Raw genomic sequence first — 144,179 nt, 5'->3', positions numbered from 1 at the left:
ATTGGAATTGGAAAAGGTTCAGAAAAGGGCAGCAAAAATGATTAGGGCTATGGAATGGCTACCGTATGAGGAGAAATTAATAAGACTGGGACTTTTCATTTTGGAAAAGAGATGACTAAGGGGGGATATGATAGAGGGCTATAAAATCGTGACTGGTGTGGTGACAGTAAATAAGGAAGTGTTATTTACTCCTTCTCATAACACAAGAACTAGGGGCCACCAAAAGAAATTAATAGGCAGCCGGTTTAAAACAAACAAATTATTTTTTCATACAACACACAGTCAACCCATGGAACTCCTTGCCAGAGGATGTTGTGAAGGCCAAGATTATAACAGGGTTCAAAAAAGAACTAGATAAGTTCTTGGAGGATAGGTCCATCAATGGCTATTAGCCAGGATGGCAGGGATGGTGTCTCTAGCCTGTTTGCCAGAAGCTGGGAATGGGAGACAGGGGATGGATCACTTGATGATTACCTGTTCTGTTCATTCCCTCTAGGGCACCTGGCATTGGCCACTGTTGGAAGACAGGATGCTGGGCTAGATGGACCTTTGGCCATTCTTATATTCTTAGGTTCTAATACACAAATTAAGAAGGACAATATGTATATTTGCCACTTACTGACATATTTTTTAAAATTGACAAACTGTCCTTCTAAGTAACCTTTGCCCTCAGAGTTATTTTGAAAGGTGAATTGGGGCGGTCATGGATCTGAGAACAAGACAGGCCCTGCTTACTTTGTTCTGGGAATGCTAACTCAGAAAAGCTACCAACAGCACCATTTCTCTATGTCCCTGCAGCCACACACATTTATCTGCCACCACATCCTTGATAAACTGGCAGCTAGGCCTTGTCCACACCAGAAAGTTATACAAACTAACTAGACTGGTTTAGTTAAAATAGTGCAATCTCACTAATGATGGACACAGTTACATTGGTACAACGGTTCTTTACATTGGCATAGCAAGCAAAGTAACTATGACAAAGCAGCCATTTAGCACCTCACATGAGAGGATTAGAACCCAGGTCTCCTGACTTTGTACCTTATGCACTGGACCATGTCAAATGCTCCAATTAGAAGAAACACTGGTTATTATAGAGGGACATATGATAGGTTGCTTTATATTTCCCATTACACGGGATTCTGGCAGCTTTGAGAAGTTCTCAGGTCTCCATTATTTGCAGCAGGCCTTTGATATTTAGCAGGAGGAATCCTGTTGGCCTACAGAAGTGACTTTTCTTTGTCCCAGGAAATTCCATCCAGATTTGGCTGAGATACAGTGTTGAAAATTTCCATTTCCCTTCTCACCCTTGTGTTCCTTGGAATGTTGGCAGCCTGCTCAAATCACTGCACATTCTGAGGCCAGGCTCATATCTGCAACAGCATCACCACTATCACACATTGGGTAAGGAAATCAGGGATCGGCCATAGTGGAAGGGAGGAGAGAGTAAAAGGCTGAATTCCCTCCCTTTGGTAAAGCCCTGAAAACATCCCAATGCTCCCGTGGCACATGTCCTCCTTTCTCCAAGGGCCCACAACCCGCTTCCCCAACTCCTAGCTGAGGGAAGAAAGACGGGCTGGAGTCCTCCACTAACTCCTCCAGACCCAGAAGTTGACCTGGGGCAAATCCTATCTCTGGGGACAACAAATGGAGCAGGTGCTTTCTTATCTCTGGAGACAGACTGGATTAGGCTTCCCCCAACCACCTTCTGGATCTAGCAACCCACCTCCCAGTAGTAAATCTGGTATTTTCTAATTTGCAAGTGCTTGACTTCATAACCTAAATAGCATTCTTTTTAATGTCATTTTTTGTGTTTAATATAGAGAAAAGTGCTACCTACTAAGACTAAACATGAGATGTTGTTTGGGTTACCATATTACAGGAAATAGTGAAGAATCAGAAAAGATACAGAAGATGGCTGCTAGTAAGAGAAAGAGTCCATGGGCTATATTGCTATGGTGACACATTAAAATCCCTAGTATTAATTTGAAAAGAAGCAATTAAGAAGGGATATAGTGGAGGCATAGATAATTCTGTGAGGGATAGAGGAAGTGGATGCCATAAAGCTGTTGGAAAGGTGGCAAATTCAAAAACAAGAAAGCATGAATTATATTAAAAGAGGACCAGACATTTTATTACAGGTAATTAATATGCAGAGTAGTTTAAAGCTGAATCCACTGGAGTTATTCTGTATGTACAGTAGTTTAAGCACAATCAGAATCTGATCCACAGGGATTTAGGAGTCTTTTTTTCCTTCTCTGATGGACATGCCTCAACAGGGGATGGTTTTGTACGCTATCAGGGGTCTTAATTATTAAACAGCAAAATCTGGCATACATTATGCTAACAAATCATTCCTGCTTGAAGTGTCACAAGTGACAAATAACCCCAATCAGCAATTCAGATCTGTAGCAGAGTAGGAAAGCATTTAATGTGAATATAAAACTACATTGTTTTTGTAGAAAACTGACAAGTTTTAGCCAATATCTATGGCTACATTATACAAAGTATTAAATTCATGCTGAACTAGGAAAAGGCAAATTACAAATTAGTCTTCTGACAGGATGATTCCTGTTCCTTTACCAGCATAGCTACACACAATATACAACAGAGGGAGTTTTGTTGCGTGCTTGATAGCAATGAATAATACCATTCATCTGAATGAGAAAGAAAACCCGCAGTGAAAATTTGTGGCTCAATATGGCAACTTGTTAAACTAGACAAAATAATTTTGCTGTCAAGGTTAAGAAATGTAATAAAATAGCAGGGCATTCAGATGCACAGTTGAAAAAACTGCTTAGCAATTTATTACGAGTTATCTGAATTTCTAAAAGGATTCCTCCCATATCACCTCCAAAAACAGGAATGGAGGTTGGCTATGGTCACCAGTTTACCTTAGGTTTTATATAGGATGAGTGGTGGCAGCAAGCTGCAGAAAAAAATCAAAATAAAGAGCTATTCTCTCTGGAATAGTTGTTGGAAGGTTGAAAGGTTTTCTTTCAAAGATGAGTACTAAAGTTAATAAGGTAATGTTAGTAATTATGGAGAAAGCTACAGTGCAGTCACATGACTGCATTCACATTTCTTGTCTGGTAAAACCTTTTAGCCTGAATAGTTTTGATTGATGCTTTAAACCAAAGATTTATATTGTATAGCTTTCTGATCATGAGGATGGTATTTGTGGGCATATGTATAGACATGCAGGTCCCAAGCCTGTGAAGATTTAAAGACTGAGTAATCCTATTGACTTCAGGAGAACTACTTAGTGAGTATAGTTAAACACATGTATAAGTCTTTGCAAGACTGGGGCCATAATGTTATAAATGAGAATAAGAGGGAGAGAAAATACATGTTGGCTTGGAGTGATAGAAAAGTTTTGTCTTAAATTTTGAGAAGTGTCCACTATGTTTTGGGTGCCTCGCTTGCAGACTTGAGGGTCTGATATTCAGAGGTGCTCAGCACAAACAATGGAATAACTATATGACTCATGAATGGCAAAGCCAGGAGTGAGCTCTGTAGCTCTTGCAAAACTTAAACATTAAAGCCTCAGTGCCACACTATTAGGAAGTCTAATTGCGTCACCTTTGTTACAGAAACAGGTCTGTCATAAATATAAAGGGAAGGGTAAACCCCTTTGAAATCCCTCCTGGCCAGGGGAAAGCTCCTCTCACCTGTAAAGGGTTAAGAAGCTAAAGGTAACCTCGCTGGCACCTGACCAAAATGACCAATGAGGAGACAAGATACTTTCAAAAGCTGGGAGGAGGGAGAGGAACAAAGGGTCTGTCTGTAGTCGTTTTGGCCGGGGACAGAACAGGAATGGAGTCTTAGAACTTTTAGTAAGTAATCTAGCTAGGTATGTGTTAGATTATGATTTCTTTAAATGGCTGAGAAAAGAATTGTGCTGAATAGAATAACTATTTCTGTCTGTGTATCTTTTTTGTAACTTAAGGTTTTGCCTAGAGGGGTTCTCTATGTTTTTGAATCTAATTACCCTGTAAGATATATACCATCCTGATTTTACAGGGGGGATTTCTTTATTTCTATTTACTTCTATTTTTTATTAAAAGTCTTCTTGTAAAACACTGAATGCTTTTTCATTGTTCTCAGATCCAAGGGTTTGGGTCTGTGGTCACCTATGCAAATTGGTGAGGCTTTTTATCCAACATTTCCCAGGAAAGGGGGGTGCAAGTGTTGGGAGGATTGTTCATTGTTCTTAAGATCCAAGGGTCTGGGTCTGTAGTCACCTAGGCAAATTGGTGAGGCTTTTTACCAAACCTTGTCCAGGAAGTGGGGTGCAAGGTTTTGGGAAGTATTTTGGGGGGAAGGACGCGTCCAAACAGCTCTTCCCCAGTAACCAGTATTAGTTTGGTGGTGGTAGCGGCCATTCCAAGGATAACGGGGGTAATATTTTGTACCTTGGGGAAGTTTTGACCTAAGCTGGTAAAGATAAGCTTAGGAGGTTTTTCATGCAGGTCCCCACATCTGTACCCTAGAGTTCAGAGTGGGGGAGGAACCGTGACATGGTGGCACAGTGGTGGGATTAACCTGAAATCATTTTGAGATCCAGTTGAGATTTTTTGAACTAGAAATACAGATTTTAAAAAGGAATTTTTAGGAAGTCCAGAAGGCAGCTTTGAAACTGAAAGCAGCTTGGTTTCTCTCTGCTTTGTGGCCAAGCAGAGACAAAAGGGGATTATCTTGTGAATTGCAGGTTTTCTTGCCTGGAGGCAGGGTACTTAACTCCTGCAGGGAAATTCACAGTCTTCCAACCCAGAGGTTTTTTTTTTTTCTTTTCTTCCTAAAAGTAAATAGGGGGTGTGTGCTCTACCCATTTGCCTGGAGACAAAAGTGGCAGGGGTTTTTTTTAGGATTTTGATTTTTTTTTTTGTTTTACAAGGAGCACAGGTTTGAAAAGAAATTTTTTTTTTCCTTTGGGCTGGGTAAGCAGTTTTCCAAGTAGTTGGAGGTTTTTTGCTTTAATTTGGGCCCAGAGCAGAGACAAGGGAATTGTCTTTTTCTGTAGGCTGACAATCACTATCAGAGAATAGGTACTCTATTCCAGCACAGCAAAAGTTTACAGCCAAGTTTTGTTTGTTTATTTCTAAACCTCGGGTGTAAAGTTAGTTAAAAACAGAGAGGTTAGAATGGCCAAATCCTCAGCTCGACTACAGCTGGAATTAGCCAAATTTCAGGCTGAGGAAAAACAAAGGGAACATGAAAGACAGATAGAACTCATGCGGCTGAAGGAGGAGGAGAAGGAAAAAGAGAGGAAGCATGTGGAGGAGATGGAGAGGATAAAGGCCCAGCAGAATATACCAACAAACCCTAGCAATCCTTCTCCAGGTACCACTTCCCATCCCAGATATACGAAGGAATTTCAAAAAATTGTATTGGAAACTATTTTTTTCATCTCTCCACCACATGTTTTAGTTGCCATGAGTCTAACTGTACAGGTCCTGAAGGAAGTAACTAAAAATGTTACACGTAAAAAAAATATCTAAAATACTTCTTCTAAGATATAATAATGTCATGACATTAAAGTCCAGCATTAACCAGATTGTTACCAGGCAGAGTATATTAGTCCCAGAAGTTCTCCCCACAATTTACCAGTATCTAGATATCAGCTCGTGCCTTGTTTAAGACAATAAAGCTACAATGCCAGGTGTGGTACCACTCTGTTCTAAGCCACATTCTACCAAGTTTGAGATATCCTCTGACAGGTGCATTTTGGGAAGGCCCGCCTTTCTCCCAGCCCAGGTCAAAATAACCTGGAGAGGGAAACATGTCTTCCTGGATTCAAGGTGGAAATCCACAGATCTCTGGGCATGCCAGTAAGGATGAAACCTGAAATGCTAAAGAACCTAATGTCTGCTGAACAATCTGTTTCTTTGAATAACACCCCAGTTGTCAATCAGGGGGTGGTTGAAGGGAAAAAAAATCTTTCCTGGTTGATGGTAAGGCAGTATACACCGACTCCCTGATTGGCAGCTGGGGTGTTATTCAAAGAAACAGATTGTTCTGCATACATTAGGGCAGAGGTTCTTAAACTTTGGTCCACAGACCTTCAGGTGATCCGCAGATAGTTCCCTCTAAGGTGTGCACCTGGGTGGCTGCACATGAGAGAATGAAGGGCCGCCCACCTAATTAGTGGAGCCGCACAGATTTCACTTCACTAATTAGGTGCCTGTATCCTGGAGAAGACGCACATGTAAGGTGAGGTGGTGGCCTTGGGAGGAATAGGGGGTAGGTGGGAAGGAGAAGTGGGGTGAGAAGAGGGGGTGGGGCAAATTTGGGATGTGCAGGGCTGCAGCAGTCAGAGAAAGAGGCGACTTTCCCCAGCTCCAGGGCTGCTGGGGAGAGATGGCCCTCCTTCCCAGCCCCAGCTCAGGATTGCCGCGGCAGGGGAGATACCCCCTTCCTTCCCAGCCCTAGCTCGGGGGCTACCATGGCAGGGGAGAGAGGGCACATCCATCACATTAGAAAGGTAAGACTGCTGATATTAAATATGAGTTGTGTGTTTTTATTTGTAGAACAAAAATTGTTAATTATTATTTAGGGTTTTTTTTATACGGCGCTTTTATCCAAAGCACTTTACAATAGTTAGCTAATGGTACAAACAATGTTTAGAGAGATCATTAAGTGGTCCGCTGAGATCCTCAGCAATTTTCAAGTGGTCCACAAAAAAAAAAAGTTTGAGAACCACTGCATTAGGGTCTCTAGCATTTCAGGTTTGATACTCCAGGGTGGTAGATCATGCATAGAGCATTATCAATAACGTCCATTGATTTAAATGAGAGATCTGCATGCAGAATGATGGCACAGAACCACAGTTTCAAAGACCCGCTATTCCCATGAAAGCAGTAGTTCAAAAAAGATGCCAGCAAGTGTAGAGCTTATTGAAACTGGCTTACCATCAACCATCTGTTTGTTTATTTCCATTAGCTATACAGATTAGACTACAAAAAGGAGCTACTGGACACATGTATGGAGGGCTGGGGGGCGGGTACGAAAATATGCTTACATTATATTTTACATTGTGTGTTACAAAAAGGGTTTATGTTCATGTATTTCTGATTCACTAGTGATTGTAATGATTTACCATATGTCTGTATCTGTATTAAACTACAAACTCCATTTTTATGAGTGTCATTTTGGTTGTAAGACTGTACTGTCCCTCCCCTGTTTTCATTTTGCCTCCATCTTGGACTGAAATTGACAGAAGGGCGAACAATACAGAGCAATCAAGGGTATTAAACTGAACTGTCTCCTATTCAAATGCAAGCACTCTCAGACAAGGACTTAGCTAACATCCAAAGAAACCTGTCCTTTCAAGTGAGCTAGGAACCAAGCAATGGATCACTTAACAGGCAGCTGAAGTGACCCAGGGTGGTCATTTGACAAAGGGGACTTCAACTTTATAAAAGAGAGGCTCTCTCCCTGGCCATCTTGAGAGAAAGGAAGAAAAGAGAACCCGAAGGCTGAGTAGGAGGAGAGGGATGCAGGGAGACATAGGACTCCTGAAAGGACTGCTGTTAAGTCAAAGGGTTCTCAAAGTAGTAGTTAAACTAAGGTAGAGATTTGTGTGCAGGTTTTATTGTTTTTTGATAGATCTGTACATATCTTTTCCCCCCCTATAGGAATAAACTGTGTGCGTCTTTAGAAATCCCCTTCCAGAGTCTGTTACTTGCTTACACTGTGATGTAGCCCCTGAAGAGGGAAACTTTGTGAAACTCTGAGAGCATGTAGCACTTACTGGGGAGGTTTGGGAAAGCCAGCACTAGTTTCAGGGCTCAGGCGGTTGGACTGTGAGGTCCCCACTTCTAAAAGGGGCATCTCAGACATGGGGTCTGCACCTGGAGTGTGTGCCTTGCAGCCCAGGGTCAGAGACAGTGCCTAAACTCTGGGCAGCCCAAGCAAGCCAAGAGCATGTGGACCCAAGGATTAGTCCAGTACAGTAACTTTGTGAGTGTCGATCAGGGAGAGCTCATCAGGGCTGTAACAGTGATGTCACCTGGGCACACATGGAAAGAGGAAAGGAAAAACAGTGGTGTCCACATGCCAGTCTCTCGCAAAACACATTATCAGCTAATGCTTTCCTGACAGTGAGTATATTAGGACACTGGTGTAATTTCAACTGGAACTGAAATTCCACTGAATTTTAAATAACTTTTGCATGTCAGGAGAGACATCAGCATACCAGAGTGATGCATATGGTATAATATCTGAAAATAAGTTCAAGCGTCTCTTGATCTTGGCAAACAAATTTCACTTGCACAGAAGCCATGCATCAAAGAAACTATAAAGCACATGTGCAGTATAAAAATGGGTATACACTGGGATTTTTCAGTATTGCCATCAGTGGCAGAACAGTAAATATTCTTGCCAGACAAAAAAAATCTTCAGACAAAAACGCCAATACACATCAGATAAGACATTGGGCTTTACAATGTTCTGCACTTTATTTTGAGATATAGCATATTAAACAACTACAGTTTTCCCCCCTTTTTCTGCTACACCACTTGGGTGGTGTGCTTGATTTCCTGTGAGAAGATCTGCTACAATTATGCTGAGGTAACAATTAAATCTCTGTGTGTTGGCTGACCTTAGCTGTCACCTCTATTTTTACCTCCCCTTGAGGGTTTTAAATTCATTCAATTTCTGCTTCTTTTTACAGTGATTCATGAATAAGAGCCAGTTAGAAAGAGTAAAATCTAGACAGTACAAAAATGTCTTTATAGGTTAGCTAATATAATGATTTTAAACCTACATTATTTTATTTGAAGCTTTCATCGCCATTATTTACTGGCAAAGCAATAATCTCAGCGTGATACAAAATATCCTGACATTACAGCCCCAAAAAAACACCCCCCCAAAAACATTCATTTTCAGTTTCTCAAATTTTGGGTGCCCAACTTGAGCGTTATTTGCAGAGGTGCTTCTGGGGGCACATCCAGAGTGTCCTCCACTCTGTGCACTGGTTTCCTGTAGAATTTTGAATCAAGTTCAAGGTCTCGGTCCTTATCTTCAAGAGACAGGGCCTAAGACAACTAAAAGACCACCTAAAGCTCCAGGACAGAGATCTGATCAACAGCTTCACTCCTCTGGCGTATCGGAATGCTCTACAATAAGGTTAAAGCTCATTTGTGCAGGAGACAACATTCTTCGGGACTGATCTAAGACTATGTAGAATGAAATCCCCCAGAATCATCACAAACCTCACAACCTTCTTCGCCAAACACAAGGCACATTTCTTTGACTTATCTTATCTGACAAACACATAGCAATATGTATGTTTAAAAAACCCTAATAAAGCAAGACACTCCACTGGACATGCTTCTTCCCAGGAAAAAGAAAACATGTGATTGATATTAGTCATTGCCTCATGCTCAGATACTACAGTGAGGAGTGTGATATAAGAACCTGCACAGATTAGAATAGAAGTGTTGAGCATCCACAACTCCAACTGAATATAATAAGTACAAATGTAATGAAAACAATTTCTCCTACCCTGTCCTCACCCAGTTCTGAAATTACATCCCATTTGTGGTTTACTACAATTCTATTACTACATTTATCAGTTACTGGTCAGCATGTATAGTCATGGGAATGAAAGTAGACTTCAGGTCAAGCTTCTAGTAAGACATACACTACAGGTCAGGGATCTCAAACATGCAGCCCACCATAGCTCCCCTCACCCCTTGCCCCACCTGCCCCTGCCCCCCCGAGCGTGCTGCATCCCGCTCCTCCGCCTACCTCCCAGTGCTTCCCGCCGCCAAACCAGGAGGGAGTGGGGAGGAGCGGAGATGCTGCGCGCTCAGGGGAGAAGATGGAGAAGAGGCGGGCCCGGGGTGGGGATTTGGGGAAGGCGTTGGAATGGGGGTGTGGAATGGGCGGGAAGAGGCAGGGCAGGGGTGGGGCCTAATGGAAGGGGAGGGGTGGGGTGGGGCGGGGCAGAAGCGGGGGAGGGGGGTTGCATCTTTGTAAGAAAAGGTGTCAGTGATGCGGCCCTCGGGCCAATGTACTAGTTCTCATGTGGCCCTTATGGTGGTTTGAGTTTGAGATCCTTGTTATAGGTGCAGGGTAGGAACAGAGTGCTGCCCAAGGTGCTGAAATATACTGGATGAGATTTAGTATGCAGAATATTCTGTGTGTGAAAGCATGGACTTGCTCTAATAGGCTAGAGTTTAGGATTTTTTTAGTGCTCATGAAAACAGTGATCAGACGCTATTGTCTTGATCTTGGTAGCATAACATACACATTTCCTTATTCTGTCATTGCCTACTATTGTTCAAACTTAGAAATTTCACTCCACATGCCTTATACATCTGAAATCAGCATGTGAAGATGACCTCTTGATTTAAACATGTTGGAGTGTGGAGAATATTGCTAAATTATAAGTCCTCTCTGAATTAAGGAGGTTTTTGTCTGTTTTTGCATATAAGCAAGTGGTGAGCGGAGACATCCATCTCTATGCTGAACTATAGTTAGCTGTTTTATCTCTTCCTCCTATCATCTCCCCACCCCCTTTTGTCCCATCCAACTGCCACCACCATGTCTGACACTTAAACTGTAAGGTCTCAGTTTTCAAAGCCTTCAGTGCACCACTCCTTCCTAAACATTGGATAGAAAAGAGAGGGTTTACAGCATGTACTGAAGAACAAAGTGTGCCTTATTTTAATGACCAGGCCATAGCATTTTATTGTTGTTGGTTTTGTTTGTTTGTTTTATTGCCTGAATGTAGACTTTGCAGTTAGCATGATGTTACATCAGTGCATTCAGAATGGTCACCATGGGGGCAAGTTAAATGAAAAAAGCAGAGAGGGAGGATTATGGCAGGTTTTTCTGCAAGTTGGAAGGAAGGGGCATCACTGGCTGTGAGATTAATTTGCAAATGAGAAGAAAGGACGGTAGGAGAGGAAGGGTTTAAGAGGCTGTCTCTCCGAACACTGCCCTTCTAGCTAGTCCAGGTGGTGATGGCTGTCATTTTTTACTTTCTACTGCATTAGACTGAAATAGCACACAAAAGAAATACACATCCCAGGCCCTATGCACCCTTCTCTGTGTCTTAAAAATACATTACACAATCATTCAGAAGCAAACTAGTAGCACATTCTACCTCTCATATAACCAACCTCCAGGGAACAACACAGTACAAACCAATTTAAACCTTCCCCTCCTTCAAACTTCCAAAAGAAACCCACATCCCAACCCCATCCCCCTAGTTCACCCCAAATGCCTGCTCAGAATGAGAGAGTCTCAGCATGTCCTGAAGTTCAACAAATCCAGGCTGTTCCTGATTGGTGGGGCAGTGGTGGTGGGGAGGAAATCACAGAGCTGAGGGCCTTTTTCTGAGAACACCCTGCCCACACCTCTCTCTCCTCTACCAAGGGAGTCCTCCCTCTAGCACCTGATCGCAATTGCAGCCCCTCAGACATTATAGCTTAAAAACACTTTGGCTTCCAAGTAGGATGTAAGAGGCAGCCATTACAGATCTCTGGCAGTGTGTGTGTGTAACAGTAAATTTGCCAAAAATGCAATTTAAGGTAACACAAAAACTATTTATGAATTTGACACAAATTCACTGATTTAGTTACAGCCAAAAGCATTTCTTGGGGGAAATGAAGTGCCATTCACAAAATGGACAGCGGAGGAGGAGGTGCCACCCTTATAAGCTTTATCTCAGGATTTATCAGACTCTTGTGGGAGACCCAGATTCAGTTGCTCCCCCGCCTGTTGCGCAGAAGGGATCTCCCACATTGCATGAGAGTACCTTAGCCACTGGATAATGGGATATTCTGAGTCGGGTCTCTCAGTCTTTCCTGTTAAAACTGTTCTGCTTTTTATAAATTAGCTAGTAATCGGAACAGGGACACAAACTCAGGTCACCCACCTCCCAGGAGAGGGACCTAGCCCGCAGGCCATAGAGTTAGTCTCACTCCTTTTGGCTGGCTCCAATAACTATTTATGCACTGTGGAATAGCTTCAACAGGAGAGCTTGAGAATGACATACTTTAAAATATCCCATAGCCCAGTGGGTCGGCCATCACTTTCCTTCAGAGTGGGAGACTAAGATCAAATCCCCTCTCCACATCAAACAGAGGGGGAAATTTTACTCAGCTCTCCCACTGGTCTGAAGCTTATAAAGGAGACTCCTCTTCCTCCAGTTGTTTTGTGAATCTACTCCTTTGCAAGTTCCCAGAAACAAAATGTTTCAGGTAGAATGAAATGTTTTGTTTGACCCACAACAGACATTTTCAATTTACTGAAAATTTTCAGAACTTTCAAATTCAGTTTGAGCTGAACACATTTTCTTCTTCTTTTTTGGACTGGCCTGCAACCCCCTAAAATCAGTTATTCTCCACGCTTAAGGCAGCACACAGTGGGATACTTCCTTAAACAGTGAGTTGCTGCATTCTTCACTTAATTGAGTTGAAGGTGTAGTCCCAAACAGAGGGAAATGCAGCAATCCAATCTACAGGCGAAAAGTAGAGTGGCAAGGTAATCAAAAGAATGGATGCAGCTTTCTTGTCAGACACAGATGGGGAAAATAGCATTCTTTTTCATTGCTGTTAATTTATCTTCTAGAAAGGAATGGGAATCTTCCCAGCTCCCAAACTGTGATCTTTGCAGTAAACAGCATCTGAACAATTTCAGTCAAGAGGGCCAATACAATCTCAGCTAAATCCTCCAGTTGTCACCCCAACTCAATATAATCACATATATTTTATCTGGTGCAGACCCAAATCACTCACTACCATGCCCAGTGTCACCCAGCCACTAGGAAAGATGCTCAACTGAACTCTCAAGACCCCCAGACAAGATAGAGTTGTAATGTTAAGTGTTGTCTCCATAGTCAATATGCTACAACCCATCTCTTTTCAATAATTCTGACAGTTTCACTTGCACATTGCATAAGAACCCTGTGGTACCTCACTCAAGGGAACAAGTATAAAAGAAGAACAATTGCCCAACATTACCCTATACGATTTTTCTGCAAAAAAGTAAGGCAACCATGCTGAAAGCAGCCCTCTCCACTCCCGCCATGGAATGCTAATGTGCAAACACTGCATCATAAGAATTGTATCAAAGGCAGTTGCCAGAAGTAATAATATCTTCAAGGACACCTGGTCAGTACACATCACCAGGAGAAGATCCTCAAAGTATGGGCTGGATGAATGCACTATAAGGTGGGTAGAAAGCTGGCTAGATTGTTGGGCTCAACGGGTAGTGATCAATGGCTCCATGTCTAGTTGGCAGCCGTTGTCAAGTGGAGTGCCCCAGGGGTCAGTCCTGGGGCCGGTTTTGTTCAATATCTTCATAAATGATCTGGAGGATGGTGTAGATTGCACTCTCAGCAAATTTGTGGATGATACTAAACTGGGAGGAGTGGTAGATATGCTGGAGGGGAGGGATAGGATACAGAAGGACCTAGACAAATTGGAAGATTGGGCCAAAAGAAATCTGATGAGGTTCAATAAGGATAAGTGCAGGGTCCTGCACTTAGGACGGAAGAATCCAATGCACCGCTACAGACTAGGGGCCGAATGGCTAGGCAGCAGTTCTGCGGAAAAGGACCTAGGGGTGACAGTGGATGAGAAGCTGGATATGAGTCAGCAGTGTGCCCTTGTTGCCAAGAAGGCCAATGGCATTTTGGGATGTATAAGTAGGGGCATAGTGAGCAGATCGAGGGACGTGATCGTTCCCCTCTATTCGACGTTGTTGAGGCCTCATCTGGAGTACTGTGTCCAGTTTTGGGCCCCACACTACAAGAAGCATGTGGATAAATTGGAGAGAGTCCAGCGAAGGGCAACAAAAATGATTAGGGGTCTAGAACACATGACTTATGAGGAGAGGCTGAGGGAGCTGGGATTGTTTAGCCTGCAGAAGAGAAGAATGAGGGGGGATTTGATAGCTGCTTTCAACTACCTGAAAGGGGGTTCCAAAGAGGATAGCTCGAGACTGTTCTCAATGGTAGCAGATGACAGAACGAGGAGTAATGGTCTCAAGTTGCAGTGGGGGAGGTTCAGATTGGATATTAGGAAAAACTTTTTCACTATGAGGGTGGTGAAACACTGGAATGCGTTACCTAGGGAGGTGGTAGAATCTCCTTCCTTCGAGGTTTTTAAGGTCAGGCTTGACAAAGCTCTGGCTGGGATGATTTAACTGGGAATTGGTCCTGCTTCGAGCAGGGGGTTGGACTAGATGACCTTCGGGGGTCCCTCCCAACCCTGATATTCTATGATTCTATGATTCTAATGTCACACATGTGGTCTCTGTGCCATGCCCAGGTTGAAACCCACTTGACAAGTTGAAGACAAATGTATCCCATACTGTGAGAGTTGTTTCACCATCTTTTCTGTAATCTTAACCAAGAATGGGAGTTTCGATACTGCCCAATAGTTGGCTAGATTGTGTATATTGCTTTGTGAACAGAAGCTAAACGCATTGGCTTTGAAGTAATCAGCGTTCTGTCCTCCTGAAAGGGTGTACTAACAATCTCAGCCAGTACTTCCCAAGTGGACATCACCAGCCAAGAAGGACAAGGATGCAAAGCATAAGTTTCTTTGAGAATGTGTGTGCATATGTTGGAGAGTGATGAGAGTTCCAGTTATACCTGATATAGGAGCAGACATTAGTGTCCTGAATTAGCAATAGAAAGTATTTCCCCAATACCTATGTCCCCATACTGTACATATGACTGCATGAAATGCAACATGCTGGCAAGATACGTGAAACTCCTCAGTATGTGAGGTGCCATGGATGCTTTGCTTCTCAGCACTTTCATGGCTGGTAGCTTTATTTTGGCCAGCCACACCCTGCCAGCTCAGGATCCTCCTGTCCAAAGTTTTAAGCCATACAGAATAGGATAGGATTTTCCAAAGCGTACAACCTTGACTCAGCTGTTTTACATTGACTGTAGTGGGAGCAGAGTGAGGCCAAAGCTGAGTGCTTTTGAAAATTACTACAGGCTCTCAGCAGGCACACCAATAGGCTTTTCCACTTGGGAATATAAAACAGATAAAAAGCAAAGAAAGGGCGCAATCTAATGCCTGCTGAGGTCAAGGGGAGTCTCTGGAACTGGAATTTTGAAAAAAAGTATTTATCTACGTTGATGCAAAGAGTTGTCTTTTATTTAACATTGTGGAAATCTTCTGCTTACTAAAGTTTCAACACTCAGGAAAATATCAGAATCAGAAAGTAAAATGCTGTTTTGCAGGGAAATCACTTTTTCCTCCAAGCAGACTTTTTCTTTTGTCCTTTAGCTACTTATTTTTTGCTGGTTAATATGTTTTGCTATTTCTAGCTTTTTTTTTTTTTTTTGCCCTTGTCTTTTTGAGTCTGTGGGTTGCTACAAAATAGACTGTGCTGTACCTATTTACAGATAGGAAAACATGTTTTTTCCAAGCTTTTCTCTTGGGTGCTTTATGTTTGTGCCACTGCCACTTATTCCTCAAAATGTTTCTGGTATTTCTATCTCAGTTTTAATGACAAATTAAAATATTGTTCCACAGTCACAATAATTGCATTCAGTGCAGTGGAGAACATTTGAGTACAATGGTAGCTCTGTGAATGTTGTATGTATTTACAAACACTTCTGTATATTATATCAGATGTATTCCAAGGGATTATTTAATGGAAATCTCCCCCGCCCTTAGAAACATGACTTAGTTTTCAGACAACAATTATCATTGCAACAAAGACATTTTCCAGACAGTAACGGAGACATTCTTGCTGCACTGCTTATTTAGAGGTGGATCAGGAGTTCACAGCTTTGTATTATGAAGAATTTAAAGCGACAACATGATGGACATATTGCAGGAAGTTATCAATGATTGATTACTCTTAGAACAGAGGCTGATGGTTGAAACACACAGCAAGGGCTCTCAGTGAAGTAGAGAGAAGCAAATGCTTTTTTCTACTTTGAGTCTGTTAAATCCAAATTAGTTTAAATTAAATGAAGCCTGATCAAGGCAGGGCTTTGCCTACCCATTGTAAATAAAAAAAAGCACACTGTGGTCCCCCTGCTGAGCACTGGCTCTGAGTATGCTTGGATGTGTCAATTGTACTTGCAGTGAGTGTTACTGGAAGCACTACCAGTGCATGAAATAACTTGAACCTGCAAAGTGCTGAGTAACTTCAGTTTCAAACAATCATAGAATATCAGGGTTGGAAGGGACCTCAGGAGGTCATCTAGTCCAACCCCTGGCTCAAAGCAGGACCAATCCCCAATTTTGCCCCAGATCCCTAAATGGCCCCCCTCAAGGATGGAACTCACAACCCTGGGTTTAGCAGGCCAATGCTCAAACCACTGAGCTATCCCTCCCCCCAGTGAAGCCAGTTTCACGCACAGAGAAAGTAGGTGCCTGTTGCAACTGATCGGGAGTATAGTTACAGACGGTTTTCCAATACTGCCCACTTCACAGTATTTCCCATTCTAATTATGTTAATGACTATTGTAAAAAAAGAAGACAACCTTTATCAACTGTTCCCACCCAGTGGGGAGGGCGGCAATGGGATCGCCAGTATAGCCGAGCCCCAGTTTTGATTCCTCACCAGAAAAGGGCCCCCTGGCAGCAAACCATCTCCAGAAACTCATTTCTAGGCTTCAGGCACCAAGAGAACAAAGGGAAGCAGCCTCAGACACCCCACCCAGCGTCTCTGGCCTGGGTATTCAAATGAAAGTAGCCCAAGTGCAAAACCAAACTAATTTCTCTCTGAACCGTAGCACAGAAAACAACTGCAGTATCTCAGACATCATTGTGTGGTGAATGCATAAACACATAAAATCATCATTTGGTTGTAGAAGCATGGTTTGCTGCAAAAAAAATGCATATCTGTAATAGGACATATTTATAGAGATCACAGTTTTGTCCTAAAGGGATTTTGTTGCTACTCTTTTTGCCACAAACACAGAAAAGCTGTACTTGCTGTCTGAAATGATGAGATTTCACTTTGGATAAAACGTGCAATGTGCTCACGCACACATCAGTTTTTGCAAACAAAGATTTGCAAATGCAATCTGGCAGCTTCATTCAGCTGTGAACATGCCATACTTTCTGGTCTTGTAAAGAGTTCCATGAGTTCCCTGCATCCGTGCAGAGCCCCATTCACTTCAATGGAGCTGACCAACTGTGATATATGCCATCATGTGCCAGCAATGCCCCTCTGCCATGTACATTGGCCAAACCGGACAGCCGCTACGCAAAAGAATAAATGGACACAAATCTGACATCAGGAATTATAACATTCAAAAACCAGTAGGAGAACACTTCAATCTCCCTGGACACTTAAAAGTGGCCATTCTTCAACAACAAAAACTTCAGAAAAAGACTCCAATGAGAAGCTGCAGAACTGGAATTAATTTGGAAACTTGACACCATCAAATTAGGCCTGAATAAAGACTGGGAGTGGATGGGTCACTACAGAAACTAATTTACCCCTGCTGATACTCACATATTCTTGTCAACTGTTTGAAATGGGCCACCTTGTTTACATTGGCCTCCTTTACACTACAAAAGTGATTTCCACCCCTTCTTGTCTACTGTTGAGAATAGCCCACTTCCACCTGAATTGAATTGGCTCATTAGCACTGACCCCCCATTTGGTAAGGCAACTCCCATCTTTTCATATGCTGTGTATTTATACCTCCCTACTGTATGTTCCACTCCATGCATCTGATGAAGTGGGTTTTAGCCCACGGAAACTTATGCCCAAATAAATTTGTTAGTCTCTAAGGTGCCACAAGGACTCCTCATCGTTTTAGCTGATACAGACTAACACAGCTACCACTGAGGTTGAAACCTGAGGTTGCAGGAATCTGCCTGGGTGGAGATCACTGGTGTATGCTGTACTGGTTAGTACAGTGGAAAAAAAAATCATGTTTTCTAAATATTTCTGATAGTGTCTGTGGAGTGAGATTGCCTGACCCTGCATCTATTTTCTACTTCTGCAGGAGAAGGTGATTTAAGAGAACCTTCTTTCACTAATACTGGTACCCATAATTCTTGAACTTGGACACATCCTACATTTTTCCTACTACAAAACAAACATTTCAGGGCAATATGAGAGACTGATTAGGCTATCCACATTGCCTTACCTGCAGTCCTCTGTCTGTGGCAGATTGGGGAATTGAACCTAGCTCTTATGAGGACTATCCTAGCACCTCAACTACTAAACCATTCTTCTGCACCACCTTATTACCTAAAGTCTCAACTGACTCCTGTGTGGCGCCCCATTGATTTCATTGGCCGTCTAAGTGAAGCCAACACATATCACAACAAGAAGCATTTTTATACATTTCATAGAATCATAGAATATCAGGGTTGGCAGGGACCTCCGGAGGTCATCTAGTCCAACCCCCTGCTCAAAGCAGGGCCAATCCCCAATTTTTGCCCCAGATAAATGGCCTCCTCAAGGATTGAATTCACAACCCTGGGTTTAGCAGGCCAATGCTCAAACCACTGAGCTATCCTTCCCCCGTGGTTTTTGTGCCCCCCCATGGCCCCAACCCAATCATATACCATGTTACTCAAACAAGATTTTGTCTCTTCTGACAATGGTCAACATGTCCAGTGTTTGATAGAAGAATGCTAGCATGCACAAAACTTTCCAGAAAAAAAGCCTGATTCTGAATGTCATTGCGCACAGGTGGTGCTCATTCCAAGTACGTTTGTCTTACAATAGACTCTGAGTTATGTCTGAGCCCTGAGTAGAGAACAACTTTTATGTTCAAAATTGAAGTGATGTTCAGAACCTTCCACTTTGTGAACTGTCCCACACTTTGAGTTGCCCTTTCTTAAGGGATACTTAAGACAGCCAGAAATGCAATTACCTCCAAAATCACAGTTAAAACACTCTTATTTGATCTTTTATCACAGGACTGTTAAATTTGGCCAAGTAGATTTTAGGTCGTCCATGTTTCTTGACTTCATCCATTTCTTTTCTTGTTGGATCTTATGCCTCAGGGATCTGGCCTAATCTGTTCACCCCCTCATATATACTTCTATACTCATCCAAACATTTTTTAAAATTTTCTCCAGCAAATTACTCTAAATATGCATGAAAATTGGAATATGACAATGTGTTTTCACTACAACAATAACAAAGAAGAAAAACATAGGTACTTACCAGCTGCAAAAGAGAAAAAGCAGTTGGTTCCAAAACAGTCACTTTACCGCTGCAGCTGATTTGAGTCTGCCAAATTTGAAAGGCTAATCCCCATCCCCATCCCAGAAGCATGCTGGGAGAAAAGCTCCTACAAAAGATGGGTGGGGAGGAAGTAGAGATTGAAGAACATAGGTAGGGAAAATGGGGTTCAGGTAGTTTAAGGATTATGTAGGGTCACATTTCTTCCATGGTGAAGTAGCTGTTATCAATTTTCTACAGCTTATGATTCCTTATGTTGCAGAGTATTTATTTCCCTAGCTTTCTGTAATATGCTAGTAAATCCTTAGGAGCTGTTTTTCTAGTAGGTGGTATTGTGCCAGATAATTCTATGATATATCAAAGTAACTGACTAATAGGATCTCTGAAAAGTAGCTACCACATACAAATGGTCCTCAGGACTAATCTGGGGGAAATAGGGCCCAGGTTATTATCCTGTTAGCTTCTAAAAATCTGTTTGTGTTTGTGTGTGGGGGAGGGAACAGGTGCTGCTGGGGTGTAACTAGTTTGAAGTTTAAAACAGTGGAGTTCTCAATGTTTATGCAGCCTTATCCTATAAATTTGGGATGTCCCCAAGGACTACATTGGTTGAACATCATTCTCTGCTTGAAAAGCGTGAAAGACTCTTCTATTAATATGTTCTGCTTAGGAGTGTCCCATACACCTACTCAGATTTTACAGAGGGGATCAATGAGCGAGGGCAGCTTTAACAGCCTGATGCATGCTGGATGATCTCGGGGAATAAAGTTGGTGCTATCTTTGTAAAGCAGAAATCATAACTGTTGTAGATATGCCTCTTCACCGAGAACAGATGAAAAGGAGTGGAGAGGGGTAACAAGTATAACATAGGTTAACCAGGACAAAGGAAATAGAGGTTTATTTACTGGTTGCTGTTAGACAATGCAGGACTACCCAATAGTCTTATTGCCTACTGGTCTGTGGGGACTCCATGTGCTCTGGAACTTGTTCCCAGGTTATACTCCATGCAGTATTAGGTACAGAGTAGCTTATAGCTTAGTCTGAGAAACAATGTGTGACAACAAATCAATTGAAAAAACAGCATCGGGCTAAATTTTGTAGTACTATCAGGTATTGAGTGAGAGCTACTCCCAGGTTTTCTTACTAGGGAAGGCTCTGATTCAGATTCTCTGAGCAGTGAATTTTGTATTTGAGCTCAGATTAGCAGCAAGAAGTGTAAAATCACATGTAGGGAGAGGGGTCCCTTTTGACTACTCCTCTAAGGAGGCTTTGTTTATTCCACCATGTGCACTGAATGGCTTGCACTCATGACATTCATTTCTGAGCTCTTCATTTGAGAACGTACATCATCAAAAACACGGCTGGAGGGTTAAGATGTGTCACTTTTGGTAACCGCTCATTGGGAGCTATTTGAGAACAGGGGCAGAAGGCTTGCAGAATCTGACTGCATATGCTATTGATAGGATGGCAGAATTTTGAGGAGTAGATACACCCCCTTAAAGTCATAGATGAATCAGCTTTTGGGAAATTATTTATTAATATAAATCATATTTATTGTTTTTTATTGGTGTCCAGTGTGACTACTCGTGTACTTAAAGTTAAGCATATGCCTAAAATTTTGAAGGAGAGGGGCTTAAGCAGGCAACAACAACAACAAAAAAGATGCAGGTAGGGGAAAGGCAACAACATTGGAAAGGAAGCAAAAACAAAGGAAACCAAACCATTTATATGACTCAGATTCTGGGGGAAAAAATCTTGGACTCTGTTTTCTCATGGTGGAATTTCTTCATGGGAGGAAGGATTTGAGTGATGAAATGGTAGTTGTCTGATATATCTAGTCATGAAGAATGCTGCAGGCAATGTGGGAAAAGCCCAGAGATCACCGTGGGAGAAGTGGATGAATGGGGAATTGTTTGGTCTTAGTGGTGGAGCTAAGTATTGCTGCTGCAATGCAAGAAGAAACAAAGATAATTAAATGGAGGGGGTTGAGTTATGTAGAACCTTGAAAGTGAAGGGTGCTATGTTTATGGCATACACACAGAGAAGTTAGATGAAAATATAAATATTCTTGCTGTAAGGTTGCGATGTAACACTACTTTTAAGTTTAGAATTTAGAATAACACACAAGAGCCCCAAACCAGAGAGAGAGAGAAAGCAGGCTGCTCCTAAAACAGACAGGCATAACTCACCCCAACTTACTCTAAGCTATGTGTCTGCAGACTGCCTGCTATTGGGTCCAGACCACATGCTTCCGTACAGAGCCTGTAAGCAGGACCAGGAAACCCCCCTGAGAAATTAAAGTGATTTAATTTTAGCACAATTTTCAATACATCACAAAGGGGAGGGAGGAATTTAAATATGATGCAATGGAGAAGAGAGCCAATTGAGGGAGTCACAAAATGGAGAGGAAGATTGCCTTGGCAGTTGTATCTTGTATGGACTGAGAGAATTCAGTGGTGTAGTCAGGGAGATCAGAAATTGTAATAATCAAAATAGATGATCAGAGCATGGAATGAGGGTTTTTGGAGTAGAACAGAAAAGAAAGTCTGATCTTAGAAAAGCTGCGGCAGAAGAAATGACAAAATTTGGACCCTGTTTGACAGCTAAAGTTTTATGTGATTCTGTAGCTATTTACACATTATGTGCACTGGGGTATATTTTACACAACAGCTGTATCCTTTGGAGTCTTCAGCAACAGAAAGCTGTTCTTTTTACCACCTGGTGTATTGACCTGCTTTTCACTATGGATAGCAGAGACCAATGTTTCTGTCCCTCTTTTTTTGCTCCTGAATTACTTTTCAATATCAAACCTCAGCACATGTCCCTTACTCATTTTAGAGTCATTTTTGGACGTTATATTTGTCCTTTGTTTATATGGATCATATTCCAGCTACAACACAGTTTAATAAGTGCAATTTATTTTGCAGCTGGTTTTTAATATGATGTTGTCCCCCTCCCATTTGCAATATAAAACTCCACCCCTTGTTTCTCTAAACATAGTTTTTTAATATGGTGCAGTTTTTCTTGCTGTCTGGCTATTTTATCACAACATCATTTATCTTTCAAAACACATTTGTGCTTTCACACTGCCTGCATAACTACCAGTAATGGATGTAAAAGTCACAGTGATAGTTCTTAGAACAGAAGAGATAGGAATGACAATGGTGTCTTATTCTCATCTGTGTAGAGGGCTAGCATTAGTCCTATGTACCACTTGCTAAAAATCTCCCCAGATATAAAGAGGAAAACCAATATAATTGCCTTTAACAACAATACATGAATATCTGAAATAAGACAGGAGTAACCAACAATCCCTCAAACGTAGCCTCAGAGGTATCAGCTCGTATGTATTCATAGAATTCAAAAAATAGACACATCAGGATTGTCCTTTTCATGCAGGGGAAGAGATGAGGCAGCCCCTAGAACATATGTTCAGCCAGAATCTGATGACCTGATCCTGCAGAAACTGTGGGGGCTTTAGCTTACCTTCGCACAGACCCTCATCCTGGTTCCAGTTGGGCATAGGGGTCTGGCCATGCAATTCTTTTAGCAGGATCAAGCCCTGGAAATTTTCTACTATGAAATGATGACAAGTTATGCACTCTGTTTCTATTTGTTTCTCTCTAACCCACTGTGTTGATACAGATGTCATTTGGGCATTACAATTCTTGAGTCCGATTTCTTTCTTACCAACAAATATACATATAAGCAAAGTGAAAATAATTTTCAAAATGGCACTCAAATGTAAACCAATGCAGTGATTTTTGCCTGAGTCTGCAGACAGCCTGAAACATTAGCTCTAGGAAAAATGGGAACTGTTCCCCTTCATTTCAATGGTATGTTAACTCAGAAACCTCTAAGGATCACAATTTAAATGTAAAAAACAACCCCTAAATATTTCAGTGCTGGTCATTTTAGTAGTAACATCCAGATAAAGAGATGACCATTGTGGTGGGTATAATGGCACATATTTGAGAGTGCAGCATGGCAGCTAGTTGCTGACAAATATTGCTGGGGTGCGAAACAAGGAATTCATATTTCACCATCCCCCAATTTCAAGTCAGCATCACCTCTGCTCCTTGTCCAAAATGGGGTGGGGGAGAAGATGTGGTGTATGACCTTCCCAATTGCCAGAAATGTCATTTGCCTCACAAGCCTTTGCAGATGCCAAAATACTTGGTTGTCTTCTACCCAGTCCTTTCAATTTCCAGTTTTTCCTCCCCAGCTTCTAAGTTTTCATTAACAAAATCTACAGCACACTGAAAATTGGGAGCAACACATCAAATGAATCTAATATTAAAATATTGCAAGCAATTGTCCTAGACCTACATGGGGCGGGGGGTGGGGAGGAAGGGGTGCGTGTGTTTGTGTTTAGGGAACAGGCTTCCCAGCTACATAATTCTGGCCATATAATTTAAAACTAGTGTATCACCTAGAGAGAACTCAGAGTTTTCCTGCAGAGGATCTATCAAAGTGCTTCTGACTTTCATCTTCATAATGCCTCACAATCATTAATGGATTTTAGCCTCACAACACTCCTGTGAGGGGAAGAATGGGTATCCCCATTTTATGGTCATGAAACTGAGACACAAGGGTAGATAAAGCAACTTATGCAGGTATAGGAAGCATCTGGTGGAACCACAAAGCAAACCCAGGTCTTTTCAGTTCCAGTCAAATGCCACAGCCATTAGACCATCCTTCCTACCCAATAGATGACAGATAACATATTTTGCTCTTTTCACTGAAAATCATGTTCATATACTACATGGTCCACTCTCTAAAATTTCATCATCCTAATTAGTTTAGGGAAAAAATGTTCCAATTTTTGTTCTGGGTCTATTGGATTCAGCTCAGCCTAACTCCAGATACGCCCCTTGATAGTCTGTTCTTTTCTAAATTATTTCACACAAAAAGTAGTTAACATGTATTTGTACAATCCATTAGGGACCCATTACCTTGACAAAATCCACCAGTTTTAAATGAACCTAAATATAGAATTCCATATGGGAAAATTAATATATACTTAATGTCACTGAATGCTGTAAAGCACTTAAAACTAAAATTCAGATGTAACATGGTCAGTGTAGGTACAAAGGGTTTGATTCTCTCCCTCCTCTATGATCCATTTTTGCTGCATACAGTTTAAGATCTGCCCAATGCTTGAAAACAATGCTATTTTCACATGGTTTATCACAGTGTAGTGGTGGGGGATCTAAAGGAACGGTTTGATGCTAAGTTGGTTGAAAGTCTGTTTTGTTTAGAGAAGTGGGAGATCATGTTCTCTCTACTAGTGGACAACAAGGGGAAAACTGAACCTTGCTTTGTTTCTGTGTATACAGAAAACATACATAACAGTGTAGCTCTAGATGCATGGTTTTCAGCACACACAGAGAATGGACTAGAAATCCATAGGGCTTTGCCCATACTGGTTGGTATCCCGTTGACTATGCATATCTTCTTTCTAATTAGATTGTAAACTCATCAGGTAATAGTATGTGTCTGTTTCGTAAGGTGCTGAGCAGTTTTCTTGATGTTCTAAAAATAATAACCAGGTGCATAGAATTTTAGAGAACTAAGTGGATGCATAGACTGATTTAAAATTATCCAGCTCTGAGATCAGCTAGGATGTGGGTGTTCAAATTTTGCATGGTACCATATGACTGGGATTTCCAAAAGAGACTTTGTGTGATATTTCAGGTAGACAGCCCACTTAATGTCCTTAGTCCCTGAGGCCTCTGCACCTCAGAATAACATTTTTTTATATGTTACATTTTTTTACATATGTTAGAAAGAATTCTGAAACAATGTCCAGCCAGCACTGCTGGTGAAAGAAATCTGGGATTCCATGCTGGTTTGAATGTTACAAGTTTTAAAATCTGCATAACATAATCTGGGTGGCCAGGTCAATGTGCCTACACTGCATCTTGACATGAATTCATTCCATTTCCTTTGGAAATGACATTCATACCTGGCTTTCACCACATATGTCTGGCCAGGGAGCTGAGAAATAAAAATTAAATATATGTTTTTGAATCTTTTGTTAAGATTTGGCATGGGTATCTGTGGGCTGGGGAATGCACTTAGAACAGGGAAAAGGCTTCCATAGATTATTTTTGATTCCTGGCAAGCTATATGAACTCTTCACTGAATGGGAATACTGTGCCAGACCCTACTGGCATTGACCTTCCTAAAGTCGATGCAGAAGTGAAGGGTCCAGTCTGGCTTTGGGACTAGCACTATGGGGCTGCTACATTTGCTCTGGGACCTCTCGATGACCCCAAGGTCTGCCATCATCTGGATCTTCTTCTCTAGCACCTCCTGCATTTGTCGTGGGAGAGGTCATGTCACCTTGCAGATTATCTCCCCTGGATTCATCAGGATGGTGTGCTGGACCAGGGTGGTTTGTCCTGATAAGGCTGTGAAGGTCCTGGAAGAGGCCTTCAATGGGTTTCTGGTCTGCTCCCACCACTCCTCTGTGAGGGTGTCTCTGAGTAGGGGGCTTTTCAGAGTCAGTGGCCACGGGGACCCAGGGACCCAGGTCTGGCTCAGAGAGGTAGAAGGGGAGAGGTAGAAAGAGGTAGAAGGGGAGTAAGAGAGGGACCTGGTCACTGGGTTCGAAAGTCTGTGTCCAGGCTCCCTGGTTGTGTGTTCTCACCTGTGCCTCCTCGGTGGCCCACAAGTTCTCCCTTGCCAGGTCTCTGGAGCATGGCAAACACCCTTGCAGCCATTGCACATATTTCAGGAGACCTGCAATGCTGTTTGTTCCTAGGTTTCCCATATTAGGTCAAGCACCCCCGGGTCTGGCAACTGTACAGCAGTTCGAAATGCAAGCACTTTGCGGAGGATTGTCGCATGTCCCTGATAGCCAGCAGCAGCAGGATTATTTGGTCCCACTCACATAAGTGCTTGCGCTGAAACTTGTGGAGCACGTCCTTCAACATTCAGTTGAATCGCTCAACCAGCTTGTTGGTTTGCGGGTGATAGACTGATGTCTGCAGCTTCTTAATTCCCAGGAGACCACAGACCTGGTGGAGTAACTGGGATGTAAGATTTGTTCCCTGGTCAGTAAGGATCTCTTGGGGCAGGCCCACCTGGGTGAAGATCTTCTAAAGTTCCACTGCAATGGTTTGAACAGTGGCATTCCTTAGTGGGATGGCCTCTGAGAAGTGGGTGGCACAATCCATATCACCAGGATACAGCAGAACCTGGAGACACTCTTGATGAGAAGCCCCACCAGGTCCATTACAACCCTCTTAAAGGGGGTCCTGATCAACAGTGGAGGACCAGTGGGGCCTTCTGCACCCTCTGCAGTACCAGAAGCTGACAAAATGTGCAGTAGTCCTTGACCTCTTGATGCACCCCCAGCCAGAAGAATCAGGCTAAGATCCGAACCGCGGTCTTTTCCTGCCCTAGATGACCGGCTACAGGGAAGTCTGTGGGCCAGTTTCAGAACAGCCCACCCGTGACACTGGGGCATGACCAGTTGGGATTGGGGGTCTTTGGTTCGAGGGTCTCGGTCGACTCAATGCAATCTCTGGTCAGTTCAAACCATGGCCACTGGATTGCTCAATGAAGTTCTCTCGCCTCCCGCATTGACATAGGCCAGCTGTTCGTAGGCACAGTTGAGAGTGGGGTCCTCTCTCTGGTTCTGACTGAAATCAGCAGCTATGTCTGGGGGTGCTTCTTCCATGGGCAGTGTGTGCAGAGCATCTCTCCCTCAGGCATCTGGGCCACAGGATTGGGCTGGTTGGCCCTCTCAGATCCCTCATCCTTGTCTTCGAGCGGGGGTCTCCCTCGAGGGCTGTCTGGGTATGTGGGCCTCAGAGGCTTGCGGCCTGCAGGATTTTGGTGAACCCCAGCAAGATCTGTCCAGAAATGATTGGGTAGGGCAACTTTGGGGTTAGTCCCACTGTCATTACCCTGGTCACTCCATCCACGGTTATGGGGAGCTGGGCACTGGGGTAGGACTTCACGTCACTGTGGATACATAGGAGTTGGATCTTGTCTGGCCAAAAGTCAGTTGGAGGGGAGAGTTTCGGGTGCACAAGGGTCTGACTGCAGCCTGAGTCTACCAGGGCCGGGACCTGTTTCCCACTTAAGGCCATCAGCACAGTCACCTTAGTGACAGGCCATTGGTGGTCATGGGACTCCCCCGTGCAATACTGGCTAAAGGTGCAGCCATGGCCAGGCATTGTTGCTGGAGGTGGACGAAGCAGCTGCAGGTGAAAAAGGACCCAACCTCCAAGGGGCTGGGCTGGGTTTCAGGGTTCTGCAGCTGATCCAGTGGGCTCAGATTTATAGACAGCAGGGGCTCCCCAGGATGCTGGGGCAGTCTGTGGAATGTGTTTGCTGGTGCAGCCCTTGTGACCGCTTGGATAAGGTCATGCATCAGCTAGAGGTCTTCTCTGAGCCTAGGAGGTTCCTGGCTGGCAGACACTCTGTCGCCAGCCTCCATGGCCAGAAAGTCTTCCATCAAGCCCACTGCCGCCTCACGGTAGTGGGTCAGTGTTGAGGAACCCAGGCCCTCCAGCAAGGTGGAAGTCTGTGGACAAACTGCTCGACAATGACCTGCTCAGCTATACTGGTCACGGAGTATAGCTTGGGCTGGAGCTACCACCAGCAGTGTCCTTAAGTGGCAGAGGAGGCAAGGCCTTAGAAACATGCTTGAAGTTTGGCTTCCCCAGGAAGATTCTAATAGACAGACAAATAAGGATTTTACTTATTGCAAGTAAACACCAACAAATCTCATTTATAAGTACAGGTAGAACAAAGATAAAAGGAACCAAAGCCAATATTTTAAAACCCAGCTGCCTAAAGTTAGTCATCTAAATCCATAAATAGACATCTAAATCGCTGGCCTGATTTTCAAAGGTGCCGAGCACCAAGAGGTCCCATTGACTTGAAAATTTTGACAGCAACTTCTTTGTGTCCCAGTTGCTCCATTTCTAAAATGGGGGTAATAACACAGGTCTTGGTAGGATTCATTAATATAAGTTGATACTGTACTTTGAAACTTTATAATAATATGTATACCTAGTGAAAATGGCAAGTATTTTTATAGAAGATTTTTAAAAAGTTAGATTTTGAAATTTTGGGCAAAATATTGTGGATTTTCAATAAACATGGGAAAATCAAAACCAATTTATTTTCATTTTGTTGCTGTTCTTTCTCTCCGCCCCCCTCACCCCCCCCCCATCCTTTTTAGCTTTTGCCACTAAAAAGGCTGAAAAAAATGAAAGAAACTGGAAAGAACAGGGGGGACAAATAACCCACCCCCCCAAATCTATACATGTTTAGAATGAAAAACTTTTACCATCGGTACTAGTAAGTTATGTTACACCAAACTGCACACAGTATGGAGACACTGAGCACCTCACAGGATTAGGCCTTACTGGGTGCATTCATCAAGCCTTTTGTCATAATATAAATGGCAAAACTAAATGCTATACTAAATATGAAGTTTGCCATCACTAATGGATTTATCCACTTATAAAAGGTTGCTGTAGTACTCATCAGTTGGGGGTGGGGGAAGATGCTATGAAAAGCTAATGTAACATTAGGGAAAATGAGTGTAAAAACATTAATTTACTATAAGCAAGTCACATACATTCTTTTTTAGAACTTTAAACATTTTTTAAAAATCCTGGTAGCAGTGTTTGAATTATATCTGACCTCGTTTAAATGATTAAAACTTCACTACTCTAGTGTCCCCAAGAGTTATAAGTTCCTTGCACATTATTATACAAGGAGGTACTTAAGGATGCATTTATCTTTCTATGTAATAAAGATTTAATTAATGCACTCTGTATTCTTAGAGGTTATACTTGGACTGTGGGGGAGTAGAAGCTTCCTAAAAGAACTGAAGAAGAGTGAAGAATAGAATCATCTATTTACATCTGCCTTGATCAATGGGCAGACTTAATTTGCCTGTTCAGCACTTACCAGTGGGGTGAATTTCACTCTCACCCAGAGGGAATTATAAAGTCCTTGCACCACTTAAATCCCTCTTATGTCCTCAAATTTTGATTAATGAAGTCCAAACAATCAGTGAAATTTCCTTATACCTAAAAAATGGATACAATTAAGTCTTCCCACATACAAAATGAATTTGATATTCAAATAGCTAAATCTTTCCTCCTCAAAGAATACAGTCCAGTTACAGTTTGGATATGAATTTTAAAGGGCTCTTCTACTTCATATATTCTGGATGCTGTGCACAGTTTGGATTTGCTAATTCTTAATCACATTATTTTTCTGGTCAAAAATCATTGAGGCCTGGGCCCTGTCTAAAATGAAAACTTTTGGTTTCCTTTGTAATGAGAGAGTGAGTGAGGGATTGTTCGAAAGATCGATGGTCTGTCCACCATAAAGATGAGAACATTGCAGAAATATATCTGAACAATGCCTTTTCAGTGAAAAACTTTTTGTTTCTTTCTTGAGAGAGGAAATAATAGGTTCAACCTCCAAAGGGCAGAGCACATTGGCCCCAATCTAGCCAATCACTTAAGCACATACTTCATGTAAGCACTAGAAAGATTTGACTTTTTGGAGTTCCGCATTCTCATTTGTTTACCTGTCAGAGAGAGAACTGGTCTTAGATGGTAAATGTTGAATAGCCATTTTCTTCCTTTCATTTCTCTTCTCATGTGCTTTGCATGTCCTTTTGACAAATGGTTTTATATAAAATACCAAGTTCCGTTACATTTATACTCGCTGGTTCTTATCTTATTACAGAGAGTAGATTCTTTAAGATTTGACTGAGTTGGTTTAATGGGAAAGGCTGAAGTCAGTGGTAGAATTTCCATTGATTTCAACAGATCCGAAATCTAGACCATACTGTGCAAGTTCTGAAACTGATTTTTCCCTTATGACACCAATTTTGCCTAAAGGTAAATCCATTTACTTTGATGGAGCTTTACACCTGTATAAGTGATGGGACAGAGAGCATGTCCTCTTTTAGGCCCTGATTGTGCAAACATTTACACATGTGAGTAACCATAGATACTTATGAATTTTTTAAAGAAACACAAAGGGGTTATGTAATTATAGGTGGCTAAGAGCCAAGCAAGGGCCCACTTCTGTGTTTATGTGTGTGAGTATCCTTATCCAACTGAGCAATCCCATTCGCTGAAATACATTCATAGATATTTTTTTAAGAGCTCCATTCATCTGATATATTATTTGCTATGAACAGTTCACTCCATTCCACCCAGGACAGCATGAAAAAACTCATTGGATGAAATCTTGGCCTTCCTGAAGTCAGTGAGAGTTTTGCCAATGACTTCAATGGGACTAGGATTTCATCCTTGGTCTTCCAAAAAGGGACAGTGGATCTTAATGGGTATGAGAGCAGGGAGAATCTCCATTTTAAAGATGTTATGCTTAACAAACAGGCAGATCTTCATCAGTCACTCTGTGTGCATTACGCCCTTAAAAAAATCCAACCTCAATTTGGTCACGCAAAGTTGCACAACTGAAATACATACCTGTCAGACACAGTGACTTGTCTGCAGTGCCTAGCCCATAGCGTTATAACTATCCATGAAAAGATCTTTACCTTAACCTCGTCACTAGCCTCCATTCTATTTCAAGCTGCATGCAATTTTCCTCAGATACTTTATTCTTGAGCTGAGCATGTTTTTTAAAAAATTGCTTTATTCCTTTTTGAGAAAGAGCGTTGCTACCACTCTGATGTAGGAATGTATTTGTACAGAGATTGAGCACATATACAGTGTATGTGAGGGGAATCAAGAATACTTGCTCTGAGCCTCTCTTTTCTGCTGAACATTCTCCTATTTGTAGCAGGATCAATGTCATTATGCATTTCAAATGTAATGCATCACGGTCTTTGGGGAAAAGCAGATTTTACTTCAGAGTTATGGACAATGAAATAACTGCAATGTGAAATTCTGTTTGAAATATTTTCCAGGATCAGAACAGAAGTAATATGATGAAATATTACTAAACAAATTGACTATTAATATAGGGTTGTATTCAGATGATATGAAATGCATTCAGATAACATCCCTTCCCTCTACCCACAACACACAAATTATACCTAAGGACTTGTCTACATGGCAAGTTACTGCATGTCAAGCCAGTGTGCGGTGCCGCAACATCCCAAGTGGACACTGCTACGGTGCAGTGAATGTCCCAGAGGACTTTACACCAAGCTGCACTCCAGGACTCTTGCTGCACTGTGGCAGTGTTCACATGGGCTGTTTCTCTGCAGCAAGCTGCTGCACTGTAGATTCACTCGCTGGCTTGCAACACAGTAAATCGCTGTGTAGACAGGCCCTCAGTGATGTAAAGTATAGAAAGTGAATCAGATTTAATAAATGACTATAAAGATATTAAAATACATACATAGTCAAGGACAGAGTCAATCCCATGAACATCCCATGAACGTGACTGTTATGTTCCCTGGGTTGGTCATACCACCAAGTGGGAATGTGCCTGAAGTTGCCCTCTAAGGCTTGGGGAAGCCATATTCTGCTGCTTCTGTCTGACTCAGCCATCAGAGGAAGACGGTAGCAGAATACTAGGAACAGAGAGGGACTGAGGGTGAATTGATTTGATTGGGGGATTGAATGTATTAGTTGGGTGGAAGGGTTTGAATTGATTTGATGGTGTGAAATAGTTTATTTGGTCTGTATTGATGAATAACTAACAATTATTTCAAAATATTAAATTTAATACAACTTATTAAGTTAAAATATCACTTTAAGAGTCTCTGATAATTTCAGATTCAATAGTGAAAGATAGTTCTATGGAGGTGAATTAATGTGATGATGGAAGATAGGGGAAACTTGATTGATTTATTGAGTTGATTGAAGTGGATAATTTATTGGGAGATAAGGTTAGAATGTGTGATGGATGGAGAGAGAATATGGCCTTGCCTACACTACACAGTTTTGTCAACTAAATAGTGGAGGTGTACACACTACAATGCTACTTATGCCAACAAAACTCTCCTTTTTTGCTGGGAAAATAAAACCATCTCAATGTGAGGTGTAGAACTTTTTGCAGCAAAGTCAGATCGACACAGTGCCAGTGTAGACATCGCGCTTGGTTATGTCACTGTAAATGGACTCCAGGAGGTGTCCCACAATCCCATCCTGACCGCTCTGGTCAGCAGTTCGAACTTCACTGGCTTGCACTCAGGTATACACGCTTCTGCCCCTCCCACTTCAAAGGCCCAGGAATTTTTTTAATTATACTTCCTGTTTGCTCGGGGTGGAGAACTCACATCGTATCTTCCCAGCTGACCATGCCAGCTCCATGCAGCAAACATTCTCCTGCCTAGAGCACACCGGAGCTGTTGGATCTGCTGAGTATAGGGGGTGAAAAAGCTGTGTAGTCCCAGCTCCATCTGTAGGAACTTCAGTACTTACAGGCAGATTTATCGTGGCTCCTGTGATAAGGGCTATGAATGGGACACACAACAATGCCATGTGAAGTTAAAGGAGCTGAGGCAGGTGTACTGGGAGGCAAGCTGGCACTCTGGTGCTATGCCAAAGACCTGCCGCTTCTATAAAGAGCTGGGTGCCATCCGTGGTGGCAACCCCCACCTCTACCACCAAGAGCCCCATGGATACTTCGTTGGGGCTGGAGGCGGTGGACAGTGGACCTAACTCTTGGGATGAAGTCGTGGATGAGGCGGTCGAGTTGGAGGATGATGTGGAGCACACAGCAGGGTCATCTGGTGGCGTGGTGAGTTAGGACCTCTTTTCCACTCCAGAGGGATCTAGCCAGTTCCAGCAGTCCACCTCTGGTGCGCATGATGCAGGAGAGAAGAGCTCTGGTAAGTGACCTTTTTGAGTTGATGCTGCTCAGCTAGATGCGGTAGTGCTGTCCTTGGCTCTGAATATTCTAGAAGTGGATGAAGGGATAGACATGTACAAGACTAGCTGTGTTGGAGTGTGCGCCACATTCCCCTGTGCAGCTAAGCGTAATAGTGTGCGTAATAGTGTGTTAATGCTATTCCTCAGATTTCACAGGAATCCTCCAGAGAGATCTCCAGGAAACTTTCTTGGAGGTATTTGCCAATCACCTTTTGTGAAGGTTCCTGGGCAAAGCTGCTTTGTTTCTTCTCCCATTGTAGGAAACTTTCCCCCACCACTTGGCAATCACTTATGCAGGGACCAAAGCGGCACACAGGTGAGCAGTATGGGGACCACAGTTGCCAACTTTCACACAGTAAATAAGCACCTCAACTTTCACAATAAGCCAAAAAATCAAGCTAACCCCACTTCAAAACAAGGCCAAAACAAGCCAGTCCCTAAGAACCTCAACACTCTATGTGACTAGATCCCCCGACATGCAGTCTGGGACTGTGGTTGGCCCACTGTGCATCCCTGACTCTCTACCTCCCTTGCTCCTGCTTGCCCCTTCCCCCTGCTTGCTCCCCCTTGCCCCTGCTTGCCGGGAGCCAATAAAAGAAGAAGCAACAAGATGCAAGCCAAAAACTAGCCAACAAGCAACTCACAAGCCAATGAAGCCAAAAACAAGCCCACTTTTTGTTTTTTTTCACAGGTTTGGCATGTCTTATAGGGACCGGGTCTGAAGTTGGATGCACACAGGAGATGCACCCTTGCATCCTTGCTTATCCTCAGGAGTGAAATATTGGCTTCAATGAGCCCCACCTGTGGAAAATGGTGGCAGAATTTACAATATTGTCCCTAGTTGCCTGCACTGATCCCCTTAAAAAACCCACCTAGACCCTTTCCCCATCTTGAATGCCCAACCCCCACCCGGGCCGATAACATGTGTGCTTACCAAGGAACAGTAAGAAAGTGACTGGCATGTTAAAAGAGATGTATTTTACTATAATGATTCAGTGCTGCGCATGAACTAACAATCATGCTTTTTTGTATTGTTTCTTGTGTTTATGAAGATGTGGCCTTTAGGGGAACCCCCTACACACTGGCTCTGCCAGATAAATAAGGGACCAAGGTCCAGTGTTCCTGAAGATGCGTGCTTCATGCACCTTCCCATCCCACCCTGTGTTGATGTCAGTGAAATGCTCATGATGATCCACAAGCACCTGCAATACCATAGAGAAGTACACCTTTCTATTGATGTACTCCATCGCAAGATGGTCCAGGACAAAATTGGAATATGAATGCCATCTATTGTCTCTCCACAGTTAGGGAATCCCATTGCCACAAAGTCATCCATTATTTCACACACATTGCTAAAAATCACAGTCCTTCGTAGCAGGATAAGATTAATGGCCCTGAACACTTGTGTTACAACACAAGTTGTACACAGCCCCAACGGTTGACTTCCCAACTCAAAACTGATTCACAACCAACTGGTAGCAGTCTGGAGTCACCAGCTTCCACACAGTGACCACCATGTACCTCTCCATAAAGAGGGCAGCTCTCATTTTGGTTTCAGAGTGGTAGCCGTGTTAGTCTGTATCAGCAAAAAGAACAAGGAGTACTTGTGGTCTCTAAGGTGCCATAAGTACTCCTTGTTCTCATTTTGGTGTCACTGTGCTTGCAATGCTGGGACAAACTCCTCACACAGTTCCAGGAGAATGGCTTTTCACATCCAAAAGTTTTGCATCCACTTCTTGTCATCCTAGACCTGCATAATGATACAATCCCACCACCTAGTGCTTGTTTCCTGAGCCCAAAAGCAATGGTCCACCAAGGTTAGCTGCTCCATGAATGCCAAAAGTAATTTGGTGTTGTTTCTTTCCATGGAACACAACAGGTCAGGCAGCTCTGGTTCCTGTTCAGACTGGGAGCTCATGACATACTGCATGACTATCCACAATGTGTTCATAACAGTGACCACAACAGGAGAGACCAGTGCAGCATCCATCCTTTCAGACAGAGGTGGCGGGTGCACTGTAAATGGGGGCCAATGAAAAATGCTGTGAAATGCAGTTGGAAGCTGATGGAATGCTGGGACAGAAAGAACTGCATCATGGAACACTTGGATACATGGAACATGGAACAATGAGTCCGCACCCATGATGCACTGCAATCCACTCCACCTTCCCACAACTCCTAGCTGCAAAAGGTAGCAAGTAACACTGTGGGATAGCTTACCCACAGTGCAGTACTCTCACAGTCGATGCTAGAGCACCAAGTGTGGACGCGCTCTGCCGACAGAAGAAGCATACCGTGAACATGCACAAGTGATGTAATTATTGGATTTTTGATTGTCAGCTTATCTTTTGTCCACAAAACTAAGGCTTTAGGGAAGTGGGGGAGATGAAAGGAAAAAAAACTGAGGACAAGAAAAGGGAGAAGGCAAAATGGAACCAAACTGTGTGGTGGTGAAGCAGGTGATGTGTGTGTGGAGAGGAAAAGGAAGGAGGTAAGAAAGGAGGGATGAGAGTCTGAGTGAGGAGGGGGAGAGTTGGAATGAGAGAGAGGGAAGGAGTGAGAGACAAGAGTCTGACTGATTGAGGTTGGTGGGGAAGTGAATGCAGAGTAGGTGTCAGGGACAAGACCTATTAGGACCAGCTGCTGGCCTGCTCCCGGACTAACTTGGCTGCTAGGCAACCAGTGAGCCCAACTGCACTGCCTTGGAACTGACCGAAGCCACAACCCCTGAATGACTTTGGGGTTAGCTGCCCTGTTGAAGCCTTGCCCCCACAGCAGATCAGTGCCTGCTCAATGTGTGCCATGCCTACAGCTGTGCTTGTCCTTGTTCCAGACCTTGCTCCTGCTTTGTTCCAATGTGTTCCCGTCTCTGTTCCCCGTCCCTGCTACCCTATCGATTCAGATTCCTGATTTTGATCGCTGCTCTGCCTCTGGGTTATGACTCTGGTTGACCCTCTGGTTCCAGCATTTGGCTTCTTTCTCTCTGGTACTGGTCATAAGAATTATCATACTGGGTCAGACCAGTCACCCATCTAGCCAGTATCCTGTCTTCTGACAGTGGCCAATGCAAGATGCTTCAGAGGGAATAAACAGAACAGGGCAATTATCAAGTGATCCATCCCCTGGCATCCAGTCAGACCATCTGGCAGTCAGAGGCTTAAGGATACCCAGAGCATGGGATTGCATTCCTGACCATCTTGGCTGATACCCATTGATACCCTGACCTATCCACCATGAGTTTATCTAATTCTTTGTTGAACTCAGTTATACTTTTGGTGTTCACAACATCCCTTGGCAACTAGTTCCATGGGTTGACTGTGCGTTATGTGAAGAAGAACTTCCCTTTTGTTTGTTTTAACCTGCTGCCTGTTAATTTTATTGGGGGACCCCGTTTCCTGTGTTCTGTGAGAGGGGTAAATAACACTTCCTTATTAACTTTCTCCACACCATTCATGATTCTATAGACCTCTATCATATCCCCAAAAATCATCTCTTTTCAAGTTGAACAGTCCCAGCCTTCTTAATCTGTCCTAATAAGGAAGCTGTTCCATACCCCTAATCAGTTTTGTTGCCCTTCTCTGTACCTTTTCCATTTCTAATATACCTTTTTTGAGACATGGCAACTAGAACTGCATGCAGTATTCCAGGTGTGAGCCTATCATGGATTTATATAGTGGCATTGTGATATTTACTATTTTATTATCTATCCCTTTCCTAAGGGTTCCGAACATTGTTAGCTTTTTTGACTGCCCTGTACATTGAATGGATGTTTTCAGAGAAATATCCACAATGACTCCAAGAGCTCTTTCTTGAGTCGTAACAGCTAATTTAAACCCCTCATTTTGTATGTATAGCTGGGATTATGTTTTCCAATATGCATTACTTTGCATTTATCCACATTGAATTTCCTCTATTTTGTGGCCCAGTCACCCAGTTTTGTTAAATTCCTTTGTAAGTCATCAGAGTGCTTTGGACTTAACTGTCTTGAGTAATTTTGTATCATTGGCAAACTTTGCTACCTTAATGTTTACCCCTTTTTCCAGATCATTTATGAATATGTTGAACAGCACTGGTTCCAGTACAGATCTTTGGAGCACAGTGCTATTTACCTCTTTCCATTCTGAAAACTGATAATTTATTCCTACACGTTGTTACTGATCCATGAGAGGACCTTCCCTCTTATCCCATGACTGCTTAGTTTCCTTTAAGATATATTGGAATTGGAAAAGGTACAGAAGAGACCAACACAAATGATTAGGAGTATGGAACAGCTTCCATGTGAGGGAAGGTTAATAAGATTGGGACTTTTCAGCTTGGAAAAGCAATGACTAAGGGGGATATGATAGAAGTCTATAAAATCATGACTGGTGTGAAGAAGGTAAATAAGGAAGTGTTATTTACTCCTTCTCATAACACAAGAACTAGGGGTCTCCAAATGAAATTAATAGGCAGCCGGTTTAAAACAAACAAAAAGAAGTATTTCATCACACAGTGCACAGTCAACCTGTGGAACTCTTTGCCAGAGGATGTTTTGAAGGCCAAGACTATAACAGGTTTAAAAAAAGAACTAGATAAGTTCATGGAGGATAGGTCCATTAATGGCTATTAGCCAGGATGGGCAGGGATGATGTCCCTAGAGCCTCTGTTTGCCAGAAGCTGGGAATGGGCGACAGGGGATGGATCACTTCATCATTACCTGTTCTCTTCATTCCCTCTGGGGTACCTGGCATTGGCCACAGTTGGAAGACAGGACATTGGGCTAGATGGACCGTTGGTCTGACCCAGTATGGCCGTTCTTATGTTTAAGATCCTTTGGCGAGGGACCTTGTCAAGGGCTTTCTGAAAGTCCAAGTACACTATTTCCACTGGATCAGCTTTTTGTCCACCCCTTAGAGAATTGTAATAGATTTACAAAAGTCATGTTGACTCTTCCCCAACAAACAGTGTTCATCTATGTATCTGATACATCTGATCCCAGGCTCTGGCTCTATATTATGACTCCAGTTTACCCTCCAGCTCTGGCATTTGTCTTCTGTCCCTTTGGCATTGACCTTCGGCTTGCTCCTGGACTCTGCCCAACCTGGACCAGCTCTAACTGGTAGGCTGAACTCTTGTTTCCACCATCAGGTTTGACCATCCAGGGCCAGTTGGTGACAATGGGGCCCTGATTCAGGTCCTAATGACTTCAAAGTTAAACTTGAGCCTTTTAAATGCTTCACTGCAAATTAAATGCTTCTGAATCAGGACCCATATGAGGAAAGGCAAGTGGGAGTGAATGAATGGGGAATTGAGAGAAGGGGAAGTGAATGAGTGAAAGAAAGAGCAAGAGGGTGTTAGAGAGGAGAAAGGTTGGAATTTATTGTCCTGAAACAGATTAGACAGCATATGAAATTGCAGCCATTCACCCAAGAAGAATGATGCTGTGGTTTCACTTACATACAGCTTTCTTCTAGCTCAGTGGTTCTCAACCATGGGTCCGGGGCACACTGGGGGGGGGGGCGTGAGCAGGTTTTAGGGAGTCCAAGCATGGCCAGCATTAGACTTGCTGGGGCCCAGGGGAGAAAGCTGAAACCCCACTGCCTAGGGCTGAAGCCGAAGCCTGAGCAACTTAACGTCACAGGGCCCCCTGTGGCATGGGGTCCTGGGCAATTGCCCTGCTTGTTACCCCCTAACACTGACCCTGGCTTTTATATGCAAAAAACAGTTTTTGTGGCACAGGTGGGCCATGGAATTTTTATAGCATGTTGTGTGGGCCTCAGAAAGATAAAGGTTGAGAACCCCTGCTCTAGCTGACACTTTGTATGCAAGAGGAAACATTTTAAAAATTGCTGTGATGTCACTCTTTGCTGCTTTAGTGGAAAGAAGGGAGAGGAAAAGGTTGCTGTGGTTACAACTTCTGTGAATTGTGAGAGATTAGTCTTAGCTCTGAATTGTCAAATGCATCCTGTGGATTAATGTGTGGTATTTGTGTTATTGAGAGTGTCATGACTTTAGAACGGTATATAAAGCTACAGTGGTAAATTGTCAAAGATTTGTCATAGCAAGGAAAGCCAGATGCAACAATGAAATGCTTTCCAAAATGTGTGCAAGTATTCCTTTATGTATATATTTAAAATATACGCATATATAGCTTCCCATTACTTTAGTGCTGTGTATGGTGTCTGTGGGCATGCCCAGTACCGGCCCCACCCTTTGGTGCCCACTTCAATTTAAAATTGGAAGGATCAGCAGTGGTCACGAGCTATACCTTTTGAAAGTTCTAAATTACATATTCTACTCTGTGGTTAAATATGCAATGATACATAGTCACTAAGCTTCAGATGAATTGCAGTTGTGCATTAAGCACGGAAATAAAGATGAAATTTATACTTTTTCCCTAATTCATATTGACATGTAACCTAATTTACAAGGACTGCTGCTTAGTCCAGGTGGATACTAATTTGCAACTGTTCTTAAAACATTAATCTGGGTTACCCTCTGAAGTCATTTTTAATTCGTTTCACTTCTTTTACAGAGTCTGAGCTTCTTAGTTAAAAAAAAATCCTTTGCAATAGTTAACCAGGTAATTAATTTAAGACTGCTAGGAATATTGTCACATTAATGATATTATTCACTCAGTTTTGGTTACCTACTTACTACCTGATGCAATAGAGCAATAATTTTTGGTGCTGGAAAATACAATTCTACAGAGCTATTTCCTATCATCTCCCTCCCATGTTTTAGAAGATTGATAAATAATAGCATAATAATTTCTGCTCAGTTTTTCCATAATAACCTTTATAACTTCCCAACATATGCTATTTTTGCATGTGTAGTGAGATCTTCATGGGAGCACAGTATTTAAGAATTGTTTCCAACAGTGGTGTGCTGAACGTTGATATGAAAGGTCATTGTAAAACTGGCCAGCTCCCACCTGCTTTCAGAGTGCAATATTAAGGTACAATATTAAGGTACAATGATCCAAAGCCCATTAATGCATAGATGCTGGAACTAGGGGTCCTGGGTGAGCTGCTGCACCCCCTGGCTTGACATAGTTTCCATCATATACAGGCTTTTCAGCTTCATTCAGTGGCTCTCAGCACCTCCACTATAAAAATTGTTCCAGTACCCCTGCATTAATGTCAGTGGAAAAAGTCCCATTAATTTCATTAGGTTTTGGGTCAATTCCATACTGAGTGGTCATAGGGCTCAAAGAAGTACTCACCATTTCCTTTCCTTTAAATTTGTATTTTTATTTATTTTTCCTGCTAGTGCAACATTATTTGCCTCAGGAATTAGAATTTAATATTTTATAGTTAGAAAATGTTAAGAAAGGAAGACTGGAGCTGAAGGGAGACAATATACTGTACAATTTCACATTCCTATAGCACTTTTCCCTGAAGGTATTCTTTTCATCAGTATTTTAGTGCACTGACTATCAGAAGGAAGTGATGTCCTATTCAAACAGCTGGCTGTCACAAACTAAACTCTGTAAGAAATGTAGCCTTTACTTTGAAAGTACTATGCATATAAGCATATATAACATCAGATAGTATAAACTGTCAGTAGTTACAATTTACACTAGTTGAGAATTTGGCCCATTGTATATAAAATATTTACAAATACACACACACAGAGCATAACAAGAGTACAGAAGCTACTCATGGTGAGGGAGCTAGATCTCCCTTCCTTGATAGGACAGAATACTGCCAAATGTTAGGTAAACAATATAGAAAAGGTATGGAAAAGTCAGCTGAGCATTATATATTATTAATAATATTATTTGCATAGCTGGGAAAGGAATGGTGGATTCTGAAAAGGAGAGTTCTCCAGAAAAGAGGAGGTCTCAGGAACCAGCTCATGGGCCAAGTAGTTGAGTTGGGCATAAAACAAAAGCCCTCACCAGGTTTGAGCTGGTTCTGCTACAGCAGCCACTGCAAAATTACACTGGATGCCAGTTTATACCAGCTGAGGATCTTAGGCTTCTGCAGATGGATGACTCCTTAGTTTGTCTGGTCTGATGGAAACTTTCCTGTAGCCAGGGGCTTGCAGAGGAATTTAAATTTCACTGCTTTTGGAGGGGCACATTAAACACACACAAATGAAAGGTTTGCATGACCCCCCTCCCCCTCCAGATTTCTCAGGATGCCTGTGGCGGGGATGTCCAGCAGTGAAGAGGCTTTGGCTTCCCCTGGCAGAGGCACTCCCTGTGTCCCTATAGATTGGGGAGGGAGGGAGCAGCAGGGTGACTGGCTGATGAATGAGCTCCTCCCCCCTCCCCGCCCCAACAGCTGCTGCTTCTCCTTCTCTGCTGCTGGAGCCCCAGTGCTGCTGCCTGCTTTGCAGATGGCCCACTGAAGTAAGTCACGGGGTGGAGGCAGAGGCCATGCACTGGGACTCCAGCAGCAGGGAACGAGAAGCAGCAGTCTGCAGCTGTAGGAGTCAGGGGAGGAGGAGCTCAGCCAGCAGCCTTGCTGCTTCTTCACTCCCCCATCTGCAGGGACACACAGACTTTTGGGGTACCCCTGCTTCCCCCCCCTTGTGCACACCCCTGCCTGTAGCCAAAATGTTATAGGTTTTGAGGCCCAGTCGTGACAGCCCCAATGTGCCTCTGGCAGTTTATCTTCTGTTGTTCAGTTGATGGGTTTGCCCATCATCTCCTCTGTAGGTAATGCCTCCTCCCCCTAATCCCTCTGACTGGCTCAACTAGTGGGGTTGAAACGTGTTGAGACATGTAAAACTGTCCTTGGTGACTTTCACATGGCGTTAAACAATTAGTGAGCCTGTCAGTCACTTTCATCACACCTCAGCCTTTCCTGGGATTTTGTTTGTTTGCTTGTTTTTTAGCCACTTGTAGCTGTGCTTCCTATGCATGTGCATAAACACAGATTATTCTAATAATGCCCCTCTACCTCCACTCCACTGGTGCTCTCCCTTTCTTTGGACTTTAAAAAAATAAAATGCTTTATTATAAAAGCATGTAGATTACACAAGCAAGAATTCTCGAAGAACATTCCCGTCCACTGAGTTCACTGACTGCCAAGACTGACTTTCCATCCATTTAGTCTTTTAACTTTTTGGTTAAATTAATAACATGTCCAACATTTTCAAAATCAGCTTCTGATTTTGAGTGCCACACTTTTGGGCTGCCCAACTTGAAACACCCAACCTCAGAAGCCAGTGCTGAGCTAAATGTATAGTGATGAAATTCTGAGCGTTATTGGGAAGCAAGAACAAGACTAAGATTACATCCTCGTGTTTGCCTACAGGAAACTGCCTGGTGCTTAGATCTGATGGAAGTATCGTTCTGGCTTCAACACCTCTTTTTAAAGTATGCATCATATAGACTGAACAAGGTTAACCACTTTATATGGTCTACCTTGTCAAACATTACATTGCTTCTGCATTTAACTCAGTATTGCCAGAGGATTGAATAACATTCTGTGTGTGGTGGAGATGGTGGAGATGATGGGGGGGCTAAATTAAAAAAAAAAGCTTTTTGGCACTATGTGGCTTGAAATCTCCTTCCTTAGAAGTTTTTAAGGTCAGGCTTGACAAAGCCCTGGCTGGGATGATTTAATTGGGGATGGGTCCTGCTTTTGAGCAGGGGGTTGGACTAGATGACCTCTTGAGGTCCCTTCCAACCCTGATATTCTATGATTCTATGATTCTATAAATAGCTAAAACTAGAAATACATTAATATGAGGTGGTCATTGCAGATGACTAGAGAAAGGCAAACAAATGTTATTTTGATGTAAAGAGAGGCTGTGTTCCAGTGACTTCCCCCTCCCCCTCAAGACTGAATAATAAGAGACTATTTTAAAAGGTTGTTAGATGAATGATTCAAGAACTTTCTGGGTTTGTATATGGGAATACTGAAATTGTCAACTTGTTGTGTGGAAAAATGTTAATGACATATCCTCGGTACGTCAAAAAAAAAAAGCCCCACAAGATCTTGCATTTAATTTTAGAGGATAAAAAATAAAGAGAAATCGACTTGGGTGGGTCATCCAGTTGAGTACCAACATTCCTAATAATTATGTCAAGTATAGAAGTCATGACGTGAAGACAAGAAATACATAGAAATAAAGGTTAATGGATGGCTCTGCAGATATGCTCAACATCCTATTACTATTCACTTCTAGGTTAGTTGTTCTAATGTGATTCAGAATAGTAGTGCCCAGCACGACTATAATCAGATGGCTTTTTTTTTGTGTGTTTCCTTGAGGAACAAACCAGATCTTTTAGTCATTTTGTATTAAGGATATAAGCAATCCACAGTACAAGCAATCAACGGTACATCTTATCTCAGCTCCAGAGACATGCTTATCATAGGAGCCATTTCACTGACTACAGGCTCTCTGTAAGCCATAATGAGGAGAGGGGACCTCCTTCCTCCTGTTCATGGATCTGACTACAAGCACCTCGATGCAGTGTGGGGCTCTGTCCTTATTGCCCATTTGAAGGGAAATCTGGCTTAACTTCCAGGTATTGATGTTTTTCTTACCTGGAAAATGTTGTCTTTCTCTCCCAATACTTTGGTTTTCATTTGGATTTATGACTGACATTTTTTTAAAATGGGTGCCTAAAGTGAGGCGCCTAAATTCAGATTTTGGTACCTAAATAAATGGGCTGATCTTCAAAATGCTGAGGCCCCAGTAGCTTTAAACTCCATTGCATCATCCACACATATATATCACCCTTCAAGTGAGCAACCATACTTGGAGTTCAGACTTGGGTCTCCCCTAGGAGAGCTCATAGCTACTCAAATGCAAGTTGGGAATAACTATTAGATGGCCATGCTGGGAATGGCAATTTACTAAAAAATGGCCACCAGTTGCTGAACTGCCCAGTGAATGTTAGGAGGAGAGACAGGAAAGTATAGAGTCACAGAAGCCAAGGGAGGACAAAATTTCAAGAATAGGAGCATGTCAGAGGTGACTGACAGGTCAAGGAGGATGAGGACAGAGTACAGCTTCAGAGTTTTGACTGGGAAGAGGCCATTAGAGAGCTGGAAAGACAGTAGAGTGAAAGGACAGCAGTCAGATTGGAGGTCTAGGATGGAATTGGAGGAGAAGAACTCCTCCAGCCAGCAACTGTGACAACATGTTCAATTAGCGTAAAGGTAAAACAGAGATGGGGCAGTAGCTAGAGAGGCCAGTGGGGTCACGGGTGTTTGTTGGTTGGTATTTTGGTGTGGTTTTTTTAATGGGACAGACTAAAGCATACTTATATTGTGAGAAGAAAGAGCCAGAGGACAGCAAGAGTTTAAGGAGAAGAGTAAGGGAGTTGATGAGATTGGGTTCAAGGGAGATCAGGAGATGGAATGACCGGCAGATAGCATGCATTGCTCCAGGAAGCAGATTTAATTTTCTGGCAAAATAAGTTTTCACTCCTTTGTCTTTCTATGAGCAGCACAAAACCACTTTCATTTTGGTAAACTGAGCTGGATTCTCTTCTGGCTCATTCAGCATCAAAAGAACCATCAACTATTCCACCTTGGGTTGTCTGGTGATGCTGCACAAGCCAGAAACAGCACACATAATTTCAAGATTGAGTTTGTAGTTTGACTTTTCAGGGCTGGCAATTAGGAAAACCATTTTAGTACTTGAAGAAGGACCTGATTCTGATTGATCCCTAAATGCATGGCTGAGGTCACACCATGGCTTGCATATGAGCTGAATAGAATTCAGTCTCTGGAGTGCAAGGACTGCTTTGCTCTTACTCCACTAAGGCACCAAAGGGAGAAGGGCAAGGAGGAAGAGGAATATAGCCCTGATCCTTCTTACACATTGGCCCATGGAGCACAAATGACTCACAGGGAGGAGCAGGCTGTAACCCTTGAAGTGTAGTGTGCATCCCTCCCTGAGATAGATTGCCTCCTTGTTCTCTCCCTGTAAGTACCCCTTACAATGGGCAGAGCTTAACAGTGCTTAGCCCAAAGTGAGCAAATTAGATATGGAGCTCACTGTGACATGGAATAATTCCAAAAAGGGTGAAATGGGGCCATTTTCATATAGTCACTTTTCTGGCTACAAATGCACTTTCAATTATATGTCTGGCTTTTGAGACTCAAGTAGTTTACCTTATGATGAGTGTATCAAAAATGTACTGTCTGAAATTGGCCTAATCCTGAAAATAATACAAAGTATTTATATAACACCAAGAATGTGCTAGGCACTTCATACATAAATATTCAGACAAGTTCGCACTCAAGAGCTCTTATCATCTGAATAGATAATTAAGAAATTGGGTATTGGGAAAGAGACTAAACAAAAATGCAAATTGATATAGCAGGTATAGTCAGCATGTGTCCTGTAGTGCTACTTGTTTGTTTGAAGACATGATGCCATCTATTGTTCTTGTGGTTGTGTGATATGCAGTGGGATTTATAGGCCTTTTGGAAGGGAATTATAAAGAGAGATATTCAGAAGGTGCGCACATGGAGGCTTCATATGAGTCAGCAGCAAGCAGGTTATAGGTAGGGCTGGTTGAAAATTTTCCATCAAAACTTATTTTTTCTAAATTTAAAACTGAGTCTTTGACTCAACAAAAATCTTGATGGAATGTGTCTGCTTTCCTCAGATGGAGTTTTAATTGGAAAACCAAAAACCCAGTTTGAGGGTCCAATGAAAAGTTGAAGTTTTTGGCAGTAAATGTCGATTAAAAGTATTTTTCCTGTTTTCCTCAGTTTACGATGGTGGTGGTGGGGAAGCCCCATATTTCAACTAGCTCTAGTTACAGGCACAGAGGGCTGCATGGAAGAAGATACAAAGATAAAAGTGGGATAAGGGTGTCACGCTGTCTGGAGTGATTCACAACTGTGAGTGCCTGTCACGGGGTCACCAGGTGATGCCCTGGAACTACTCCATATGAAGCCAGTCAGGACTCTGGGGGAGCCTCCTCTCTGTGACCATACTGTCTCCAGGGCAAGACGCTGACACAGCTTTGACCTTCCTGGGTCTCACCTCGGAGCATAAACAGAAGGTTTATTAGACGACAGGAACACAGTCCAAAACAGAGCTTGTAGGTACAGAGAACAGGACGCCTCAGTCAGGTCCATTTTGAGGCCAGGGTGGCCAGACCCCGGGTCTGGGCCTCCCTCGCTTTCCGCAGCCAGCTCCAAACTGAAACCCCCTCCAGCTGTCTCACACCCCCTCCCCCTGGTTCCTCATCCAACCTTTGTCCAGTTTCCCAAGCAGAAGGTGTCACCTGGCCCCAACCCCACTCCTGGGCTTTCATGTTACATTCTCAGGTATCTTCCCTCAAGGAAAGTCTCCCATCCCCAATGCAGACAGTCCCAGTAAAACTCCCCTGCAACATTCCCAGGTCAATACTCCCCACTCCCTGCTGTGTCACATCTCTCCCCCCTTCTAGACTGAACTGAGCGGGGTCATTCTGACCAGTGACCTGGGGAAGTTCAGGGCCCCCTCTCCGGGACAACGCATCTGCTATCATGTTGGCACTTTCCTTCACATGGACCACATCCGTATCATAATCCTGCAGGAGCAGGCTCCACCTCAGGAGCTTGGCATTGACTCCTTTCATCTGGTGTAGCCAGGTCAGAGGAGAGTGGTCGGTGTACACGGTGAAGTGTCGACCAAATAGATATGGCTCTAGTTTCTTAAGGGCCCACACCGTGGCCAGGCATTCCTTCTCGATGGCCGCATAGTTTTGCTCCCAGGGTAGTAGCTTCTTGCTCAAGTATATGATGGGGTGTCTCTCCCCCTTTTCATTCTCCTGCATTGACACTGCCCCCAGTCCCGTGTCTGAGGCATCAGTGAACACCATAAAGGGCTTGTCAAAGTCTGGGTTTGCCAGAACTGGGCCACTGACCAGAGCCTCCTTCAGCGCCCACACAGCTCAGTCCAGACCACCTTGTCTGGTTTCCCTTTCTGATATACTCAGTGATGGGGGTGGCTATGGTGCTAAAGTGGGGCACAAATCGTCAATAATACCCTGCCATCCCAATAAAGGCTTGGACCTGCTTTTTAGTTTGGGGAGCGGGCCAGTCTCTGATCACCTCCACTTTGGCTGGTTCTGGCTTTAGGCAGCCGCTCCCCACCCGATGGCCCAGGTAGCATACTTTAGCCATCCCCACCTTGCACTTCTTTGCCTTTATGGTCAGCACAGTCTCCTGGAGTCGGTCCAGCACTTGTCTAACCTGGGATACATGGTTCTCCCAGATCTGGCTAAAGACACAGATGTCATCAATAAATGCCATGACAAAACTCTCCATCCCCCTCAGTAGCTGATCCACCAGGCACTGGAAGGTGGCTGGTGCTCCCTTGAGACCGAAAGGCAGGGTCAGGAACTCATAGAGCCCCAGAGGGGTGATAAAGGCCGATTTCAGCCTGGCACCTGCATCCAGTGGCACTTGCCAGTAGCCCTTTGTAAGATCCACGGTTGTAAGGTAGCAAGCTCCTCCCAGCTTGTCTAGGAGCTTGTCAGCCCTGGGCATGGGGTAGGCATCAGATACAGTGATGGCATTGAGCTTCTGATAGTCCACACAGAACCGGATCAACCCGTCCTTTTTGAGGGCCAGCACCTCCAGAGAGGCCCAAGGGCTGGAAGATGGCTGGATCACCCCCAAAGCCAGCATATCATTGACCTCTCTTTCCAGGTCCTGAGCAGTTTTCCCTGTGACTTTGAAGGGGGAGCATCTTATTGGTGGGTGCGATCCTGTTTGCACCCGGTGGACAGTCAGATTAGTGAGTCCAGGCTGGGTGGAAAACAGCTTTTGGTAGAGATGCAGCACTGCTCTGATCTCAGCTTGCTGGGCAGAGGTTAGCTGATCAGAGAAAGGAATTGTTTCCTGGGAGGAGCAGGCTCCTGTGTCAGGGAATAGATTTACTACAGGGTCATCTCCCTGCTCCTCCCAATGTCCACACACGGCCAACACCACATTCCCACTGTTGTAATATGGCTTCATCATATTCACATGGTACACTCGGCGGTGATGCACCCAGTTAGACAGCTCCACCACATAGTTTACCTAATTTAATTGCTTGACCACCTTAAAAGGGCCTTCCCAAGTGGCCTGTAGTTTCTTTTTTCTCATGGGGGTGAGAACCATCATCTGATCCCCGGTGGTGTAGGCGCAAACCCATGCCGTGCGGTCATACCAGACTTTCTGCTTCCTCTGGGCTCTGACCAGATTCTCCTTGGCCAGGCCCATGAGCTCAACAAGTCTTTCTCGGAAGGCTAAGACATACTCTACCACTGCTTCTCCATTGGGAGTGGCCTTCCCCTTCCATTCATCTCTCATCAGGTCCAGGGGCCCCCTTACCCTCCTTCCGTATAATACCCTCCTTCCGTATAACAGGTTCGAAAGGCAAAAACCCGGTAGATTCCTGGGGTACTTCCCTGTACACGAACAGCAGGAGAGGTAAGTACTTGTCCCAATCCTGCAGGTGCTGGTTCATAAAGGTTTTCAGCATCATGGCTAATATCCTAACTGTAGAAGTCACTCAGCTATTATCTATCTCAGAGTATGTCCTAGCTCAACCAGAAGCTATGGGCTTGATCCAAGCCCACCCACTCCACCAGGGCCCTAGGTCAGCCGTGTTTGACCTCCAGGGTAGGACCCTCTGAGCTACCCTCCCCAACTCACTTCCCACCACTGCTTCCCTGACTTTTAGTTGCAGATAAGGAAAAAGAAAAAGGAAAAGAAAACCAAACCGTCAGCCACAACCAGGCTCAGCATACACTCTAAGTACTTCAGAGTGGTGTCTCTAGCCCCTTTTGGCAGGAGCCTACAGTGCAGGGTGCATCTGAGTGGGGTTGCTCCCTTTTCAACTTTCTCTGCAGTTGGAGCATGCTCTGCAGGATTGCAGGAGTGTGGCTAGCTGGTCCCAGTACTGTCTTTTAACCCCTTCTGTCCCAGTGTGGGGTTTGTATACTCCATGACAGACCCTTCCCCTTAGAACCTGAGTTGTGGTGTCCTGGGGTCAGTTTGGGTCCTCCCTTCCCATGAAAAGAAAAATCCATTTTTGTTTTCTGTGCCTGCATGATGCACCACTTGGAAGTTATATGACTGTAGGGTGAAATACCACTGCAGAATGCATGAGTTAAGCTCCTTCATTGAGTTCAGCCAGCAGAGTGGTGCGTGATCAGTTACCAGGAGGAAGGGCTACCCCCACAATTGGTATCATAGGCCACTATACAGCCAGGGCTTCCTTCTTGGTGAATTGGAAAACATAATCCTAACTATACATATACAATGATGGGGTCCAAATTAGCTGTTATCACTCAAGAAAGAGATCTTGGAGTCATTGTGGATAGTTTTCTGAAATCATCCACTCAATGTGCAGCGGCAGTCAAAAAAGCAAACAGAATGTTGGGAATCATCAAGGAAGAGATAATAAGACAGAAAATATCATATTGCCTCAATATAAATCCATGGTACACCCACACCTTGAATACTACGTGAAAATGTGGTCGCCCCATCTCAAAAAAGATAATTGGAAAAGGTTCAGAAAAGGGCAACAAAAATTATTAGGGGTATAGAACGGCTTCTGTATGAGGAGAGATTAATAAGACGGGAATATTCAGCTTGGAAAAGATGTGAGTAAGGGGGGAATATGAGAGAGGTCTATAAAATCATGAGTGGTATAGAGAAAGTAAATAAGGAAGTGCTATTTACTCCTTCTCATAATACAAGAACTAGGGGCCACCAAATGAAATTAAGAGGTAGCAGGTTTAAAACAAACACAAGGAAGTATTTTTTCATGCAACGCACTGTCAACCCCTACAACTCCTTGTCAGAGGGTGTTGTGAAGGCTAACACTATAACTAATACTAAGAGAGCTAGATAGATTCATGGAAGTTAGGTCCATCAATGGCTATTAGCCAGGATGGGCAGGAATGGTGTCCCTAGCCTCTGTTTGCCAGAAGCTGGGATTGGGTGACAGGACATGGATCACTTGATGATCATTCCCTTTGGGGCACCTGTTCATTCCCTTTGGGGCACCTGCCTTGGGGCACCTGCCATTGGCCACTGTCAGAGGACAGGATACTGGGCTTGATGGACCTTTGGTCTGCCCCAGTATGGCCATTCTTATGTTCTTATGACTGAGTAGGCTACTTCCTGCAGAAACAACTTTCTGCTAAGATAGAGAACAGGGTGTTTTACTCTTCCAAATTCTTTAGACAACAGTGCTCCAAGTCCAACATTGGAGGCATATGTTTAAAGAAAAAAAGGCTTTAAGAAGTCTGGGTGGAATAGTACTGATTCCTGGGATAGCTGATCTTGTAGTGCCCTGAACACCTCATCACATCTTTTGGTCCACCGGATCTTTTTCGCTGAAGTGTCTTTTACCAGGTCCATCAAAGGGACATCAAGGGTGGAGAAGTTTGGGATAAACCCACTAATCCCCAAAACCACTGAACTTGCCTCTTTGTGGAAGAGAGAGGGCAGCTAGCTAGGGCTTGGACCTTGTCCCAGAGGTGATAGCCAGCCTCCCCCTGCATACCCCATGTAGAAGACTTCTTGGGCAGCCAGTCACCACTTGGCCAGGTTGGCCATCAAACCTTCCTCCCTGAGAGACCATATTACTTCCACCACAGGCTTCATGTGTTCTGTCCAGCTCTCACCATAGATTAGTATATGATCAATGTAGGCAGCTGCGTATGCTCCATGTGGCCATAACACTCAGTCCATCAGCCACTGGAATGTGGAGGCAGTCCCATGAAGTCCAAAGGGCATTGTTCTAAACTGGTACAGCCCCCACAGTGTGAAGAAGGTGTTTTTTTCTTTAGATTTGGCTGTCCAGGGGATTTGACAGTATCCCTTCATCATGTTGAGGGGAGATATATACTTAGCAGCCCACCCCAGTCTTTCCAGCAGTTCATGACCTGATGCATGGGGTACGTGTCTAATTTTGAAATGGTGTGTATTCTCTGGAAGTCAATACAGAACTGTGTCATGGTATCCAGTTTGGGCACAAGCATGATGGGGCTCCTCCACTTGCTATGTGACTCTTCGGTGACTCCTAATTCTGGCCTGGAGTTCCTGGTGAACCATCTCCCACAACTTCCTCAGGAGTGGCCGTATGCTCTTGAATATCTTGCTCCCTTGTGTGGTGTCTATGTGGTGGATCATCAGATGGGTCCACTGGGGTATTGCTGAAAACACCTTTGGGAACGATTTGACCAGCTGGAGCATTTGTCACTCTTGTGTGGGCTGCACACCCTTTCCTACAGGTACTGTCATGTAGCCTTGTGATGTTGAGGTCTGAGGTCCAAGCTCTGGGTCAGGGGGAATGAGGTGACAAGGAGGTCCTTTTGCCCTTTTCAGGCCTTCAATAGGTTGACATGATACACCTGGACAGACTTCCTTTTCCTGGGTTGCCAGATCTCATAATCAACCTCCCCTACTTGTTTCACCACTTCGAAGGGGCCTTGCCAGTGAGCCAACAACTTGGGCTCTGAGGTTCTTAGCGGGAGTAACACTTGGCTTGAAGTTAGGCATGTCCTTAAGTGCCTTACTGAATTGGAGTGAAGTCAATGGCAAAATTCCTATAGGGACAAGGAATGGAACCAATATACTTTATATGGCACACTTTATACTAAAAGAAGGAAAGATTTCTAAGGCAAAAGGAAAGAATACTTACATTTTATCAAGAGATGGGATGATGGATTTTTACTTACTTGTAGTAATTTATGAATATGGTATTTTGACTGTGTTATTGTGATGTTTATGATATGAATGCATTGACTTAACTGATAGCAGGGTTGTGATGAAATACATCCCAGGAGGGGTGTTTATGGATCTAGACATTCATTTCTCAGCAAAGATTAAAGACAAGTGTTTCCAACCAGCTGAGTTTGGCAAGTTGGAGGAGGAGTCAGAGGCAAGCTTATAAACAGAGAACAAAGATCTTGCCAATTATAAGACACACACTGACTTGAGGCGGGAAAGAGGTTCTGAGTTAAGGAAACCCCAGAGGCTGTTGGGCAGGCTTTGGGGGATGCTTAGACCTACCAGGGTCCTCTTGTAGAGGGATAGATATACTCTAGGTAAGATATACATATATGGGGGCCTTTCATTGTTGTAATTCTTTTCTCAAAAATGCCTTGTTCCTCTGGACAAATAAACATTTTTTGTTTGTTTTAAGAAGCCTGTGCTGGTCACTGATATACACTGATCACAAGCTCATGGAGGGAGAGAGTAGTTGTACACACAGTACTGCAACCTAGGACCAGGTCTGAGTGTGGAAGAAATGTGTGATTTCACCCTGAGAGGTGAAGCCCAAGACCTAATGGGAGAGTGTAGGGGTTCTCTTAGAGAAACAGGGAACAATAGTGCAGTTAGGCACCTGCACTGCGACAGAGGTCCTCATGGGGCACATTCTGAGCTTTCCTACTCCTGTGCAACCCCACTGACCCCTGAGGTCTTATCATAGCTACATAAGTTATAGGTGTAACGTGTCAGTGAAGAATTTTCCAACAAGGGTGCCTAAATCCATATTTAAACATAAATAAAAGTGTTCTGATTTTCTACAAAGCTGAACGCATACCGCTACCATTGACTTCAATGCAATGGGTTCAGGTTCTGGGAATACGGGGTCACTTATATTTGGATTTAGGATCCTAATTTTTGGTACCTCGGTTTGACATTTTTTGGCCAGCATCTATAGCAACAAGGCAAAAAGGTATCAACCATGCAGCACAACACACTGAGTAAATCCAAGAGGCAGCCATGCTAGGACAAACCTAATCTATACTGAATGCAGACTTCAGGTTCAATTTAAGGTCACAAAAAGATAAGATGTGAAAACATGTAGCACAGGCACAGACTGCTGCCCTTACCCTTTCAGTTAATATTCTGACGTTTTGGGGATAACGCCTTGCCGGTATGTCTTGATGCATGATTCTTGGATTTTGATTTGAAGGAAGTGCCCTTGAGGGCTCTGCAGAATAGGAGGCTAAAAAGGGGAAGATAGCTGGAGAGATTAAATCATTCCATGTAGTGCTTTTTGGAAGTTACAGTTTAAAGGGGTGAATCTTTACTTTCAAAAGTCAGAAGCTCAATTTTTGTATACCGTTCCCATTTTTATCCCATTGGGAGAACATGTACTTTGCTGCAAAGCCATTTATCATCTAATAAGAATCTGTCGAGGATAATTTTTAAACTATTTAAAACCCTTTGATTTCCTTTTTCTTAGACTAGTCAATGTACCGTACTGCAAATAGCTGGTGAAGCCACAAGGATAATTTCTCCTGGTAAGTCTGGACATGGTGTATTTTAACATATCACAACAAATATATCTGTGTGCTAGAGCTCAGCTAATTTTGCAGCAAAATATTTACCAGCACTCTTTCAAGTGAATTTGTTCATTCTACATGAATCATACTTGCAAATCTTTTAACCGAAATTTCTGCCAACATTCATACCAGTGATTTTGTTTGTGAGAATGTTAGTATCACAAGTGCTTGTGCAAATGGTTTTGTGAAAATTTTGGTGCCAAAGAGTTCATGTATCCGTCTTCATATCTCCTTGATTTCCCCATCCCTGCTTTGTAATAGTTCATTGTCAAATCAGGGCATAGAAATAGCTACCCTGTGGCTTTGCTAAGCAGTCACATGACAAATAACAAATAGTCACAGGTATATTTGAAACAACCCCTTCTGAAATGTATTCAGGTGGTGGGATGGATCTCAAACCTGCTAAGGCCACTCAGTACCACATAAAACCTTATACCAATGGGATAAGTTCTTCCTGCCTAACTTGCGATAGGACTGAGTGGTTCTTCTGAGTCAAGGAACTGCAACCAGTTCCCTCCTGCAGCTGCCACTCTCCTAAATCCTAGTGTACGTACAGTTTTTCTATCGGTTTAACTATTTCGGTGAGGGGTATCATGGTTGTACCAAAACAGCTAAAGTGGCACAAGCCACCTTGTGTGAACACAGTTATATCAGTAGAAAGGTGCCTGGTACCAATATAACTTGTTCACCTTCCCCAGTATGAGCACCTTTATATCAGTATAGCTCCATCCATACTCGGGAACAACAACGGGTTTTACTATAACCCTAATGCTATACTTGTAGAGTTAAAACAGTACTTTTTCTTAATGTTGGCAAGGCCTGAGTACAGCTTGGATTTAGTGGAAAATAAGGGCTATAAAGAGTTTTTTCACAATTGTTCAACAACATAGGTATAAAAAAAATGACAGAAAAAGGGAAAATGCATCAAATAAATTGGCCCTGCTTTAGTGTGCACAGAATTCCTCGTTCTTAGAGCTGTTGACTGTAAATTCTTCTTGCTTTAAGATGAAGTCATGTGAACCTTGCAGAAGCTGAGGGGTGCATTTTCAGCCAGTGTGTAGAGAATTAATGCATAGCTCTCTATTATTAACAGTTGTATACCTAATTTTGTGCACAATCCACCAAAATTGTATACCAAAGTGGCTGTGACACTATAACAAAAGCTGTAATTTATGAAATTTCACAACTGTTCATGTATCTGAGGGTTTGCATGATGAATTTTTTTGGTCATTTTTCTCTTCAGTAATAGAATACAATCGATGAGTAAAAATAAATATTTCCTTTAAACGCAGGAACTCAGCTGTGTCCTGAAACTCACATTCTCATTATTTTGCAGCATAATCAGTGTTTTATAGTATTAATCCCCATCAAATTAGTTATTAACAATGAATATGAGGCTTGTGAAAGCATCCATTGCCTTGTGCTTCGTCGCAAGCCTAAGCAGCAACCTAACTCCTAACTGCTGATAGTGACCAATTCTGCAGGTATTTAGAAGCATGATATAAATAAAGCTCAGTGTTTGAGCTACTAATTGTGGAAACAAATGGGCTTCCTGCTGTAAATTATTCTTATTGTTCAGTTGACATATCTTGTTGGCCCATGTGATGCCTGGTTGAGACAATCATAGTTAGTAACTTATTTATATAGCAACCTATCATAACTTTAGTACAAATGCTCATTTCTTCTCTTTATTTATATTGTGTACTGTCATGGACTTCTGCTAGGCACTATACAAACAAAGAACAAATAGAAGGTCCTTGCCCCAAAGAGCTAACAATCTTACTGAAGTTGCTAGTATACACAGATAAAATCCACAGCTACAATTTTCAAATATACATGCATATTAACCTTGGGCTCTAAAATAGGGTTCACCTATCTTGAAGTAGAAGGGAATGGTCAGGAAGAAAAGAGCTGTTTAATCTAAATGGATAATGTTGGCACAAGAACAAATGGGTATAAACAGGCCATGAATAAATTTAAGCTACAAATTAAAGGTTTCTAACCATCAGAGGAGTGAGATTCTGGAATTGCCTCACAGTAAGAGTTGTTGAGGGAAGCAACTTAATTAGTTTTAAGACACAGCTTCTCAAATTTACGGTGGAATTGTGTCAGAGTTTTTGGTTGTGGTGGGAGTCCCTTCCAGTTCATGTCTCACATTCCTAAAATCTCATGGTTCCTGGCTTCAGCGAGTCATCTGTAGGAATCAGGAAGCGAATTTTTATTCTCCAATGTGTTCCTGGTGTTGTGGGGTTGGTTGTTTTTTTCTCCTCCCTCTGGAACATCAGAGATGGCCTCAGTTCAAGTTGGCACATTATATGGGATGGGATGGTGCTCTCAGATTGTACCAAAGGTTCTCTTTATCAAGTGCTTGGCTGGCTGGTTCTTGTTCAGATGCTCAAGGTCTGACTGATGGCCATATGTGAAAGGAAGGAATTTTTCACCAGGTCAGTTTGGCAGTGACTTTGGGTTTTTTGCATTCCCTTACAGTGTGGGATACAGGCCACTTGCTAGGATTTTCTGGGTATATCTCATTTGATTAATTCCCTGCCATTGCAGGGGCCTTGGGCATTGGACCTCAGTCCCTCCTGCTCTCTGTCTGTGGCATACAATTGTTTAGTCTCTTGAGGGCTGCAATACTTTGGTCTAATTCTGGTAGTTGGGTGTAGTGTGCAGGTCCCTGGTTTTGTTTGTACCTTGTGCTATACAGGGGGTCAGGCTAGATGATCTAATGGTCCTTTCTGGCCTTAAACTCTCTGGCACCCTAAGAAAAAATTAAGAACCAAATCCCAAAGTGTGGGAGGGAAGCATAGATGGGTTCATAAATCCTTTCAGCCCCCACCCCATCCACTCTAACTAGCAGAAGGTAGATAATGGTTTCCAAAGAACTGCTCCAATTGCTTAGCTCAACCTCTGGGCTTTTCAGACCTTCTCCCTGCCACTGGCTGAGACTAGAACACCCTGTTTTCCAGGGGACCAGGAACAGGTATGCCAAACTAGGATTCCCTTACACTAGAGGAAACTCTTCATTATTATCTTAAGGCTACTTTAAGTCCCCCTTGTGCTGCTTGAGTGTCAAAGAGGAGACTATAATCTTGAGGGTCTGGCTATGTGTGTATCAAAGAACAGTAGACTCAAAGATCCTAGTGCTTTCATTGGGAGTTTTGAGTTGGGCTAGAGGAAGTGTTAGTCCTGTTATCTTCAGATCATAATGACACTTTTTCTGGTACGCACTAGTACAGAATAATTGACGTTGCATTATGTTATGCTGCTTATAAAATTTTATACATAGAAATGTCTGATTGTTATTGCCTTGGTCTTTAAAATAAGGCAAGAGACCTGATCTTTTATGTATGTGAATTAAGAACAAATAAAACACACCCTCAGCTGATGGAGGGTCAAAAATATATAGCGTTTTTCCATTGTTGCATCCTCCATTCTGTCATTCCAGCTATATACAAGCCTAGTCACATGACAAGAGTGACTATGTTAGGCACCCTCAAACTAATCATGATGAATGTGACCCACATGGAAAGCTGCTGAAATATTTCTTGTAGTATGTATTTTGCAAAGCAGTACACTTCAAAGACTTTAAAACTCTACTCCCTGCAGTTGTACGGAACCTGACATAAAATGTTTTCAGTGTTTTATTTCATTTGCCAGTCTAATCCATTTAACCAGTGATTCATATGCAACTGTCCCTAGCTATGCTAATGCAATGCTGATGCGTATTTCGCAGGATGCTGTCTTCTCTCCCCTGCCCTCCTTCTGCTTACCACTATCTTTCTCTAAGTGGTTCTTGTCATTCCTTATTGTAGCCCTGTAGTTAATAATATAGGGCTTGATCTTGCAATCTGCTGGACACTCCTGCATGGTGCAAAGGACATCAAGAGAGATGCAGTGCATCTTCAATACAATGAGAGTAGAAGATTCTTAGCATCTCTCATGTACCTTTAGGGCTGCACCCTTTCAATGTCTAAAGGGTCCATGTCATAAATATAAAGGGAAGGGTAAACCCCTTTGAAATCCCTCCTGGCCAGGGGAAAGCTCCTCTCACCTGTAAAGGGTTAAGAAGCTAAAGGTAACCTCGCTGGCACCTGACCAAAATGACCAATGAGGAGACAAGATACTTTCAAAAGCTGGGAGGAGGGAGAGAAACAAAGGGTCTGTGTCTGTCTGTAGTCGTCTTGGCCAGGGACAGAACAGGAATGGAGTCTTAGAACTTTTGGTAAGTAATCTAGCTAGGTATGTGTTAGATTATGATTTCTTTAAATGGCTGAGAAAAGAATTGTGCTGAATAGAATAACTATTTCTGTCTGTGTATCTTTTTTGTAACTTAAGGTTTTGCCTAGAGGGGTTCTCTATGTTTTGAATCTAATTACCCTGTAAGATATCTACCATCCTGATTTTACAGGGGGGATTTCTTTATTTCTATTTACTTCTATTTTTTATTAAAAGTCTTCTTGTAAAACACTGAATGCTTTTTCATTGTTCTCAGATCCAAGGGTTTGGGTCTGTGGTCACCTATGCAAATTGGTGAGGCTTTTTATCCAACATTTCCCAGGAAAGGGGGGGTGCAAGTGTTGGGAGGATTGTTCCTTGTTCTTAAGATCCAAGGGTCTGGGTCTGTAGTCACCTAGGCAAATTGGTGAGGCTTTTTACCAAACCTTGTCCAGGAAGTGGGGTGCAAGGTTTTGGGAAGTATTTTGGGGGGAAGGACGCGTCCAAACAGCTCTTCCCCAGTAACCAGTATTAGTTTGGTGGTGGTAGCGGCCAGTCCAAGGATAACGGGGGTAATATTTTGTACCTTGGGGAAGTTTTGACCTAAGCTGGTAAAGATAAGCTTAGGAGGTTTTTCATGCAGGTCCCCACATCTGTACCCTAGAGTTCAGAGTGGGGGAGGAACCGTGACATGGTGACACAGTGGTGGGATTAACCTGAAATCATTTTGAGATCCAGTTGTGATTTTTTGAACTAGAAATACAGATTTTAAAAAGGAATTTTTAGGAAGTCCAGAAAGCAGCTTTGAAACTGAAAGCAGCTTGGTTTCTCTCTGCTTTGTGGCCAAGCAGAGACAAAAGGGGATTATCTTGTGAATTGCAGGTTTTCTTTGCCTGGAGGCAGGGTACTTAACTCCTGCAGGGAAATTCACAGTCTTCCAACCCAGAGGTTTTTTTTCTTTTCTTCCTAAAAGTAAATAGGGGGTGTGTGCTCTACCCATTTGCCTGGAGACAAAAGTGGCAGGGTTTTTTTTAGGATTTTGATTTTTTTTTTGTTTTACAAGGAGCACAGGTTTGAAAAGAAATTTTTTTTTTCTTTGGGCTGGGTAAGCAGGTTTCCAAGTAGTTGGAGGTTTTTTGCTTTAATTTGGACCCAGAGCAGAGACAAGGGAATTGTCTTTTCTGTAGGCTGACAATCACTATCAGAGAATAGGTATTCTATTCCAGCACAGCAAAATTTTACAGCCAAGTTTTGTTTGTTTATTTCTAAACCTCGGGTGTAAAGTTAGTTAAAAACAGAGAGGTTAGAATGGCCAAATCCTCGGCTCGACTACAGCTGGAATTAGCCAAATTTCAGGCTGAGGAAAAACAAAGGGAACATGAAAGACAGATAGAACTCATGCGGCTGGAGAAGGAGGTACAGGAGGCTGCCCACAAGAGGGAAATGGAGGCAAGGAAGCATGTGGAGGAGATGGAGAGGATAAAGGCCCAGCAGAATATACCAACAAACCCTAGCAATCCTTCTCCAGGTACCACTTCCCATCCCAGAAAGTTCCCCACCTACAAGGCAGGTGATGATACTGAGGCCTTCTTAGAAAACTTCGAAAGGGCCTGCCTTGGGTACAACATCTCTACTGACCAATACATGGTAGAGCTGAGGCCGCAGCTCAGTGGACCCTTAGCTGAGGTGGCAGCTGAAATGCCTAAAGAACATATGAACAAGTATGAACTGTTTAAATCCAAGGCGAGAGTCAGAATGGGGATAACACCCGAGCAGTCTCGTCGGAGGTTCCGAGCCCTAAGGTGGAAACCAGACATGTCATTTACCCGACATGCCTACCACATTGTGAAACATTGGGATGCCTGGATATCAGGAGCAAGTGTTGAATCTCCAGTAAATTTGCCCTTCCTAATGCAAATGGAACAATTCTTAGAGGGTGTTCCTGAGGAAATAGAAAGATACATCCTAGATGGGAAACCCAAAACTGTAATCGAGGCAGGAGAGATTGGAGCCAGATGGGTGGAGGTGGCAGAGAAGAAGAAAACTGGTCGCAGTTGGAGCGGAGACCAGAAGGGACCACCCCAGACCACACCCTATTACCGGGGGCCGCCCAAAGCCCCACCTACCTCCCAAAGAACCCTCCAGACCCCTTATCGTCCCACCACCCCGTTCTCCAGAAACCCACCTCGCCCCGGTGACCCGTCAGCTGGACGATGTTTTAAATGTAACGAGCTGGGGCATGTAAAGGCCAACTGCCCCAAGAACCCCAACAGATTACAGTTCATTGCACCGGAATCACACCAGAGGTCCACAGGCCCAGATACCTCCCAGATACCCTTGGAGCGGAGGGAAACTGTGAGTGTGGGCGGGAAGAAGGTCACCGCGTGGAGGGACACCGGAGCACAAGTGTCAGCTATCCATGCTTCCTTAGTGGACCCCAATTTAATCAACCCAGAGATCCAAGTGACGATTCAACCCTTCAAGTCCAACTCTTTCAATTTGCCTACAGCCAAGTTGCCTGTCCAGTACAAGGGCTGGTCAGGAATGTGGACTTTTGCAGTCTATGATGATTATCCCATCCCCATGCTGTTGGGGGAAGACTTGGCCAATCACGTGAAGCAGGCCAAGAGGGTGGGAACGGTCACCCGCAGCCAGGCTAAACAAGCCGTCGGGCCTAGCTCTGTTCCGGAAACTTCTATCAGGGCCCGGTCAGAGGTGATGGACCCGGACCCCAGGCCAATGTCTGCAACAGCAGTAGTGGATCCAGTCCCAGAGACCCAGACGGAACCAGTCCCAGAACCGGAACCAGCCGAACAACCAACACCAGACCCCGTGTCAGCACTGAATCCAGTACTTGCAACCTCAACACCAGAGGGCCCCACCGAACCTGAACTGGCAGCAGCCGATAACCCTACACAAGAGGCTCAGCCGGAGCCTGAATCCCAACATAGTGCACCAACGGAGAGCGGTTCACAGTCAACAGAAACAGCTCCATCCCCTATATCGCTTCCAGAGGGACCAAGCCTAGGTCCACAATCCCATGAGGAACTGATGTCTCCAGCATCAAGGGAACAGTTCCAGACCGAACAGGAAGCAGATGAAAGCCTCCAGAGAGCTTGGACGGCGGCACGGAGCAACCCACCGCCTCTCAGCTCTTCTAATCGATCCAGGTTTGTTGTAGAAAGAGGACTTTTATACAAGGAAACTCTTTCTGGTGGACACCAGGAAGACTGGCATCCTCAGAGACAGTTGGTAGTTCCAACTAAATACCGGGCCAAGCTCTTGAGCTTAGCCCATGATCACCCTAGTGGCCATGCTGGGGTGAACAGGACCAAAGACCGTTTGGGGGGATCATTCCACTGGGAGGGAATGGGCAAGGATGTTTCTACCTATGTCCAGTCTTGTGAGGTGTGCCAAAGAGTGGGAAAACCCCAAGACCAGGTCAAAGCCCCTCTCCAGCCACTCCCCATCATTGAAGTTCCATTTCAGCGAGTAGCTGTGGATATTCTGGGTCCTTTTCCGAAAAAGACACCCAGAGGAAAGCAGTACATACTGACTTTCATGGATTTTGCCACCCGATGGCCGGAAGCAGTAGCTCTAAGCAACACCAGGGCTAAAAGTGTGTGTCAGGCACTAGCAGACATTTTTGCCAGGGTAGGTTGGCCCTCCGACATCCTCACAGATGCAGGGACTAATTTCCTGGCAGGAACTATGAAAAACCTTTGGGAAGCTCATGGGGTAAATCACTTGGTTGCCACTCCTTACTATCATCAAACAAATGGCATGGTGGAGAAGTTTAATGGAACTTTGGGGGCCATGATACGTAAATTCGTAAATGAGCACTCCAATGATTGGGACCTAGTATTGCAGCAGTTGCTCTTTGCCTACAGAGCTGTACCACATCCCAGTTTAGGGTTTTCCGCATTTGAACTTGTATATGGCCGTGAGGTTAAGGGGCCATTGCAGTTGGTGAAGCAGCAATGGGAGGGATTTACACCTTCTCCAGGAACTAACATTCTGGACTTTGTAACCAACCTACAAAACACCCTCCGAACCTCTTTAGCCCTTGCTAGAGAAAACTTACAGGATGCTCAAAAAGAGCAAAAAGCCTGGTATGATAAACATGCCAGAGAGCGTTCCTTCAAAGTAGGAGACCAGGTCATGGTCTTAAAGGCGCTCCAGGCCCATAAAATGGAAGCATCGTGGGAAGGGCCATTCGTGGTCCAGGAGCGCCTGGGAGCTGTTAATTATCTCATAGCATTCCCCACCTCCAACCGAAAGCCTAAGGTGTATCATATTAATTCTCTAAAGCCCTTTTATTCCAGAGAATTAAAGGTTTGTCAGTTTACAGCCCAGGGAGGAGACGACGCTGAGTGGCCTGAAGGTGTCTATTATGAAGGGAAATGTGCTGGTGGTGTGGAAGAGGTGAACCTCTCCATGACCCTTGGGCGTATGCAGCGACAGCAGATCCAGGAGCTGTGCACTAGCTACGCGCCAACGTTCTCAGCCACCCCAGGACTGACTGAACGGGCATACCACTCCATTGACACAGGTAATGCTCACCCAATTAGGGTCCACCCTTACCGGGTGTCTCCTCAAGCTAAAACTGCTATAGAACGGGAGATCCAGGATATGTTACAGATGGGTGTAATCCGCCCCTATGAAAGTGCATGGGCATCTCCAGTGGTTCTAGTTCCCAAACCAGATGGGGAAATACGTTTTTGCGTGGACTACCGTAAGCTAAATGCTGTAACTCGCCCAGACAACTATCCAATGCCACGCACTGATGAACTATTAGAGAAACTGGGACGGGCCCAGTTCATCTCTACCTTGGACTTAACCAAGGGGTACTGGCAGGTACCGCTAGATGAATCTGCCAAGGAAAGGTCAGCCTTCATCACACATCTCGGGCTGTATGAATTTAATGTACTCCCTTTCGGGCTGCGAAATGCACCCTCCACTTTCCAAAGACTTGTAGATGGTCTCCTAGCCGGATTAGGAGAATATGCAGTCGCCTACCTTGACGATGTGGCCATATTTTCGGATTCCTGGGCAGACCACCTGGAACATCTAGAAAAAGTCCTTGAGCGCATAAGGGAGGCAGGACTAACTGTTAAGGCTAAGAAGTGTCAAATAGGCCTAAACAGAGTGACTTACCTTGGACACCAGGTGGGTCAAGGAACTATCAGCCCCCTACAGGCCAAAGTGGATGCTAGCCAAAAGTCGCCTATCCCAAAGTCAAAGAAACAGGTTCAATCCTTCTTAGGCTTGGCCGGTTATTACAGACGATTTGTACCGCACTACAGCCAAATCGCTGCCCCACTGACAGACCTAACCAAAAAGAAACAGCCAAATGCTGTTCAGTGGACCGGAAAGTGTCAGAAGGCCTTTAACAAGCTTAAAGCGACACTCATGTCTGACCCTGTACTAAGGGCCCCAGACTTTGACAAACCGTTCCTAGTAACCACAGATGCATCCGAGCGTGGTGTGGGAGCAGTTTTAATGCAGAAAGGACCTGATCAAGAATTCCACCCTGTAGTGTTTCTCAGCAAAAAACTGTCTGAAAGGGAAAGCAACTGGTCAGTCACTGAAAAAGAATGTTATGCCATTGTCTACGCTCTGGAAAAGCTACGCCCATATGTTTGGGGACGGCGTTTCCACCTGCAAACCGACCATGCTGCACTAAAGTGGCTTCACACCGTCAAAGAAACTAACAAAAAACTTCTTCGGTGGAGTTTAGCTCTCCAAGATTTTGATTTCGACATCCAACACATCTCAGGAGCTTCTAACAAAGTGGCTGATGCACTCTCCCGTGAAAGTTTCCCAGAATCAACTGGTTAAAATCGTCCTTGAGATGTGGAAAATATTGTTAGTCTTTATGTACTTGGTAGTATATTTAGAGATGCATGTGTCTTATTAACTCTGTTTTCCTAGAGCTCCAGGAAGAAATCCCAGCCAGTGTTTCACCCTAGCTGAGATTTGGGGGGCGTGTCATAAATATAAAGGGAAGGGTAAACCCCTTTGAAATCCCTCCTGGCCAGGGGAAAGCTCCTCTCACCTGTAAAGGGTTAAGAAGCTAAAGGTAACCTCGCTGGCACCTGACCAAAATGACCAATGAGGAGACAAGATACTTTCAAAAGCTGGGAGGAGGGAGAGAAACAAAGGGTCTGTGTCTGTCTGTAGTCGTCTTGGCCAGGGACAGAACAGGAATGGAGTCTTAGAACTTTTAGTAAGTAATCTAGCTAGGTATGTGTTAGATTATGATTTCTTTAAATGGCTGAGAAAAGAATTGTGCTGAATAGAATAACTATTTCTGTCTGTGTATCTTTTTTGTAACTTAAGGTTTTGCCTAGAGGGGTTCTCTATGTTTTGAATCTAATTACCCTGTAAGATATCTACCATCCTGATTTTACAGGGGGGATTTCTTTATTTCTATTTACTTCTATTTTTTATTAAAAGTCTTCTTGTAAAACACTGAATGCTTTTTCATTGTTCTCAGATCCAAGGGTTTGGGTCTGTGGTCACCTATGCAAATTGGTGAGGCTTTTTATCCAACATTTCCCAGGAAAGGGGGGGTGCAAGTGTTGGGAGGATTGTTCCTTGTTCTTAAGATCCAAGGGTCTGGGTCTGTAGTCACCTAGGCAAATTGGTGAGGCTTTTTACCAAACCTTGTCCAGGAAGTGGGGTGCAAGGTTTTGGGAAGTATTTTGGGGGGAAGGACGCGTCCAAACAGCTCTTCCCCAGTAACCAGTATTAGTTTGGTGGTGGTAGCGGCCAGTCCAAGGATAACGGGGGTAATATTTTGTACCTTGGGGAAGTTTTGACCTAAGCTGGTAAAGATAAGCTTAGGAGGTTTTTCATGCAGGTCCCCACATCTGTACCCTAGAGTTCAGAGTGGGGGAGGAACCGTGACAGTCCATAAAGCCCCATCAAGATCTATAATGCATGACAGACTTTATAGAGCTCTCTGTGAAGCCAGTGGACTTTTGCAGACATGACAGAAATGTAATTAATTCATCCAATATGCAATAATTGAGCATTTACTGTTGTAGGGACAAATCTGGTCCCAACCTCCACACCTGCAGTTATGCAGCTAAAAGATTAGGGATGGATGTGGTGGGACCCTCATAAGTGCTCAATATAGGCTACTTCAGCCATTGGGCCACCATAGTCTCCAGGGAGCAACTCAGCAGCAGTTCCATGGACCAAAGGTAAGATGTGGACCATAAACATCTCCTCAGCACCTTAACCAACTATTATGGGACATTGGGATGTGGATTTTAAACTTAATGCACATAGTGGGAAAGATGCATACATGAATCCAGCACTGCACAGTCTCTCTGCTAGACCCTGAATTTCAGTATGATCTCTGAAGGGCACTGACAGGCCTGGCATCACAGATCAGTTCTTTCCCAGGTAAAAGAGTTGGTTAAGCTGGACATAGTGATGTAAATTCTCAGGATGTCTAGTTAAAAATCAACTAGCAAATAACAGTTGTTAGGAACCCCCAGGGCCTCTGCCAATCTTCCCTAGAGGAAAATTCTTTCCCAACCCCAAATATGGCAATCAGCTAAACCCTGAGCATGTGGGCAAGACTCACCAGCCAGACACCCAGGAAAGAATTCTCTGTAGTAACTCAGATCCCACTGCATCTAACATCGCATCACAGGCCATTGGGCATATCTACCACCAATAGTTGAAGATCAATGAATTGCCAAAATTAGGCTATTCCATCATATCATCCCTTCCATAAACTTACCAAGCTTAGTCTTAAAGCCAGATATGTCTTTTGCCCCCACTGCTTCCCTTGGAAGGCTGTTCCAGAACTTCACTTCTCTGATGGTTAAAAATCTTCATCTAATTTCAAATCTAAACTTCCTGATGGCCAGTTTATATCCATTTGTTCTTGTGTCCACATTGATACTGAGCTTACATAATTGTTCTCCCTCCATGGTATTTATCCCTCTGGTTTATTTATAGAGAGCAAACATACCTCCCCTCAGCCTTCTTCTGGTTAGGCTAAACAAGCCAAGCTCCTTGACTCTCCTTTCATAAGACAGGTTTTCCATTCCTCAGATCATCCCAGTAGCCCTTCTCTGTACCTGTTCCAGTTTGAATTCATCTTTCTTAAACATGGGAGACCAGAACTGCACACAATATTCCAGATGAGGTCTCACCAGTGCCTTGTATAAAGGTACTAACACTGCCTTATCTCTACTGGAAATACCTCACCTGATGCATCTCAAGACCTCATAGCTTTTTTCACGGCCATATCACATTTGCTGCTCATAGTCATCCTGTGATCAATCAATACTCCAAGGTCCTTCTCCTCCTCTGTTACTTCCAATTGATGCGTCCCCAGTTTATAACAAAAATTCTTGTTATTAATTCCTAAATGAATGACCTTGCACTTTTCACTATTAAATTTCATCCTATTACTATTACTCCAGTTTACAAGGTCATCCAGATCTTCCTGTAGGATATCTCGGTCCTTCTCTATGTTGGCAATACCTCCAGCTTTGGGTCATCTTCAAACTTTATTAGCACATTCACGCTTTTTGTGCCTAGGTCAATAATAAAAAGATTAAATAAGATTGGTCCAAAAACCGATCCCTGAGGAACTCCACTAGTAACCTCCTTCCAGCCTGACAGTTCCCCTTTCGGTTTGACCTATTGTAGTCTCCCCTTTAACCAGTTCCTTATTCACCTTTCAATTTTCATATTGATCCGCATCTTTTCCAATTTAGCTAATAATTCCCCATGTGGAACTGTATCAAATGCCTTACTGAAATCGAGGTAAATTAGATCCACTGCGTTTCCTTTGTCTACAAAATCTGTTACTTTCTCAAAGAAGGAGATCAAGTTGGTTTGACACGATCTACCTTTTGTAAAACCATGTTGTATTTTGTCCCAGTTACCACTGACCTCAATGTTAACTACTTTCTCCTTCAAAATTTTTTCCAAGAACTTGCATACTACAGATTTCAAACTAACAGGCCTGTAGTTACCCGGATCACATTTTTTCCCCTTTCTTAAAATTAGGAACTATGTTAGCAATTCTCCAGTCATACGGTACAACTTCTGAGTTTACAGATTCATTAAAATTTTTTGCTAACAGACTTGTAATTTCATGTGCCAGCTCCTTTAATATTCTTGGATGAAGATTATCTGGGCCCCCTGATTTAGTCCCATTAAGCTGTTCAAGTTTGGCTTCTACCTTGGATGTGGTAATATTTACCTCCATATCCTCCTTCCCATTTGTCATCCTACCATTATTCCTAAGCTCCTCATTAAAGACTGAGGCAAAGTATTTGTTTAGATATTGGGCCATGCCTAGATTATCCTTAACCTCCATTCCATCCTCAGTGTTTAGCAGTCCCACTTCTTCTTTCTTTGTTGTCTTCTTATTTATATGGCTATAGAATCTTTTACTATTGGTTTTAATTCCCTTTGCAAGGTCCAACTCTACATGGCTTTTGGCCTTTCTCACTTTATCCCTACATATTCTGACCTCAATAAGGTAGCTTTCCTTGCTAATCCCTCCCATCTTTCACTCCTTGTAGGCTTTATGCTTTTTCTTAATCACCTCTCTAAGGTGCTTGCTCATCCAGCTTGGTCTACAACTCCTGCCTATGATTTTTTTCCCCTTTCTTAGGATGCAGGCTTCTGATAGTTTCTGCAACTTTGATTTGAAGTAATTCCAGGCCTCCTCCACCTTTAGATCCACAAGTTTTTCAGTCCACTTCCCTAACTAATTTCCTTAGTTTTTTAAAGTTAGACCTTTTGAAATAAAAAACCCTAGTCACAGATCTATTTTTGTTTATCCTTCCATTTAGTTTGAATTGAATTAGCTCACGATCACTTGAACCAAGGTTTTCCCCTACAACTATTTCTTCTATAATGTCCTCACTACTCACCAAAACCAAATCTAAAATGGCATCCCTTCTTATTGGTTCAGCAACTACTTGGTGAAGGAATCCATCAGCTATTACACCCAGGAAAATCTGAGCCCTATTATTATTACTAGCACTTGTCCTCCAGTCTATATCTGGGAAGTTAAAGTCTCCCATGATCACACAATTCCCATTCGTATTTATTTCATTAAAAACATTAAAGAGGTCTCTATCCATATCCAAATTGGATCCCGGCGGTCTATAGCACACCCCAAGCACTATCCCAGGGGAGGCTCTATTAGCTTTCTTCCCCAATGTGATTTTTGCCCAGACCATTCCATCACTTCTTATTTCTTTACAGTTTACATCATCATTGATATACAATGCTACTCCACCACCTTTGCCTTTATTTCTGTCTTTCCTAAACAGCACATACCCTTCAATGCCCGTACTCCAGTCATGACTTCTATTCCACCATGTTTCTGTTATCCCTATAATATCTGGTTCCACTTCCTGCACCAGTAGCTCTAGTTCCTCCATTTTTTTACCTAGGCTCCTCGCATTGGTGTACAAACATCTTAATGTTTTGCTGTTTGGCCGTGCTCACATTTTTTACCCAATTAGGCACAAACATTCTACCACCAGTATCACCTATTAGACTGAAATGTACACTACCCTTCTTCCTTATGTCCCCTCTCCTACCCATGGCTGTATCCTTTCTTACTTCGTTTTCTTCCTTCTCAATGTTAAAATCCTGCATGGAGATTACCTGGACATCTCCCAACCATCTCCCCCAGATTCCTAATTTAAAGCTCTCTTGATCAGTTGTGACAGCTTCCATCCTAGAAGTCTATTTCCCTCCTTACTCAGGTGAAGTCCATCCCGAGAGAACAGTCCTCTCTCTATGAATGCTTCCCAGTGGCCATACATCCCAAAGCCCTCCTTATAGCACCAGTGCCTGAGCCATCTGTTGAGCATCATAATCTTATCACACCTTTGTTGCCCTTCTCTAGGAACAAGCAGAATCCCACTGAAGATCACCTGAGCCTCGATTTCCTTAAGCATCTTCCCCAGCCTGACATAGTCTCCCTTGATATGTTCCAGTGAGAATCTAGCCATATCATTTATTCCCACATGAAGGACAATCAGTGGATTCTTTGCCGCTCCCATTAGGATCCTCTTCAGCCACAGGTACACATACCGTATCTTAGCACCTGGCAGACAGCACACCCTTCTGTTCTCTGGATCAGCTCTTGTTACAGGCCTGTCTATTCTTCTCAGTAAGGAGTCCCCAATCACGTAGACCTGTCTTTTCCTGGTGATGGTGCGATTCTCCAGTCTATCCCCTGTTCCTTCTGGCTGCAAGTTCTCTCAATTTCCATTGTCCCTTGCAATCCTCTGCAACCCATCCCGCATCCTCCTGGGGCTCATATTTGGTGTTATTTCCATTGACTCTTGCCCTCTTCCTATAGGACTAGCTCTTCTCTTCTTCCTTGCCCTCTAACCTTCAGTGACCACCTGCTGTGCCCCTTCTTCATTTTCCAACTCCGCAAACCTGTTCCTGAGCTTTGTTTCTCCTTCACTAGCCCATCTTTTCCTCTGCCTGGTTCTCTTTGTCACTGTCTCTTTGCCACTATCCACTTTCCTCAGTGAGCAGTATCCCCTCAGAGTTCATTGGCCCTGCTTCCATTTGCAAGTCTGAGCTTTTCTCTTCAGCCTCCTCATGTCTTTGCTCCATCATCCGCTCGAACCCCCTTCTAAACTTGACCAGAGTTTCCACCTGCATCTCCAATCTTTGGATCTTTTCTTCCATAAACTCTATCTGGAGGCACTTCATGCAGACAAAACTCTTTTCAGGTACCCCCTCCAGGATCATGTACATGCTGCAGCTTCTACATCCAGTCATCTTCATTGTGTCTTCCAATGCTTGGGTCACTACCAGTGCTGCCTCTGTATCTGTCATCACCTTCTCACCTAAGTCCTGTTAGTCTTCTCCTCCAACAGAATACCTTCTCCTCCAACAGAACTCCTACTCAAACTCCCCTGTTTACAGCTCTGTTTGCTGGCTCCTGTGGATTAGTTGAAAAATTTCTGTCAAAACTGTTTTTCAGCAGAAATGTGGGTTTTCAACAAAACATTTTAGTGTGAAAAGTGTGTAAATTTGCCTCAGAAAGCAAAATTTTTATATTAAAAAAACAAAACAAACAAAATCCCCAAATCAAAAATAGTTTTTGACATTAAGCCAATTTTTTTGGACAAAACCAGTCTCATGTGAGTTGTAGTTCGGGTGTCTCATGCCTCCATTCTCTTCTATGGACTGGGTTATCCAGGTGGACTTCATCAACCATGATGCACCACAGCTAGAAACTCCCATGATGCACTGATGTGGCTCAGCAAAAGGGAAGACCATAGTGCATTATGGGAAATGTAGTGCAGCCAGGACAATGGGGGCATGAGGCATGTTAATTACAACTCCCATGAAACACTGCAAGATATTTTGAAATAGAAATTTTTAATTTTCAGACAAGTTCTTGGTTTTTGATGTTGTCTCTGAAAAGTCAACATTTTCCATTGGGTATGGAGGACATGGTGAGACACTTTCCAAACAGTTTTGCTCACTGCTGTTGGATTTACTCATTACATGTCTACCAGAAATTTTATATTACTCTACCGTTGTATAAGTTATGTATTCATTTCTATTTTGAGAGAATTTCTTCCACTTCGTTTTTCTGAATTCATTTCCACATGCAATAGAACAGAATCTTGCCATAGCTTCAAAACCCATGAAAAAAATATGCTAAATACTGTGGAAACCAAAGAAGTGTTTTCCCTAGAAATGATAATCATAGAATCATAGAATATCAGGGTTGGAAGGGACCTCAGGAGGTCATCTAGTCCAACCCCCTGCTCAAAGCAGGACCAATCCCCAATTAAATCATCCCAGCCAGGGCTTTGTCAAGCCTGACCTTAAAAACTTCTAAGGAAGGAGATTCCACCACCTCCCTGGGTAATGCATTCCAGTGTTTCACCACCCTCTGAGTGAAAAAGTTTTTCCTAATATCCAACCTAAATCTCCCCCACTGCAACTTGAGACCATTACTCCTTGTTCTGTCATCTGCTACCACTGAGAATAGTCTAGATCCATCCTCTTTGGAACCACCTTTCAGGTAGTTGAAAGCAGCTATCAAATCCCCCCTCATTCTTCTCTTCTGTAGAATAAACAATCCCAGTTCCCTCAGCCTCTCCTCGTAAGTCATGTGTTCCAGTCCCCTAATCATTTTTGTTGCCCTCCACTGGACTCTCTCCAATTTTTCCACATGCTTCTTGTAGTGTGGGGCCCAAAACTGGACACAGTACTCCAGGTGAGGCCTCACCAATGTCGAATAGAGGGGAACGATCACGTCTCTCGATCTGCTGGCAATGCCCCTACTTATACATCCCAAAATGCCATTGGCCTTCTTGGCAACAAGGGCACACTGCTGACTCATATCCAGCTACTCGTCCACTGTCACCCCCTAGATCTTTTTCTGTAGAACTGCTGCCTAGCCGTTCGGTCCCTAGTCTGCAGCGGTGCATTGGATTCTTCCATCCTAAGTGCAGGACTCTGCACTTGTCCTTGTTGAACCTCATCAGATTTCTTTTGGCCCAATCCTCCAATTTGTCTAGGTCCCTCTGTATCCTATCCCTCCCCTCCAGCGTATCTACCACTCCTCCCAGTTTAGTGTCATCTGCAAACTTGCTGAGGGTGGAATCCACACCATCCTCCAGCTCATTTATGAAGATATTGAACAAAACCAGCCCCAGGACGACCCTTGGGGCACTCCGCTTAATACTGGCTGCCAACTAGACATGGAGTCATTGATCACCACCCGTTGAGCCCGACAATCTAGCCAACTTTCTACCCACCTTATAGTGCATTCATCCAGCCCATACTTCTTTAACTTGCTGACAAGAATACTGTGGGAGACAGTGTCAAAAGCTTTGCTAAAGTCAAGGAACAACATGTCCACTGCTTTCCCTTCATCCACAGAACCAGTTTTCTCATCATAGGAGGCAATTAGATTAGTTGAGCATGACTTGCCCTTGGTGAATCCATGCTGACTGTTCCTGATCACTTTCCTCTCCTCTAAGTGCTTCAGAATTGATTCCTTGAGGACCTCCTCCATGATTTTTCTGGGGACTGAGGTGAGGCTGACTGGCCTGTAGTTCTCAGGATCCTCCTTCTTCCCTTTTTTAAAGATGGGCACTACATTAGCCTTTTTCCAGTCGTCCGGGACTTCCCCGGATCGCCATGAGTCCATGATAATCATGGAAAACATCCTGAAGAACTCCAGTCAAGTGACATTCATAGGATGATACAGGTAGATATTAATTACTAGGGCTGATGATATTGCCTTAGACAGATACTGCGGGAATAAATTCATTAGACTCTTTGTAAGGCAATAACAGCTGCAGTTTAGGGCAAGGGCTGAAATAAGAGATTAGTATAATTCCAAATTAGCTGGACAAAATTATACATCTAGGTCTTGATTCTCATGTACACTAAGACCCCTTTAAGACTGCCAAAACTCTGTAAAGGAATCCTAATGTAACAGAATCAGGATCATGATCTTTTCTGCATGTGTGTTAAAATGTAGCAATGAACAATGTATTTCTTGAGGAATTTGTTCAGATGTTTATTGTGTAACCATTACACACTCCCATTTACTTCACAATTTTTTTACACAAACTTTTAATGTAGATATAAGGGCCTGATTCTCAGAGATGCTGAGTGTAGCCACTACTAGTCAGAATTGTGGTTGTTTGGTAACACTGAACAATCAGTCCCTTATGATGCAATAAGGAAAAAGGGGGGGAACAGGAATAAAATAAAGAAGCTTCAAGAGAATGGTCAAGTTTTTTCAAATTTAGGCTTTTGTCCTATGAAAAAACCTGCATGGGCCCATGCAAACCCCCATAAGTCATTGGGACTCTGCGTAGAGGGAGGAGGTCAATAGCAGAAGTAGGCCCCTTTAGACATATTAATTGCAAGTATTATGATACAGTGAAATGAAATGTCAGCTGTGGCTGAATTATACATACTAGTAAGAGACTAGCTGATACTATTATACTATAACATTAACAGAAAATCTTTCCAATTTCCTTTTTGTAGTGCTGCTCTTGGTGTTTTATGACTGTGTGCAGAAGTGATCAAGTTAAGATAGGATTCTCTACCTTCTCCATAAACCCAGCTTTATCATACTTTTCAAAGGCCTTTTAAACCTCTGTGCCAATGCTTCAGAGCAACAGTACATAAGAATCTTTTGTATGTTCTTCTGCATAGTCCTATTTGAAAAGGTTTAATGAATTCATATTATCTAACCCTGAATTTCTATCACACAGTTTTTCAGAACTATAGATACACTGAACCACATATTTCACGAGGATACTGAGGCCTAAAATAAGCCTTTTTTTTAAACAAAGGAATCATCAACTTATAACATTTACTGGTTGCTCAATCTGATCTCTAACAGTAATCATATTCATTTTCATTTTCATGGTCTTTAAGGTCAGATCTCACCGAATAATTACTTAGGTAACTTGATGTGTTGCTTTTCTCTTAATAAAAAATCGAGCAAAATATTCTCCAAAACACAATACAGCAACATTTGACAGCTTCAAATGGTTACTATATACATTGAAAATGACAGTCAGGGTTTAAAAAGCGACTAGGTTTACTTTTATAAAAAAATCCGTATTTCTTCCCTTTAAAGTTTATTTGACATATGAAACAAAATAATCAGATTCTCAAGTTTATCTAGAAATAAAATTGCTCTTGTGCCAAGTAGTGAATAGTTAGAGGGTAGGATTGCTTTAAATAATTTGTGAGCCCCCTAGTAGTGCTCACTGTGTTTTATGTTTTAGAAACAGGCAGAAACCACCCAGAGCAGCAGTACATATGTAGCTAGGTTTTGCATGTTTGTGTATATTCAATTAGTCCCAAATAACCATGTTATGTCTGTGTGGTTTCTTAATATTAATTTGGTGGATCAAAAGCAAAAGACACAACATACCACAAGACCAAGAAGGAGGGACTAGACAGTATCCCTGTTTTCTATGAACTAATGCCCATGTCCTTGCACGATAGAGTTTGGGGAAGAAGAGCATGCTCATATCTTGTCCACTGCACTTGGACCAAACTCCTGTCCCAGAACACTAGATCAGACCACCCCAGATTCCAGTATCTTCATAATCACTTTACACATGCCTACACAAAATGGTCCACATCTGTATGATTTTAGGTTTGGATTTAGGACAGAGCCAGCACAAGGTGGTGCAAATGAAATGTTCATGCAGTTAGTCAATGATCTTCTGGTGATGGATGGATATAAAACCTCCATATTAAGTCTCAGCACTGATCATGTGGCGTTGTTGACACATCTGTCTCTTCAAGGGGTGATGGCATTGCTGGAGTGGCTCTGCTACCCTGCTTTCAGAGACAGCAGCTTTCTCTCTTGCCATGCCTCTAGTTCAATATGACTATGAAGCCATTAATGGACCCTCTTAAAAATAAGATACACAAAGTAATTGTTAAATGCTAAGTCTGTTCTGTACAGAACCCAAAGGAATACATTCCCCTGTCCTATGGTTCTGTAAGGAGAGACAAAAATATGCATGGTGATGGGCTGCTGCTCTGGGGGAACAGAAGATTATCACTGAGTGTTCCAAGTATTTCTTAATACATGTGTATGATAACACAATTAGTTAAGGTGGGGCATCTGCTAAGTTTGGCACCAGAAGTATGGTCTGAGGTAGGATGACCAGATGTCCTGATTTTAGAGGGACAGTCCCAATATTTGGGGCTTTTTCTTATATAGGCACCTATTCCTCACCCCCACCCCAATTTTTCACACTTACTAGCTGATCACCCTAGTCCAGTGGTTTTCAAAAAAAATTTCTGGGGATCCAGTTGAAGAAAATTGTTGATGCCCACAACCCAACGGAGCTGGGGATGACGGGTTTGGGGTGTGGCAGGGGCTCAGGGCTGGGGCAGAGGGTTTGGGTGCGGGAGTGAGGGCTGTGGGGTGGGGCCAGGAATGAGTGGTTCAGGGCGTGGGAGGGGGCTCTGGGCTGGGGATTGGGGTGCAGGAGGGGGTCGGGGCTCTGGGCTGGGGGTGCAGGCTCTGGGGTGGAGCTGGGGATGAGGGGTTTGAGGTTCAGGAGGAACTCTGGGTTTAGGGGGTGTTCAGGGCTGGGGCAGGGAGTTGGGGTGCAGACTTATCTCTGGAGGCTCCCAGTCAGGGGCACAGCCGGGGTGCAGAAGCAGGCTTCCCACCTGTCCTGGCACCGCGGACTGTGCTGTGCGCCTGAAGTGGCCAGCAGCAGGTCCAGCTCCTAAGTGGAGGTACACAAGCGGCTCCACGTGGCTCTCACCTGCAAACACCACCCCTCCCAGCTCCCATTCATGAGGAACAGGCAAATGGGAGTGCAGAGCCAGTGCTTGGGGCAGGGGCAGAACACGGAGCCCCGTGGCTCCCCTGCCTAGGAGCCAGACCCTCTGCTGGCTGCTTCCGGAGCATAGCGTGGTGTCGAAACAGATAGGCACTAGTCTGTCTTAGCTGGGCAGCACCACCAATGGGATTTTTAATGTTCCAGTCAGCAGTGCTGACCAAAGCGACCCAGTGCCTTACATGCTGTGACCAAGTACTGGGTCGTGACCCAAACTTTGAAAAACACTGCCCTAGTCTGAAATGGGATGTAGATGAAGAGAGAGAGTGGTCACTTTGAGCACTGTGTGTGAAAAGGGTTCCAGGCTCAGGGTCCATACTTTGTTCCTAAACAAATACATAGAGCAAAATCTCTTTTCTGCACCTATAAGATTCAGACCATTCCTCAAGACTCGCTTCTTCACTGAAGTGCAGGACAGAAGAGGCAAAGAAAAATAATAAAAAACACATATTTTTTTAAATGGCAGAACCATTAAGAACTGTGTAATCACAAGTCAACATGTAATCTTATTGCTGCAACCTTCATCCTCCCTGTTCTATATTCCTACTCATCAGTCCCACTGTTGAATGCTCTGACACATTACATTATGTCTTAAATTAGATTGTAAGGTTCTTGGGCCAGGGGCTTTATCCTTTATATTTCATGCATGTATAATAAGCCTGATGGGCTGAATAAAAACACTAAAGAGAGTCAGAGGCAACCTAGAGGCCAAATTATGTTTTATCTCAATCAGTGGGGGTAAAGTAGAAATCAATTAAGTGGGGAATAATCACAAGTCAATCAGTTTTAGTAGGAACTACTGTTAGGCTTACACCATAAACTACTGTCATCTATTACTGCTATCTACTGTATTTTAACTATTATCTTAATTAAACTCACTTTATAGGTAACAACTTACACTTATGAAATAACAGAATTTTGAATTAGAAACCACAATACACTAGAATGTGAATCCCACAGTTACGCTTTCCCTTTTCAGTTATTCAGCTTTTAGCTTCTGAGAGCCCCGAGTTTGGAGGGCTTATAGCAATCGAGTCGTGAGCAATCATTTTGTTCAATCTCTATTCACTGTTTTGAGTTCCGGCTTAAATAAAGCCATGATGCTATGTGTTGGCTTCTTGATTAAACAATTATCCCTCTGCTCCTTTCTGGCTTACAGGCCCTTTGCTCTCTGACAGTTTTCCTGTTCTTGTCACTTCACCTTGTATAGCTTAAGATGCTGTCTAGATGTTTTATTTTACAAGCCTTACTATTTTCTTTCTTTTGCTACAGCTCACTTCTCCTTATTTCTTAAGTCTGTTTCTCTTGAATTACAATTTTTCGCTTATTACAGCTTATTTCATTCTTGTTTTACTTTTCTCAGTTTTCTAACAATGTTTTTCTAATAATTTTCTTAGATTACAGGCTCTTTAGTTATTTTTCCTCTTGTTTAACTGTACTGTTCTTCCTTTACCTTTTCCTCTTTCCAGATATGGATCCTTTTGTTGCTGTCTCTGTGTTCCTACTATCTCTTCCCTGTCCCTCATGAACTGGGCTTTCTCCCTTTTAGCACCCTCCAATGCAACATGAATGCCGGGATCCCTATCCACTGCCACCCCCATTTATTGTGTCCAATCTTTTCTAGTGTCCTTCCCCACCCCGGAGTTATTTCCTGCTCACTATTGACCTCTTTCCCAATGCTGGGGAGCCTCCCTCCAGATTCCACCAGCTGTTTCCACTGCTGCCTGTTTGGCTTGCTCACAGCAGCACTCTTGTCGGGGAAGCTGCTGCTTGAGCTTGCTTGCTGTTTTTTCTTCCTCCACACCCCAAAAAAGAAGTCATCCCAGGCTTAAGCTCAGCCTGATTCAACTGGTCCAAAAACCTTAGATTGCTCCAGACTCTTCGCCCTCAGAGCAGGTGTTTCATACTTCCCCTTTTTAAAAAAAATACCCCCAACATTCTGATCACCATGAGGCTGCTTCCAAGCAGCCAACTTGTGTATCTCCCACTGCTCTTTTGACCCAACAGCCTCTACTAAAGGTGAGACTTTACACACACATCTTCAAAATAAAAAAATGTGGTTGTTGAACACCAGAGCTGGTTGAATAGTTTTAGAAAAAAGTTTTGTGAATAAAAGCAGTGAGATTAGTTCTGTGTAATTTATGGGGTCCTATTTTTAGAGGGTACCTGAAGCGATGGGAAAATATGTAAGCATCTGCTCCGAGACAGAGTTAAATTCAAAAGAGTCCTACAAATTTGCAAAGTAGCAGATAAGAAATTGCAAATGCAGGTTTTCAGTGAAGAGGATAGTGGAAAAAAAAAACAGTGAAGGAAATTATTTCATAGCAGGACATGCTGAAAACAGTATTAAAAAGGGACCCAAGCTGCATAACACAGGACTAGCCTATGCAATTGTGAGAGAATTGCAGAAGTCAATGTGCAGGCAGAGGCTGTCCAGCATTCTGAGAGAACTTGTCATAAATGTGGCCAAGTTGCTAACCCTTCGTGTTTGCTGTGAACGTTGGTGCACCCAAGTGCTGATTTCACAACTGAGGTTGCTGGACCCAACCACTTACCTTAGCAGAAAGCCTGAGCCCTGGCATGAGATGGTACTCCCATAAAAGACATCAGAGCCCTTATGCCACCAGACTTGCCCACCCACATTTATCTCTGTCTTGTAAACTGCTTCACTGTGTCTCTGAAGGAGCTACAGGGGTAAAGTGGAGAGCATAGGAGGAGACCACTGCAATCACAGGGGCTCAATGGAAGAAAGACAGAGCTACCCCTTCTGAATGCTGTACTGCTGCAGTCCTGAGGGCAATGTAACTGGCAGAACACCAGGAAAGGAGGGAGAAGCCTCTTTGCAGTGGCCAAGCTACCTTCAAGCAGCAGGGGAGTACCATCCACCAATTATTAGTATTGCCTTAGTGTAGGGTGACCAGACAGCAAATGTGAAAAATTGGGACGGGGTGGGGGGTAATAGGAGCCTATATAAGAAAAAGACCCAAAAATTGGGATTGTCCCTATAAAATCGGGACATCCGGTCAAACTACCTTATTGTAACCCACACACTTCCTGGGTGTGGTGTTCTGTCTCATCTAGTGGCACCGAGACCACTTAGAGCAGGGGTCTCAAACATGTGGTTATTTCCTGCAGCCTGCCAAGCTCCTCCCACCTCCCCGCCCGGAGTTATTTTCTGTAGACTGCCAAGCTCCCCTCCCCACAGTGCGCTGCATCGCCGCTCCTCTGCCTAGCCCAAGGAGCTTTGCACCGCCAAACAGCTGTTTGGAAGCACTTCTAGTGTGCCCATGAAAGAAGGAGGATGGCCTTAAGAACATAAGAACATAAGAATGGCCATACTGGGTCAGACCAAAGGTCCATTTAGCCCAGTATCCTGTCTACCGACAGTGGCCAATGTCAGGTGCCCCAAAGGGAGTGAACCTAACAGGTAATGATCTAGTGATCTCTCTCCTGCCATCCATCTCCACCCTCTGACAAACAGAGGCTAGGGACATCATTTCTTACCCATCCTGGCTAATAGCTATTAATGGACTTAACCTCAATGAATTTATCCAGTTCTCTTTTAAACTCTGTTATAGTCCTGGCCTTCACAACCTCCTCAGGCAAGGAGTTCTACAGGTTGACTGTGTGCTGTGTGAAGAAGAACTTCCTTTTATTTGTTTTAAACCTGCTGCCCACTAATTTCATTTGGTGGCCCCTAGTTCTTATATTACGGGAACAAGTAAATAACTTTTCCTTATTCACTTTCTCCACACCACTCATGATTTTATAGACCTCTATCATATCCCCCCTTAGTCTCCTCTTTTCCAAGCTGAAAAGTCCTAGCCTCTTTAAACTCTCCTCATATGGGAACCATTCCAACCCCCTAATCATTTTAGTTGCCCTTTTCTGAACCTTTTCTATTGCCAGTATATCCTTTTTTGAGATGAGGGGACAACATCTGTACGCAATAGTCAAGATGTGGGCAAACCATGGATTTATATAAGGGCAATAAGATATTCTACGTCTTATTCTCTGTCCCTTTTTTAATGATTCCTAGCATCCCATTTGCTTTTTTGACTGCCGCTGCACACTGCATGGATGTCTTCAGGGAACTATCCATGATGACTACAAGATCTTTCTCCTGATTAGTTGTAGCTAAATTAGTCCCCATCATATTGTATGTATAACTGGGGTTATTTTTTCCAATGTGCATTACTTTACATTTATCCACATTAAATTTCATTTGCCATTTTGATGCCCAATCACTTAGTTTTATGAGATCTTTTTGAAGTTCTTCACAGTCTGCTTTGGTCTTGACTATCTTGAGCAGTTTAGTATCATCTGCAAACTTTGCCACCTCACTGTTTACCCCTTTCTCCAGATCATTTATGAATAAGTTGAATAGGATTGGTCCTAGGACTGACCCTTGGGGAACACCACTAGTTACCCCTCTCCATTTTGAAAATTTACCATTTATTCTTACCCTTTGTTCCCTGTCTTTTAACCAGTTCTCAATCCGTGAAAGGATCTTCTCTTGTATCCCATGACAACTTAATTTACGTAAGAGCCTTTGGTGAGGGATCTTGTCAAAGGCTTTCTGGAAATCTAAGTACACTCTGTCCACTGGATCCCCCTTGTCCACATGTTTGTTGACCCCCTCAAAGAACTTTAATAGATTAGTAAGACATGATCTCCCTTTACAGAAACCATGTTGACTTTTGCGCAACAATTTATGTTCTTCTATTTGTCTGACTATTTTATTCCTCTCTATTTTTTCAAGTAATTTGCCCGGTACTGACTTTGGACTTACCAGTCTGTAATTGCCAGGATCACCTCTAGAGCCCTTCTTAAATATTGGCATTATATTAGTTATCTTCCAGTCATTGGGTACAGTAGCTGATTTGAAGAACAGGTTACAAACCCTAGTTCATAGTTCCGCAATTTTACATTTGAGTTTTCAGAACTCTTGGGTGAACGCCATCTGGTCCCGGTGACTTGTTACTCTTAAGTTTCTCAATTAATTCCAAAACCTCCTCTAGTGACACTTCAATCTGTGACAATTCGTCAGATTTGTCACCTACAAAAGACGGCTCAGGGTTTGGGAATCTTCCTAACATCCTCAGCCGGGAAGACTGAAGCAAAGAATTCATTTAGTTTCTCTGCAATGACTTTATCATCTTTAAATGCTCCTTTTGTATCTCAATCGTCCAGGGGAATCACTGGTTGTTTATCAGGCTTCCTGCTTCTGATGTACTTAAAAAACATTTTGTTATTACCTTTTGAGTTTTTGGCTAGCTGTTCTTCAGACTCCTTTTTGGCTTTTCTTATTACATTTTTACATTTAATTTGGCAGTGTTTGTGCTCCTTTCTATTTACCTCACTAGGATTTGACTTCCACTTTTTAAAAGATGCCTTTTTATCTCTCACTGCTCCTTTTACATGGTTGTTAAGCCACAATGGCTCTTTAGTTCTTTTACTGTGCTTTTCATTTGGGGTATACATTTCAGTTGAGCGTCTATTATGGTGTCTTTGAAAAGTGTCCATGCAGCTTGCAGGGATTTCACTCTCGTCACTGTACCTTTTAATTTCTGTTGAACTAAACTCCTCCTTTTTTTCATTGTTCCCCTTTCTGAAATTAAATGCCACAGTGTTGGGCTGTTGAGGTGTTCTTCCCACTGCAGGAATGTTAACTGTTATTATATTATGGTCACTATTTCCAAGTGGCCCTGTTATAGTTACTCTTGGACCAGATCCTGCGCTCTACTCAGGACTAGATCGAGAGTTGCCTCTCCCCTTGTGGGTTCCTGTACCAGCTGCTCCAAGAAGCAGGCATTTAAAATATCGAGAAATTTTGTCACTGCATTTAGTCCTGAGGTAACATGTACCAGTCAATATGGGGATAATTGAAATCCCCCACTATTATTGAGGGTTTTTTTTGATAGGCTCTCTAATCTCCCTTAGCATTTCATCGTCACTATCACTGTCCTGGTCAGGTGGTCAATAATAGATCCCTACTATTATATTCTTATTAGAGCATGGAATTACTATCCATAGAGATTCTATGGAGCATGTGGATTCATTTAAGATTTTATTTCATTTGATTCTACATTTTCTTTCACATATAGTGCCACTCCCCCACCCCCCAGCCAGCACAACCTGTTCTGTCCTTCCGATATATTTTGTACCCCAGAATGATTGTGTCCCATTGATTGTCCTCACTCCACCAGGTTTCTGTGATGCCTATTATATCAATATCCTCCTTTAACACGAGGCACTCTAGTTCACCTATCTTATTATTTAGACTTCAAGCATTTGTGTACAAGCACTTTAAAAACTTGTCACTGTTTATTTGTCTATCCTTTTCTGATGTGTCAGATTCTTTATGTGAATGTTTCTCATCTGATCTGGCCCATACTTTATCCTCTTCCATCCCCTTCTCCTGACTAGAACCTAGAGAATCTCTATCAATAAACTCTCCTCTAACAGAAGAGTCTATTGATCCACGTGCGCCTCTGCAGCAATCGGCTTCCCATATCTCTTAGTTTAAAAACTGCTCCGCAACCTTTTTAATGACAGGTTTCAGAGTAACAGCCGTGTTAGTCTGTATTCGCAAAAAGAAAAGGAGTACTTGTGGCATCTTAGAGACTAACCAATTTATTTGAGCATAAGCTTTCGTGAGCTGTAGCTTGAGCTGTAGCTCACGAAAGCTTATGCTCAAATAAATTGGTTAGTCTCTAAGGTGCCACAAGTCCTCCCAAACTTTTTAATGTTAAGTGCCAGCAGTCTGGATCCACTTTGGCTTACGTGGAGCCCATCCTTTCTGTATAGGCTCCCCCATCCCAAAAGTTTCCCCAGTTCCTAATAAAACTAAACCCCTCCTCTCTACACCATCATCTCATCCACGTATTGTGACTCTGAAGCTCTGCCTGCCTACCTGGCCCTGCGCGTGGAACTGGAAGCATTTCTGAGAATGCCACCACAGAGGTCCTGGATTTCTGTCTCTTTCATTTTTGCTTGGAAGACATGGAGGAACTACAGTGATAAGGGGGTGACAGATAAATATCTAGACAGATAGAAATTATAGCTCAGCTGAAAAGTCAGGCTGAAATAAAGTAGAAATACCAATCAGAATGAAATCATTAATCGTTATCCTTTGACTCAGGAAAGCCTCATACCCTCACTGTCAGCATTTATTTCTATTTCCAAAGCTTTGCAAATGAATTAACCATAGCAAGTTTGTTCTTCAGCAGCTTGACCAAGGGCATCCTTGACTGCATCAGAGTCATGGCTTATTTAGCACAGTTTATCGTCTATGTTCTCACGGATTTTTCTGTTCACACTATAAATGCTGCCCCTACCCAGTATCACACAGTTATTGCAATCTCTTGTCACAGGACCAGGATGAGTAAGATTATTTATAAAAATGAATACCGAATCTATTTGGCACAGCTCCAGCTGATTGTCCTGGCTCTAATAAACATCTGAACTTGTGCTATTAAATAGACAGCTATACTGAACAAGTTTTTACATTGTGACAGCACCATGGAGACAGTAATGACAACATCTAGCTGTTTTATCATTCTATCATTCTTTTTCAATGCATAACAGCCCTCAGGGATGTAAAAAAGGACACTGCTATCCATTGTTTTTCTTTAAAGGTAATGCTGACCACCGAATTGGCAAAATCCACTTGTGCCATTTAAGTAAGAATATGGCCAGATAATGCTAGATACTTGCAATGCCTCATTACTTGCTAATCAAATACTGAGTTATTCTTGATGGAAATCATGACCATATGTACAAACTGTACTCCTGACTGCATTTCTTTTTATGATAGTTTCTTGGTCCTGCACTATGCTAAGCACTCTGGCCCAGATTTAGCAAAGCATTTAAGCATGTGCTAAACTTTAAGCATGTGAATAGTCCTAGAGCACTCAGTACCTTTCAGGATTGAACCTCAAGAGCACAATTCTCTTTCTGGGCCCAATTCTGGGGCAAATAGGTGCAACACCACTGAAGTCTTACTTTGTGCCAATTGTGAATTTGTCCCTCTCTTTCCATATAGGAGGTAATGGTGTATTCCAAGGTATAAAGACATCTGTGTGTTTTGCTTGGTGCTTAAATAGTGTGCAGTGATTGGGGTAATGGAAATATATATACAGATATAACAACAAAGCAAATATATTACCTTTATTTACGTGCACACTTTTTAAAAATGTACTTAGAAAGTTAAAGGGTTTATAAATCATTGCCATGAAGATATCAGAGACAAAATGATAAACATTAGGGAAAAGTTATACAGTAATATAGCCATCAGACCTCTCTGTTTAAGAGGATATTACTGTACTGCAGAGTGAGCCTCTTCACACTACCCAGGATGATGGTTTCTGGTTATCTTATTACATTGATGAAACTTCTGATATCTCCATACCTAAATACACACACACACACACACACACACATACAAACTATATTCAAATAAATACATTTAGTAATCTAAACAATACCATTAATATGTAAACTGCAATATGTATCCAAATACTGCAATAATTAGCTGATGTTCATAAATACCTTCACTTCATTGCAAGACAAAAGTGTGACCATTGAACTACCAAAGGAATTTACCATAGGGTATCATAGCCATGTACAATCTGTAAATATCTGAAGTTTATTTCTCCATTGTTCTTGATCACAGCCCTTGATGCACTCAGCTATTCATTCTGCCACCAGAGCACATCTTTTGTCTTTCCTGCCTGCAACACCACTTGTTCACAGCTTTCATGATGTCTTTCACCTCCTTTTGCTCTCTTATCTGTTTGTTTTGCCTCTCCCTGCTTTATTGTGCAGCTTTTAGCTTGTGTTCTGTCTTCTTGGTGAGTGTCAATTTTTGTGTTCTGTAACAGAAATTACAGCTGTCCATAAAGCACTATCTAAAACACCTTGGCTGAAATCCTGGCCCCATCAAAGCCATTGGCAAAACTCCCGTTTGCTTCAGTGGAACCAGGATTTCACCCTTTATGGGTAAACGGTTCCTGCTCCTCATGGCACTATTCAGTCTTCTACAAGTTGCTCATTCATCCTACGTTCCAATCTTCAAACCCTTCTTCCTGATACGCAATAAGAGAGCCAAGACTTTTAACAAGAGTACCATGTAAGGGTTGTGACTATTTTGGTGTTAGGATGAAGTGAAGGGATGTAACACTATGTCCTTTGAGGAAGGAATGTAAATATTTCCTAATGCGTAATAATAAACAACACAATATGCTCTCCTGAGCCATTTCCCAAATGCCATTTTCATAAAGTAACCAAACTTGTAACAACCTATACAGCTATCAGGCCCAGATACTCAAAGGTATTTAAACTCCTAACTCACATTAATTTCAATTAACTTCCCATTGAGCTGGGCCTCAAACTCCACAATGGGGTTGATGGTCTTTATTGGTGGGCCAGGAGCAGTCCTAATGCAGGGGAGAACGGAACACAGTGTGTCTTAGAGCATTCAGAACATCACACTCAGTTGTCGAATGTACCCTGGGTAGTTTTTGCTCTTCCATCATCTCACTTCAAGCATGCCAAAGTAAAGCATTTTACAATCCTGTCTGCTGTCTTTTTTTAACAAAGTCCATTATCAACAAAATCTATTACAGATTCTAGTAAGAGTGCATATGGTTTGTTTCCTAACTTATCGGTGAGTTTTTAATATTAGACATTGGGTCAAATATAGAGAAGAATCTCAATAATAAAAATTCCCCATATTTCATGATTTGGGAGTTTGTCTTCATTCATCATTTCCTTTTTCCTGTGCCATTCTTAAGGTTGGATAGGTTCTGAGCAGATTCCATCCACATCTATTTTGAGCCACCACTGGAAATTCTTAGGCATTGCCTGGATGGTTTTATGTACCTATGATACCATTATCTCCATGGAAGTCCCTGGCCTTTCACCAGCTATTCTTCCATAAAGAACAATTTTAGGCAGTCAGTATGGGGTCATTCTAGCAACATGGCCAAACCACTGTAATTGGCTCCTTTTGATGATCATAGTCATGCACTGCACTTTCAGTCTTCCATGGATGTCATCATTTCTTAATCTATCTAGACTTGTCATGCTTAAGATATGACACAGGCAACTCATTTAAAATGTTAGCAGCTTTTGCTCTAGATATGTTGTCGTTACACTGGTTTCACAACCCCAAAGGAATATGAGTACAAGGAGCAATGTATATCATCTGGATTTAATTTTTGGGGACACCGATTTAAGGTTCTAAAAGTTTTTGTTCAGGCATACAAGCTACCTGCTTGTCAATGTCACGTTCATAGCAGTTATAATGAAACCCAAGTAGCAGAAGCTGTCTACTTGCTCAGTGTCTACACTGTTAATGACTTCTTTAGCCTGTTTCCTGATTTTTGATGTTACCTTTAGTTTGGTCTTTTGATCATTCAATTTTAATCTCCATTTTCTGACTGTTGTACACAGGCTAATTGCTGTTTCTTGGTTGTATTCCTCCATAGGCATTATCATTATGATTATTGTCTGTGAAGTCAAGGTGATTGATCATTTATCCTAATATCATGCAGCCTACTTCACTGGTACTAAAGGAGTTGGACAAGATGTTTTCTAAATACAGAGCAAAATGTATTAGACTGAGTATGCACACCTATTTGACTGTTTTCACTTAAACCACGCTGTCAGCTCTCCGTTGACTCCTACTGCATGTAAAGCTATGCTATACAGACTCTGCAGTATTTGGATTAGCTTGCTGCTAAAACCATACCACCTGAGTACTTTCCACACCGACTATCTGTTAATGTATTCAGGTGCTTTCTTAAAGTCAATGAATGTGCAAAATGGGTTTGTTGAACTTTTGTCTCTCTGAGATTTAACAAAAAGCAAATATCTGATTGGCAGTGGAACATCCAGATCTGATGCCAGCTTATGACTGAAAGGATTTCCTCTGCTCTTCCTTTCAAGCAGCCAGGAACGAGAATACCTTGCTAGGAATGCTCATAGGATTTATTCCTCTGTAGTTGTTGCAATTTGTCAGATCACCTTGCTTAAAAGTGGTACAATGATTGAGCATTGCCAGTCTTCAGGGACTTCACCCTTCATCCAAATAAGGTTAAATAGTTTGCAAAGGAGCATGACCAAGCCTCTTCCACCATGTTTTAACACTTCCAGTGATATACCATGTGGACCACGTACCTTGCTGTTTTTCAGGGACCTGATTGTGGCTTCAATTTTCAATTCCAGTATGTGTTCTTCTTCATGGCTGCTTTTGCAGTTGGTGGCCTCAAGGACTATTGACATTCAATAACTGAGGAAAATATTCTTTTCCTCTTTTGATCTTTATCTACTAGCAGACATGTTACAGGTGTTAGCTTCTTTGATAGTAGTCTAATTTTCTGAAAAAGCCCCCTTGCATTGATTTTTGAAGTGTTTTTTCAATGTCTTCACCTGTTCTCTATAGCCATTCCTTTTAGTTTCTTGTTGAGCTGTCTGTATTTGTTTTTCTGCTCAGGGGGCAATCTTCAGCTTCCCGGTGTTTTTTATGTGCTGCTTTTATTTTTCTTTTCGATACATTTCCGATCTCTGGTGTCATCCAGACTTTCCTTTTTGGATACAACCTCATCCCTACAACCTTCTCACTCATGGCATGAATGATTTTGCCTCTGCCCAGAGCTGTTTCACTGTTGTGTCCTCTAAGTCTAAGAAAGGGGCAAAGCAGCCACCGATTGCATTCTGAAAGGTAAATATAAGGTCTATTTTTCAAAGCTTCAACACTGTAAATTCTCTTGTCATTTGCAAATTTTGAAGTATTCTGTGTGATTCTGACTGTAGTGATCACTACACAGTGATCTGAGACTGTGTCTAGGCTTCTATAGACCTTTAGCATAGAATGCTTGGAACCTGGATACTGTCCTCCCTGAAAACCAGAAAATTTGTTCAGTAATTAATAGGGCTGTCGATTAATTACAGTTAACTCATGTGATTAACTGAAAAAAATTAATGGTGATTAAAATAATGTATCACGATTAATTGCACTGTTAAACAACAGAATACCAATTGAAATTTATTAAATATATTTGGATGTTTTTCTACATTTTCAAATGTATTGATTTCTCTTACAACACAGAATACAAAGTGTACTGTGCTCAATTTATATTATTATTTTTGATTACAAATATTTGCACTGTAAAATAATAAACAAAAGAAATAGTATTTTTCAATTCACCTCATACAAGTACTGTAGTGCAATCTCTTTATCCTGAAAGTGGTACTTACAAATGTAGATTTTTTTGTTACATAACTGCACTCAAAAACAAAACAATGTAAAAGTTTAGAGCCTACAAGTCCACTCAATCCTACTTCTTGTTCAGCCAAGTTTCTTTACATTTACAGGAGATAATGCTGCCTGCTTCTTATTTACAAAGTGACCTGACAGTGAGAACAGGCACTTTTGTAGCCAGTGTTGCAAGGAATTTATGAGCCAGATATGCTAAACATTCGTATGCCCCTTCACGCTGTGGCCACCATTCCAGAGGACATGCTTCCATGCTGATGATGTTCATTAAAAAAATAATGCATTAATTACATTTGTGACTGAACTCCTTGGGGGAGAATTGTATGTATCCTGTTTTGTTTTACCTGCATTCTGCCATATATTTCATGTTATAGCAGTCTCGGATGTTCATTTTAAGAACAATTTCACAGCAGTTTTGACAAAATGCAAAGAAGGTACCAATGTGAGATTTCCAAAAATAGCTACAGCACTTGACCCAAGGTTTAAGAATCTGAAGTGCTGTCCAAAATTTGAGAGGGATGAGGTGTGGAGCGTATTTTCAGAAGCTTTAAAAGAGCAACACTCAGATGCGAAACCATCAAAAAAGAAAATCAACCTTCTGCTGGTGGCATCTGACTCAGATGACAAAAATGAACATGTGTCAGTCTGCTCTGCTTTGGATCGTTATTGAGAAGAACCCGTCATCAGCATGGACACATGTCCTCTGGAATGGTGGTTGAAGCATGAAGGGACATATGAATCTTTAGTACATCTGGCACATAAAAATCTTGCAATGCTGACTACACCCATGCCATGCGAATGCCTTTTCTGACTTTCAGGTGACACTGTAAACAAGAAGTGGGCAGCATTATCTCCTATAAATTGTCACCAAACTTGTATGTCTGAGTGATTGGCTGAAGTAGGACTGAGTGAACTTGTAGGCTCTAAAGTTTTACATTGTTTTATTTTTGAATGCAGGTTTTTTTTGTAAATAATGCTACATTTTTAAGTTCATCATGATAAAGATATTGCACTACAGTACTTCCAATAGGGGAATCAAAAAATACAATTTCTTTTGTTTTTTACAGTACAAATATTTGTAATAAAATGAATATAAAGTGAGCATTGTATTTTGTGTTGTAAATGAAATCAATATATTTGAAAATGTAGAAAACATCCAAAAACATTTAAATGAATGGTATTCTATTATTGTTTAACAGCGCGATTAACTGCACAATTAATTGTTCAATCACTTGACAGCCCTAGTAATTAAGATTATAACTAACTGCTATTGTAGGCCAATTTAGTAACTTCTCACAGTCACATGGTAATTTGGCCAAACTTTAGGTTCCTCAATGGTTTCCTTTATGATCCTCTGTGGTAGATCCCCACACTTTCTTTGTGCTATAGCACAGGTCAGCATTAGTTGTCCTACAGTCAGAGATGGTGTCATAATAGCCAGTATAGCATTGTATGGCTTGATATGTACATGGAACTCATAGGCCATGTCTCTATTTTTTAAGCAATGGGATTTCTAATCAGATTATATGACACAAGAGACTGATATCCTGAATTGGGGAATTGTGTACTTGGGATTTCCAACTTTTCACATCTGGACAATTTAACAGATAGGAGACCATGTTTCCTCTACTCATGCTTTGAATTCTCAGGCCAGACCTGTCCCAGAGATATGAGTACATATAATAAGAGGGCATAAGGGCTTCCTATTGCCAAAATGAACCCTTTGCTATTCACGTCACACATTCAAAAGTGGTGAGAAGAGATGGTGACTTATGAGAGGAGAGTGGATTATAAAAAGATCTACACATGACGGAGGCTAGTCACGTTGCATCATGCATCGCTTATAGGTCCTCAGATACCAACATGATGGCTGTGACATAGGAATTTGAATTGGCTACATAGAATAGAATAGAAAAACTTTACCAGTCCAGTTGCCTCAAAAAATGTATAACCAAAATGTATAACCAAGAGGGTTTTGAAACAAGAATTTGAATTTGCAACAAGACCTTTCTTCACAAAACAAACCTGATTCAAAGCCTAAACGTTTCAAGGTTAAGGTAACCCTCAACAACTGTTTACTGATCCATGAGGCATAAGTTACTAAAACACTAAATCACATTTGGGACAACTCATTTACTTTTTTTAAACCATGAAATCAAGTGAGTTAATCACATTAGTGATGCCTGACCATTCCATTTCATTTCCAGCACTGTCTGTCAAGCTGATGAACTGTCTTGTATTTCTGTGATGCCAAGCCAGGCTTTTGCAGTCCATTTGTGACTTATGAACGTATTTCCCCTCATTTCCCATAAATCTTTTCAAGTTTTATTATCCTGCTCGCTCTAAGCACCTAAATCTACATGCAGGGCTGAATAATGCAATGAATTTTGGTGATTCAAAAGATCAACTGTGTGGGCCATTTCTGTGCAAAAATAATATGAATTAGCAGTACAAGTCCTACCTTAATTTTAGAGGACCAGGCCTTTAGTGATGTCAGGTTTAATAAGTGTCAGAGACTTTTTCCAAGCTGTGTTACAAGCACTGCACAAATTGTGTTATATCTGTGCAAAATATACTGTTAAGCTTGCTCAATATAGACATTGTGGTAACATTGTGAAACAGGGTCAGCTGTCTCCTACACACCCTCTCATGATCAGAATTGATTCTGCATCTTCCTGCCTCAGTTTCCCTTTTGGGTTTCTCAATAAACTCCCAGAAAGGCTTACACAATTCCAATAACATCCCTTCGTAGGGTCCAGTTTAGTAACATACATTTCAAAACATAAACACAAAAAGCCTTCCACCCCAGCCTCAAGATCAGCACAGCTCCTTCTCCCTGAGGTACTTCTTCTTACTGCTCTCTGAACCTCTGGAGAAGAGAGTGTGGCCTGGTTTGGCCTGGCCTGTCTCATTTGCCTTCTCCCCAAAAGGGAAACAAAACCTCCAGCTAGAGCTTTCCATCAAGCCATGATGTTCTTCAGCAGAAACCACTGCAGGAGATTCATAGAATATTAGGGTTGGAAGAGACCTCAGGAGGTCATCTAGTCCAACCCTCTGCTCAAATCAGGACCAACCCCAACTAAATCATCCCAGCCAAGGCTTTGTCAAGCCAGGCCTTAAAAACCTCTAAGGATGGAGATTCCACCACCTCCCTAGGTAACCCATTCCAGTGCTTCACCACCCTTCTAGTGAAATAGTATTTCCTAATAGCAAACCTCGACCTCCCCCACTGCAACTTGAGACCATTGCTTCTTGTTCTGTCATTCTCTCATCCTGCAACTTCACTCTGCAGTCCTAACTTTGAACATCCATAGGCCTCTGTTTTTATGCACCCAGAGGCCTGGTTTAGTCACATGCACCCAGAGGCCTGGTCTAGTCACACTCTTTGACTGGGGAAGCAAATCAGCTGAGTCACAGGTGAGTTGAGGCCGATCTCCCTTTAGAATGGCCAGCCACCTTTTGATGCATTGTTTTTGAGATGCTTAAGTGTCTCTGCATATTCTTTTCAGATTCCTCTTTAGTTCAGATTCACACTCCATTTGGTTCTGAGCTGAATTAGGGCTAGCTGACCTGACCAGGTGCTGGTAAGCAATCCCAAAATGCTTTTTAGCAGTTGGAGCTCACACTTTGCTAGGATGTTCCTACATGAATAGCCTTCAAAAGATGATGTAGGACATGGAGGAGGACAGTGTATTTGACTTATTATGGTAGTGACAAGGGGCCAACCAAGTACAGGGACCCATTGTGTTGGCACTGTCTGAAGACTGAATAGGAGACAATTCCTGCCCCAAAAAGCATATAGTCTGAACAGACAAGGCGGACACACACTCAGGGAAAGAGATAGTGAGATGGGTTGCAAACATCATACTACTGCTGCAATATTTCTTTAATATTGGGGTTTTGTTAGAAGGGGGTTATCTCAACAAATGAAGGGAGAGGAAACAAGAAAGGAAAGGAATAAAGAGGTCGGGGCAAGGGGAAGAAGGAGTGAAAGGAGGCAGAAGAGTTAGATCATGGAAGGAAGGTGGAGTGAGGCTGAAATGAAGAGACTCTGAGGGGTGGGAAGAGGTTTGGAGCGAATGCCCAATCTGCACAGGGAAACATCCAGAGTGAAAATTGTGCACAGGTATTTGATGACATCATTGCTTTCCAAGAGTCCCTGCTAGGACAGTTCTTGTGCCCCCTTCTGTTCCTGAAGAGTTTCTCTGGGTCCTGGTGCTGTCTCCACCATGGAATTTCTTCCCCAAGCCCACATGGCTTTGAGGTAGGGGGTGTATGCATGGGTCCTACTGCCTCCAAAGGGCTGGGGGGTCTCCCATGGAGAGTTCTGGGTCCACAAGGAACTTGGGGGGATGGGTGGTCATGGCTGGGCCCCATCTTCCTATCCTTTCCTAGAATGTTGCAAACTTGTTTGAGCTGCTTCTGTTGGCTCCAGTTTCTTTGGGCCCTAGGCTTGGCTTTTCTCTGGATGATGTAATCTCTTCATTTTATCTATCAGTAATGACAATATTCTTGGAAGAGCTGGGAATAATAACAATGCCTCCATTGTGCAATGGGAAGCTGCAATGAAGACCTACCCTAGGTGGGGGAAGCATTTTCAGTCACAGAGGGAATAAGGTATCTGACTACAGTATGAGTGAGTAAATGACTTGACAACACTTCAGGGTGTATAGGCTAGGCAAGGAAAGAAGAGAAAGCTGTTGGGATTGTTGAATTATTAAGAATGAATGTGGTGAACATGAGTTTGGTATGGCTTGATACGTCTGAATTTCCTACAAGAGTCTGGGAGCAGGATTTTCTTGCCATCAGACGGTAGGTATGGAAATTTACTGAGAGTGATTAGAAAAGGAGTACTTGTGGCACCTTAGAGACGAACAAATTTATTTGAGCATAAGCTTTCGTGAGCTACAGCTCACTTCATTGCATGCATGCAGTGGAAAATACAGTGGGGAAATTTATATACACAGAGAACATGAAACAATGGGTGTTACCATACACACTATAACGAGAGTGATCAGGTAAGGTAAGCTAGTACCAGCAGGAGAGTGGGGTGGGGTGGGGTGGGGTGGGGAAACCTTTTGTGATAATCAGTGGTTGACAAGAACATGTGCGGAACAGGGTGTGTGTGTTGGGGGGGGAATAAACATGGGGAAATAGTTTTACTTTGTGTAATGACACATCCACTCCCAGTCTTTATTCAAGCCTAAATTAATTGTATCCAGTTTGCAAATTAATTCCAATTCAGCAGTCTCTCCTTGGAGTCTGTTTTTGAAGTTTTTTTGTTGAAGAATTGCAACTTTTAGGTCTGTAATCGAGTGACCAAAGAGATTGAAGTGCTCTCCGACTGGTTTTTGAAAGTTATAATTCCTGATGTCTGATTTGTGTCCATTTATTCTTTTACGTAGAGACTGTCCAGTTTGGCCAGTGTACACGACAGAGGGGCATTGCTGGCACATGATGGCATATATCACTTTGGTAGATGTGCAGGTAAATGAGTCTCTGATAGTGTGGCTGATGTGATTAGGCTCTATGATGGTGTCCCCTGAATAGATATGTGGACACAGTTGGCAACAGGCTTTGTTGCAAGGATAGGTTCCTGGGTTAGTGTTTTTGTTGTGTGGTGTGTGGTTGCTGGTGAGTATTTGCTTCAGGTTGGGGGGCTGTCTGTAAGCAAGGACTGGCCTGTCTCCCAAGATCTGTGAGAGTGATGGGTTGTCCTTCAGGATAGGTTGTAGATCCTTGATGATGTGTTGGAGAGGTTTTAGTTGGGGGCTGAAGGTGATGGCTAGTGGCGTTCTGTTATTTTCTTTGTTAGGCCTGTCCTGTAGTAGGTAACTTCTGGGTACTCTTCTGGCTCTGTTAATCTGTTTCATGTGACTCCTTTGAGAACAAGAGGTATAAATGCTAAGCAGAGTTAGTCAGTTAGTTCCCAATTAAGATCTGAAGAGGTCCATGACACTGTAAGACAGAATGTCTCAGGGTAACCAAAACCCTGCCACGAGGGACTTTTGTAGGACTTTTGAACCAGAGGGTCTCGGGATAACCAAGACCCTGCTTCTGGGGACATTTGACAGACCAAGTACTTGAGAAGAGAAGAAAAAAAGTCTCCATCTAGGACTGGTAGCTATACCTGCTTTGTTTGCCAATCAGAATACAGTGTATAGCCAGCATAGTTACTGAGGGTTTATGCTTGGGGAATTGAGGCTTATTAGGGAGACATATTATATAAGCTCTTACTGCTTATGTGATTCTTTCTCAAATAAACTGCTGTGCATTGAGCAAATTGAATCCAAATCTTCAGTGGTACTGATAACATTATGCCCAGCTGTGGGCCAGTACAGATCCGTTTCAACAAAAGCGATATATTGGTTACATTTCAGGAGCACATTTGCGAGAAGGATCTAGTTTAATCATATTTACTGCTTCCTTACTCCAGTGGAAATGCAGTATGGAGTTAGCACTCATTTAGGACCTGATCCAGTGCCCACTGAACTCATTTGAAAGACTCCTATTAATTTTAATGGACTTTGGATCAGGACCTCAACCAGTAGCAATTTGAGTGCATTTGTTCCTAGGTATAGACATTAAGTTCTAATGTGGGAAGAACAGACACAAAAACACAACACAAACCTCCAGAAACATCCAGCTGAGCCTTTACATTTCATCCCTTCTTCCATGAGGAGTCGATCATCTGGTGAAATTCTGCCTTTCTTAATGAATAAAAAAAATCATTAATATGGAAACATTGTGTGACATAAGGAGCTCTCACTTGATCCCAGTTGATTCAAGCAGGCACATTTAAACCAGCTTTGCTCTTGCAAAACACACCATCTACAGAAAACATGCTTCACAAATTTCAGAGTGGTAGCAGTGTTAGTCTGTATCAGCAAAAAAACTGAGGAGTACTTGTGGTACCTTAGAGACTAACAAATTTATTTGGGCATAAGCTTTCGTGAGCTAAAACCCCCTTCATCGGATGCATGCAGTGGAAAATACAGTAGGAAGATAGATATACACAGAGAACATGAAAAAATGAGTGTTGCCATACCAACTGTAACAAGACCAATTAATTAAGGTGGGCTATTATCAGCAGGAGAAAAAAAACCTTTTGTAGTGATAATCAGGATGGCCCATTTCCAACAGTTGACAAGAAGGTGTGAGTAACAGTGTGTGTGTGTGTGTGGGGGGGGGATTAGCATAGGGAAATAGTTTTTACTTTGTGTAATGACTCTTCCACTCCCAGTCTTTGTTCAAGACTAATTGAATGGTGTCCAGTTTGCAAATTAATTCCAATTCTGCAGTTTCTCACTGGTGTCTGTTTTTGAAGTTTTTTTGTTGGAGAATTGTGACTTTTAGGCCTGAAATTGAGTGACCAGGGAGGTTGAAGCGTTCTCCGACTGGTTTTTGAATGTTATAGTTCTTGATGTCTGATTTGTGTCCATTTATTCTTTTGCATAGAGATTGTCCGGTTTAGACAAAAATACCCCCCAAAACAACAAAAAAAACCTTCAAAAACAGACTCCAAAGAGAAACTGCAGAATTGGAATTAATTTGCAAACTGGACACCATTAAATTAGGCTTGAATAAAGACTGGGAGTGGATGGGTCATTACACAAAGTAAAATTATTTCCCCATGCTAATTTTCCCCCCTACTGTTACTCACACCTTCTTGTCAACTGTTTGAAATGGGCCATCCTGATTATCAATACAAAAGGTTTTTTTTCTCCTGCTTAATAGTAGTCCACCATAATTAATTGGTCTCCTTACAATTGGCATGGCAACACCCATTTTTTCATGTTCTCTGTGTATATATATCTTCCTACTGTATGTTCCACTGCATGCATCCGATGAAGTGGGTTTTAGCCCACGAAAGCTTATGCTCAAATAAATTTGTTTGTCTCTAAGGTGCCACAAATACTCCTCGTTCTTTTTGTACTTCTGTGACAGGTTTCAGTCGGTCCTCCAAGCCCCTAGGGGGTGATGGAGAGCTACTGTCCCACTGGCAGGCCTTAGTCACACCTTTCGAGCGCTGGGGAATTAGCGGGAAAGGTGTGCTGGCCAGAGTCTGCAGCGCGCCCCTCAGGCAGGGGAGCACCGGGTCGAGTCGGCAGCGCACCCCTCAGGCAGGGGAGGTCGAGTCTGCAGCGCGCCCCTCAGGCAGGGGAGCTCCGGCACGAGTCTGCAGCGCACCCCTCAGGCAGGGGAGTGCCGGGTCGAGTCTGCAGCGTGCCCCTCAGGCAGGGGAGTGCCGGGCTGAGTCTGCAGCGCGCCCCTCAGGCAGGGGAGCACCAGCACGAGTCTGCAGTGCGCCCCTCAGGCAGGGGGTCTGTAGGAGTGTGGAGACTTGATTGTAGTTGCTGCCTTTATTTTGCTAGTGCTATTTTTGTTCTGTTTGAACTCTTTATATGTTCCCATAAAGACATTCCTGGAGAAAAGGGACCGCAACTGACTGACGTCTGTCTGACTGTTTTATTTTTGGCCTGGGAAATCAGTGCAGCAGCCTATGCATGGTGCAGAAATTGGGCAAGCTGATCTGGCCTGAGCCTGAGAACCAGCTTTGCCAGGATGAAAAAGGAATCCCTTTTGAAATGATCTGGAGAGTAGCAGCAGAAGTTTATGGAGCAACAAAAGCAGATCCTCCTCTTGCCTAGTGAACAGGAGTCTGAGAAACAGGCTTGTGACCCTGGGTGGGGAAGGAGTTCTAACCAAGATGGGACCAGAAAATGATTAAAAGACATATGGAAAAAGCTGAAATACGCAATGTTTTTTTAGTCTCGGTCTTCACAGACAAGTTCAGCTCCCAGACTGCTGCACTGGGCAGCATATTATGGGGAGAAAGTGAGCAGCCCTCAGTTGTGAAAGATCAGGTTAAGGACTATTTAGAAAAGCTGGACATGCACAAGTCCATATGGCCAGATCTACTGCATCCCAGGGTGCTGAGGGAGTTGGCTGATGTGATTGCAGAGCATTATCTTTGAAAACTCGTGGCAATCAGGGGAGGTCCCGGACGACTAGAAAAAGGCAAATATAGTGCCCATCTTTAAAAAAGGGAAGAAGGAGAATCCAGGGAACTCCATACCGGTCAGCCTCACTTCAGTCCCTGGAAAAATCATGGAGCAGGTCCTCAAGGAATCCATTTTGAAGCACTTGGGGGAGAGGAAGGTGATCAGGAACACTCAACATGGATCCACCCAGGGCAAGTCATGCCTGACCAACCTGATTGCCTTCTTTGATGAGATAACTGGCTCTGTGAATATGGGGAAAGCAGTGGACGTGATATATCTTGACTTTAGCAAAGCTTTTGATACGGTCTCCCACAGTATTCTTGCCAGCCAGTTAAAAAAGTATGAATTGAATGAATGGACTATAAGGTGGATTGCCTGGCTAGATCGTCTGGCTCAACGGGTAGTGATCAACAGTTCTATGTCTAGTTGGCAGCCGGTATCAAGCAGAGTGCCCCAGAGGTCAGTCCTGGGGCTGGTTTTGTTCAACATCTTCATTAATGATCTGAATGATGGGATGGATTGCACCCTCAGCAAGTTCCTGGATGACACTAGGCTGCGGGGAGAGGTAGATACGCTGGAGGGTAGGGATAGGGTCTAGAGTGACCTAGACAAATTGGAGGATTGGGTCAAAAGAAATCTGATGGGGTTCAACAAGGACAAGTGCAGAGTCCTGCATTTAGGATGGAAGAATCCCATGTACTGCTACAGGCTGGGGACTGACTGGCTTAGCAGCAGTGCTGCAGAAAAGGACCTGGAGATTACAGGGGACGAGAAGCTGGATATAAGTCAACAGTGTGCCCTTGTTGCCAAGAAGGCCTATGTCATATTGGGCTGCATTAGTAGGAGCATTGCCAGCAGATTGAGGGAAGTGATTATTCTCCTCTCTTCGGCACTGGTGAGGCCAAATCTGGAGTATTGCGTCCAGTTTTGGGCCCCACACTACAGAAAGGATGTGGACAAATTGGAGAGGGTCCAGCGGAAGGAAACAAAAATGATTAGGGGGCTGGGGCACATGACTTACGAGGAGAGGCTGATGGAACAGGGATTATTTAGTCTGCAGAAGAACGTAAGAACATAAAAATGGCCATACTTGGTCAGACCAAAGGTCCATCCAGCCCAGTATCCTGTCTACCGACAGTGGCCAATGCCAGGTGTCCCAGAGGGAGTGAACCTAACAGGTAATGATCTAGTGATCTCTCTCGTGCCATCCATCTCCACCCTCTGACAAACAGAGGCTCGGGACACCATTCCTTACCCATCCTGGTTAATAGCCATTAATGGACTCAACCTCCATGAATTTATCCAGTTCTCTTTTAAACCCTGTTATAGTCCTAGCCTTCACAACTTCCTCAGGCAAGGAGTTCTACAGGTTGACTGTGCGCTGAATGAAGAACAACTTCCTTTTGTTTCTTTTAAACCTGCTGCCCATTAATTTCATTTGGTGGCCCCTAGTTCTTATATTATGGGAACAAGTAAATAACTTTTCCTTATTCACTTTCTCCACACCACTCATGATTTTACAGACCTCTATCATATCCCCCCTTAGTCCCCTCTTTTCCAAGCCAAAAAGTCCTAGCCTCTTTAATCTCGCCTCATATGGGACCCGTTCCAACCCCCTAATCATTTTATTTACCCTTTCCTGAACCTTTTCTAATGTCAGTATATCTTTTTTGAGATGAGGAGACCACATCTGTAGGCACTATTCAAGATGTGGGCATACCATGGATTTATATAAGGGCAATAAGATATTCTCCATCTTATTCTCTATCCCTTTTTTAATGATTCCTAACATCCCATTTGCTTTTTTGACTACTGCTGCACACTGCGTGGATGTCTTCAGAGAACTATCCACGATGACTCCAAGATCTTTCTCCTGATTAGTTATAGCTAAATTAGTCCCCATCATATTGTATGTATAACTGGGGTTATTTTTTCCAATGTGCATTACTTTACATTTATCCACATTAAATTTCATTTGCCATTTTGATGCCCAATCACTTAGTTTTGTGAGATCTTTTTGAAGTTCTTCACAGTCTGCTTTGGTCTTAACTATCTTGAGCAGTTTAGTGTCATCTGCAAACTTTGCCGTCTCACAGTTTACCCCTTTCTCCAGATCATTTATGAATAAGTTGAATAGGATTGGTCCTAGGACTGACCCTTGGGGAACACCACTAGTTACCTCTCTCCATTGTGAAAATTTACCATTTATTCCTACCCTTTGTTCCCTGTCTTTTAACCAGTTCTCAATCCATGAAAGGATCTTCCCTCTTATCCCATGACAACTTAATTTACATAAGAGCCTTTGGTGAGGGACCTTGTCAAAGGCTTTCTGGAAATCTAAGTACACTCTGTCCACTGGATCCCCCTTGTCCACATGTTTGTTGACCCCCTCAAAGAACTTTAATAGATTAGTAAGACATGATCTCCCTTTACAGAAACCATGTTGACTTTTGTGCAACAATTTTTGTTCTTCTATGTGTCTGACAATTTTATTCTTTACTATTGTTTCAACTAATTTGCCTGGTACTGACGTTAGACTTACCAGTCTGTAATTGCCAGGATCACCTCTAGAGCCCTTCTTAATATTGGCATTATATTAGCTATCTTCCAGTCATTGGGTACAGTAGCTGATTTGAAGGACAGGTTACAAACCCTAGTTAATAGTTCCGCAATTTCACATTTGAGCTCTTTCAGATCTCTTGGGTGAATGCCATCTGGTCCCGGTGACTTGTTACTCTTAAGTTTCTCAACTAATTCTAAAACCTCCTCTAGTGACACTTCAATCTGTGACAATTCCTCAGATTTGTCACCTACAAAAGATGCTCAATTTGGGAATCTCCCTAACATCCTCAGCCAGGAAGACTGAAGCAAAGAATTCATTTAGTTTCTCTGCAATGGCTTTATTATCTTTAAGTGCTCCTTTTGTATCTCGATCATCCAGAGGAATCACTGGTTGTTAAGCAGGCTTCCTGCTTCTGATGTACTTAAAAACATTTTGTTATTACCTTTTGAGTTTTTGGCTAGCTGTTCTTCAAATTCCTTTTTGGCTTTTCTTATTTCATTTTTACATTTAATTTGGCAGTGTTTATGCTCCTTTCTATTTACCTCACTAGGATTTGACTTCCACTTTTTAAAAGATGCCTTTTTATCTCTCACTGCTTCTTTTACATGGTTTTTAAGCCATGGTGGCTCTTTTTTAGTTCTTTTACTGTGTTTTTTAATTTGGGGTATAAATTTAAGTTGAGCCTCTATTATGCTGTCTTTGAAAAGTGTCCATGCAGCTTGCAGGGATTTCACTCTAGTCTCAGTACCTTTTAATTTCTGTTTAACTAATTTCCTCATTTTTGCAAGAGAAGAGTGAGGGGGGATTTGACAGCAGCCTTCAACTACCTTAAGGGGGGTTCCAAAGTGGATGGAGGTAGGCTGTTCTCAGCGGTGGCAGATGACAGAACAAGAAGCAATGGTCTCAAGTTGCAGTGGGGGAGGTCTAGGTTGGATATTAGGAAACACTGTTTCACTAGGAGGATGTTAAAGCACTGGAATAGGTTACCTAGGGCAGTGGTGGAATCTCCATGGAATTCTGGACCTCATGCAGGAAGCTTGATGGGACCACAGCTAAAAATGGTGTGCAGTATGTCCTAAGATTGCAGGATCTTGATCAGGGCCTTTGCCAGACAGATTTTACAGGCTGTGCAACACTCACAGGAACTATATTATAATAGGAATGCATAGCTGATGGTTTACCAACCAGTTGGCTGTATCCTGTTATTATTACCTTGCTTTGAGAGCAAACTGCTAGCTAAATGTCAGAGACCCTATGAGATAGTGTGCTGGATAGGGGAGATAGATTATGAGATGCAGTTAACTGGGAAGAGACAGGGCATCCAGCTCTACCTGTGAATTTACTAAAGGCCTGGAACAGTCGAGAGTTCATCTTTCTCTAGCCATGTTAGTTGGAGTTTCGCTGAACCCAAAACTCTTGGTACCTTTACTCTTTAGTCTCCAGCACTTACACATGTTTGCAACAGGTTAGTAGAGCACCCCAGACTCATTTCATAGAACACCACATACAGATCATCCCAGGTGCCAGTGTAAAGGCAGGAAGCTTCCAGATCCTTGAGTGAATGTGGGAGATGGTCAAGAGGGAGCTAGAAAGTATGTTGGAACTAGAGGCAGTCAAGGAGTAGCAAAGTAAATGGTGCAGTCCAATTATTCTACTAACCAAACCAACAGAAGTGTTCACTTTTATGCTGATTTTAGAAACGCTAATGCTGTATTGAAGTTTGACTCATATACCATGCCCCAAATAGATGAGATACTGGAGAGGTCAGGTAGGGCTTGGTTCACTACCACGCAAGACCTTACAAAGACTAATGGCAAATTCCTTTCATGCCAAAGTCCAAAGATAAGATGGCCTTTACCACCCCTTTTGTCCTACTTCTGTTTCAAACCCTCTCGTTTAGACTCTGGGTAGGATATTACAGCCATATCAGCAGTACACTGCAATCTATCTTTGAGATGTTGTTGTCTATTCTAGCACCTAGGAACAGCATCTCAAGAGGGTTGCCACCATCCTGCAGTCTCTAAGGGAAGCCTAATGGCCAATCCTGGAAAGTGCAGGGTGGGTTGTACCAAGACGAAATTCTTAGGATTTACCATGGAAATGGGCAAATCTGACCCTTAGCCAGCAAGGTAAAAGCCCTGGTAGAGTGCCCAATCCCTACCACCCAGGCAGGCAAAGTCATTCCTGAGGTTAGTAAGAACTACTGGCACTTTGTCCCTGGATAGTCCATTGTAACTCAGCCCAATATCTAGGCTTGCAGCCATTCTCTTCTGCAGAGCACCACAGGCCTGAACCAGGACATGGAAATGCAAATGCAGATTCCACCCCGCCCCCCCCCACCCTAGGAAGGGGTCAGCATAGATTCCAGAGTGTTTCCCCTGCCCAACTCTCAGAAGCGGTGGGGGACAGGGGTGTGACAGTACCAGTGCACTCCCTAGCCTCGATCCTAAAGAGCTAATGCAGAAGTCAGTTAACCCTGAGAAATATAAAGGGCTGCCTGAGAGGCAGCAGCGGGGGAAACAGCTAAGGATGAGTGGAGCCAAAAAGAGACAAAGCAGGCTGCTTGCTAAAACAGAGAGCAACAGCTCACCCCACCTAGCTCTAGGCTGGCTTTCTGTAGACTAACTCAGATTGCATGTTGCCCTACAGAGCTTCCTAGCCTGCAAACATGGCCAGGAAACCCATTACAGTGATAGCTCGTAAAAACATGAATAAGAACCAAACAAAAATAATTTTCCGATAATTTGGAGGCATGAAATAGTGCACTGGCTCACGGTGTATGTGAGTGTGTATGATCATATCCTTGTCTTCCCTGCTCCTGTGCCTCCTAGGGTTTGTCACGCTCACTCATTGTGCCTTGTTTAAAAATTAGATTACGAAGTCTTCGGGGAGGGAACATGTCTTCCTGTGTATTGGTACAGTGGCTTACCAAATGGAGCCCTGATATTGATTTGGGCCTCTAGGTGCTACCATAATATAAATAACACCTTATGTTCTCATTTGCAGTTAGATGCACTGGGAAAAAAATAGAGTCATAGATTCAAAGGCTAGAAGGGACCATTGGAATCATATAGTCTGACCTTCTGAATAACATAGGTCATAGAACTTCTCCAAAATTATTCCTAGAGCATACCTTTTAGGGGGAAAAAAATTGAATCTTGATTTTAAAACTATCAGTGGTGGAGAATCCACCACTAAATGTATTCACAAATAATTATTCAAGGAAAAATTGCCAAAATTCTCAGCTAATATTATTCACAGTGAATAATTGGCCTCCTCTAGTATGCAGCTTTATGACAACTTTGAAGTTCTTAGCTGTTCATAGATTTCTTGCACTTCCTATGGTAAATAGTCATTTTTTTCTAATGATAATTCAATTTCCTTAGTGCTCATATATGTCATCTGTTAAACTGATGTATCACTCCATATAAAAAAAAGAGTATAAGATTGGGTTGCAATAATCCTAAACCTGACTTTGAAAGGATTCATTGTGTGTGGCTTTTCAGTCATGTAACCTCTCAGCGAAAAGGGGATAATGATACTCACCTATGTCACAGGGGCTTTTGTGAGTATTAGTTAATGTTTGCAAAGTACTTTGAAGATAAGCAAGTGGTAAGTATTATTACTAAGAATAAATCAGCCAGGGATTTCTTGAGTGAGGAGATGGTCCTTTTATTTCATCCATCTGTTCAGAAATGCTGAGATTGCCTTTTAAAATTTATTTTAGGATCCTGCACATTGTTCGAGAAGTTCTCATTGTCTGAGCTCATTCACACAGTAGGTGGTTGAGCATATTGAGTGTTATCCAAGCAAATAGCTGGTCTGACAGTGTTTCAGCCCACGCTTATGGATGTACAGGTGGGTTGTTTTCTCTTCTGCTGCTTGATATTTTTAGGTGAGTTTCTGAGTCAAAAAGTGTCTTTTCAGAGAATGTAAAAATGCTGGAACAGTGAAGTATTTAGGAGATCCTAACAGCCTTGGGAAGGAAATGAAAAAAAGCCAGTGCTGTAAGGCACTGCATTTGCTTAATTGCATCATGTGACAGCTTCACCAGCATTATTATATAACTATGGTTCAACCTGGAATTTGCAGACTTGTTAAGGAAGGGGAATGTGATGGGATTCCCAGGGTACAACCTAGAACTGGGGTACCCCTTAATTCTCCAGCCTGGGCTGTATCTCACAAGTCTTTGCTAGTGACAAGCAGCAAATCCCTCTGTGATCACTCAGTACAACAGCATGTGGAGCCCCACACCCAGCTAAATTACATGAATGCACCCTGAGCCACTCACAAATCACACAAAGACAGGCACCAGCAAATCTCTCAAACCCCCAACCTTGGAATATACCATCTTGCCCTGACAGAAGCATGATCAGTATAAATTTATTATCCAGTCCACCCCTCCCGTGATGTGGAGAGGACACACACTAGCCTTTGTAAACTGAGCTGAGATTTCCCAACCAAAACACTGTTTTAGGTAAAATATAAAATAGGTTTATTAACTATAGAAAGGTAGATTTTAAGTGATTATAAATGATAGGCACAAAAGGTCAGAGATAGTTACCAAAGAAAATAAAAGGTAAGCACACAGTCTAAATCTTAAACCTTATTAGACTAGACAGTATTTGGATCAAGCAGTTTTTTTCACCCCACTGGATGTTGCAGGTAGGTTACAGTTCTTAATGCACAGGCTTCCCCTTTAACCCTGGTACCAGTCTCCTCAGTTCAAGTCTTTGTCTTCCCAGTGTTCTTGTTGCTTCTAGCACGGATGGGAGAGGAGAAAGTCAAAGGCATAATGCCACTGTTCCCTCTTTTATATCCTCTGTCCATGTGCCTGGTGGACACTAGCCCAGATGTGTCCTGGTTGGCTTTGCTGAGTCACAGGTTTGAACAATCCCCATTGTGTGGTGCCTCTCTTACAGCCCTGTAAATCCCTTGTTTACAATTCCCCTGCTGATTAATGGTCATGTAGCACCCTCCTGGGAGTGGATCACCTCCTTTGTTGTGACTGGAGAACTAGCAGTGGACAACTCTCAAACTTACAACATATTGCAATTACAACCATACAGCAAAATCTCATAACTTCATAATGATATAGATATTTTGACAGAACAATTGGTTTCAGCAGATTATGACCTTTCATATGATATCTACATGGCATGCTTTGTATGACATATATCATAATTATATGACAGTGGTGAATGTGGGGGTTCCAGTGTGCTGCTTTGAGGTACAGAATGCCACAAGGAATAATCCAAAATACTGACACTGTATTCAAACAGGAAGGACATACATGGAAAAACACTATTGCAAAATGAGGAAGTGACTCGGCTACAAGTTTGCACTGTAATATGACAGTGTATTTAATAAAAATGCAGCACATCTCAGATCATGAAAGTGAAGGTCCCTCAGAAATGAAGAATCTAGTAAGTCATGTCAGCTTCTTTAGCTCTATATATTTCCCAGGAAGACATTTCTTCCTGGGTCAGATCTTCAGCTGATGTAAATCAGCATAGCTCCTTGGGGTAAGGAGGACTAAGTGTACAGCAGTAGGATTTTGTAGTTATTCAGCAAAGGCCAGCACAGTGTATAGTGAAGCAATTTCTTTTCCAGTATAAATAAAACTGTCATTAAATAACAATGTATTTGATTACTCAATTCTTGGAAATGAGTTTCATTTAGATTTGAGCATGCTCAGTACCTCACAGTTGTTGGGCAGCTCCTTGTGGAATCAGATCCCATATTTTAAATGAAGATACTTCACCTTGTGACAAGAATGGATCTTCAGGATACTTGGAAGTGTTTACTGTTCTGCAGTCCTCCAATGGACCATAGGCTAAAGTTTAAGAATCACCGATTTACAAAATTATAAATGCTAAACAGAGGGCCGGATATTCTGCTGGTATAAATAAGCCAAACTCCTTCAGTGTTAGGCTGCAGAACACTCCTGTAGTCTTTGCTAAATAAATACAATAATATTTCTTGTCTTGTCTTTCTTCCCTCAGTCCTTTCCTACTGTGTTAGTGACTCCCTTTTATCACATCATGTCTGAAATTAACTTGTACACGCTTCGGAGTCTCATATTTACTATTATGGGCATTGCCCACTCCTGAGAGCTATAAAACAGTACAGCCATAATAAGAGCACTACACCTCTAAGGAATCAAGGGCATTTTGCAGGATCAAGCCATATATACATATTACATGCTCAGGAAATAACAGCGAGGTGGGATTTAATTCTTATTCACATGTGGCAGAGTTTACTACTACACACAAGAAGGAAGAAATGACCCCTACATCACAACTAATTTTGTACACACATACTGCAATACATATGGATTATATATGAGCCACATCCAACTCTGACATCATAATCAAAAAGGCTGACAAAGGAGGTGCTGTTGTCATCATGAATAGGTCGGAATATGAACAAGAGGCTGCTCGGCAGCTCTCCAACACGAGTTTCTACAAGCCATTACCCTCTGATCCCACTGAGAGTTACCAAAAGCAACTACAGCATTTGCTCAAGAAACTTCCTGAAAAAGCACAAGATCAAATCCGCACAGACACACCCCTGGAACCCCGACCTGGGATATTCTATCTACTACCCAAGATCCATAAACCTGGAAATCCTGGGCGCCCCATCATTTCAGGCATTGGTACCCTGACAGCAGGATTGTCTGGCTATGTAGACTCCCTCCTCAGGCCCTACGCTACCAGCACTCCCAGCTACCTTCGAGACACCACTGACTTCCTTAGGAAACTTCAATCCATCGGTGATCTTCCTGATAACACCATCCTGGCCACTATGGATGTAGAAGCCCTCTACACCAACATTCCACACAAAGATGGACTACAAGCCGTCAAGAACACTATCCCCGATAATGTCACGGCTAACCTGGTGGCTGAACTTTGTGACTTTGTCCTTACCCATAACTATTTTACATTTGGGGACAATGTATACCTTCAGATCAGCGGCACTGCTATGGGTACCCGCATGGCCCCACAGTATGCCAACATTTTTATGGCTGATTTAGAACAACGCTTCCTCAGCTCTCGTCCCCTAAAGCCCCTACTCTACTTGCGCTATATTGATGACATCTTCATCATCTGGACCCATGGAAAAGAAGCCCTTGAGGAATTCCACCATGATTTCAACAATTTCCATCCCACCACCAACCTCAGCCTGGTCCAGTCCACACAAGAGATCCACTTCCTGGACACTACAGTGCTAATAAACAATGGTCACATAAACACCATTCCACACAAAGATGGACTACATGTATTACTACTAAACCTACTGACCGCTATTCCTACCTGCATGCCTCCAGCTTTCACCCTGACCACACCACACGATCCATCGTCTACAGCCAAGCTCTGCGATACAACCGCATTTGCTCCAACCCCTCAGACAGAGACAAACACCTACAAGATCTCTGTCAAGCTTTCTTACAACTACAATACCCACCTGCAGAAGTAAAGAAACAGATTGATAGAGCCAGAAGAGTTCCCAGAAGTTACCTACTACAGGACAGGCCTAACAAAGAAAATAACAGAACGCCACTAGCCGTCACCTTCAGCCCCCAACTAAAAACCCTCCAACGCATTATTAAGGATCTACAACCTATCCTAAAGGATGACCCAACACTCTCACAAATCTTGGGAGACAGGCCAGTCCTTGCCTACAGACAGCCCCGCAACCTGAAGCAAATACTCATCAACAACCACATACCACACAACAGAACCACTAACCCAGGAACTTATCCTTGCAACAAAGCCCGTTGCCAATTGTGCCCACATATCTATTCAGGGGACACCATCACAGGGCCTAATAACATCAGCCACACTATCAGAGGCTCGTTCACCTGCACATCCACCAATGTGATATATGCCATCATGTGCCAGCAATGCCCCTCTGCCATATACATTGGTCAAACTGGACAGTCTCTACGTAAAAGAATAAATGGACACAAATCAGATGTCAAGAATTATAACATTCATAAACCAGTCGGAGAACACTTCAATCTCTCTGGTCACGCGATCACAGACATGAAGGTCGCTATCTTAAAACAAAAAAACTTCAAATCCAGACTCCAGCGAGAAACTGCTGAATTGGAATTCATTTGCAAATTGGATACTATTAATTTAGGCTTAAATAGAGACTGGGAGTGGCTAAGTCATTATGCAAGGTAGCCTGTTTCCTCTTGTTTTTTCCTCCCCCCCCCCCAGATGTTCTGGTTTAACTTGGATTTAAACTTGAAGAGTGGTCAGTTTGGATGAGCTATTACCAGCAGGAGAGTGAGTTTGTGTGTGTATGGGGGTGGGGGGGATGTGAGAAAACCTGGATTTGTGCAGGAAATAGCCCAACTTGATTGTCATGCACATTGTGTAAAGAGTTGTCACTTTGGATGGGCTATCACCAGCAGGAGAGTGAATTTGTGTGGGGGGGTGGAGGGTGAGAAAACCTGGATTTGTGCTGGAAATGGCCCACCTGATGATCACTTTAGATAAGCTATTACCAGCAGGACAGTGGGGTGGGAGGAGGTATGGTTTCATATTCTCTGTGTATATATAAAGTCTGCTGCAGTTTCCACGATATGCATCTGAGGAAGTGAGCTGTAGCTCACGAAAGCTTATGCTCTAATAAATTGGTTAGTCTCTAAGGTGCCACAAGTACTCCTTTTCATCCTGTTTACCTTATGCATGATAAATTTCATTACCTTCACTAGGAACTACTCTCCTCAGCAAGGTGAATGTAATATGACTATTTGTACAATCATATTTTAATCCTTTGGAGAAATGAGGGTCAGATGATAGAAAGGGATTGGTGATCAGATTTCTCCAAGCAATCTCACAGCAGGTTGCTCACAATTGTAGCTAAAATCAATGTACACTAAAATGTGAATAGAGGAGTGCTGAGAAATTACTGAACTTAAAGGTAAAAGTGCACGTGAAAAGAGCTGTATTTTTGTCTGAAGCCTAGTCTACATTACCGTAGTAAATCGATCTAAGCTACGCTACTTCAGTTATGTGAATAACGTAACTGAAGTCGACGTAGCTAGATCCACTTCGCGCAGTGTCTACCCTGTGCTGTGTCAAAGGGAGATGCTCTCCTGCCAACTTATCTTCTCAGGGAGGTGGAGTACAGAAATCGATGGGAGAGTGCTTTCCCATTGACTTAGCATGCCTTCACCAGACCCGCTAAATTGATGCTTCAATTGCAGCTGCGCTGATTTTACTCCGTAGTGAAGATGTGACCTGAGAATCACACTGTATTTAATCCAAAGTAAAATGGTGAATTCCCACCTGCTGACACAGCTTTGTATATTTTTATGTGAAAATTCTAGCCACGGGGAAAAATCTAGAATTTTCCTTAGTAGCCCAGGGTGGAAATTAACCTTGGAAACAGCTTGACAAAACTGGCAGTTTTCTGCATGCAAAAACCACCATGTATAACCATTAACCTCAAGGTTTTGCTTTTTTGTCATTCTCACTTCTTTTTGGTTTTTAGAAGAGATGGGTTTTATTATTTTTTTGGCTCTGTACTAGATTATAAAAGTTTTGTGGCAGGGACTGTCTCTTACTATGTGTTTGTACAGTGCCTAGCACCAAGGTTAAATTAAGGCAAGCTGGGGCACTAGGTATAACACATATAGGGCATCCTGGTGTCATGACCCTGACCCTGTGATCGCAAAAAGAAAAGGAGTACTTGTGGCACCTTAGAGACTAACCAATTTATTAGAGCATAAGCTTTCGTGAGCTACAGCTCACTTCCTCAGATGCATACCGTGGAAACTGCAGCAGGCTTTATATATACACAGAGAATATGAAACAATACCTATTCCCACCCCACTGTCCTGCTGGTAATAGCTTATCTAAAGTGATTTCCAGCACAAATCCAGGTTTTCTCACCCTCCACCCCCCCACACAAATTCACTCTCCTGCTGGTGATAGCCCATCCAAAGTGACAACTCTTTACACAATGTGCATGACAATCAAGCTGGGCTATTTCCTGCATAAATCCAGGTTCTCACATCCCCCCCACCCCCATACACACACAAACTCACTCTCCTGCTGGTAATAGCTCATCCAAACTGACCACTCTTCAAGTTTAAATCCAAGTTAAACCAGAACATCTGGAGGGGGGGGTAGGAAAAAACAAGAGGAAACAGGCTACCTTGCATAATGACTTAGCCACTCCAAGTCTCTATTTAAGCCTAAATTAATAGTATCCAATTTGCAAATGAATTCCAATTCAGCAGTTTCTCGCTGGAGTCTGGATTTGAAGTTTTTTTGTTTTAAGATAGCGACCTTCATATCTGTGATCGCGTGACCAGAGAGATTGAAGTGTTCTCCGACTGGTTTATGAATGTTATAATTCTTGACATCTGATTTGTGTCCATTTATTCTTTTACGTAGAGACTGTCCAGTTTGACCAATGTACATGGCAGAGGGGCATTGCTGGCACATGATGGCATATATCACATTGGTGGATGTGCAGGTGAACGAGCCTCTGATAGTGTGGCTGATGTTATTAGACCCTGTGATGTGACTCTACACCTCAGGGAGGCAGCTGATTTTAGAGGTAAGACTGAATAGAGCATTTTGCAGCTCTTGGTGCTATTGCTTAAGGCTGGCTGCAGAGCCAGGCAGGCATCAATTATGCTAGAGTCACATTTTGAAACTTTTCTTTGCATCCAGGAGGTCTAGAAGCTGTAGCTCACGAAAGCTTATGCTCAAATAAATTGGTCAGTCTCTAAGGTGCCACAAGTCCTCCTTTTCTTTTTTAGAAATATATTGTTGTTGTTTTTAAAGGGAAGCTTAGATTCTGATCTCATCATGCAACTCTAGGAGCTGGGACCCCAGGCATGGGCCTTTACTGCCAATGCTGTAGTCCATCTCTGCCTTGCATAAAGGGTCCCTGATCTGGGCTGAGACTTTTAGGTGCTACTGCAATATAAATAACGAATAAGATTAGCTCATGGTGAGAAAGAGCTGATAAATGCTTGGCAACATTTGTGCCATTTATCTCCAAACCCCCGTCAGGATATAACAATGTGGTTACTCCTCTGCAAGAGTTTAAAAGAGAAGAGGTTGTACATCCTCACATCAGCCTCAGGAATGTGCACAGCCGCAGGAGGGTCACAATAATTGTATTGTCTGGACGAGTTATGTCAATAAATATCTAATCTCTCTTTTTATCCCTATGTTCCTAGAATAGGATAAACACATTCCCCTAGATCCGTTTGGCATTAATACACTCCAGCCCTGCTGAAGAAAGATATGATTTCAATTATTAGAAAGATTCAATTATTTTTCCTAATCTATTAGTTTTTGTCTTTGCAAAAAGGGTATTGTGTTTGCATATTTCAGAAATGCAATACAAATGCAATGTGAATGCAATGACCTATTAAAGTAGAAGACTAGTAAAGCAAGTATGTGTTCGTCTGCATGAGGAAATTATACTGAGTCAGATCTCCAGAGCTGAAGGAAACATGCAGCAGCGGCGAGCATGGCCTTGAAACATTGTAAGGTACATATGGCTTGTCATAAATATAAAGGGAAGGGTAAACCCCTTTGAAATCCCTCCTGGCCAGGGGAAAGCTCCTCTCACCTGTAAAGGGTTAAGAAGCTAAAGGTAACCTCGCTGGCACCTGACCAAAATGACCAATGAGGAGACAAGATACTTTCAAAAGCTGGGAGGAGGGAGAGAAACAAAGGGTTTGTGTGTCTGTCTGTAGTCGTCTTGGCCGGGGACAGAACAGGAATGGAGTCTTAGAACTTTTAGTAAGTAATCTAGCTAGGTATGTGTTAGATTATGATTTCTTTAAATGGCTGAGAAAAGAATTGTGCTGAATAGAATAACTATTTCTGTCTGTGTATCTTTTTTGTAACTTAAGGTTTTGCCTAGAGGGGTTCTCTATGTTTTTGAATCTAATTACCCTGTAAGATATATACCATCCTGATTTTACAGGGGGGATTTCTTTATTTCTATTTACTTCTATTTTTTATTAAAAGTCTTCTTGTAAAACACTGAATGCTTTTTCATTGTTCTCAGATCCAAGGGTTTGGGTCTGTGGTCACCTATGCAAATTGGTGAGGCTTTTTATCCAACATTTCCCAGGAAAGGGGGAGTGCAAGTGTTGGGAGGATTGTTCATTGTTCTTAAGATCCAAGGGTCTGGGTCTGTAGTCACCTAGGCAAATTGGTGAGGCTTTTTACCAAACCTTGTCCAGGAAGTGGGGTGCAAGGTTTTGGGAAGTATTTTGGGGGGAAGGACGCGTCCAAACAGCTCTTCCCCAGTAACCAGTATTAGTTTGGTGGTGGTAGCGGCCATTCCAAGGATAACGGGGGTAATATTTGTTACCTTGGGGAAGTTTTGACCTAAGCTGGTAAAGATAAGCTTAGGAGGTTTTTCATGCAGGTCCCCACATCTGTACCCTAGAGTTCAGAGTGGGGGAGGAACCTTGACATGGCTCTAGAGTCAAAACTCCAATGCAGCATTAATTAGATGACATTTTTTGTTGGTGCATAAAATTTACTAGGGGATCTCCTTAGCAAAATTCACAGCACTCAGGATAAGCAAGTTCCAGACTCCTACACCTGCTGATATTTGAATAAATTAAATGCTGTTTAACTGTGGATCTCTCATATCTGCCTGCCTCATCTGAATAAAAAGTATTAACTAATATGAACACAAACCATACCAGTATGTTGGCAAGACTTTAGAATGCAAGGAGTTGCAGGACATCTTTGGGAGTAATGGCTAGATTCACCATGGCATTTATGCTCCTACTTACTGGAGTCTGTTTTCCCTATGTGTAGCTTGAGAACACATGCTACCAAATGCTATGTTACTACATCTAACTTTGACTTTCTGGGACAACTTACAGGGATGTCACTAAACTGGGTGATTGGGCAACAAAATGGCAGAGGAAATTCAGTATTGATAAGTACAAAGCAATATACATTGGGAAAACATAATCCCAGCTATACATACAAAATGATGTACATAAAAATGATGTAAATTAGCTGTTGCCACTCAAGAAGGAGATCCTGGAGTCTTCTTGGATAGTTCTCTGAAAACATCTGCTCAATGTGGAGTGGCAGTCAAAAAATCCCTAACAGAATGTTACGAATCATTAGGAAAGGGATAGGTAATAAAACAGAAAATATCACATGCCACTATATAAATCCTTGGTATGCACACAACTGACTACTGAATGTAATTCTTGTCACCCCATCTTAAAAATCATATATTAGAATTGGAAAAGGTACAGAGAAGGACAGCAAAAGTGATTAGGGGTATGGAACAGTTTCCATATGAAGAGAGGTTAAGAAGACTGGGACTGTTCAGCTTGGAAAAGAGAAAACTGAGGGTGGATATGATCAGGACTGGCTCTAGGCACCAGCAAAGCAAGCACATGCTTGGGGCAGCATTCTAGGGGCGGCATTCTGACCACCCTTTTTTTTGTTTTTTGTTTTGCTTGGGCAGTTGCACTCTCAGAGCATGGGGCTGCACATTTTTTGCTTGGGGTGGCAAAAAGCCTAGAGCCGGCCCTGGATATGATAGAGGTCTATCAAATCATGAATGGTCTGGAGAAAGTGAATAGGGAAGTGTTACCTACCCCTTCACAAAACACAAGAATCAGGGGTTGTCTGATTAAATTAATAGGCAGCAGGTTTAAAAGAGACAAAAGGAAGTACTTTTTCACACAGTGCAGTCAACTTGTGGAACTCATTGCCAAGGAATGTTGTTGTGATAAATGAAGGGGTGGGGGGAGCTCCCTTTTATGGACACCCAGCCAGCCAGTAGCTATAAAATCCCTCTTAGTAGCTGATCTCTAATTGCTCTACCTGTAAAGGGTTAAAAAGTCTCACTGCAATGCATAGGTAAACGGAAGTGAGTGGGCACCTGACCAAAAGAGCCAATGGGAAGGCTAGAACTTTTTAAAATTAAGAAAAGACTTCCCTTTTGTCTGTCTGTTGTTGTTCTCCCAGGCAGAGGATGACAGGGCAGTGATGCTGTAAGAAGCTTGGGCCAGGTATGGAAAAATCATCAGTATCATACCTAGAAACTACTCATTTAAAACCCCAGATACGTAAGTAGATTAGGAAATGTCAAGGAAGACGTGATTAGGTTTATCTCTTTTATTTCTTTATGGCTTGTGGATTCCTCTGTGCTAACCCATGTGCTTTTGTTTTGCTTGTAACCTTTAAGCTGGACCTCAAGAAAAGTATTCTTGGTGCTTAGTCCTTGTAGTTGCTCATTTAAAATCTAGCAGTAGCCTGAGTTCCCAGATGTATTTTCTTCCTTTTTTAAAAACAAAATTTACCTTTTTTAAGAATAGAATTGGATTTTTGTGTCTTAAGAGGTTTGTGCACGTTGGTTAATTAGCTGGTGGCAACAGCTGATTTCCCTTTTTTTCTTTCTCAGCTCTTCCCCGGATGGGGGTGAAGGAATTCCGAAGTGTGCCTTCCTGGGCTCTAAAAGGGCGTCTGCACTTGGGTGGTGGCAGCATCTACCAATCCAAGGTCAGAAAAAAAGCTGTAACCTTGGGAATTTAATACAAGCCTGGAGTGGCCAGTATTAATTTTTAGAATCCTTGCGGGCCCCCACCTTCTGCACTTGAAGTGTCAGAGTGGGGAATTAGCCTTGACAGTTGTGAAGGCCAAAAGTTAAAAAAAAACAATTTGATAAGTTCATGGCAGATTGGTTCATCCATAGCTATTTGCCAACATGATCAAGGATGCATTTCCATGCTCTGAGAGTCCCTAAACCTCCAATTGCCAGAAGTTGGGTCTGGATGACAGTGGATGGATCACTTGAAATTGTTCTATCCATTCCCTCTGAAGCATCCCGCACTGGCCACTGTCAGAAGATAGGACTCTCGGCTAGATGGACCTTTGGTCTGAACCAGTATGGCCATTCTTATGCTCTTAAATTCTAACTAAAGTGACCACGGCTAAATTGTGACTTAAAGCTTCATCCTATTGTAAGCGACACTATGGAGATACACTTGGAGGTAGTGTGGTGGCCCAGATGGCCCTCAGAGCATGTTGTCTTCTTACAGGATTGGTCCAGATTCTCTTATGTAGGTTAGAAACTTCAGATTTTTGTCTGTTTCACAGTCTCCAGGAAGGAAGCAATTCAAGTTTGAAGAAAATTGGCATAGTAGCCAAGAATTTCCTCGTGCCAAGATTCATTCAGTGCAGAACAGGGCTCCAACAGGGAGTCAGTTTTAGCTCCCTGATTCTTGGAGTCGATGTGATTTTCTTCTTTCTTCTCCACTGGGTCCCATTGTCACTGCTGAGCTGACAGACAGGAATCAAAGAAGTCTTTCCAGCACTTTCCGTCTTGTACCAGCTTCCCAGCTTTGGTCATCTTTAAACCTTTCTGTTCTATGTCTTTCTTAACAGTGTCATAGAATATAGAATATCAGGATTGGAAGGGACCTCAGGAGGTCATCTAGTCCAACCTCCTGCTCAAAGCAGGACCAATCCCCAACTAAATCATCTCAGCCAGGGCTTTGTCAAGCCTGACCTTAGAAACCTCGAAGGAAGGAGATTCCACAACCTCCTTAGGAAAGCCATTCTAGTGCTTCACCACCCTCCTAGTGAAAAAGTTTTTCCTAATATCCAACCTAAACCTCCCCCACTTCAACTTGAGACCATTCTGTCATCCGGTACCACTGAGAACAGTCTAGATCCATCCTCTTTGGAACCCCCTTTCAGGTAGTTGACAGCGGCTATCAAATCCCCCCTCATTCTTCTCTTCTGAAAACTAAATAATCCCATCTCTTCAGCCTCTCCTCATAAATCATATGCTCCAGCCCCGCAAGTGTCCTTAGTCTTCCTCTATTTCTAGTTCTTTGTGCTTGGGTTTGTATCTCCATGTATGGTATCCTTTCCTGATCCATTCTTGGCATACATCCAAACCATCACAATTGTCTTTCTTGATTTTTTCTATAACAGTGTCATCTCTTGCCCTAGCCATTTTCATATCACTTCATTTTTCATGATCTGCAGTATTAAAATTCTTAGTGTTCCCCTCAGCCAGTTCATTTCTGCAGTAATATATTGTGTGCACAGCTTTCCTTGTACTACAACATGTCGAGGTGAGTTTAGGATGCTCTGACTTACAACAGCTGATAATGGTTCTCAATCATGCTTCTCTCTTCCTCCGATATCGGAGCCAGATAGTGTAGGGACTGCAAGGGTCAGCTACATTGGGTCTGCTTCAGCTGAGGACTGTCCCAGCTGAGCAGATCCAGCTGTTTAATGGCCCAGAGCAGTGCAGTGGGGCCGGAATGCAGGAATGAATCTGTCTTTGTATTTCTAAAGTTATGAACTTTTAAAGACAACATTTTCACTCATGCCTATTAGAATGCCTTAAATAAACATCAAAACTGCCATTTAGTCTAGAGTGATTTAAAGTGGCCTGAAAAGGGCTTTCCTGAACACCTGTTATTGCCTCCTGAATTCAGTACTCTCTCTTAACGTTTCCTCACTTAAGGATGCCTCATTAAAGGGTATACTGCTGTGTTGGCAGCTCATGACCATATTTATTTAATGCATATAGTAACATATAGAGGCTATGCTATGGTGCTGAGTAAAAGTAGTAGTAGAAAACTCAAGCTTGATTCTCCATTACTATATAACCAATGAGGAATTTCACTGACTCCAGTAATTTCTGATTAGAGTGGAGTAAATGAGAGGAGAATCAGGCCCCTGGATATTTGGAGTGTCTTGACTGTTGAGTGCTTTGTTTCTCAACTAGAGCATTTCACAAATGAGAGTGCATTTAATATCTGTGTGGATGCTTGTGTCTCATGTTCCTACTTAATTTCTTCATATTTTCTACCGAGTAGGGAAATGATCCTCAAGTGATTTCAAAAAGGTTTTAAAAGCCAATCCTTGCCCTGGCTGTACTTGTGACAGAGACACTTCTGAGAAATCTGGCTGGCTGTCATGTAGACACAGGGGAGGAGGGAAGCGAGTACAGAGAAGTGATTATTTCCTTTTAATGCTTTGACGCTCCCAGTGGCAGCATTGTACAGGCTTCCTATTTCTGTATGCATGTCTGCCTTTTTGTGAGCAGTTTGTTTTACAGGAATAGATGGCTGCTCACACCACACTTAATTGTCTCTCATTTTCAATGCATTTAAAATCCAGCTAGACCTTGTGTTCTCACCTTTAATACTGTAAGTTATTAATGCAGAAATTATGATTCAGGAAAATGAGATTGGAGCTTGTTATTTGTCTTAAGGTAACTAATGCCATACAGCATTAAGCTTCCTGCATTCATATATTTCTTGTGTATCTCATTTTGAGGTATTGTTCCTCATCTTATAGACTAACAATTTTATTTGAGCATAAGCTTTCGTGAGCTACAGCTCACTTCGCTTATGCTCAGATAAATTGGTTAGTCTCTAAGGTGCCACAAGTACTCCTTTTCTTTTTGCAAATACAGACTAACACGACTGCTACTCTGAAAACTGTTCCTTATCTGACAGCTAAAAAGTTACAGTTAAGAAGGGCCAAACTGGGTCAGACCAAAGGTCCATCTAGCCCAGTATCCTGTCTTCTGACAGTGGCCAATGCCAGGTTCCCCAGGGGAATGAACAGAGCAGGCAATCATCAAGTGATCCATCCCATATCACTCATTCCCAGCTTCTGGCAAACAGAGGCTAGGGACACCATCCCTGCCCATCCTGGCTAATAAGCCATTGATGGACCTATCCGCCATGAACTTATCTAGTTCTTTTTTGAACCCTGTTATAGTCTTGGTCTTCACAACATCCTCTGGGCAAGGAGTTCAACAGTTTGACTGTATGTTGCGTGAAGAAATACTTCCTTTTGTTTGTTTTAAACCTGATACCTATTAATTTCATTTGGTGACCCCTAATTCTTGTGTTATAAGAAAAAGTAAATAACACTTCCATATTTACTTTCTCCACAGTTCACAGTGAACAGTTCATCACTCTGACAGACAGTTATCAGACTAAGATCTTCCTCTGTCTATACAGAGGTAGATAGAATGAAATAATAAGGATGAGAAATACTCATTGGAGGGATCCATAGTGAGGTGGTGATTCAGTGTATTTGTACATTTTCCTGCATGGCTGAGTTAGCATCTGAACCCTCTGTTCAACTTTATTATAGGATGAAACTAAACAAAGGAATATTTAGGCTAAATACCAGATAAAATTGAAGTGTAGCAAATGCTGAAGCAGTTGTGGGAAGTGGAGGAAAATTCAGTTATTTAAAAGTAGACTGCATGAAACATTGGGGAATATAAAGTAGGAATAATTTGTGCATTGGCACTAGCTTACCTACTTGGAATTCTCCACCTCTAAGTTCAGTATTATATGCACAGGTCCAAAAACTTGCATTTATGTGTATTCGAGAAATGAACAATATAGAGAGTGATGTTGTCCATTTGTATGAATGCTGGAGCTACAAACTCCAGAGGTCTTATCTTGGCTTTGATTACTTTATGGCCTTCTGCAAGCCATTATCATTAATACCTCAATATCCCCATCTGTAAACTGGGGATTGAAATACTTATTTGCATCACAAGGATGTTGTTTGGATGAATTAATTTATGTGTGTAAAATATTTTAAGGAGAAGTGCTGCTTATTATCATAGTTTGTGGATGAATCTGATCCTTGACTGTGAGACAGCAAACTATTTTGAAAAAATCACTTTCACTTTACCATCTCAGTGTTGTTATATCCATGTTTTAGAGGGGGAAAGAGTGTTAATGTTTCCATTGATTATAAAAATTCTCCTTTGAATTTTGAAATGCTGACACAAACTGTGTTCAGTTCATAGTGATTTCACAGACTATATTTTACCATACTTTATATGTAACTGGGATGGGCATTTTAGCCTTGAGGTAAGCATTAAAAAACGTGCAAATTATTCATTATATAAAAAGAAAAGGAGTACTTGTGGCACCTTAGAGACTAACCAATTTATTTGAGCATAAGCTTTCCTTTTCTTTTTGCGAATACAGACTAACATGGCTGTTACTCTGAAACCATTCATTATATAGTCATTCAGAATCACTACACAAACTTTTCACCAGAGTAGTGTACTGCTAGTCACTGGGGTTCAATTTTTGGCAACCCTCTGACTGTTTTGTGCTGTTAAATCATTGCAAAGCAGGGGGAAGTTAAAAGTTTCCCTAAAGGGATAGCCAAAGGGAACTCCTTGGATAATGCAAAGCCAGTGGTAGCCAGCTCAATGCTACTTATCCCACCTTTTCTGGCATTGGGCAGATACTGGGGATGTACCACGAGTTTGAGAGAGTGGAGCAGAACATATGGCCAGATTCTTGGCTGGCCCATCAGCCGCTGGTACCCCGAGTAACTCTAAGAAGCCTGAGCATCCCAATTTGACAAGCCACCTTCATATCCACATGTAAGCATCTCCTAAAAACTCACATCTTTCATGAGAGCTACCAAGTGATCTAATATGATTTAAAAAATCCCAAACTCTGCCTCCACATCAGGTTCCTTCTGCCTCTACTTTTCCCAATGGGATCTGCCTTCCATAAGTCTGGCTTTTTTAGATTATAGATCCTTGGGGCAGGATGTGTCACATTTTGTGTCCTGTGCAGCACCAGGCACAGTGATGAGGATTAATATATAAATAATCATAATAACCTGCTCTTTACGTAACTCAATAAGTTACTATAATATAGTTTATACAATGAGCCTAGATTGTTGCTCCGAACCACTTGCCACTCATACTTCTGTCACAGCAATACACACACAAAATGTGCCCTTTTCTGGCAGATGATCCCCGCCTAAACTCTGCTCACATGCTAGAAGGAGCCAGAGTGAACAGTCACATCTGCTACAGCAGAGAAACATTTATTAACTCTGTCAACTTCAGCCTGACTTCAAAGAAGGGGAGAAATAATTTAACGTTGTAAACCAAGACTTTCTTCCAGAAAAAGCCTGGGATGCCTTGCAGCATAAGAGCTCTCTGAACATTGATCTATTCTAGGTAGAACGAAGGGAATGGGAAAGAATGGGGAGTTTAGTCATTCCAACCCAAGAGTGCATTTTCATGGTCCTTCTTAGAAGGAATAGTCCATAGTTCTTAATGAAAAATATTGAGGCAAGGAGTGCTGACTACAAGTATGTGTGAACTGATTGTCCTGGAGATGACTATTAAGTTCCTGGACAAGGTTCATGAATTTCATGGGTGGATGGCCCTCTCTTATTTCGTATTCAAAAGTAGTTTCTCTGCACGCCTTAATTATTAAGTGTGGGGCCTTAACATTTTAGCTGCCATAATTAAAGCTAATAAACAATCTGGAAGGGATATAAAACCTCAGGCTTCAAACCAGTATCTATTAGGGATTAAGGTGAGACCTTCATGGGGGCAGATTATTCAACACTGTCCTACTGTGGGGTATTTTGCAGTTTCCTTGGAAGTACCTGCTACTAGCCACTGTCAGAGACAGGATACTGGACTATATGGCTCTGTGTGATGCATGCTGCCTGCGCCCACAGGTGCCGGCCCCACAGCTCGCATTGGCCCCTGTTTCCAGGCAATAGGAGCTGTGGAGCCAGCGCTGGGGGCGGGGCAGCACTTGGATCTTTGCTGATTGCCTCTGCACCTAGGAGCTGCAGGGACATGCGAGCCGCTTCTGGAAGCTGCGCGGAACCAACTGGACTTTTAATCCAGGGGCAAGCTGGCGTTCATGACTCCAGCCCCTTGGGGAAGGGTGGGGAGAGGCTTGGGGCTTCTGGCCCACGGCACAGAGACTTGCTGCGGGCAGGATGAAATTAAGCAGTGGGCCGGATCAGATCCTCAGGCCGTAGGTTCTCCACCCCTCATTTACAGGGACACTGCGTTGTCCTAATTAAATTGACATAAGCCCTATGCTGCTCATGGAGGGGAGTTTTACGTCGGTGTAGTAGGACACTTACATCGGTGGGAGCAAGGCTGTAGTGTGTACACTGACATAATTAGGTTGACTTCAGCTGCTTTATGTTGAACTAACACTGTAGTGTAGACCAGGCCTTAGTTTGCGACAACGTATGTGAGATCAGAATCAGGCCCAGTTGTTTTTATCCCTCTGGTGCTTTGACACATCTCATAGTAAAGGACCACCTATTAATTTCTTATTTTCATGCTGCACATTGATTTTTGATGCTGAGCCAAGTGTTTGCTGAACAAATGTTGATGAAGATTAAAATTAGTATATCATATAATGAGAGTTATTAGAGGAAGAAACAGAAGAGAAAGGACTATGAAAAAAATCCTAAACTATTAATCATTCTTTTTCTTGAAGTATAACTGAAGCACTTATATCTCATAACAGATATAATTAAAGTCTGCAAACCACAATAGTCCGGATTGGTAGGTGTCTACAATTGCTAAAAACCAAATTCAAAAATGGTTTAATTTCTCATATATATTCAGCTTTCACTAAGTAAAAAGAATATGGGTGAAAAAGAGTAGTGCTGAAAAGAAATGTACAGGATTTGAAACACCCATTATTTGCTTCTACTGATTGGGTGTTTGACCTTCAAATTACGTAGATAGTTTGACAGGTGTTTGATATCCAGATCTATTGCCAGGTAAAGGTTCTGTGTGTTCTGGAAAAAGGCACTGGGAAAACATATTGTAAAAATACAAAAAGAAAAGGAGTACTTGTGGCACCTTAGAGACTAAACAATTTCTCTGATCATAAGCTTTCGTGAGCTACAGCTCACTTCATTGGATGCATACTGTGGAAAGTGTAGAAGATCTTTTTATACACACAAAGCATGAAAAAATACCTCCCCCCACCCCACTCTCCTGCTGGTAATAGCTTATCTAAAGTGATCACTCTCCTTACAATGTGTATGATAATCAAGTTCGGCCATTTCCAGCACAAATCCAGGTTTCTCACCACCACCACCCCCCCCACACACAAACCCACTCTCCTGCTGGTAATAGCTTGTCTAAAGTGACCACTCTCCTTACAATGTGTATGATAATCAAGGTGGGCCATTTCCAGCACAAATCCAGGGTTTAACAAGAATGTCGGGGGGGGTGGTGGTGGTGGTGGTGAGAAACCTGGGAAATAACAAGGGGAAATAGGTTACCTTGCATAATGACTTAGCCACTCCCAGTCTCTATTCAACACTACAGTGCTAATAAACGATGGTCACATAAACACCACCCTATACCGGAAACCTACTGACCGCTATTCCTACCTACATGCCTCCAGCTTTCACCCTGACCACACCACACGATCCATCGTCTACAGCCAAGCTCTGCGATACAACCGCATTTGCTCCAACCCCTCAGACAGAGACAAACACCTACAAGATCTCTATCAAGCATTCTTACAACTACAATACCCACCTGCGGAAGTGAAGAAACAGATTGATAGAGCCAGAAGAGTTCCCAGAAGTCACCTACTACAGGACAGGCCTAACAAAGAAAATAACAGAACGCCGCTAGCCGTCACCTTCAGCCCCCAACTAAAACCCCTCCAACGCATTATTAAGGATCTACAACCTATCCTGAAGGATGACCCAACACTCTCACAAATCTTGGGAGAAAGGCCAGTCCTTGCCTACAGACACCCCCCCAACCTGAAGCAAATACTCACCAGCAACCACATACTACACAACAGAACCACTAACCCAGGAACCTATCCTTGCAACAAAGCCCGTTGCCAACTGTGCCCACATATCTATTCAGGGGACACCATCACAGGGCCTAATAACATCAGCCACACTATCAGAGGCTCGTTCACCTGCACATCCACCAATGTGATATATGCCATCATGTGCCAGCAATGCCCCTCTGCCATATACATTGGTCAAACTGGACAGTCTCTACGTAAAAGAATAAATGGACACAAATCAGATGTCAAGAATTATAACATTCATAAACCAGTTCGAGAACACTTCAATCTCTCTGGTCATGCGATTACAGACATGAAAGTTGCATTATTACAACAAAAAAACTTCAAATCCAGACTCCAGCGAGAAACTGTTGAATTGGAATTCATTTGCAAATTGGATACAATTAACTTAGGCTTGAATAGAGACTGGAGTGGCTAAGTCATTATGCAAGGTAACCTATTTCCCCTTGTTTTTCCTACCCCCCTGCCCCTGACGTTCTTGTTAAACCCTGGATTTGTGCTGCAAATGGCCCACCTTGATTATCATACACATTGTAAGGAGAGTGGTCACTTTAGATAAGCTATTACCAGCAGGAGAGTGGGTTTGTGTGGCGGGGGGGGGGGGAGAAAACCTGGATTTGTGCTGGAAATGGCCCAACTTGATTATCATACACATTGTAAGGAGAGTGATCACTTTAGATAAGCTATTACCAGCAGGAGAGTGGGGTGGGGGGAGGTATTTTTTCATGCTTTGTGTGTATAAAAAGATCTTCTACACTTTCCACAGTATGCATCCAATGAAGTGAGCTGTAGCTCACGAAAGCTTATGCTCCGATAAATTGGTTAGTCTCTAAGGTGCCACAAGTACTCCTTTTCTTTTTGCGAATACAGACTAACATGGCGGTTACTCTGAAACCTGTAAAAATACAGTTTTTAGATATTTGATCAAATTTTGACAGTTAAAAATAGGAGGAAACAAATGTGAAAAGGACAAAAGACAAAAAACAAATATTTGAATATACAGTATGTGCTTGATTTTACAGCTTAGCCTTATTTGGACCTCTTTTTTCCTCCACCCATTTTGTAAGCACAAATAATTGTGCAGATAATTTGTGTCATTTAGAGTTATAGGGACGGATTCACCGCTGAGTTACTCCAGTTGTGTGGCATTACACCAGCAAAAGACAGAAATGCAGTGAGGATGTTGGGTATAATCAGGTACCTTAAATATAAATGGCATAAATTGCATCAGCAATAATTATGGTGTACAACTGTGTCCACAATCTGTGCCTATAAATTGCTATGGACAGGAAGGCCAGTGTTTAAATATCCGGCCATATATTGCATATGCATTTATACACATCCACAGACCTGTGTGATCATCTGAATGTTCAAATGCAAGAAGTAAAATGACAGGCACTGGAATTTTGGTAAAGTGGCTGCAATTTTAATATAACCTTTAATCAAACAAGATAACTCCTAAAGGCAATGTTTTCCAGTCCCATTATCAGAGTGGAAGACAACAACCACCCCATTTTATCACTGCTCTTTCCCCAATTCAGTGCTACTATCCCAATCATCCTGACATATCCAGACCATTTAAACCCATGGCTGTAACTGGGGCACAATATTTCAAGGACTGTAGTAGCAGGCAGAATATTGTATGAAAAAATTCCTGACCTCAACTCAATTCCAGCAGGGTCATGAGACATAACTTCCTTCTTCAATAATTCTAGCCCTGCCAAGTGGAATCTATTTGCTGCTGCCGGGATTAGCTATCCAAAGGTGTGATCCTGTGAAATAAACCATAAATTATATGAACTTGTGCTGATTCAGCAACTAAATTGTATACTAATAATGTGAACTTCTAAAATCATTTTTACCCATACAACCCAGTGACTACAAAACACAACAACCTGCCACATGATGCATAACCCCACACCAAGGAAATTAACAAACCCATGCATCCAATAAACAGAGGGGAAAGAGACTGTGGCAGGGTGTGCCTGTGCTGTAGCACCCCCTGCTGACCTGGTGTGGTGCTCCAGGCACTCACTGCCTCAACTTCTCTTTTCTCAAGGCAGAACTCTGCACAGTACAAAAGGGTATCATATAAAATTCCCCTGCTGCAGGGGTCTACCTTATTAAATCAAAATAACCTTGAAATAAACTCTCTCTCCCATTGGGCTTGGGGTTATAAAGTCGGCTTCCTTGGGGCCTGTAGTCTCCAGGAGCCCCCGTCCCTTAGGAGAGCTTCTCTCTGTGACCATCTTCCTTCAATAGATCCCTGATGGCCTTTTATCAGTACCAGCTGATCATCATTCAACTAACAGAATATGTTGCTTTAGTCCCCTTAAATTAGCTCCTCATGGGCCCGGACTCCTCTTATAGGGACAGCAATGCCATGATAGGGGGGATGAGATGTTTGCAATGACAGGGGTGCATCAGGAAGAAGCCTGCCCACTTACCAATGAGAACATTCTTAGAATTGCTGGAATTGACCATTAGCAACCCTCCCACCCCACAAAGGAGATCTGTCACTGGCTAGAACCATGATGCCACCTCTGGTATGTTGTCCACCCTTCTAGTTTCTACCCTATAATCAGATACCAGCTCAAATGGTCAGGTCAGTGGACCCTTATGCGTCTCTGGTCACTTCAGCTGCTTCCTATTCACCATCTTCAGTGGGGCCATTTCTAATATTTCAAATCTCGGAGCAGCTTCAAACAGTGACTACCTGAGGATATAGGTGTCCAGAAACTGTGCTGTCCAGTAGCAATAATGCAACATATTGGGGACACAGACCACAGTTACTACATAAACAAGACTGTACTGACCGCTTAATTCTAAATACATTTCTCCATTATAGTTCACTAAGTATCAGGACCTAGGGGTGACAGTGGACGAGAAGCTGGATATGAGTCAGCAGTGTGCCCTTGTTGCCAAGAAGGCCAATGGCATTTTGGGATGTATAAGTAGGGGCATAGCCAGCAGATCGAGGGACGTGATCGTCCCCCTCTATTCGACATTGGTGAGGCCTCATCTGGAGTACTGTGTCCAGTTTTGGGCCCCACACTACAAGAAGGATGTGGATAAATTGGAGAGAGTCCAGCGAAGGGCAACAAAAATGATTAGGGGTCTGGAACACATGACTTATGAGGAGAGGCTGAGGGAACTGGGATTGTTTAGTCTGCAGAAGAGAAGAATGAGGGGGGATTTGATAGCTGCTTTCAACTACCTGAGAGGATGGTTCTAGACTATTCTCAGTGGTAGAAGAGGACAGGACAAGGAGTAATGGTCTCAAGTTGCAGTGGGGGAGGTTTAGGTTGGATATTAGGAAAAACTTTTTCACTAGGAGGGTGGTGAAACACTGGAATGCATTACCTAGGGAGGTGGTAGAATCTCCTTCCTTAGAAGTTTTCAAGGTCAGGCTTGACAAAGCCCTGGCTGGGATGATTTAATTGGGGATTGGTCCTGCTTTGAGCAGGGGGTTGGACTAGATGACCTCCTGAGGTCCCTTCCAACCCTGATATTCTATGATTCTATGATAAGTACTGGATTCAGCTACCTAAAGAATGTGAAAGAAATATTGATATATTTGAATGAGGTAAAATAGTTTAATTGAAATGGTCATTTTTACACGTTACAGTTTCCTCAGTACTGTTGTTAGAAAGGAAGCCAAGTGTTTTATTTTTCTTTCCATTGTTTTCAAGGCCATTTTAGGAACGTATATTTGGATGGTTATTTCTGTCTGATACATACCTAGCCAACACATAAAATCAGAAAAGAAGGAGGAAGACGATGCTTGTCTCTTGCATTGTGTTTACAAGAAAATCCTTCCATTGATTTATATCTGCACCTGGCAAAAGTATAGTTTTAAATCTGTCTTTGAAAACATAGATCAACCATGTTGCCAATGCATTTTCCAGACAGCTTAAGAGTTATGCCTTCTGCCAATGTTATCAAATCAATGTATCCTTTGCTGTCAAAAATCAGTTTGCATTTGTTGAATCAAGAGACACAGATGTTCAATATTAGGGCAGCACCTGGCTTAAAGATACAGAATCAGAACTGATTTCTTGTGTAATCATCTCAAAAGGGGAGAGGATGGTAACCAAGTAAGCTATCAAATTCCAATAAAAGAACATCTGCTTTGTCTGTATTGTGTTAATATCATAATAGCCTTTGGGCCAGAAAAGTTAGGATCATGTGACCCTACCTAATTGAAGGTACAAATAGGGTAGTTAGATGTACGATGGGATCACTCATGAAGTAAGATACAAATCAGTATGTGTAAGATTGGTAGAATCAGGTCCCAAGTGAATGGCAGCAGGTTCAGATGAGAGTAATTGCATCTTTAACTACCTGGTCTGTACCTGCAATTATGTAAAGAAAAGTGCAACTACTTGATTACAAGGGATACTTGCATTCGCCAAAGGGTGCCCACCATTGTGAACATTTGTGGTTGCACTAGATAGTTGCATGCAGTGATGTCTCCTAAGGTAGTCTACACTGCACATTCTCTTTGGAGGCATGAAGAGTACGTATGCTACATGCTCCCCAGCACAGGTATAAATACCATTGTAGATGGTGAGGCACAGCTTAGTAGAGTAGAGAAGAGACATATCTGCTCTTCCAAGCAATGCCTCCCCCATCCACATCTCTCTTTTTACCAGTATAGTGTCCTGTGCCTCCCTGCTGTCGGAATCTTTCCTCACCATTGGGAGCTGCGGGAGCCTTTACCCCACACCAGAGTCTTTTGCTGACATGTGCAGCTACACACCGCAGTGTAGATGCAACTGGCTTGTCACCATGCCACATAATATCAAAGTCAAACTCAAGACTCACAAATTTGTCAGACCACTCTGTTTATTAGCAAAACACTTTGCCAATGCACCCAGATATGTGTGAGCCTCCTGCAAAAGCTCAAGCTAACTTATTTAAATAGATAAGGGAAAGCAAATTTAACATAAGAGACAAAAGGAAGCAGAAACCGACAAACATATCTTATTTGCATACTAACGTTTACCAATCTCCTAGCTCAGTAGGAGCTCTAAGTTAATTAGTTTGAGGACCCATTGTCTCACACTCCTTAATGTTTCCCTTCCTGACACCTATATTTCAACAAACCCTTCAAGCAGCATTTCTTTGGGTATGTCTACACTACGGAATAAGGTCGAATTTATAGAAGTCGGTTTTTTAGAAATCGGTTTTATATATTCGAGTGTGTGTGTCCCCACAGAAAATGCTCTAAGTGCATTAAGTGCATTAACTCGGCAGAGCGCTTCCACAGTACCGATGCTAGAGTCGACTTCCGGAGCATTGCACTGTGGGTAGCTATCCCACAGTTCCCGCAGTCTCTGCTGCCCATTGGAATTCTGGGTTGAGATCCCAATGTCTGATGGGGCTAAAACATTGTCGCGGGTGGTTCTGGGTACGTATCGTCAGGCCCCCCTTCCCTCCCTCCCTCCGTGAGAGCAAGGGCAGACAATCGTTTCGCACCTTTTTTCCTGAGTTACCTGTGCAGACGCCATACCACGGCAAGCATGGAGCCCGCTCAGGTAACCGTCACCCTATGTCTCCTGGGTGCTGGCAGACGCGGTACGGCATTGCTACACAGTAGCAGCAACCCATTGCCTTCTGGCAGCAGACGGTGCAATACAACTGGTAGTCGTCCTCGTCGTGTCCGAGGTGCTCCTGGCCACGTCGGCTGGGAGCGCCTGGGCAGACATGGGCGCAGGGACTAAATTTGGAGTGACTTGACCAGGTCATTCTCTTTAGTCCTGCAGTCAGTCCTATTGAACCGTCTTATGGTGAGCAGGCAGGCGATACGGACTGCTAGCAGTCATACTGTACCATCTTCTGCCAGGCAGGCAAGAGATGAGGATTGCTAGTAGTCGTATTGTACCATCTTCTGCCAGGCAGGCAAGAGATGAGGATGGCTAGCAGTCGTACTGTACCATCTTCTGCTGAGCAGCCATGAGATGTGGATGGCATGCAGTCCTTCTGCACCGTCTGCTGCCAGCCAAAGATGTAAAAGATAGATGGAGTGGGTCAAAACAAGAAATAGACCAGATTTGTTTTGTACTCATTTGCCTCCTCCCCTGTCTAGGGGACTCATTCCTCTAGGTCACACTGCAGTCACTCACAGAGAAGGTGCAGCGAGGTAAATCTAGCCATGTATCAATCAGAGGCCAGGCTAACCTCCTTGTTCCAATAAGAACGATAACTTAGGTGCACCATTTCTTACTGGAACCCTCCGTGAAGTCCTGCCTGAAATACTCCTTGATGTAAAGACACCCCCTTTGTTGATTTTAGCTCCCTGAAGCCAACCCTGTAAGCCATGTCGTCAGTCGCCCCTCCCTCCGTCAGACCAACGGCAGACAATCGTTCCGCGCCTTTTTTCTGTGCGGACGCCATACCAAGGAAAGCATGGAGGCCGCTCAGCTCACTTTGGCAATTAGGATCACATTAAACACCACACGCATTATCCAGCAGTATATGCAGCACCAGAACCTGGCAAAGCGATACCGGGCGAGGAGGCAACGTCAGCGCGGTCACGTGAGTGATCAGGACATGGACACAGATTTCTCTGAAAGCATGGGCCCTGCCAATGCATGCATCATGATGCTAATGGGGCAGGTTCATGCTGTGGAACGCCGATTCTGGGCTCGGGAAACAAGCACAGACTGGTGGGACTGCATAGTATTGCAGGTCTGGGACGATTCCCAGTGGCTGCGAAACTTTCACATGCGTAAGGGCACTTTCATGGAACTTTGTGACTTGCTTTCCCCTGCCCTGAGGCGCATGAATACCAAGATGAGAGCAGCCCTCACAGTTGAGAAGCGAGTGGCGATAGCCCTGTGGAAGCTTGCAACACCAGACAGCTACCGGTCAGTTGGGAATCAATTTGGAGTGGGCAAATCTACTGTGGGGGCTGCTGTGATGCAAGTAGCCCACGCAATCAAAGATCTGCTGATATCAAGGGTAGTGACCCTGGGAAATGTGCAGGTCATAGTGGATGGCTTTGCTGCAATGGGATTCCCTAACTGTGGTGGGGCCATAGACGGAACCCATATTCCTATCTTGGCACCGGAGCACCAAGGCGCCGAGTACATAAACCGCAAGGGGTACTTTTTGATAGTGCTGCAAGCTCTGGTGGATCACAGGGGACGTTTCACCAACATCAACGTGGGATGGCCGGGAAAGGTGCATGATGCTCGCATCTTCAGGAACTCTGGTCTGTTTCAAAAGCTGCAGGAAGGGACTTTATTTCCAGACCAGAAAATAACTGTTGGGGATGTTGAAATGCCTATATGTATCCTTGGGGACCCAGCCTACCCCTTAATGCCATGGCTCATGAAGCCTGTCAAGGTTCCTCCCCCACTCTGAACTCTAGGGTACAGATGTGGGGACCTGCATGAAAAACCTCCTAAGCTTATCTTTACCAGCTTAGGTCAAAACTTCCCCAAGGTACAAAATATTCCACCCGTTGTCCTTGGACTGGCCGCTACCACCACCAAACTAATACTGGTTACTGGGGAAGAGCTGTTTGGATGCATCCTTCCCCCCAAAATACTTCCCAAAACCTTGCACCCCACTTCCTGGACAAGGTTTGGTAAAAAGCCTCAACAATTTGCCTAGGTGACTACAGACCCAGACCCTTGGATCTTAAGAACAATGAACAATCCTCCCAACACTTGCACCCCCCCTTTCCTGGGAAATGTTGGATAAAAAGCCTCACCAATTTGCATAGGTGACCACAGACCCAAACCCTTGGATCTGAGAACAATGAAAAAGCATTCAGTTTTTTACAAGAAGAGTTTTAATAAAAAATAGAAGTAAATAGAAATAAAGAAATCCCCCCTGTAAAATCAGGATGGTAGATATCTTACAGGGTAATTAGATTCAAAAACATAGAGAACCCCTCTAGGCAAAACCTTAAGTTACAAAAAAGATACATAGACAGAAACAGTTATTCTATTCAGCACAATTCTTTTCTCAGCCATTTAAAGAAATCATAATCTAACACATACCTAGCTAGATTACTTACTAAAAGTTCTAAGACTCCATTCCTGGTCTATCCCCGGCAAAGACCCAGCATACAGACAGACACAGACCCTTTGTTTCTCTCCCTCCTCCCAGCTTTTGAAAGTATCTTGTCTCCTCATTGGTCATTTTGGTCAGGTGCCAGCGAGGTTACCTTTAGCTTCTTAATAGAATAACTATTTCTGTCTATGTATCTTTTTTGTAACTTAAGGTTTTGCCTAGAGGGGTTCTCTATGTTTTTGAATCTAATTACCCTGTAAGATATCTACCATCCTGATTTTACAGGGGGGATTTCTTTATTTCTATTTACTTCTATTTTTTATTAAAACTCTTCTTGTAAAAAACTGAATGCTTTTTCATTGTTCTCAGATCCAAGGGTTTGGGTCTGTGGTCACCTATGCAAATTGGTGAGGCTTTTTATCCAACATTTCCCAGGAAAGGGGGGGTGCAAGTGTTGGGAGGATTGTTCATTGTTCTTAAGATCCAAGGGTCTGGGTCTGTAGTCACCTAGGCAAATTGGTGAGGTGCCAGCGAGGTTACCTTTAGCTTCTTAACCCTTTACAGGTGAGAGGAGCTTTCCCCTGGCCAGGAGGGATTTCAAAGGGGTTTACCCTTCCCTTTATATTTATGACAAAGCCGTACACAGGCAGCCTGGACAGTAGTCAGGAGCTGTTCAACTACAGGCTGAGCAAGTGCAGAATGGTGGTAGAATGTGCATTTGGACGTTTAAAGGCACGCTGGCGCAGTTTACTGTCTCGCTTAGACCTCAGCGAAACCAATATTCCCACTGTTATTACTGCTTGCTGTGTGCTCCACAATATCTGTGAGAGTAAGGGGGAGACGTTTATGGCAGGGTGGGAGGTTGAGGCAAATCGCCTGGCTGCTGGTTACGTGCAGCCAGACACCAGGGTGGTTAGATCATCATCTTCTTCGTCCCCAAAACCTGCTTCCGTATTGCCTCCATCTCCATTGAAGGAGTCAAACAACACGGCTGGGGTAGTGGTGGCTGAACCCCCTAAAATGGCATGCAGCTCATCATAGAAGCGGCATGTTTGGGGCTCTGACCCGGAGCGGCCGTTCGCCTCTCTGGTTTTCTGGTAGGCTTGCCTCAGCTCCTTAAGTTTCACGCGGCACTGCTTCGGGTCCCTGTTATGGCCTCTGTCCTTCATGTCCTGGGAGATTTTGACAAAGGTTTTGGCATTTCAAAAACTGGAATGGAGTTCTGATAGCACGGATTCCTCTCCCCAAACAGCGATCAGATCCCGTACCTCTGGTTCGGTCCATGCTGGAGCTCTTTTGCGATTCTGGGACTTCATCATGGTCACCTCTGCTGATGAGCTCTGCATGGTCACCTGCAGCTTGCCACGCTGGCCAAACAGGAAATGAGATTCAAAAGTTCACGGTTCTTTTCCTGTCTACCTGGCCAGTGCATCTGAGTTGAGAGTGCTGTCCAGAGCGGTCACAATGGAGCACTCTGGGATAGCTCCCGGAGGCCAATACCATCGAATTGTGTCCACAGTACCCCAAATTCGAGCCGGCAATGTCGATTTAAGCGCTAATCCACTTGTCAGGGGTGGAGTAAGGAAATCGATTTTAAGAGCCCTTTAAGTCGAAATAAAGGGCTTCATTGTGTGGACGGGTGCAGGTTTACATCGATTTAACGCTGCTAAATTCGACCTAAAGTCCTAGTGTAGACCAGGGCTTTAATGAATTATAATTTCAATATAATTCATTCTACTTTCACAATAGCTACATGCATAACATGCCACCACAAGTGGTTTGCAGTGTAGACAAACCTTTAGTTGAGTTACATATTTTGAATTTCATAATTTTAATTGTCAAGGGCTAGACTGTGACTCTTCAGCTCCACTCCAGGAAAAGATTGTATAGCTGCACTGCCCCAGGAAGTATTTTGACTCAGAGATACCCCTCATAGGTAGAGTTCGTCACCTACTCCTTGGTTGTGCTGTGGGGAAGTAATTTACTATAGACATTTTCAGGTGACAGCTCATTTCCCCCCATATGGTCAGCTAGCTTTTTGTGCAGCAAGTAGAAGGGGTGGAGCCATAGCTCTGTGTTCTCCCCCTCTCCACTCAGTAGCTCTCAGCAACACCTGGAGTGAAAAAACAGGTAGCCCTAATGCTGCAAAACCTTGACTCTCCTACTGTGGCCCTGTAGAGTCATGTTAATCACAATCTAACCCTTAGACAGGCAAAGGTTACTTTGTTGTTGCATTGCATTTCGCAGTTCAAGTTGCATTAAAAATGAATCCACAAAATTAATCACCAAACTGCATATTTTTTCACATTTTCACGTGTTACTGACTTAAACAGAGTTTGAGAGTACAGAGTTAATCACTAAGCACACAGATCAGTAGTGAACAGCTTGTCTTCTTCACTGTAAATCCCATGGCTAGTATTTGCTTTTGAAAATATGTTTTATATAACCTATCAATTCACCACTGGTGCTGTAAGGCCCTTTGAAATGAATCTCTTACAAATAGCATGCACTTGCTTGTTGAATAGTTTACACAAAGTATTATGCCATTTTAAAGTCAGTGTACAAATTTAATTTTATGAGGCAACCTATTGCTTCATATCTGAATGCTATACAAAATCAAAGTAAGTAACTACAGTAAATATTTAGACTAGGGCTGTCAAGCGATTAAAAAATTAATTGTGATTAATCGTGTGATTAAAAAAATTAGTCACGATTAATTGTGCGATTAATTGCACTGTTAAATAATAATAGAATACCATTTATTTAAATATTTTTGGGTGTTTTCCACATTTTCAAATATGTTGTTTTCAATTTTAACACAAAGTACAAAGTGTACAGTGCTCACCTTATATTTATTTTTATAATAAATATTTGCACTGTAAAAATAAAAGAAATAGTATTTTTGAATTCACTTAACACAGGTACTGTAGTACAAACTCTTTATCATGAAATTTAACTTAGAAATGTAGAATTATGCACAAAATATAACTGCATTCAAAAATAAAACAACAAAACTATATTTTGCAATGCCGACTACAAAAGTGCCATGTGAATGTCTATTCTCACTTTTAGGTGACATTGTAAATAAGAAGTGGGCAGCATTATCTCCCGTAAATATAAACAAACTTGTTTGACTTAGCAATTGGCTAAACAAGAAGTAGGACTGAGTGGACTTGTAGGCTCTAAAGTTTTACATTGTTTTATTTTTGAGCACAGTTATGTAACAAAAAGAAATCTCCATTTGTAAGTTGCACTTTCACGATAAAGAGATTGCACTACAGTGCTTGTATGAGGTGAATTGAAAAATACTCTTTTATCATTTTTACAGTGCAAATATTTGTAATAAAAATAATATAAGGTGAGCACTGTACACTTTGTATTCTGTGTTGTAATTGAAATCAATATATTTGAAAATGTAGAAACACATAAAAATATTTAATAAATTTCAATTGATATTCTATTTTTTAACAGTGCGATTAAAACTGCAATTAAGCACGATTAATTTTTTTAATCAGGATTAATATTTTTGGGTTAATCGCTTGAGTTAACTGTGATTAATCAACAGCCCTAATTTAGACACATTAAGAAAGGGTACTAGTAAAAAAAAATCCAAACACTGAAAACTGCAAAAGCTACCTTGACAAGGCAACAAAATTTATTTGAACATAATTTGCTATCATTTGTTTATAAAACACTTTTAAATGGCTAATGTTCTAAATTCCTTTTCATAAACCGGAAGATGGAAAACCACCATGGAGTTCTCAAAATAGATTTTTATGTGAGTTATGATCAGATAGGGAAATATTGCTGTTGCATTACTGGAAGAATCCAAGACAGAGTTTTGTATGATTAAAAACCTGATCATACGCCGTCTCTAAAGTATTATACCTGTAGTTATAAGACTTATTTTCCCATAAATCTTCTACATTTTTAGTTGCCTCCTGACAGTCTAAACCTCCTGGGTTTAGTCTCAGTAACAGCTTAATTTATCTCATTTCAACTTGTGTGATGAAAAAGTATCAAGGAACTCTGCAATCCCCCCAAAACATTTGTCTTCTCCCTGTAGTTGTGTTTAAACTTGACATTTATGTGTTTTTAAAGTTTTTTAGTTTGTTGATTGCATTTAAGTAACAGAAATTAACCACAATCTGGAGGGCAAAGATTACACAGCATTGTTAGAACCCAAATCTACTCATAAGGAAGACAATGGCAAAATTCCTATTGACTTCACTGAAGCTGGATTGGGCTCTATCCTACCAATCCTGTGTGGTAGGTATTGCCATGAATAACTCCACTGAGTTCAGAAGGACTATTTATAATAGCACTGTGCTCTGAAGTAACTGTTTGAAGGTTTAGGCTTTTCAGCCCCAGTCCTACATATGGATCTGGGCAGATGGACCTCACCAGCCATGCAAAGTCCCTTTGAAGTCACTGGAGCTTCTGGCACGTATAAGGTTCTGTCAGCCCATCTAATGTCAATTTTTTTTAAAGGCTCCAGAGGCAATCCTGTCAATTACAGGCCAGTAAGTCTAACTTCAATACCAGACAAAGTGGTTGAAACTATAGAAAAGAACAGAATTATCAGACACAGATTAATAAGATTTATTGGGAAAGAGTCAACATGGCTTTTGAAAAGTGAAATCATGCCTCACCAATTTATTAGATTTTTTGGGGGGGGGAGGGGGGCGTTTAACAAACATGGGCAAGGGTGATCCAGTGGATATGGTGTACTTGGACTTTCAGAAAGCCTTTGACATGGTTCCTCACCAAAGATTCTTAAGCAAAGTAAGCAGTCATAGATAAGAGAGAAGGTCCTCTGATGGATCAGTATCTTGTTAAAAGACAGGAAACAGAGGGTAAGAATAATGTGTCAGTTTTCACAGTGGAGAGAGGAAAATAGCAGGGTTCCCCAGGAACCAGAGCTGTTCAACATATTGATAAATGATTGGGGGAAAATGAGTAAACAATGAAGTAGCAAAGTTTGCAGATGATATAAAACTACTCAGAATAGTGAATACCAAAGTAGACTGTTAAGAGTTACAGAGGAATCTCACAAAACTAGGTGACCATGCAAGAAAATGGCAGATTAAATTCAATTTATTTCAATACAATGTTGATAATGCAAAGTAATGCACACTGAAAAATGCAATCCCAATTATACATTCAAAATGATGGTGTCTCTGATGGTCATCACTCGGGAGTTGGTTGGTAAGGTAGCATTCCTAAGTGGTCAGGGCTTAAGCCCATGACTTGCAGGGCACTGTTAGGAGAGAAACTGGGCCTTCCCACTCCATCAGGCTCTGATCCAGCGCCCTTTGAGTGCTATCAGTTGTCTGTCCACAAGGGAATGCTTAAGGCTGCACTCCCTGGGCCACTTCCTATCACCCTCCCCCACCACCGCAATTGTCCCAAGGTCACTGTCTGGGTAAAGGAGACATGAAGGGTGTCTGCTCACCACAAGACACTTTCTGGCAGCTGCATGTAGTGAGGTCTCTCTTTTCCTCTTTTGGGAGGCAAGGTACTGCGTGTGACAGGTTTCAATCAATCAGAGAGCTACTGTTCACTGGCAGGCCTTAGTCACACCTTTTGGGCACTGGGGAATTAGCGGAGAAGGTGTGCCAGCCGGAGTCCGTAGCGCACCCCTCAGGCAGGGGAGCGCTGGCTGGAGTCCGTAGTGCGCCCCTCAAGCAGGGGAGCGCCGGCTCAAGTCGGCAGCATGCCCCTCAGGCAGGGGAGCGCCGGCCCAAGTCTGCGGCATGCCCCTCAGGCAGGGGAGCACCAGTATGGGTTTGTAGCGCACGATTCTGCTACCCAGGGCAGGTTGGCCGGGGTAGGGGAACACAGCCCCACCTGACTCCACTGCGTTCCAACCCAGGGCCCTGACAGTGGCGGGAGGCGAAGGTCTCGCCTCTGGGTCAGCGGGGAACCCTCCGCGCCACGCTGACCAAATACACCCACCACACTGTGCAGTTCTGCCCCTGGGCTACTTCCTACCCGGTCTTCCTCTCCGGTCCCTCCAGCTCATCCGGATATTCAGTGGCAGCTCCAGCTCCCGCTCTGTGTCGGGCTCACGCTGGCCCGGGTTACAGCCTGGCCCCTCCAGGTCCTCTGGGTACTCGGCGGCTGGCAGCTGGTCCCACTGGCGGAGGTCCTGGGTGGGAAAACGCCACAACATTCCCTTCAGTGTCCGGTTAAACCATTCGACCAATCCGTCAGTCTGGGGATGGTAGACTGAGATCTGCAATTTCTTAATCCCCAATAGGGCACATACCTGATGGAACAGCTTAGAAGTGAAGTTGGTCCCTTGATCAGTGAGTATCTCCTGTGGGAGGCCCACCCTTGTGAAGATCTTCACGAGCTCCGCAGCAATAGTGAGGGCGGTGATACTTCTTAAGGGGACGGCCTTGGGGAAATGGGTGGCGTAGTCCATCAGGACAAGGATGTATTGATGGCCCGCCTTACTTTTTGGAAAAGGCCCCACCAGATCCATCGCTACCCGCTCAAATGGTATACCTACGCCTGGTAAAGGGACCGGGGGGCCTTCTGTACCCCTGCCGGAGCTGGATGTTGGCAGTCTGGGCATGACACACAGTCATCCTTCACCTCTTGGTGGATGCTGGGCCAGAAGAACCTGGCCAGGACCCTAGCCACAGTTTTTTCCTGCCCTGAATGGCCTGCAGCCGGGATGTCATGTGCAAGCTTCAGGACAGCCCGACAATGAATGCGTGGGACCACGAGTTGGGTCCGGACCTCTTGGGTCTGGGGGTCTCAATCAAGGCAGTAGAGCCGCTCATAGTTGAGTTCAAACCTAGGCCGCTGGGTGGTGTGCCACGCCTCCATGACCTCACCGTCCACCCGGGCCAGCTGCTTATAGGCAAACCAGAGTGTAGGGTCCTCCCTTTGATCTCGGCTAAAGTCCACCAGGTCAGGAGGGGGACCAGCCGTTTACAGGCCACTCTGCCCGGGGGTGGGACCTGGGTCAGCTCCAGGGTCGGACCTCAGTCGGGGCCTGTCTTCCTCTCAGGCGGAGCTCCCTCGAACGCCTCTTTGGTGGGTAGGGATTGGAGCACCACGACAAAGTCTGGCTAGTCGTGGCCCAGGATCACTGGATAGGCGAGGGATGACGCCACTGCCACGTTCATTAACTGAGTTGCTCCGTTCACCGTGATGGGGACCTGAACCATGGGGTACGATTTTATGTCTCCGTGGATGCACTGAATCCGTACTTTCCCAATGGTCTGCTCGGTGTCCGAGAAGAGCACCTGGCGGACAAGGGTCTGCCCACAGCCTGAATCAACTAGACCAACCACGTGGATCCCGGTGACTTCCCTGGGAGCTGTCAGTTTGGCCACGGAGGGCAGACGGGCCCGTCGCTCCCCAGGTGCACACCAGGCCAAAGAAGCAGTCCATCGCAGGACAGCCCCGTTGCAGATGACCATACTCGCCACACTGAAAGCAAAGTCCTACCTCTGGGTGCCCCGGCCACGTGGGTGCACCGGTGGGGCTGCAGGGTTGGCTGGGGCCCGGTGGTCGAGTTAAGCGTCCAGGGACGGAGCGCAGTGCGGACTCGGGGCGTTGGGGAAAATTGGTCCTGCCACCATCTGGTCATCGGGTACGGTGTGGTGCGTTGGTTTGGGAGGTGGGCCCCCCCCTTTCAAGTTTCTGTGCATTGGGTCCAGGGTTTGGGGGGCGGGTGGCCGGTCCTATCGGGGCCTCTGCCTCAAGAAAGTCCTCCATAAGTGCGGCAGCTGTGCTGAGACTTTGTGGCCGGTGATGCAACACCCAAGCCCTCCCCTGGGTCAGGAGGATGTGCACGAATTGTTCGAGGATGACCTGTTCAGTCACCTCAGCTGCTGTTCGACGCTCGGGTTGTAGCCATCGGCTACCTGTGTCCTTCAATTCCTGGGCCACGGCCCGGGGTCTGGCGCCCGGTGGGTAGACCTTTTCCCGAAACCATTGCCGAAACGTCTCCAGGGTAATGTCGAAGGCATCCAAGATAGCCATTTTCACTCGAGCATATATGTGGGTCTCATCATCTGGGAGCCCACGGTAAGCCTTCTGGGCAAGCCCCATCAGATATGGGGCGACGAGGGTCGCCCATTGGTCAGGTGCCCAACCGGCCACTGAGGCAACCCGCTCAAAGGTCACCAGATAGGCCTCCGGGTCATCCTCAGGCCCCATCTTGGCCAGATGGATCGGTGGGGTGGGAGGGGTCGGGGTGGCCGCCCTCTCCAGTTGAGCCCCACTGGGGCCTGGCCACAGGGTTGCAAGCTGGTGGAAGCATTGGGTTTGTTGTTCGTGGTGCTCGGCCCCCAGGGGTTGAAGCAACTGCTGCTGGTGGACACCCAGCTGCTGTACGAGTTGGTGCTGCTGCTGTTGCTGGCTCTCAGCCAGGAACTTGATAAGCCTTTCCAACTCCATCTTTCAAGTAGGGGAGCTTCAGAGGCCCCCTCACGCTAACCCCTTCCTGCAGGGATAGGGATCGCTGCCCACATTCTCCACCACTTGTGACACGTTTCAATAGGTCCACCGAGCCTCTAGGGGGCAATGGAGAGCTACTGTCCCACTGACAGGCCTTAGTCACACCTTTCGGGCACTGGGGAATTAGCGGAGAAGGTGTGCCGGCCAGAGTCTGCGGCGCGCCCCTCAGGCCGGGGAGCGCTGGCCCGAGTCTGCAGCGCACCCCTCAGGCAGGGGGGAGTGCCGGCCCAAGTCTGCAGCATGCCCCTCAGGCAGGGGAGTGCCGGCACGAGTCAGTGGCGTTCAGGATTCTGCTACCGAAGGCAGGTTGGCCGGGGTAGGAGAACACAGGCCCACCCGACTCCACTGCGTTCCAGCCCATGGCCCTGACAGTGGCGGGAGGAGAGGGTCCTGCCGCTGGGTCAGCAGGGAACCATCCGCGCCACGCTGACCAAATATACCCACCACACTGTGCAGTTCTGCCCCTGGGCTACTTCCTGCCTGGTCTCTCAAGCGGGTCTCTCCGGTCCCTCTAGCTCGTCCGGGTATTGAGTGGCTGGCAGCTCCAGCTTCCTCTCTGTGTCAGGCTCACGCTGGCCCGGGTTACAGCCTGGCCCCTCCAGGTCCTCTGGGTACTCGGCGGCTGGCAGTCCTGGTCGCCACAATCCTTCCTCCCGGTCAGGTTCCTCCTGGCCCAGGGCCTCCCCTGGGTCAGCAGCAGGGTCTGGAGGGAGCAGCCAGCAGCCTGTGTCTGTCTCCCTCCCTGGTGCTGCCCTCACTGGGCGAAGGGCCCCGCCCTTTGTACTTCCTGACCCACCCCTCCCCTTCAGGGGATTGGCGTAAACTTGGTCTGGCCCCGCCCACTCAGGCTGAGAGGGTGGCTCTTTACCTTCTGGTTCAGAGGGAAGCCACCCTGGCTCCCTACACTGGGCTAGAAGAACCATTAGTCAGGCCCAGTATGTCCATTCTCATGTACTTATCCAGCTGCAGGTTTAGGGCCTAAGACACATATTCAATAAAAGAATCACAGATGTGTTTAACTTTAAACTTCTGCTCTAAGCTCTAGTGAAGACATTTTTGTTCTGAAACATAAAAATTGAAAAATACCTGTAAATTTGACATTTTTCCATGGGAAAAAAAATCTCATTTTTGACAAAATGAGATTTTCCAAAGTGAAAAATGTTGATCAACTACCATTATTATTCTTTAATATTTGTATTACTATAGCACCTAATATTGTTTCCATATGATAAGCCATGTAATTTTAAGCATGAAATCGTGCCTACTTACTTTTTTTTGTCTCTAATAGAGCTGGAAGAATACTGCACCCAAGTTTCCACAAATACTCATATATTTTTAAACAAAAACACTTTGACCACTATTTGCACCCCTTTGGCTTTCCACAAATATTTGACTAAGCAAGTTTGGAAGGAATATTCACCGAAACAATTAACCATGGTGGCTATTGCAGAATATTTGTGGAAATCAAATTTCCAATTCATAATAGTGTATATTCTCACTAGAAACCCTGAGTATAAAAACACCAATCAACAAGTCAGGGAACAGATTAGACAATGTGATGTAAGTGTCCAATTTTACATCCAGACATTTGCAATAAACTTCTCATGGATGAACTACAGAACAAGATTTATTTGAAAAATTTATTCAGGGTCAGATTGTCAGGGTCAGACCTGCATTTCTTTTCAGGGATGTAAGCCACCCATGGACTCCCTTGCAATCTGTAACCATGCTATGGCTGGCAGCCTCTGCAGGTGGATAGGAGGTTGGCAGGCAAACTGAGCTGACAACAGTCCGCTCTGAACATAGGGTTGGTATAAATACTTTCACCCCCTGGAACAAGGGCCTCTGAGTCATGATCTTGTTCCTCATCAGCTCTTGGTTCAGGACAATTAGATGCCACCTCTTGCTTAGGGCTCATAGCAAAGCTACAGTAAACACTGAAGGAATAACTTCAAACAACAAATATATCTGAGAAAACCTCAATCTGTTCACATGCTACCAAGGTGCTAACGAAAAAAGGGCAAAAAGTCTATCAGATTGTTTGTTATAAATTATTGGTCTAGTTCCAGTTCTTTGCAGGGGGACAATAGATCGGTATTCACAACGCGTCCCCCAAAAGTACCCAGCTACAGCTGGTCTGCAGTCTGGAGAAATGAATGATCCAACTAGCTGCGGGAAGAGGTGGCCTGGCCCATGCCCCCATTGGCCTGGAATGGTGAACTGCGGCCAATGGGAGCTGCAATCGGACAAACCTGTGGTCGCTGCAGGTAAACAAACCAGCCCGGCCCGCCAACGGCTTTCCCTGATGGGCCGCATGCCAAAGGTTGCCGATCCCTGGTCTACAACACTGAATGAAGCACATCAGGTTAAGATAACTGGTTTTGATCTGTTAAGTCACAATCTTCATGTGAAACATTGCTGAGCCACGTGCATCTGTAGTGATATATCAGATGTTGTCCATATCAAATCTTCACCCTTTTGTGACATGATTGAAATCAGTGGGTTTCAAATTGCAAATTTATATAAGCCACTGGGTGAAACATGGAGTTGACAAGTTCTCCCAAGGCTTAAGCATCTGGCAGTGTATGTTGGCGACTTTAATAGTGATCATAGCAAGGGGGTTATGTGACTGCAGACCCAAATGGTGAACAACTGTTGGAGTGGGCAACAAATAATGATCTCACACTGGATCATGACCCTACACAGCATGGCACCTTCCATTCAACACATTGGAATAGGGACTATTGCCTTGACCTGCGCTCGTTCACATCGTTTGTCAAAAATCCACAGCCAGTCATGTGTACGGTACTTAATGATTTTCCACGTAGCCAACATCGTCCATCATTGATTCAGCTGGGAATGAGTCTTCTGCTTATAAGGAGTGTACCAAAGCTTAGATGGAACTTCTGGAAGGCAGATTGGGGCTCCTTTATGGAATACTTAGAACAGAGCATCATAACCATCCCATTAAATATAATCTCTGTGGAAGATGCAAACTATCATTTCTACTGTGCTAATTTTAAAGCTGCAAGTGCAACAATTTCACACAGCTTCCAACCAGTGTATATTCCTTGTTTGAATGAGGATTGTGCTGACTTGCTGAGGCAGAATGAGCAGTGAGGTAATCCGGAGATTGCAGACCATTTTATAGAATCACTGGATGCAGCTCGCCAGGCTTGACGGGAGGAAGCAACAGTGGCATTTGACTTTACACAGTCAAGCCAGAAAAGCTGGAGCTTAATTCATTGACTAGTTACATCTCAACATCCATGTGCACAAAGCAGGCCAGCAGTTACGCCAAATCAGATTACCAGTCATCTGTTAAAGGTTGCCAGAACTCCTGTTAGCAGAGTTGTCAAATGACAGGTACATGATGTTAAGATATAGATATTCAGGCCTGTCTGTAAAGGCCTATACTCGAAGAATTTCTTATCACTTGGCTAGTTAGAGGTGTCAAGGTTCCTCCCCCACTCTGAACTCTAGGGTACAGATGTGGGGACCTGCATGAAAACCTCCTAAGCTTACTTGCACCAGCTTAGGTTAAAACTTCCCCAAGGTACAAATTAATTTTATCCTTTGACCCTGGATCTCCACTGCCACCACCAAACTCTAAATGGGTTTACTGGGAAATGTAGTTTGGACACGTCTTTCCCCCAAAAATCCTCCCAACCCTTGCACCCCACTTCCTGTGGAAGGTTTGGTAAAAATCCTCACCAATTTGCATAGGTGACCACAGACCCAAACCCTTGGATCTGAGAACAAAGAAAAAGCATTCAGTTTTCTTACAAGAAGACTTTTAATAGAAGTAAAGGAATCACCTCTGTAAAATCAGGATGGTAGATACCGTACAGGGTAATTAGATTCAAAACATAGAGAATCCCTCTAGGCAAAACCTTAAGTTACAAAAAAGACACACAGACATGAATAGTCATTCTATTCAGCACAGTTCTTTTCTCAGCCATTTAAAGAAATCATAATCTAATGCATACCTAGCTAGATTACTTACTAAAGTTCTAAGACTCCATTCCTGTTCTATCCCCAGCAAAAGCAGCATACAGACAGACACAGACCCTTTGTTTCTCTCCCTCCTCCCAGCTTTTGAAAGTATCTTGTCTCCTCATTGATCATTTTGGTCAGGTGCCAGCGAGGTTACCTTTAGCTTCTTAACCCTTTACAGGTGAGAGGATTTTTCCTCTGGCCAGGAGGGATTTTAAAGGGGTTTACCATTCCCTTTATATTTATGACATGCCCCCCAAATCTCAGCTAGGGTGAAACGCTGGCTGGGATTTCTTCCTGGAGCTCTAGGAAAAACAGAGTTAATAAGACACATGCACCTCTAAATATACTATCAAGTACATAAAGACTAACAATATTTTCCACATCTCAAGGACGATTTTAACCAGTTGATTCTGGGAAACTTCCATGGGAGAGTGCACCAGCCACTTTGTTAGAAGCTCCTGAGATGTGTTGGATGTCGAAATCAAAATCTTGGAGAGCTAAACTCCACCGAATAAGTTTTTTGTTATTTCCCATGGTGGTATGAAGCCACTGTAGTGCAGCATGGTCGGTTTGCAGGTGGAAACGCTGCCCCCAAACATATGGGCGTAGCTTTTCCAGAGCGTAGACAATGGCGTAACATTCTTTTTCACTGACTGACCAGTTGCTTTCCCTCTCAGACAGTTTTTTGCTGAGAAACACTATAGGGTGGAATTCTTGATCGGGTCCTTTCTGCATTAAAACTGCTCCCACACCACGCTCGGACGCATCTGTGGTTACTAGGAACGGTTTGTCAAAGTCTGAGGCCCTTAGTACAGGGTCAGACATGAGTGTTGCTTTAAGCTTGTTAAAGGCCTTCTGACACTTTTCGGTCCACTGAATGGCATTTGGCTGTTTCTTTTTGGTTAGGTCTGTCAGTGGGGTGACGATCTGGCTGTATTGCGGTACAAATCGTCTGTAATAACCGGCCAAGCCTAAGAAGGATTGAACCTGTTTCTTTGACTTTGGGACAGGCCACTTTTGGATAGCATCCACTTTGGCCTGTAGGGGGCTGATAGTTCCTTGACCCACCTGGTGTCCAAGGTAAGTCACTCTGTTTAGACCTATTTGACACTTCTTAGCCTTAACAGTTAGTCCTGCCTCCCTTATGCGCTCAAGGACTTTTTTTAGATGTTCCAGGTGTTCTGCTCAGGAATCCGAAAATATGGCCACATCATCAAGGTAGGCAACTGCATATTCTCCTAATCCCGCTAGGAGACCATCTACAAGTCTTTGGAAGGTGGTGGGTGCATTTCGCAGCCCGAAAGGGAGTACATTAAATTCATACAGCCCGAGATGTGTAATGAAGGCTGACCTTTCCTTGGCAGATTCATCTAGCGGTACCTGCCAGTACCCCTTGGTTAAGTCCAAGGTAGAGATGAACTGGGCCCATCCCAGTTTCTCTAATAGTTCATCTGTGCATGGCATTGGCTAGTTGTCTGGGCAAGTTACAGCATTTAGCTTACGGTAGTCCATGCAAAAACGTATTTCCCCATCTGGTTTGGGAACTGGAACCACTGGAGATGCCCATGCACTTCCAGAGGGGTGGATTACACCCATCTGTAACATATCCTGGATCTCCCGTTCTATAGCAGTTTTAGCTTGAGGAGACACCCGGTAAGGTTGGACTGTAATTGGGTGAGCATTACCTGTGTCAATGGAGTGGTATGCCCGTTCAGTCAGTCCTGGGGTGGCTGAGAACGTTGGCGCGTAGCTAGTGCACAGCTCCTTGATCTGCTGTCGCTGCATACGCCCAAGGGTCATGGAGAGGTTCACCTCTTCCACATCACCAGCACTTTTCCCTTCGTAGTAGACACTTTCAGGCCACTCAGCGTCGTCTCCTCCCTGGGCTGTAAACTGACAAACCTTTAATTCTCTGGAATAAAAGGGCTTTAGAGAATTAATATGGTACACCTTAGGCTTTCGGTTGGAGGTGGGGAATGCTATGAGATAATTAACAGCTCCCAGGCGTTCCTGGACCGTGAATGGCCCTTCCCACGATGCTTCCATTTTATGGGCCTGGAGCGCCTTTAAGACCATGACCTGGTCCCCTACTTTGAAGGAAGGCTCTCTGGCATGTTTATCATACCAGGTTTTTTGCTCTTTTTGAGCATCCTGTAAGTTTTCTTTAGCAAGGGCTAAAGAGGTTCGGAGGGTGTTTTGTAGGTTGGTTACAAAGTCCAGAATGTTAGTTCCTGGAGAAGGTGTAAATCCCTCCCATTGCTGCTTCACCAACTGTAATGGCCCCTTAACCTCATGGGCATATACAAGTTCAAATGGGGAA

The sequence above is a fragment of the Lepidochelys olivacea genome, assembly GCF_965140295.1.
Source record: "Lepidochelys olivacea isolate rLepOli2 genome assembly, chromosome: 1".
NCBI lineage: Eukaryota > Metazoa > Chordata > Testudines > Cheloniidae > Lepidochelys > Lepidochelys olivacea.
Note: the sequence above shows the minus strand (reverse complement) of the source record.